At 39.9% G+C, this 144,179-nt stretch overlaps 1 protein-coding gene, 3 long non-coding RNA genes and 1 pseudogene across 4 annotated transcripts in view; 3 read left to right on the top strand and 2 right to left on the bottom strand.

Moving 5' to 3' along the window:
- The first annotated feature begins 40,380 nt into the window (after positions 1-40,380).
- SP3 (Sp3 transcription factor) lies at positions 40,381-99,024 on the top strand. Its single transcript, XM_039239182.1, has 7 exons — positions 40,381-40,583; positions 41,206-41,354; positions 41,893-42,015; positions 49,848-51,207; positions 89,336-89,528; positions 94,924-95,120; positions 97,545-99,024. Exons 1-7 carry the CDS (start codon positions 40,577-40,579, stop codon positions 97,859-97,861), a joined length of 2,346 nt encoding a protein of 781 aa, XP_039095113.1. The 5' UTR covers positions 40,381-40,576; the 3' UTR covers positions 97,862-99,024.
- On the top strand, positions 59,558-59,709 carry LOC120236434 (annotated as a pseudogene).
- Positions 99,025-113,764: 14,740 nt separating the features above from the next.
- On the bottom strand, positions 113,765-114,169 carry LOC120236422. The gene is made up of 2 exons (XR_005529675.1): positions 114,029-114,169; positions 113,765-113,912 (listed from the first exon to the last, which is right to left on the bottom strand). It is a non-coding gene; the product is annotated as an uncharacterized LOC120236422 (long non-coding RNA).
- A 1,372-nt stretch (positions 114,170-115,541) lies between these two features.
- On the bottom strand, positions 115,542-123,969 carry LOC120236421. The gene is made up of 4 exons (XR_005529674.1): positions 123,156-123,969; positions 121,418-121,499; positions 118,375-118,539; positions 115,542-115,731 (listed from the first exon to the last, which is right to left on the bottom strand). It is a non-coding gene; the product is annotated as an uncharacterized LOC120236421 (long non-coding RNA).
- Positions 123,970-127,246: 3,277 nt separating this feature from the next.
- LOC120236391 overlaps positions 127,247-144,179 on the top strand; it is a 20,103-nt gene continuing 3,170 nt past the window's right edge. Inside the window, exon 1 of the long non-coding RNA XR_005529666.1 lies at positions 127,247-127,359. This is a non-coding gene — a long non-coding RNA (uncharacterized LOC120236391). The remainder of the gene's footprint in view (positions 127,360-144,179) is intronic.

Below are 144,179 nucleotides of genomic sequence, written 5' to 3'. Positions count from 1 at the left end.
AATGAAAGAGATGTTACAGCTGATACCATAGCAATACGAATTATTCATAGAGAGTACTATGAATAATTTACATTAACAAATTGGACAACCTAGAAGAAATGGGTAAATTCCTAGAAACATACAACCTACCAAGACTGAATCTGATGAAATAGAAAATCTGAATAGACTAATTTCTAATAAGGAGATTAAATCAGTAATCAAAAACCTCCCAACAAAGTCTAGGACCAGATGGCTTCACTAGTGAATTCTACCAAACATTCATAGAAGAATTAATACAAATCCTTCTCAAACTTTTCTCAAAAATAGAAGAGCAGGGAACTCTTAAAAAATTTTTTTAAAATATTTATTTATTTTTGAGAGACAGATAGAGTGCAAGCAGTGAAGGGGCAGAGACAGAGGAAGACATAGAATCCAAAGCTGTAGCACAGAGCCTGATGTGGGGATCAAACCCACAAAATGTGAGATCATGACCTGAGCCAAAGTCAGACGCTTAACCAACTGAGCCATCCAGGCATGTTTTTTTTTTTTTTTTCTTTTTAAGGGAACGCTTTTAAATGAATTTTATCAGGTCAACATTATCCTGATACCAAAACCAGGCAAGGATGCCATTAGAAAAGAAAATTACTGGCCAATATCCCTGATGAATATAGATGTAAAAATCCTCAATAAAAAAAAAAAAATTCAACAATACATTAAAAGGATCACATACCATGATTTGAGTAGACTCTTTCCAGGAAGGCAAGGATGGTCCAATGTCCACAAGTCAATCAGTGTGATATATCACATTAACAAAATGAAGGATAAAAATATGATTAGGTCAATAGACATAGAATAAGCATTTGACAAAATGTATTATCCATTTATGGTAAGAACTCTCAACAAAGTGGTTGTAGTAGGAACATACATCAACATAATAAAGGCCATATATGAGAAGTCCACAGCTAAGATCATACTTAATAGTGAAAAGCTGAAAGCTTTTCCTCTAAGGTCAGGAATAAGACAGGGGCGCCTGGGTGACTCAATAGGTTTAGCATCTGACTTCATCTCAGGTCATGATCTCATGGTCTGTGGGTTTGAGCCCTGCGTTGGGGTCTGTACTGACATCTCAGAGCCTGGAGTCTGCTTCCGATTCTGTGTCTCCATCTCCCTCTGCCCCTCCCCTGCTTGTGTCTGTCTGTCTGTCTCTCTCTCTCACTCTCTCTCAAAAATAAATAAACATAAAAAAATTTTTTTAATTGTTTCATTTTTATATACTAATGGTGAGCTATCAGAAAGAAAAATTAAGAAGATAATCTCACTTACAATTACATCAAAAAGAATAAAATACCTAGGAAAAAATTTAACCAAGGACGTGAAAGACTTGTGTATTAAAAACTCGAGGACATTAATGAAAGAAATTGAAGAAGACACAAATAAATCGAAAAATATTCCATGCTCATGGATTAGAAGAATCAATATTGTTAAAATGTCTATACTATCCAGGGCTCCTGGGTGGCTCATTCAGTTGAGCGTTCGGCTTCAGGTCGGGTCATGGTCTCATGGTTTGTGGGTTCAAACCCTGCGTAGGGCTCTGTGCTGACAGCTAGCTCAGAGCCTGGAGCCTGCTTCAGATTCTGTATCTCCCTCTTCGACCCCCCCTCTCCCCCTGCTCATACTGTCTCTCTCTATCTCAGAAATAAGTTTCTAAAAAACATTTAAATTTAAAAAAAAAAAGTCTGTACTATCCAAAGCAATCTACAATTTCAATGAAATATCTATCAAATGGCATTTTTCACAGAAATGGAACAATCCTAAAAAAAAGAAAGACAGAAATCCTAAAATTTGTATGGAACCATAAAAAACCCTGAATAGTTAAAGCAATCTTTTGAAAGAAGAACAAAGCGGGAATTATTTCAAACTATTATAAAGCTATAGTAATTAAAACAATATGGTATTGGCATTAAAAACAGACATAGGTCAATAGAACAGAATAGAGAGTGCAGAAATAAATAAACCCACACATATATGGTCCATTATTTTTTTTTAAGTTTATTTTTTTGAAGGGGGGGGACAGAGAGAGAGAAGCAAAACTAAATAAGTGGGATGACATCAAACTAAAAAGCTTCTGCACAGCAAAGGAAACAATCAACAAAATGAAAATGAAACCTACTGAATGGGACAAGATATTTGCAAATCACATATCTAATAAGAGCCTAATATCCAAAATATATAAAGAACTCAATAGCAAAAAAACAAACAATCCAATTAAGAAATGGGCAGAGGATCTAAACAGACATTTTTCCAGAGAAGACATACAGATGGCCAATAGGTTCATGGAAAGTTGCTCAACATTATTAATCATTGAGGAAATAGAAATGAAAACCATAATGAGATATCACATCACACCTGTCAGAATGACTATTATCAAAAAGAGAAGAAATAACAAATGTTGTGAGGATATGGAGAAAAGGGAACCCTTGTGCACTGTTGATGGGAATGTAAATTGGTGCAGCTATTATGGAAACAGTATGGAGTATCCTCAAAAAATTAAAAATAGAACTACCATATGACCAAGCAATTCCTTTTCTGGGTATTTATTTCAAGAAAAACAAAAACACTAATTCAAAAATACATGCACCTCCATGTTCATTGCTGCATTATTTACAATAGCCAGACATGGAAGTAATTGAAGTGTCCATTAATGGATGAATGGGTAAAGAAATTGGGGTGGGTATATCACACACACACAAAACACAAATGAAATATTACTCAACCGTAAAAAAGATTAAAATCTTGCTATTTGTGACAACAAAAGGACCTTGAGGGCATTGTGTTAAATAAAAGAAGCCAGAGAAAGACAAGTATCATACGATCTCTCTTATATGTGGGATCTAGAAAAAAAATATATATATAATTAAACTCATAGATACAGAGAACAGATTGGTGGTTGCCAGAGGTGGTAGGGATAAGAGAAATGACTGAACTTTTTATTTGTTTGTGTGTTTGTTTAAATAAATTGAATAAAAACAATGATAATTTTATTGTTGAACAAAAAATAGCACTTTGATAATAACTGTCCTTCAGATTCAGAGATTAATTAAATTTGATTACTAAAATGTCAGAAGCAAAATCTGGTCCTATAAACTGGCATGAAATTTAACAAAATGTTAATCTAGTTATATTTAAGTGACAAAAATACCATTGTTGTTTTGAATATTGATTATTTGTATGGGAAAATCAAGAAACAAGAGATTTAAGCAAACAAAAGGAAATAATTATCTAACCAGAACTCCAACTTCCAAAGATCATAACAGTTTCAACTCAGAAGTATTCTATAGGTGCCCGGATGGCTCAGTCGGTTAAGCGTCTGCCTCTTGATTTTGGCTCAGGTCATGATCTCATGGTTCATGAGATTGAGCCCTCTCTCCCCATCTCTCTCAGCCCCTCCCCCACTCATGCTCTTTCTCAAAATAAACAACCAAAAAAGTATTCTAGAGGTGCCTGGGTGGCTCAGTCAGTATGGAGCCTGCTTCGGATTCTGTGTCTCCCTCTCTCTCTGCCCCTCCCCCTCTCAAAAATAAATAAACACTAAAAAAAATTTTTAAGTATTCTTTCAGATTTTTGCCTGTGTGTGTGCATATTTAAAATAAATCTTTTAAATGTATAATTATACATTGAGCCACATCTTGGGCTATCAGCACAGAGCCTCTTTTGGATCCTCTGTCTGCCTGTCTCTGCCTCTCCCCTGCTCATTCTCTCTCTCAAAAATAAATAAACATTAAAAAAGTACTGTTTATGGGGCGCCTGGGTGGCTTAGTCGGTTAAGCGTCCGACTTCCGCTTAGGTCATGATCTCGCGGTTCGTGGGTTCGGGCCCCGCGTCGGGCTCTGTGCTGACCGCCAGCTCAGAGCCTGGAGCCTGTTTCAGTCTGTGACTCCCTCTCTCTCTGACTCTCCCCTGCTCACGCTGTCTCTCTCTCTCTCTCCTAGAAATAAATAAAACATTAAAAAAATTTTTTTAAAAAGTACTGTTTATTACATCTCAGTTCTCTGTCATACTTGTCATACTCAGAGTACATCTGTGTTGCTCCTGCCAAGCATGTATACACACTCCCCAAACTATTCTCAGTTTTAATGAATAGAAGAATCAACTGGGGCTGATTCAAAAAGACGAAGATGGGGATGAAGATGAAGACGAAGAAGAAGACGGAGAAGAAGGAGAAACAAGAAAGAAAGAAATAACAAAAGAAGAAGATGGAGATTTATGATCCCTGTCTCTCAAAATTTTGATTTGTAAGTTTGTGGTTGGACCCAAGAACCATCATTTTAAATAGGCACCATAGGTGCTGTTAACCCCATTGACTGTTGATTCCTATCATTTTCTTTTTTAGAGTATAATCAAAATTTCAGTCAAAATTCTCTGGAGATATCCAGCATAGTCCAACTTTGGTAGGTTCTGCTCCTAACTTTATGGTGGTCTTAGGCATTCTCCCATAAGAGTTCAGAAGTAGGGGTGCCTGGGTGGTTCAGTCAGAATGTCCAACTTTGACTCAGGTCGTGATCTCGTGGTTCATGAGTTTGAGCCCCACATCTGGCCCTGTGCAGACAGCTCAGAGCCTGGAGCCTGCTTTGAATTCTGTCTCCCTCTTTCTCTGCCCCTCCCCCGCTCACATTCTCTCTCTCTCTCTCTCCCTCTCTCTCAAAAAACATATTTAAACAAGAGTTCAGAAGTAGATGGGGTGTCAGAGCCAATCCGATTCATTCATTCATTCAGCAATTTTTTTTGAGCACCTGCATCAGGAAAACAAATAGACGTAACTCTCTTACATTCTAGCTGGGAGGAGTTAATAAACCAATAAATACACTAGGTGAGCAGGACTATTGAAAAAAATAAGCGGGGTAGGGAGGTTGTGAGTGCACAGGGTCTTGCAGGCCTTGTGGTTTTCAATGGGCTGACCAGGTTAGGGCTCACTGACAAAGTGACTTGAAAGGGAGCTGTGTGGCTGTCCAGAAGATGAGTGTCCTGGGCAAAGGGAACAGCCAGTATAAAGCCCCTGATCAGAACTGAGCACGCCTGGTGTGAGAAAGGGAGGGGTATGGCAGGGATGAGGTCTGAAAAGGGTACCGGGAGCCAGATCGTGCACCTATAGGGCATTGCAAACTCGCTGGCTCATACTCAAGTGAGATGGGGGAGCCATTGGAAGATTCTGAGCGGTGACATGATCTGACTTCCATTTTTAAAGTATCGCTCAGGCTGCTTTAGCGGCAATAGGAGCAGAAGCAGGAGACCACTTAGGAGATGACTCCAGTAATCCAGGTGAAATATGGGTGGCTGGCAATAGGGTGGTAGCAGCGGATGTGGTAAGAGGTGGTTGAATGCCATGTATATTTTGAAGGTAGATCCAGTCATTTTCTGACTGCTTAGATGTGAATGTTGGAGAAGATAGATATCAAGGACTCTAATCAGGGTGAAATCTTGGAATTCTTGATTCGAATGCTGAGCAAAAGCATCCCCAAATGAGGAAGCACATGGTCTTCATGTTGCTGGCAGCCATCTTGTGTTCATGAGAGCCAGCCTGAGGGTGGAGCCAATCCTGTGTTTGGCAGGGCAGAGTGGCAGAAAGAAATTGTCCTGAGGGCAGTGCTGAGCCATCGAGTCTACACCTGAAGTTGGATCAACCTCTGCAGTTCTAGTTACAAGAGTCAACGAGTCCCCTTGGTGACTTGTTATTTGCATTCAAAACGTGAGTACTGCTACTTTGACCCAGACTCTGAGATGTCTTTCAGATGCACTATTTGCCTAAAGAAACTTTTAACAGCCCTACCAGAGTGAGCCTGCAGACCTCAGGGATGACTTTCTCCAAATGTTCTTTCTCATGCCTCTTCCATCTCATTGGTGCTTTGGCACATTGTAATCTCCTTAACATAAGAATACTGAGTCAGGAGCAGGGCCAAACAGACCTGGCATGGCAGAAACTCTGGAATTATTAGCCCCACATCCCTATTCGTAGTAGTAGAGGTAGCTTCACCTGCATTTTACAAAGTTGAGAGCAGAGATTAAGGGATTTACCCAAGATCAAAAAGTCTTCCATTTCAAATCTAAGATTAGTTTTTCTGATAGCCAATCACAAGCTATGTATCACATACAAGAGAGTACAGCTCTTCAGGAGGAAGCCATATAACTGATTGCTTCACTGACTGGCAGTATATTGGTACAGATACCACAGGTCTGATCTTTAGCTCTACAGATGCAATAACTATGGGGTCCCTTCACTCAGGGTGATTAAGCTGGGAGGGATTAATCCATCATAGCCAAATTTACAAAAGACTGATGTATAAACCAGCCTGCCATGTTATTTATAGTAAGAAATGTTTCTCAGACTTGAAAACATGTGGACCCGTGAATATATTCGCATTTGAGAACTATTGCTTTCACACTTACATTATGAGACTTTAGATGATCACTTGACCAAAATAGTCATCAATGCAAATCCAGTCTGGGCATTGATATTACAGAGCATTACTCTGTAAAAAGCTGGTGATTCAGGTGGTACTTGTGTTAAAATGTATATATAACCTTTCAAATGAAAGCACAACATTTAAAAATTACTCTAAAGAGGGGCACCTGGGTGGCTCAGTCGGTTGAGCGTCCGACTTTCGCTTAGGTCATGATCTCGCGGTTCGTGGGTTCGAGCCCCGCGTCGGGCTCTGTGCTGACTGCCAGCTCAGAGCCTGGGGCCTGTTTCTGTCTGTGACTCCCTCTCTCTCTGACCCTCCCCTGCTCACGCTGTCTCTCTCTCTCTCTCTCTCTCTCTCTCTCCTAGAAATAAATAAAGCATTAAAAAAAATTATATTAAAAAAAAATTACTCTAAAGAATTCATGGACCTCTGAGAATTTGCTTAAAGTCTCCAGTATGGAAAACAATACAATAGGAAAAAGGCTTTGTTTGAAAATTGGAGCTGGTTATGTATACAGGATGCTCTAAAGCAATCTACTCAGGAAATCGGATTATAGCTGTAAGGGCAGATTGTTGGGTGTAGAATAAGAACAGAAAGAGCTGGCTGTTTGTAGGGAACACAGCCTTTAGACCAGGGGAGCTGGTTTTCCTCTCTGTTACTTGTTCTACAAAACTTACATTAAAGACTACCAGTCATGGAGGACAGAGTTCCATCGTTCTTCCATCATGGTAGAGAAGCACTGACAAATTATTATTCACTAACTTCCTTTTTCCTAGACCTCATCTTGAATCCGTGAACCCTTCCTGCCAACACATCATTTCTAGGTAAATAGGAAGCGTGTTCTCTTCCTGACAAGGAAAGAGCTGGGACCAGATTGCTGGAACTCCGAAGCCCGTGCTCTTTCCAATTAGCATGTTGCTAGTTTCCATCATCGAATTAAAATAATGAGGAACCCGTATATTCTATAGGAAATGGTGAAAGCAACTTTGAAAAAAAAATCTCTTCCAATTTAGTCTATAGCAAACTCTGAGAATCGGTCATTCTTCTCAAATGACTTCACCCAGTGTTCTCTGCCTCCTCCTATTTTAGATCTGTTTTTAACAAACCCTCCCCTTTCCCATCTCCAGCCACGACTGAGGAACGAAAGGGAGCACTCACGGCCCATTGTCACATACTCCCACTTCTGGCTTTGGAACCAGCCTGGAGTAGAGCCAGACTCAGTGCTGGGCTGCCTCCAAGCGGGCTAGAGAATGCATCCTGTTCCCAGGCAGTGATTCCAAGGGCAGCGTCCAATTGCCAGTTCTTCCCTGGCCCACCAGAGCCTGGCAAGGGCATGTAATCCCTTAGGCCATTTAGCCAATGCCTGCCTGTTCTCTAGTAGAGTCCGGAGCTGGGGGAGGGGTGCCTGACCACTTTAGAAATGAGAGGACTCCCAGGGAGCATGCCCTGAAGCCCAGGGAGCAGTGCTCTGGAGTATTCAGCCATTGCTGACCCCTTCCTTACCTATGGCCACACCCCTTGGTGCTGATGCCTGGAAACGTGCCACTAGTGATTGCCAGCCAGCCGGACTACAGCTGTTGTCTTTATTTACTCTACTATTTCTTATCTTTGTGTGCACTTCTTCCCAAAGCCGGGAATACTGTTCCTTTTAATTCCTCCTCACCAAATCCTCCTCACCCTTTAAGAGCCATGGCTGAAATGAGCCTCCCAGAAGGTCTTCTATGATATCTAACCACAAATGATGCCTCCTTTTGTAAACAGTCATACCCATTTTCCTGGACCTATCTTAAAACAGACAATTTTCTGGTTTCTGTTGTAACTATTGACGGACATTTCTTACATATTCCATTGAGAAATAAGGTAGGACACGAGGGTGTGTCTGACTGCTTTTCTTTTTCCCATGGGGAAAAACATATTGTAGGTACTTAATATTTGTTGAATAAATAATAAATTGGAAGCATTATACATGCAGTGCACAGATTGCAGAAGACTGGGTGCTTTACACCTTTCTCATTAGAAGGAGTCCCTCTGATCCCGAATAGCCAAAGTAATACTGAAAAATAAAACCAAACCGGGAGGTATCACCATCCCAGACTTTAGCCTCTACTACAAAGCTGTCATCATCAAGACAGTATGGTATTGGCACAAAAACCAATGGAACAGAATTGAGAACTCAGAAGTGGACCCAAAAGTATACAGCCAACTAATCTTTGACAAAGCAGGAAAGAATATCCAATGGAAAAAAGACAGCCTTTTTAACAGATGGTGTTGGGAGAATTGGACAGCAACATGCAGAAGAATGAAACTAGATCATTTTCTCACACCATGCACAAAAATAAACTCAAAATGGATAAAGGACCTGAACGTGAGACAGGAAACTATCAACACCCTAGATGAGAAAGCAGGAAACAACCTCCTTGACCTCCACCGCAGCAACTTCTTACTTGACACATCCCCAAAAGCAAGGGAATCTAGAGCAAAAATAAACTTTTGGGACCTCATCAAGATTAAAAGCGTCTGCACAGCCAAGTAAACAACCCAGAAAACTAATAGGCAACCAACGGAATGGGAAAAGATAGTTGCAAATGACATATCAGATAAAGGGTTAATATCCAGAATCTATAAGGAACTCACCAAACTCCACACCTGAAAAACAAACAACCCAGTGAAGAAATGGGCAGAAGATATGAACAGACGCTTCTCCAAAGAGGACATCCAGATGGCCAAAAGACACATGAAATGATGCTCAGCATCCCTCCTCATCAGGGAAATACAAATCAAAACCACACCGAGATACCACCTCACGCCAGTCAGAGTGGCTCAAATGAGCAAATCAGAGAACTCTAGATGCTGGCGAGGATGTGGAGAAACGGGCACCCTCCTACACTGTTGGTGGGAATGTAAACTGGTACAGCCCCTCTGGAAAACAGTGTGGAGGTTCCTCAGGAAACTAACAATAGAACTCCCCTAGGACCCAGCAGTAGCACTGCTAGGAATTTACCCAAGGGATACAGAAATGCTGATGCATAGGAGCACATGTACCCCAATGTTCATAGCAGCACTCTCCACAATAGCTAAAACATGGAAAGAGCCTAAGTGTCTATCAACAGACGAATGGATCAGGAAGATGTGGTTTATCTATACCATGGAATACTACATGGCAATGAGAAACAATGAAATCTGGCCATGTGTAGCAACATGGATGGACCTTGAGGGTGTTATGCTGAGCGAAATAAGTCAGGCAGAGAAGGACAAATATCATATGTTTGCACGTATAGGAGGATTAGGAGGAACTTGCTGGAGTAACAAGGGGGAGAAGAAGGGGGGAAATGGTGGGGAAAGGGAGAGAAGCAAACCATGAGAGACTCTTGAATGATGACAAAAACTGAGGACTGATAGATGTGGGGGGGAGGGGGGATGGGCATGGAGGAGGGCACTTGTGGGGATGAGCACTGAGTGTTATGCGGAAACTAACTTGACAATAAACTATTAGAAAAAAAAAACAAAAAAAAAAGAAAGATTATATGATTGTTAATGCTAAAAAAAAAAAAAGAAGGGGTCCCTCTGATCTCCCCACACACCTGCAGCTAAAGGAGCCTATTGAAGGGGAAGGGGAGCCTCCAGATCCTTGATTCAGCATTAAACCAATATCCTTTCTGATTGGTCAGTGCTTAGACCATAGTAGTTGTTGATTATTTTGTATATCAGCCCTGCATCTAAGACAGCACTCAACCAAATGATGTAGAAGAAACACTGGATTCAAATACATGTTATGGCAGTAAGACATTCCTATTATGTGTAGGGCACAGGTGAGGTGTATTGAGGCAGATACTAGAAGATGGAGGAGTTGGGTGTTGACGGAAGCTGGAAGGCCGGGAATGATATCATCTTTCATTAATTATCTGTGTAACCTTGGGCAAAAGAGCACCTGAGTGCTAGCTCTGGTGACTGGATCTTGAGCAAGTCACTTCATCTTGTCACAGTTAATTCATCTACACAATAGCAGGATGGTTGAGGTGATAGTGAGATACAGGGCTGCTTGGTGCTGTAGAAAGTCACGAACACAGCCTCAGGAATGGATAGGTGAAAGCAATGGTGGTTATTTAGATGTTGAGCCTTCCTGTGGAAGAAAGCATCCATTTTCTTCCTGTACTTTAATAGGATATATTTTGTGGTTCTAGACCAACCCATGAAATTGAGCATCTCGCAAAAGATGGAAAAAATAAACAGGTATATTCAACATCAACCTGATGATTTTCCCAAGAGTTTCATGTATTTTTGCTCGAAGCAGAACACGTCAGATCACAATTAAACCATGTTCTTTTTTCCTCGTAAAAACATTTTTCTTGTCCTTGAAGGTCTTTGTCATTTCTCCTCCACATCATTTGCCCTGTGTGACATTGCCATATGAGCATGGAGTAGGTTATATAAATGTCTGGCATGGTTTAGTTTATTATCACTTCTTTTAGTACTTGGCAAACAAAAGAAGAATCATTTGTTGGTTATATTTTTTCTGTGCAGATAGAATTGCCTCATAGAAGAGAAGGAAATAGAGCAACTGTTACTAAATGATACAAAAGCAGAATTTGACTGAGTTTCTTTCACATGAGTGTTCAAGTATTTCAGCCATGGTACTCTGGCAGCTCAGAATTGAGGAAGGCCTGAACCGGGTTGAGCAAAGTCATAAGTTGAAGATATATGACCTATCAGAGGAATGCAGGCATGGCATAGACGCGTGGAGGTGGTATTGGGGGTGAAATCTCAGAGCAGATCCAGTCAGAAACCGAGTTATGATCATGTAGCAGAAACACACGATGCATGCTTTCTAATGTCTCAGAACATATTGTGTTTCAGGAACTTTGTTGGAACTCTCTCTGTGCAAGACCGAACCCCTGCTTGACCGAGCAGTAAGATAATTCTCTAGATCTGGGAGCCATTTGGAATCCCAAAGTCTTGAAAATACATGCATTACAATAGCTCAGAATCTGGAACAGAGATTAGGGTTTTAACAACATGCATTTAAACATGAATTGTTGTCATTGTTTAGACAGATATCAAATGTATCCAACACAGAATTCCTAGCTTCTTTTCTTCCCCCATAAAAGCCATAAGTATGGCTTTTTTTTCCATGCCAGAAATAAAGGCTGCTGGGTGAGTGGTAAAGCAGCTGATTGTTTCTCTAGTAAAGGAAATTCTCATAACTCATTCACCTGCCATTGATTTAATGCAGACTTGCTGTTGGCTATTAATTATTCCTATAAACCTTTGGTATCTGTTTCTAATCTTGATAAGAGAGCAGTTGTTATTGTGGTTTTTGGAGAAAGAATGGTACCTGACAGAGAATGGCACTGACAGGGCCAGAGTTTTAACTGGGGGGAGGGGGGAGGGAGAGCTTTGTTACCCAGAAAGGCTTTTGGAGTGCTATTTTAACATATTCTACCTCAGAACGTTAAGTTTTCTCTGGTTGCATTTGTTGTTAAAATGCAACTATATTAAATATGTATCTGATACAAGAAGGCTAGTCCCCAATTCTGCTTACACCAGATGTTGATGCTTCATTTTTACCTTAAGTTTGATGCTTTAAGAAAGACTGTAAGTATTACAAGTAAGGGACACGGACAATTATCTCCTTCACGTCTCTGATCAACGTCACCATCTCAATGAGGCCTACCTTGATCACCTTAAAATTGTGACACTGACCCCAATCCCCACACTCTTTCTTTTCTCTGTAGCACTCAACAGTTTCCAACTTAACTATATTTATTGTTTGTTATCTGTCTTCTTTGACTAGATGGTAACCCTCATGAGGGCAGGATTGCCTGTGTTGCTCACTGATAACATTTCTAGTGCCATAAACAGAGCCTGGTACATAGTGGGTACATAGTAATTATTTGTTGAATGATTAAGTGAACACTTATGTGCCTGCAGTTTTAAATCCTCTTCTGTTCTTTGAATACTACCAACATCGAAGAACCCTAAGGCTTATTTCTTAGGGCAAAACCCCTGTGAATGTATGTGATCAAAGCATAGTCAGAGAACTGATGTTGGGCACAAATGTTTGGAGCCCCCAGTAGCTCTTTGAGCATTACTAGAAGCATCCAAGTGCCAGCTCTGTATGGGACATAAGGAGAAAACTCTCAGTTACTAGCAAGTCAAGACGAGGCACTCATTTCTGTGTACTCAGTGCTGAACCCACAGCCAGGTTCCCCCCAAAGGAGAAGACCCTGCCTTTGTTCTCAACATATTTGCCAAATAGTCATGGCTACCTGTGGTTCATGACTCTTATTAGCAAGAGGAGCCATCTAAATTTGACAAAGAAACTGCTCTAATTATTTGAGGGCTTAAAACATAGATCTCAGGCCAATGAAGATCATTAAACATACTTGGAACCACTTGCTCAGACCAGTAGTAGCTAATTCCTTTGACCTGGTGACAAAAGATTTTTAAAAGTAATTATTTGTGTAGTGAGGCTGAGCTGCTTTTTTTTTAAAAAAAATGGTTTTTTAATGTTTTATTTATTTCTAGGAGGAAGAGAGAGAGACAGCGTGAGCAGGGGAGGGTCAGAGAGAGAGGGAGTCACAGACTCTGAAACAGGCTCCAGGCTCTGAGCTGGCAGTCATCACAGAGCCCAACGTGGGGCTCGAACCCACGAACCGCAAGATCATGACCTAAGCGAAAGTCGGATGCTTAACTGACTAAGCCACCCAGGCGCCCCTGAGCTGCTTTTTTTCATAGTATCTCCATATCCTAGCTGGCTTGTGATGAAGAGACCTTGCATGCCTCCCTGCTGTCCTCTGCTTGCCATAAATAATGCAGTCATGATGGCATGCCCAACTCTCTTGTCTATTTAACTAAGACACAAGCCTGGGCTCGACTCATACCTAGATCACCAGTCAGAGCCCCCAGGTCCTCACTAGTGAGTTTCTCAGTCACCTGCTCCACCTCCAGCCCCTCCCACACACCAGAGCCAGACTCACTCAATCATGACTTCCACCTTATCAAGGCCCTTCTTAGGAATTAACTTAACAACCACCCACAGAACTAAAGGCAAACTCATTATGCTAGAATTTTTAAGCCTTCCTCAAATATCTCCACCTGGTTTGGATGACCTCAGCTCCTACTCCTTGCTACAGTGAGCACTACTCCGGTCTGGTCTCTTTGCTCTTCTTTTCCCTTCCCCCTTTCTTTCCCCCACCTTTGCTCTCCATTCTTATATACTGATCTCCCTACCTGTGTTTGTACTGTTTCTCATTTTCTCATCTATTCATTCATTAAGTAGACATCGAGTTTCTACCATGTAGCAGGCAGCGTTTTGGACCCTGGGGATACAAACTCAGCAATTTAGATTATGCCCTCTCCTCTTCTCCCTCAACCCAAGTCACACACTGCACTCAAGAGCCAATTCAAGCATCAGCATCCCAAAGGCTTCCTGACTGACTCCTCTGGACAATGAAGCCAGCCGAGTGTAAAGGTTAAGAGTAGAGACTTGGCAATCAGATAAATCTGGGTTGGAATTTTTACTCTGCGGCTAACACCTATGGCATATTAGGCAAGTTACATAACCTTTCTAAGCCTTGTAGTACTTCGTCTGTCAAATGGGGATTATAGTGGGTTCATTGTGAGAGGGAAGAGGGGGAACAGTCAGTGGCAGTGCTGCTGTTATTATCTTTCTCTTCTCTCAAGCTTTAGCAGGTAAGTGGTGCCTGGTTACTTAAGAATGAGTGAATATTGCTTGCAGTACTTTCGTGTGTCTTATGGAACCCCCTCCTTGCCCAGCAGCGCAGAACAAATGTGTGTGAATGTATGGACAGTAGTAAAAGGACCATGCTGGGTTGCTTCGTTGTCTCTTCTGCTGGATCCCCAGTTCCTCATGGACGTTGGCTTCTGGATGTCCTTTCTATAGAATCTCCCCCATCATGATATGCACTGAAAGCTGTCAAGACAGAGATGGAGGTATCTCTGAGGCTAATGGGAGAAGGAAACTTTTACAAACTGGGGGGTGCCTGAATTTCCAGCTAGTGTTAAGCGGCCATAACAAAGTATAACCCATGGCTTCAATTTGGTCTGTCAAAGATGGAATTAAAAGTAAATTTGAAGTTTCACAACATAGTTCTCTCTATTACGGGTGCTACTGTGCATTGAAATCATCTGTGTGAGGCTCATTGGGATGGGCAGAGATTCAATCACTGCTAATGGCTTAAGGAAATGGGGTGGTGAGAATTAGGGTCATCCATCCCAATTGGGGCAAGAAAGAGAAGCAGGAAATGTGTTTTTCAATCTTGACATCTTGCCAGCTGGAGCTAGAAGGAAATGTTTTTCTGAACTCCTTGAACAGTCTACTCACAAATCATAGAGATAGCTGCATTCAATGAGAATAGATATAATTTTTATGTGGTCTAGCTAAAGACTTGCACCACCCACTCAGAGTTGTACAGAGTACACCTTAGGGACCCTTGAAACTATACCACATCAAGCGGTAGAGGCCCACTTTAGCAAGAACCCTAACTTGCTAAAGTAACAAGTATCTCCCAGTAACAGTAACTTATTATAAGAAAAATACAATATGCATATTTAACTATCAATAGATAGCTAAGATTTCATCTAGTTGGTATAATACTTAGGTGTGGTATCTGGTTTTGCCTATCTATTGATGTTAAATAGTCTTAAAAAGAATGAATAATCAGGAGCACCTGGGTGGCTCAAGTCTGTCTTACCACCGTTGGCTTCGGCTCAGGTCATGATCTCAGGGTTGTGGGATTAAGCCACACACTGAGCCCCACCCCCCATGCTGAGCATTGAGCCTGCTTGGGATTCTCCCCCTCTCTCCTTCGTGCCCTCTTCCCCCCACCTCTCTCTCTAAAATAAAAAAACTTAAAAATTTAAAAAATGAATATTCTGAACAGCTTACAAACCAACTTTATAGTTTTGGGGAAAAAAAACCCCAGAATAATCTGGTTCTTATGACAACTCTGGGGCAAGGGCAAGGTAGGTAATTGTCATCATTTTAAAGGCGAAGAAAGAGAGGTTAAAAATCAAGGTCACAAAGCCTCTAAGTAGGAGAGCCAAGATAAGAATCCTAGTGGCCATTATTATTTTTATTATCATGATGATTATTATATTGACTCCCTGACATACTTAATTGATTTTTCTGCTCTTCTGTCCTGTATTCAGAGATTTCTGGAATGTATGTGCCCGTGAGCTGCTTCTGTCTACCCTGGGTTGGGGAGTACGGGGTTCCTGACTGGGTCCTTGACTTTCATCGGGGTAGATAGTAGCTGGAAGCCTGGCTTGGCCCTCCTGGTCAGTTTCCTAGTTCTGCCTGAGGCCCGGCCTGAGTGGTATGGTTAGAACTGGAGCCCTTTCTGATTTTCTGGTTTCTAAAAATGAAACAAAGCAAGAAACCCCTGCAGCAGGGAGCATTAGTTCCAAGGCAGGGCGTTCCCTGCCAGTCCCCTCCTGTAGGAGGGTCTGCCTTAAGGCATTCCTTGTCCCCAATCTTGGTTTGTGATCACTCGGACAAGTTTTAAAGAAAAATCACTTTCAGTGTCCAGATCCAGATTAGAATGCAAAGAACTACAGTAGGTTACATGGTTTCATTTCATCAAAACAAAACAAACCTTTCTTAAAGTTGGGAGCTGCACATGTTTGCTAATTTATGCTGAAGCTACGAAGGGACGGGGCCCTGGCCCCAGAGGAGTCAGGCTGGGTGTCCAGGCTCTAGGAAAGAGCAATGGTGACAGCACAGGCTGACATGCGCTGGTTTGGTGGTGGGGTAGAGTTCGGCAGGAGCCAGGACTCTGGCAGTTCATTATCTGAAAGAGAGTTCGTTCACTCTCTTGTGGTCTTTGCTTAAATTTGCTTTCGCAGGGGCTGGGGGGAGGCGGGGAAAGAAACACACCCCAAATTCCATGTAATGGAACTTCATTGCATTGGAAGGGCCAAGGTGGCGTGAATGGGGAGGAGGTTTTAACTGGACAAGAAAATGTAAAACCCTTGCTCCCTGGTAGCTGGATCTCATCCATATTGCACATCTGCATGAATCCTGCTGCCCGTACTTTTCACAGTTGTTTCTGAGGGCAGGGACCCGAGTTGTGGATGCTCACAGTCAGAACCATGCCAGGGGAAACCCAGAAACATTTAGGAACTCTACCCAGAGCGTGCAAAAGAGTCACAACCTCCTGTTCAGTCCACTTGACACACTGCCTGGTTCCAGTGGTTTCCAAAGGTTGCAGGAGAAGACATGACTTTGAAAGGCTCTTTAACAGGCTGTAAGAACATGCTTTCCCACATAAACTCTGAGACATCTGGGGAGAGAGAGACTGGAAGAAAGACCTCCTCTGTATAGACTAAGCCAAGAGTGCAACAGCAGCCGTAAATGTGCCAGAGGAAGGCAGGCAGACAGCCAAGAAGCTCTCAGCAAAAGCTAAGTACAGGATAGGCCCCTTGCCCAGCAGAGTCACTGGCCTAGAAGAGCTGGATGGTGCCCACCAGTTGCCTTAGCAACTGGGGGCGGGGGTGGGAGGATTAGAACCCCCTGGAGTTTGTTAGAACTCTGGGCTTCGAGGGAGGGACTGACTCCTTATCCTTTCCTAATTGCTTGGTGAGCAGCTGGAGGGGCCGAAGAGACCACTGTGGTCTGGGGCTTTGAGAACCACGTTCTCCCTGGCCAGCGGAGTCCCCGGCCTGTGTATGACCAGGAATGGACCGTGTCATGGCGGCAGCTATGTGCCCATCTCTCTGGCTACAATCGGCATGTAAACACACTTGTTATTGTATCCTAACAGTTTCAGGATAGATGTGACTTAATTTTCAAGTTGTCCTTTTGCTGGCTGGGATGTGGTCTTATCCTGGGTCTGTGCATTACTGTTTCTGAGTCTCCAGTGTCCTCCACAGCTTAGTTTTTCCCCTCTCCCACGCAGGCAAGAAAGCACCATGATGCTTCAAGTGTCTCATCTGCCAAGTTCTAAGAGGATCGGGCCCCAGGGGGAGGCCGGGGCCTCATGTACATCAGCTGTGTGCCCCTACATGTGGGGGGCCAGGAGGACCACCAGGACCAGCCTCTTCCATGCCTTGGCACCACCTCTCTCTTCAACCCTCTTCTCTTCTAAAACTAAACTGCACTCCCTAGACCGCCATACTCCATTTCCTGGTTCCCAGAAATCTTTGGTGTGAGAGCAGGCAGAGGAATCTTCTGGGGTGTTTGGAAGGAAGGGAGTAAGCTCAGGGTTGGATAACTTCCACAGGCGGAATCTAAATCCGCGGTTCTTAATCCTGCTGCACAATAGAATCATCTGGGAGCTGTTAAAAAATTGCAACGCCCAGGCCAGAGATTCAGTTCAATGGGCCCAGACAAAGGTTTGTTGTGTTTGTTTGGGGGGTTTTTGTTGTTGTTTCTGTTTGTTTGTTTGTTTTTGACAAAGGTGTTTTGGGGAACAATCCCCAGGCGCTTCTGAGATGGGAGCAGGGTTGAGAACCACTGCTGTAAAGGTCCTTGTGTGCTACATGACAAGTCTCAGCCTTATTTGTCTACAGGAAACCCCCAGCTTGGGCCAGTCAAGCAGCTCGCTTGGTGGTGGAGACCTCTTTCTTCTTCTCTTAATGTACCAGATACACCCTCTGCATAGTTCTCAACTTGAGGGAGGTGGCCCTGGGTAAGAAGAGCCCAGTTCTGTGGCACCATTATAGTAAGGGAGCTTTTGGAAAGTCAGCAGAAGAGAAATACAACCTCAGAGCACTGGGGATGGGGGTGGGGTGGGGAGAGGGAGTGGTGGGTTGTGTTTTTTCTTTACATCTAAAATAGAACCCACAGGAGGGTGGGCGGCAGACAAGAGGAGGGAAGAAACGGAAGTGAAACAGCAGACCCGAGTTGTGAACGAAAATGAGAGGATCCAGGAGACAGCAACACCCCCCACCCCGCCCCGCCCCTCACACCTGTTCTTTGAGAATCTCAGAAGGTGGGGCTTTTGACTCAAACAATAAGAATTGCAAGTGGCCTTCCTTGGAAATCTGTCCCAAATCTCTGAATAGCTATGGCTCTGGCAGCTGCTCTGGGACAGTTATTTCAGTGTCCCAGAGGAAAGATATTTTGGGGTTTAGTCCTTGCCAGAAATAAGAAGCCAAGGGAAAAGGAGAAACATTACAGAATTTCCAAAAATATTTTGATAGCAATGCAAAACTTTGTGGAGACTCAAGGAAAAATTAGAGTACACTCTTATTTTAAAAATGCCTAGTGGACTGGCTTTGTATTTCGCCAGAAGCTTATTTCTGTTAGCCCATATTGTCATCTGCAGAAGGGCCTGGAAGTTGTTACAGATGTGGGAGTGTGTGTGTATGCATGTGTACACTTATTTATATATTTATAGTTTTATTATTTGTATACATAGGATAGGTAAGGTCTATTTGAGTTTTTAAGTAATTTGGAATTTTTCCTATTTAGGAGAATGAAGACAATGACATCAGGCCTAAGTCTGGTAGGAAAATGAAGAAGGCTTTAGTTAGTTATTTAAAGTTGGACCATACGTCTCAAGAAAGCAAATATGACCTTACCTAACTATGGGCATCAGGGCAGTGCTGGCCCCTTCCCATAACTCAAGGGCCTTTTGTGGTCCTGCTGTGAAACAACGCTCTCCGAATGAAGCTTGCGGTTTTCCTCTTCCAATCCTTCCCTCTCCTGCTTCTCTTTCCTGCATGAAAGAAGGAAAAGTCTTAAAGCATCTAACAGTCTTAGTGGTTAAAGGACTTTGTTCCTCCCCTGTGGCCCGGCAACAAGACTATTTTATAGGTTCTTATTTTTAATTCACTTAAGCTATTAGTTGTTGTTCTGTAATATTTTATTTGCTATAATGTGCTCATTTTCTCTAGAAGCACCCGAGGGCTGTGTTGCACAGGGTGCAATTTTAAAAATAAAGTAAAATAATGTTAATTATGCCCCAGAGGTTGGCAGATGTGGACTTAAGAATTATTGCATTAGAAGGGTATCCCTCATTTCTGTGCATACTCATAAACATCTGGCCATCAGTCAACTTGCCTGGACATCCAACTCTGTAATGTCAGCTTGCAATCAACGGTACTGAAAGTGCCAAAGCTTTGGGTGTTCATGCAATTTGGGACCAAGTAACCAATGTTTCCATGGTGGAAAATGGAAGTAGACGATCTGAAAGAACAAGGTTTTCTTAGTAGTCAAACATATGGAAGGATGGGCAGCTACTACTACTTCTCATTTAGCTCTAGAGCTCAGCAATTGAGGAAACAATATCTGGTCCCTGAACTGTATATTAAAACAGTGGCCCCAGTGGTTTTTTTCTTCCACAACAAAATTGTATTTTTTATTTAAAAAAGAAAGAAAACTGGGGCAGCTGGTGCTTCAGTCAGTTAAGTGTCCGACTTTGGCTCAGGTCATGATCTCATGGTTCATGAGTTCGAGCCCGGCGTCAGACTCTGTGCTAACAGCTCAGAGCCTAGAGCCTGCTTTGGATTCTGTATCTCCCTCTATCTCTGCCCCTCCCCACTAATGCTCTGTCTCTCTCTCTCTCTCTCAAAAAATAAACAAAAAATTTTTAAAAAGAAAGAAAACTTAAAAAAGAGAACGTATCTTTATTCATATGATTATACCTGTAGGAATTGGTTTTGTTTCTTTGAATTTTAAAATAAACATGTAAGCTCCCCCCTCACAAAGCAGTTTAAAGTTCATACTGTTGCTAAATATAAGATGGTGTTCAATTAGGAAAGTTTTCAGGTTGAACGTTAATTGATAACAATCATTAAAATTTTACACTTCTTTACAGTTCATAAAAAGCCTTCACAGGCTTGCTCACGTAAGTTTCACAATGTAGAGAGGAAGATGAGGCAGGTTTTATCGTCTCCGCTTTATGGATGAAGAAGCCAAGGCCCAGAAAAGTGAAGGATCTTCTCCGAAGTCATAAAACTGGTACGTGAAGAATGTAAGTCTTCTGATTCCAGATCCATGCTTTATTTAACTGTGAATTAATTAGTTGGTAAGGACTAAGAAGCTAAAGAATTATATACATAAGTCTTGAATCATATGGTTTCTTACTAACTTTTACATTTTGTCAGGGTTCTTAAAGAGAACATCGCAAATTGTATGCCAGCTCAAGCTTCCCAGGTGTTGGGCTCTCTCTGTCCCGTATTCATCAGCCTTGTCGGCCAAGGCAGCTGTTGTTCCTAATTCGAACATCGAATGAGATCTAGAAAAATTCTCTTTCCTGTTAGCATAGTCCAGACCAGCTGTGACAACACTGGACCCTTTCAAAATTGGCTCATCCTCATAAACTGCGAACAATGATAAAAAACATATAAATGGATTGGTTTATGGAATACAGATTTTTAAAAATTCTAATTGAACTACACACTGTCTGACTTAGACACGCAAAGACCTCACTCCCCCAAAGACTCGGAGAGCTAGAAACACACTTCTTTGGGGTCCAGAGGTGCAAACAATAGAGACAGGCAAGATCATGACCTCCAAGAGTGAAGATCTAGAGAAGATGCAAAATTGCCACCAGGAATGACAGATGTTCCAGGGCTTTTCGTTCTTTTTAATGATGATTCCCACACACAGGCACTCAATGCCTGTTGAATGGTGAATAACTTGTGATAAACTGAATGAGCAAGGGAAGATTATCTCATTTATCTAGCTGTATTCACCCTGAAATTACCCTGTGGCCTAGGGCTGGTATCTGAGTAGTCATGGTTAATTTAGAACCACTAGCTAAGCTCCTATCCACCTAGCCACTAATTGGCCTGGCCTTCCTCCTCCCACTTGCACTTTCCCTAGTTTGACTCTTGCGTGTGGAATATTTATGTGTCATATTTATGACGCTGCCCACCCTCCGCTAGTAAACAGCTCCAGAATAATCATACTGTGACAACGCAGTCATCAAGCTAAAATGGTCAGCGAGATCACACAATCTTCTAGAGCCTTCGGTTATGTAGGGAACAAAGGGTGTGTTGGTGTGTGGGTGGATATGGAAGTAAGTAAATAGTAAACTGAGATGTGAAAGACAGCGCCATCATGTTTCTGTACGTGCTACTCTCTGATGATCAGGGATAGGCTCGGACCCGCTTAAAAATGCCCTGCCCGCATTCTACTCTGAAAACAGACTTACTAAGTACAATGATGCATTAACATCATTTTACATGTAATAATGGCAGTCAGGGATTTTTGAACACAAGAAAAGCCTGGCACAAACAGGGAACAAACCAAATAGGGTAACAGGGGCTAGAAAAAAGCTGGCAGCCCTTCCAGAACCTGTGCGGAGCCGAAGCCAAGCTCTGAACTGTTGTCCAGCCACACCCCCTTGGAGGCTGGGCTGCTTGTCCATTGAGCTGTCTTTCTTGCAGCTTCAGGCCTGCTCTCTCTTTGGCTTGTCTCCTCTTTAGAATTCAGTTTCATAACCTGACAGATTTTGCTCTTTAGCTCCATTCCTGCTAGCAGTTGTGGGTTTGTTCGTTTGTTTTGTGTTTTCCTCTTTTCTACCAACCTCTGTTCTACCCTGGCCAGTGTGTTCTCATGAAAAGATTTCCTCGCGAGCGTGCTGTCCAGGACACTGAACACACCGGTTACCCCCGTGTGTTCCTCCCAGGACGCTCATAGGTTTACGTAGTGTGGGTTACATGCGATCCTTGCCCTCCAGGCAGTTTACAACCAACAAAAACAGATAAGGCAGGTAATTAATGCATGATGCACAAAGCTAAATCAACTGACTGACAATATAAATTAGAAGGAATGCATTTAAAATGCACAGTTTACAAGGAAATAGGGCTAGTCTTTCAGTAATGGGAATAAAAAGGTCTGGTAGATAGGATGGATTTGTAATTTGTTCATTCCCTTGTCCCTGGGGAACTAAGTCAGTATGCTATGTTGGACACCATAAGAGAGAAAATATGGGTAAGACACGATTCCTACTCTCAAAGGTTATAGTTTGTACAAGAGACATGATATGTGCACACAGATGGAAAATATAAGGTATAAGTGTTAGAAGAGGTACACAAACAAGGGAGGGTGGGCAAGGGAGCAGTGATTTTTGGCTCTGTGGGGACATGGAGGCCCTTGAGGTGGGCTTGAAGCTAGGGGGATTTCCTGTTTTCACAAACCAGAGTTTCACCAGGTCATGGATGCCTCCAAGTAAAAATAAGTCACATTAACTGAAAAAAAGAACAAAATCAAAAAAACAGTGTCTTTCTGGCTTTGCCTTTATCTGTCATTATGACATTCTTAAAATCTTATAAAATCTGCTTGCCCAGTGTTTTCTTGGCAGTATCCAGTTCTTAACCTTTTGAGGGCCATATCCTTTTCTCAAAATCGGAGAAACTTATAGAACCTTTTCCGGAAGAAAACATATACACCCAGTAAGTCGCATGTACGTTTCAGAAGTTTATGGGACCCTTGGATATCCAGGAAGCCATGATCTCCAGTTTAAGCATTCCTGATGCAGGCAGTCCCTGAAGGTGGAAGCCATTGGTGTTCTGAGCTACACAGCAGGGCCACCGGGAACTCTCAGGTACAGAGAAGCCACACTGTGTTCTCTGAAGTCCTCAGTGTCCCTGGTGCAGGCTGATCTACATAGATCTAAGGGCCAATTTTAGTGCCAAAGCAGTGCTTCTTGCTAGTGTGCATCCATTTGTGTACGTAGATAAACACACACACACGCACACACACACACACGACCAGAATGAGGGATGCATGTGTGCAGGGTGTACATATTTTGAAAAGTTTCCCTGGCGATTCTGATACCTCTGATGTATCCCCCACACCCAATGCCTTAGGATGTTGTTTTCCATGAACCTCCTCCAACTCTCATGCTTAGAGACTCCTGGCAAGCCCATCAGACATGCCCAGACGAATCTGAATCCTGGCTCTGAGCCCAGCTTGGGCTCAGGCTAGGACATCCCTCCACTCCCCTTCGATGCTGAAATAATATTGAAGCTGGATGGCAAAATAAGGTCACCAACAAGGAAACTCTAGAAAGCAGGCAGTTTACAAATGCTAAAGAAAATATTTCTATAATACAGCTTCACTGAGCAGGAGCTGGGCTAGAGCCTTTTAGAATCAGGGATGAGACCTAGGATTGCTGGCTGAATGTTGAGTTGTTCTGATGCACAGCAGCTTCTGGGAGTAGTGAGTGGGTTAGGGTGAAAATCATATACCATTTCCTGTTTTTTTATACCATTTAGTATCAGTGTGGTATCGCCCTTGGGACGGATTACCCAGTGGGCAGAGTAAGCACCTGCCTAAGTTCCTTCTCCCAACTTGATCAAGGCCATGAGGGCTCTTGTCTCCATCGAGGTCCCCTTCTCAGCTGGAAAGCGCAGGTCAGGCAGCACCCTAAGCGCTTTGTTTCTCTAGGGCAGTCTGCAACTTCTCAAGACTTGAGGACAAACACCTACTTCATAGACCCTAGTACTTCCCAAGAAGGATCACATTTCACACAGTTACTCGCACATACCTACTCTATCTGGGTATCGGGTCAGGCACTTCCGAAAGGGAACATTTACGGTGAGTTTGTGCCAGAGGGACATTCTGGGGAATGCGTGAGGAGGAGGTCTTCCCAGGCCCCTTGATTCATGATGCAAAAGTGACTATGTGTACTGTATGTGAACCAGGCCTTCTTCTTGGCTTTGAGTTTTTCTTTTTTTAATTTATTTTTTCTTGGCTTAAGCTTAATATAAAACTTGAGCCATCTTAAATGTTTTCATTTAAAAAAAAAAAAAAGAAAAGAGGAAGAAGGCTTTTAAATCTTTCTGGTTCTTTTTAATAACTTTCAGTCCTGGCATCTGTCCTGTAATTGGCAGGGCTTGAGATGTCCTAAAATGGAGGCAAGGAGAAGGGGAAAAAGAAAGAGAATTCCTGGCCCCCCTGAGCCTGACTTCAGAGGCCAGGCTTCTGTCCTTGTTCAGAGGGAGTGAGAAGCCCCGCAAGGACTTGGAGGCAACTTGGGTATTCACAAGCGGTGGGTTAGGGATCCCCACTGTGTATGGCCCTAAAGTTATGAAAATGGACGATTTTGAGGCTTGGGACCTGAATTGTCTTAAAAATATATTTTTTTTTAACTGAGTTATTACTGTCTTTGGAATTTATTTCCTTGGAAGCCAGGGGCAGCCCAAATTTGGAGGCATTCGGGGCAGTGGGCTTTTGAATTTGTTTTCTTTCTTTTTTCTTTCCTAAAGCTTGAGACTGTGAGGACTCAGCGCATTGCCTCACTAGGAAAGAGCATATGAACCTGTGCTGAAGTAGTTGCACTGCAGGCTTCCTAGACTTGCAAGAGCTGCCCCCGAACAGGAACAACCAGCATTCAGGACTGAGCTCAACACAAAAACAAATGAAAACAAACAAAAAACCAAAAACATCTACCAAAGGCAGAAAACAAATGAGAACACTTCACACCTCTGAAAATCAAAACATCATTAAAAGGCAAATGAAACACAGGTAAAAATATATATTTGAAGCTTACATGAGAGAAGTTGAATGTCATTAATGTGCACTTTTAAATCGATCCGAAAATGATGAATGCCCTGAGAGGAAGTTGGCTTTTATTTTTTTGTTTTTAGATTTATTTTAAGTTCATTTTTTAAAAGTAATCTCTACACCCAACGTGGGGCTTGACCCAACGTGTGGCTTGAACTCACAATCCTGAGATTGAGTCCTATACTCCACCAACGGAGCCAGCAGGCAACCTGGAAATTTGGATTTTAAAGTGTGTAAAGAAGTGGTGCACAGTATAAGAAATACAAATGGCACTAACCATATAAAAATGCTTACCCTATGGGTGGGGGGTGGGGGGCTAAATGGGTAAGTGGCATTAAGGAGGGCATTTGTTGGGATGAGCACTGGTTGTTATATGTAAGTGATGAATCACTAAATTCTATTCCTGAAATCATTATTATACTATATGTTAACTAACGTGGATTTAAATTAAAAAAAAAAAAAAAAAAAAAAGCTCACCCTAGCAGAAACAGGCCTATAAATACAGAGAACAAACTGAAGATTGCCAGAGGGAAGGAGGGGATGGGCAAAATGATTGAAGGGGAGTGGAGATACAGGCTTCCAGTTATGGGATGACTAAGTCATGGGGATGAAAGGTAGCACAGAAAATACAGTCAGTGCTATTATAATGGTGTTGTATGTTGACGGATGGCGGCTACACTTGTGGTGAGCATATCATAACTTATAATAGAGATGTTAGATCACTGTGGTATACACCTGAAGCTAATATAACCCTGGGTGTCAACTATACTTCAGTAATAATATTTTAAAAAATGCTTACCCCTAATAGTAATCAAAGAAATGTAACTTTTTAAAGTGCCATATTTTTGATTATCAAATTGGGGCAAAGATGAAAAATAAAAATAAAAACTGAGTTGGCGAGGGGTGCCTGGCTGGCTCAGTCAGTAGAGCATGCAACTCTTGATCTTGGGGTCATGAGTTCGAGCCCCACGTTGAGGGTAGAGTTCACTAAAAACAAAACGAGTTGGTGAGTATGTGGAGAAATGGGTACTTGGTTTTACTTATTTATACACTAGCGTGTGCATAAATGGATAAAATCATTCTGGAGGGCAGTTTGGCAATGCATATCAGAAGCCTTAAAATTGTGTATATCCTTTGGTACAGTGAGTCTACATAAAGGAATTTGATCTTAGGAAATGATCATGGTTCTGTATAAATATTTAGCCACAAGGATGTTAACTAATATATCTATACTATAATATATTATGCAGGTATTAAAAATGATGTCATAGGTGCTGAATTACATAAGAAGGTATTCATGATATATCCAAATTTAAAAGTTAATTAAAATTATCATATAATTTTTATAGCAGACAATGCAATGGTTAGAAAAAAGACTAAAAGCATGTAAAAATTAATAGATAAAATCAGTGGGTTTTGTAGGGTGGTGGAGTTTTGGGTAATTTGATTTTCTTCCTTTTCATTTTCTAAATTTTCTACAAAGATATATTTTCTTTTCGTAACTAGAAAAATAAACCTTCAGGGACACCTGGGTGGCTCAATCGGTTAAGTGTCCGACTTAGGCTCATGTCACAATCTCTCAGTCTGTGGGTTCGAGCCCCACATTGGGCTCTATGCTGAAAGCTCAGAGCCTGGAGCCTGCTTCGAACTGTGTCCCCCCTTTCTCTCTATTCCTCCCCCAGTTACGCTCTGTCTCTGTCTCTCTTTCAAAAAGTAAACATTAAAAAAAGAAAGAAAGAAAAGAAAAGTAAACCTTCATATCTTTATTTAGCCAAATGGTGATATCGTTTTATGCTCTGAGAATAGTACCAATGGAGAAGGCTGTGGGTAATAAGCCCAAGTTATCTGCCATTTTCAAAGTTTAAAAAATAATTTTTTGAATTGGAAGCAATTTGATTTTGCCCTTTGTAGAATAGTAATGTGAGAACTGTATCTATAATAAAAAATTCACTCTAACTCTTGGACAACTGACTTTATCTTTTAAAAATTAAAATGATATTCTGAAGAATTTAAAGTCCACCATGGCTAACGTAACCAAGAAAATAAGCATGACATTTGCAGAATTGAAAAACAAATTAGGGGCCCAAAGCTTTTAACACCAGTCTAAATATGAGAAAAATATCAGACAAACCCAAATTGAGATTCTACAAAATACTTTACAATTATTCCTCAAAAGAGTCAAGGCTATGAGAAGTGAGGAAAGAATGAGAAACTGTCACAGGCCAGAGGACACGAAGGCATGACAACTAAATACAGGTATCCTGAATCTGATCCCAGAACAGAAAAGACTATTAGTGGAAAAACTAATTTGGTGAAATCCAAATAAACTTTGGAGGTTGGTTGGTAGTAATTCCCCAGTGTTGGTTTCTTAGCTTTGACAAGTAGACTGCAGTAATTTAAGATATTGATGTAGTAGGTGACTAATCATCCCTGTTTGCCTGAGGGAGTGAATGCTTGGGATATGGGACTTTTGGTGCTAATACCAGGGCAGTCACAAGAAAACTAGAATAATTGATCAGTCCCCATTAGGGGCAACTGGTTTAGAGGTAGATGGGAACTCTGCATTATATTTATAACGTTTGGTAAGTCTAAAAGTATTCAGAAATAAAATGTTAATCAAGAAATAACAAAATAAATTAAAAACAAAATATAAACAAACTAGAGACAACTGACTAATAATGGGATAATAGGATAACGAAGTTAAATATCCCTCTATTGAATAAATGTAGTAAAGTCCTACTCTGTGCTAAGTTTTCTGCTCGTCCCTGGTTTTGAGTGGGCAAAGCAGGTATATCCAAATATATACTGCTCTTCTTTTATTATCTTGCTGTGTTCAGAGATACGTGTTTGTAGGGAACTCTGGGTTTATTCACTTGCCTTTTTATGCCTTCACTTTGAGCGTACATTAAATAAGCTTTAAATAGTTTATACTTCTTTCCATTCCATTGCTTTATCCATGGATTTTACCTGCTTTCAAAATATTCATTGCTTGGCCTTTATTCATATGCTCTCATCTCCTCCTCGAAAAAGTTTCCACGATGAGTTAAACCACCCCTATGTATAGGTCCAGGTCTATGTACTTCTATTCTTTCACTTTCAGTATTCCTATCAGATTTTTTAAAGTGAAGATTTTCTCTATTTACTTTTTTCTCCCATTAAAAAATATTGAGATCTAATTTATGTTGACTGAAACTCACCATTTTCAGGCACAATGCTATGGATTTTTGACTACTAGATTTTGGCTATTGTAATTCAAGTTATTTTTTCCTGATTCTTAATAGATGCTTGACTTCACCAATAAAGGTGACTTGAAATACTTATAGACTATGTCTAGATCAGTTATAATAAATAAGATCCTCATAAATTATTGATTATTCCCTAAATATCTTTTTTGTCCTGCATATAAAATTCAGAATTATTTTTTTAATTTTTAAAAAATGTTTATTTTTTAAGTGATCTCTGCATCCAATGTGGGGCTTAAACTCATAACCCCAAGATCAAGAGTTGCATGTTCTACCAAGAGAGCCATCCAGGCGACCCTAACATTTAGAAATATTAAGTATAATTTCCATGCAGGATAAGACTTCAGTAAACTTTGTAGAAAATCGATGATTGGAAGTATCTGAAAGTTAGGATTTAGTTTAAAGAGTCAGCATGGATTCACATCTCATCTGCGTCAGTGATGTGAAATATAATGACAAATATCAGCTAAGGAAAGCCATGAACCAATTACTTGGGATAAAGCACCATGAAAAGAATACCTTACCAACAACTAATCTAGAAGTTAGAGAAGTGTGGTATAGGGATGAACTACTTAAGTAGATTAAACACTGACTTTGATATCAATGTGTGGAAGAGTTTGGAACAGATGGATTATGAAGCTCCAGGGATCAATATTAGGACTGATTTTATTCATTTTATGTGTCATTGGCTTAGAAGAAGGAACATGCAGTAAGCCAGTCATACAAAACCAGAGGGAGGGACAGTCAATACAAAGAAGGAATGAAATAACTTGACTAGACTAGGAGCATAAGCAGATAAGTGGCTTATTCATTCAGTTCAGTGTGGAGGAAATATGAAGTAGAAAGATTATCTCATAGTAATGTGAAATCAGAATGTTCAAAATAGAGTAAGAAAAGGAAAAACTCATTAGATGTGTCAATAATTGTGCTAGAAATAAATAAAAAGCACTCAAATGCTATGAGTGAGGCAGGAATATTGACTGCAGAATTTAAATATTCATGTAAATGTTAATATTTTCAATAAAAATATTAAGTATGTTTTTAATATATTAAACTAAGCAAATAACTCACTGGAATATGTATAATTAGAGCAAAAATAATGACACTTGCTATCAAGTATGGTAGAACCCTTCAATTATGGGTGGCCTGTCAATACCAGAAATATCTTAAATTAGTTGACAGGGTCATGCAATTTATTATTTATTATGCTTTATAGTTTACATATACATTGCATATATTTTATATATATCAAATAGTATATAACAAAAACATTTAAAGATTTCCTTATGAGTTTCTGATGATTTGTTCAGTTGGTGAATACTAGCTTTGTGGCTCCTTTACAATCAGCAGGTCATATTATTAGCAGTTTCTCCATTAAAATAGGATGTCTGAAATTTTAATCCTAACAGAATCTAAATTTGTGGTTTATTGAAATCAATGAATAATTCAGCAGGTATTTGCTGGTGATCTTCTATTTGCTCACCACTGTAGATCTGTTTCTTGAACTCTTTTATTAAACAAGATATGTCTTTTGATAAAGCATAAAAATCTAATGTTTTTCTTTAATATTTGAAATTCAAATAAGTTCATGTCATGGCTTTAAAAAAAATGTCCCAGTGGGACAAATGGAAAGTGGTATTGTTTAAACTATAACCCTCTCCTTCCTTGATTTTTTTAATTTCTGAGAGAGAGAGACAGCATGAGCACAGGAGGGTCAGAGAGAGAGGGAGGCACAGAATCCAAAGCAGGCTCTAGGCTCTGAGCTAGCACAGATAGCCTGACACAGGCTCGAACCCACAAACCATGAGATCATGACCTGAGCCAAAGTTGTCAGCCCAACCAACTGAGCCACCCAGAGGCCCAGGCACCCTGGGTGCCTACCTTGATTAATCACTGCTTAGGAGCCTGGGAAGGTGAGACATGCTTGTACACTAAATACATATGATTTAAATGCATATAATTCAAACAGCCCTGTCTTGAATTAAGGGTACATATTCCAATGTAATGGAAAGTTAAAGGGGAGGGAGTTACTAATTGTTGGAAGCAATGACTTTATGGAAGAGGGTAAGCCCTGAGAGGAAGCTTGAAGGCATGTGAGAATTTGTATGACAGCAGGAGAGTGGGAAGCACAGACCTGGTGGTAAGGGCGATTAGATACAGGGCAGTGAGGAGTTGCAAGAGAGACCCTGTGTTTGTCACATCTTGAGAATCACTAACATAAAAACAAAACAAAACAAAACAAAAACACCACTTTCTTTATGTTTGTTTATTTTGAAGGAGAGAGGAGAGACAAAATCCCAAGCAGGCTCTACACCATCAGCACAGAGGCCAGTGCAGGGCTTGAACTCACAAACCTGAAAGCAAGACCTGAGCCACAGTCAAGAGTCAGGCTCTTAACCCACTGAGGCACCCAGGTATCTTGGGAGTCACTGACATTTTAAAGCAATGTAAGTGTTGGCAGCAGATGCAGAACAGAAGGGATTGGGAAAGTCTGGAGTACCTTCTAGAGCTGTGGAAGGCCAGCCCAGGGCAAAGCATGCTTCGATCTCTTTCAGAAGGAGCTGACTGCCTGTCTCTCTGTGATTTCTGAATTCAGGGTGCACTGCTTTGGGAATGCATCTAGTGAACTTTAGACTTCATTATTTCTTTTCTATATTGTTTGAATTTTGTATAATGTTAACATTTTGTCTCCTAATTGGATTATCTGCTTCTTGAGGTAGAGACCATGCAGTATCTGGCAGGGTGGGGTTCAATAAATTTTGTGGGCTCAATGAGTAGATAGCTGAGAGACATTCTGCAGGGAAACTTGTTAGCACCTGGTAATAGGCTGCCAATGGGAGAAGAAAGAGATGCGACAAAGGTAATTTCATGTGTGGGCATGTGAGAATGCTGAGGATATTGTTGTCAGAGACAGGAATGTCAGAAGGGAAAGCGGGCGGGGCTGGTTCTGTAGAGAAAGTTATGGGTTCAGCTTTGAGTATTCTGACTTTGAGGTAAATTTTGAGACATTAAGAGGATTTTTATTTTATTTTTTATTATTTATTAATAAAAATTTTTTGATGTTTATTTATTTTTGAGAGAGAGAGTCTCTGAGCAGGAGAGGGGCAGAGAGACACAGAATCCAGTCAGGCTCCAGGTTCTGAGCTGTCATCACCGATTCCCAAGCAGGACTCAAACTCACAAACTGTGAGATTATGACCTGAGCCAAAGTCAGTTGCTTAACTGACTGAGCCCCTCAGGTGCCCCTTTATTTATTTAATGTTTATTTGAGAGAGAGAGAGAGAGAGAGCCCACAAGCCAGGGAGGGGCAGAGAAAGACAGAGACAGAATCTGAAGCTGGCTCCAGGCTCTGAGCTCTGAGCTATCAGCACAGAGCCCCAGGCAGGATTTGAACACATGAGCTGTGAGATCATGACCTAAGCTGAAGTCTGACACTTAACCAACTGGGCCACTCAGGTGCCCAGAGAATTTTTAGTGCTTGAGGAAGTCAGGTGACAGGAGGCAATTAAAGATAAGATTTTGGGATTGAATTTAGAGACATGGCTGAAATTCCGAGAGTGGCCCAGCTTCCAGAGGGTGAGCTCATAAAGAAGTTCAAGAAATCAAAAACTGAGTCTGAAGTAATGTTTTTGTATTTAGGACCTAGAAGGAGAAAAAAGAAACTCTAAAGCTGCACTGTTCAATATGGTAGTCACTAGCCACACACAGCATTTCAATTTAAATTAATGAATATGAAATACAGTGAAAAATTCAGTTCTTTGGTCACACTAGCTGTATTTCAAGTGCTCAATAGCCACATGTGGTGAGTGGCTACCGTAATGGACAGTGCAAACAGAATGCTTCCATCAGCACAGGTAACATTACTGGACAGCGTTGAGAAGTTATAGAGAAATACTCATTTGAGAGAAAACCAGAGAGCAGATGAACTTTGAAGGGTGGAGAGAGTTTTAACGATTATATGTTTACAGTGTCAAATGCCGAGAAACCTGAAAAAGAATGAAAATCACCATGGGTGGGAGATCCATGGTTTTTCAATGAGGAAGTCATTGGCAACCTTTCAGACAGCAATTTTGGGTTGCATGGTAGGCACAGCAACTGAGGATAGCATTAAATTAGAAAGGCAGTAGGTAGAGAGAAAGTTATTGAGACCTTGGACAAGGAAAGGAAAGAAAGAAGATGATAATTCAAGAAAACTTCAGAGTCACAAGGAAGCCCTTTAAGGATGGGGACACTGTTCATGTTTGAAGTTAAGTGGACCTATGAAGATGGTGAGGGCTCCTATGAAAAAGTCCCTGGTTTTTCTCTTTGTTCTCACATTTACGATGCTCAGAACATCCTACCTTCTGGACCCCAAATGTGCGTGTTAATGCCCACACCAACCAACACCAGCTGAGTGTCCTGCAATTCAGTTCAATTCTGGCACCATCTACCTGGAGTTAGTGTCAGCTCTCATAGTTTCAGGGCTCAATCCCACAAGCCTGTCCCAACGTTAGGCACCAGTTGCAAGGGTTTTTTCCCCTTTCTTTCTTTCTTTTTTCTTTTCTTTTCTTTTCTTTTTTTTCTGAGAGAAAGTACCAGAGAGCACATTTGTGTGGGGGAGGGGCAGAGGGAGAGAGAAAGAATCTGAAGTAGGCTTCCTGCCTGGCACGGAGCCTGACATGGAGCTTGACCTCACTATCATGAAATTGTGACCTAAGCCCAAATTAAGAGTTGGACGCCTGACAGACTAAGCCACCCAGGTGCCCTGAATTGCAAGTACTTTTGACCAATAGGCTATAAATCAGGGTTCCCACAACTTCCTCCTACGGTTAGGTAATTTGCTCACATAATATGTCTCACATAACTCAGGGAAACACTTACTTACCTTTACCAGTTTACCACAAAGGATGTAGATGAAGAGACACATAGGGCAAGGTAAGGGGAATGGGGTGTGTAGCTTCCATTCCCTCTCTGGGCATGCCACCTTTCTAGCAACTTCATGAGTTCAGCAACCTGGAAGCTCTTCAAACCCTGTACTTATAGGATGTTTATGGAACCTTCATGATATAGGCATGTCCAATTATGAACTCATTTTCTAGTACCTTTCTAGGATGGGGGTGGGGCTGAAAGTTCCAAGCCTCTAATCGTGACTTGGTCTTTCTAGTGACTAGCCCCCATCCAGGAGCCCACCCTAAATCACCTCATTAGAACAAAAGATGCTCCTATCATCTAGGACATTCCAAGGGATTTAGGAGCTCTGTGTAGAGATCCAGGGTCAAAGTTCAAATATTTGAACACAAGATGTATCTAGAATTCTTATTGCTTAGGAAATCATGAGAGTTTCAGGGAGGGTCTGTGCCAGGAGGTAGGGGCAGAACCAATATATGTTTTCTCTATTATTTCACAGGCTTCCAAATCCATGCCCTGCACTTGCTTCTCTTCTCTTAGCTCTGGGTTCACATTTACAATAGTCTCTTAGATATCTCATGGATATCCTCCTAGCCCCTCCAACTCAACACATCTTAAGTGAAACTCATGACTCTCTATCCTATACCCATTCCCGTTTTTTATATTCCTTATTTGAACTCATCTTTCTAGTAAATAAAGCTGGAAAATTTAGACATATGTGAATCATTTTCTCCTTCCCCTCCACTCCTTCAGTCAATCAGTTGCCTTGGCATATTTATTTTACTACGTCTGCCATAGACTCATTTATTAATTTTAATAATAACTTATTAGAATTATGATTATGAAGTATTTCAGGCAAATAGTACTAATAGAGGACAATATCACAATAACATACTCAGCATCACTTAAGTAAAACTTGCGAATACAAAGCCCCTTGAGAAATCCATTCAGATCTCATTCTCCTCTCCACACCAAGGGGTTATCATCACTTATAATTTAGCATTTGTGGGGCACCTGGGCTCAGTCAGTTAAGCGTCTGACTTTGGCTCAGGTCATGATCTCCCAGTTCATGAGGTCGAGCCCCGCATCGGGCTCTGTGCTGACAGCTCAGAGCCTGGAGCCTGCTTCAGATTCTATGTCTCCCTCTCTCTCTCTCTCTCTCTCTGCAACCCCCCCCTTCCCCCCGCTACTTGTGCTCTGTCTCTCAAAGATAAATAAACATTGAAAAAATAAAATTTAGCATTTGTCATTTTCATGCAAGATGTTATAGTTTTATTCCACATGTGGTGCAGAATCTGTTGGTATGTTTTTCAGCTTTGTATATAAAGTTCATACTGTTTATCCTGCAAACTTCTTTCACTTAATGTTATTGAGATTTATCCATAATGAATTGTCTTTTTTCATTATTTTAAATGTTACTTAATGACTACACCATAATTTATTAATCATTGTGGATTACATTATATGTTATAATTCATATAGATGTATGTGTATGTATAATTGCATTTATTTTTTACACCGCCTCTTGGATTGAAATGTAATGATGACACAGTGCAACATTTCAACCATTTTCATGGTGATTGGAAAAATTCTATTCCTTCAAGGCAGGTAAAAAATGTTTTCAATATTTTATACAGTTCTATCCAGCTTTTGCCCTGCCACCTGATTCTTTATTTTTTCCCTTTTCTGTTATGTTCTTTAACTAGGCCTTGGGTATGGTTGTATCTTTTGGGAATACAACATGGGGTTGTACAACACAGGGTTAGGGGCGCCGACCCCTTTGCATGGTTGAAAATCTGCACATAACTTTTAAATCCCCTACAACCTAACTACTAATAGCTTGCTGTTGACTGGAAGCCTTGCTGATAACAAACAGTCGATTAACTCATATTTTCTATGTTGTATATATTATATACTGTATTCTTATGATAAAGACAGAGAAGAGAAATATTAAGAAAATCATAAAAGGAAAAACATTTACAGTACTGTACTATATTTACTGGGAAAAAAATCTGCATCAAGTGGACCCATGTAGTTCAAACTCGTGTTGTTCAAGGATCAACTGTAGTCGATGGATATGTCTGGATTACAGAATTAAAGAGTGGAAAAAAATTCTATTACAAAACAGTGAATCATGAAATAAAGTATGAATATACTTTGGGCTGAAGGTTGCTTCTCATCATTTAAGAACACCATACCTTAGTGGAATCAGTTTTAGTAACATTTGTTAAGTAAAGCTGCCTCATCAGTTTGCTAATTTACAACCAAGAGATTTTCTAGCATTCTATATTATTCTAAGAAAGGTAATTAAGAAGATGCTAGAATTTGAAGACATATCTTTTTTTTTTTTTTAAAGTTTATTTATCTCTTTTGAGGGGGCAAAGGGGGAGAAGGAGAATCCCAAGCAGGTGCTGCATTGTCAGTGTGGAGCCTGATGCGATGTAACGCGGGGCTCAAACTCATGAACCGTAAGATCATGACCTGAGCCAAAACCAAGAGTTGGATGCTTAACTGACTGAGCCACCCAGGTGCCCCATTTGAAGATAGATTAACAAGGTAGAAATACATAAACCATCTCTTTTCAGAAAACTGGAATGACTCAGCAATCTGTCAGTGCACTTAGCTTCCTGGACTGACATGAAGATGGTTTCATAAGTGTTATGGGCAATTAGAAAATTTCGAATACCCAGGTGTGTCAATAATCTAGATCAAAAGAATGGGATCCCTTGAATTATGAAAAGATAAGTCCTTTTGTACTGTGATGATATCATTCACTGGTGTGGAGCTTGAATGAAAATGAGGGTCTAACTTATTTGGGAAAAGTGATTTTGAAAGAGGAGGGCTATTACAAGCTCAAACAAATTTTATCATACAGTATTTATTGGTTTATTGTAGTTTTTTTATTCATCATTTGTTTTCCCACAAGATTAATTATCTTGACAACCTTTCTGCTTAATGTTAAACATCCACAATATGTTAGGTATTGGTTAGAGCATTCAAAATATGGTCTCTAACACATGGAGTTCACACCCTAAGACTTACTTTAAAGATGATCTTCCTCAGGCACCTGGGTGGCTCATCTGGTTAAGCATCTGATTCTTGATTTCGGCTCAGGTTGTGATCCTGGGGTCTTGGGATCAAGTCCTGCATGGGGCTCTATGCTGAGTGTGGAGACTCTTTCTCTCCCAGATCCCTCTCCCAGCTTGTGTACTCTTTCTCTTAAAAAAAAATGTAAATAATCTTCTTTATACATATATTTATATGTATATATATATATATACATATTTTATCTACTTTATTGTATATGGGTATGAGGTCTTTTTTTGTTTTGTTTTTTAGTATAAATCTCTACACCCAATGTGGGGCTCAAACTTGGAATCCTGAGGTCGAGTCATATGCTCTACCAGCTGAACCAACCAGGCACCCCTACTGTGTTTTCTTTTCTTTTTACCATAATAGGTAGATGAATCTCTTAAACTGGTCATTTAAGAAAACTTGATGTTGCTTGGTGAAACTGACACATGTGCGTTTGAATCCTGATTCTGCCACCTATTTAAAAAATAACACTGAGCAAGTCCCATAATCTTGCTTAACCTCAGTTTCCTCATCTATAAAGTGATAAACCTATGACACTTATCTCCTAAGGTTGTGAGGATTTAAAATGTGAAGGAGTTTGCACATAGCAAAAGCCACAAAATATTCTCTCCCTTTGGCAGATTAAGAAAAAATAAGATAAGCAATGCGTCTTTTGTGGTATATATTTCTTTTTTGAGGTATATTTTTAATAAAGGAAGATAGGAAGTATGAAGGGGCTTAAGTATACTAGTCAATGTCAACCAGAATGTTTCTGAAATATGATAGTGATTATGTAAGTAGAACAAACTTGAAGATTCTTGAAATCCAGTGTGAACAGGACAGAGATCCAGGAGTGGGTAAGAGGAGGGTCACAATCATATCAACAAAGGTTATGTCAAAGAGACATTGATTTAAATATAACTATAAAAAATTGCCACATTTTTAGATGAAAATGGCTGAGTATTGGCAGTTTCATATGGTCCACTTCACAAATGCTCAGGAGGAAGAGAAGCAGTAGGGACGGTGAGGGAAAGGGCAGAGTCCTTCAGCTGTGGTACCGTGTACCAGGGCTGATTTTTTTTTAACGTTTTATTTATTTCTGAGAGAGAGAGACATTGTGAGCAGGGGAGGGTCAGAGAGAGTGGAAGACACAGAAGCTGAAGCAGGCTCCAGGCTCTGAGCTAGCTGTCAGTACAGAGCCCGACACGGGGCTCAAACCCATGAACTGTGAGATCATGACCTGAGCCGAAGTCGGACGCTTAACCGACTGAGCCACCCAGGCGCCCCTGTTGCTGATTTTAATACAGAATGGCTAGGCTCTTACAGATGTGAATCAAGCATTATTTAGTAGCCTCTTTGTAGAGAAAAAGGAGGTTGAAGATGGGTTCAAGTTCATGGATTGGGTGTAGAAATCTTTTAGGCCCTTTGACATTTATCAGTTTCCAAAGCATTTAAGAAACCTTTACACAAAAACATAGAAGATACAAAAATAAGTGAGGAAATTGAGGATAAGGGAAAATATAGTAACACCCAGATCTCCTACTGTGATGTAAACAGTGGCCAGCACAGAACTTCCTGAAATCATCTTTGAAAAGAAGTAGAAATGACATCCAGCATGGTGCTTGCCTGGGTGATAAGCAACTCCAGTTCTGGATTCTTACATAATGTGGCAGTAGATTTTGAGAAAACCCTGCTATCTTTTAATTAACATAAGCTGTACTTCAAGATTTGACTACAGTGCTGGAATAGCCAAGAAAAGGTATTCTGTCCAGAGACTATCTTCATTTCTAGCTTTAAGATATTGCATGACAGTCACTCTTATAAGTGTGGTCTGAGGGTGTCCTCTGAATCTGAATAGGTAGTAGTAATATTTTTGGCATTTGTATCTCTTAAAAGCATTGCATTAAAAGCAGGCTAGTTAGCTCTGGTAGGTGATTTTCTCTTTTCAGAAAGATTAGATAAAGTGTTTTTACATCTTGTCAGAATGGTCTATGGACCAAAGAGGTTTGAAAATGATTTCCTCATTCCATTTGTCAATTGGTATCAATGAGGAAATGAATTCCTATGGCCAAATATTTTGCTATGGGTGGCTGGACTAAGACTTCGTAAAAGTGGCACATAGATAGTATCTTAGACCCATAAAAGCACATTGCCACTTCCTAGAAAAACCGCTGAAAATCCCTCCTCAAGGGACAGAATGATCCTCTATCCAACATACCATACCAGAAAAGTGACAATACCGTGATTACCCTCCTCTCCCACTCCACTTTTCTCGTGTCTGTCCTCCTCAAGCCTCCCATTCCTTCCCCCAACCCAAGTCAGCTTATTCTGATGCTTTAATTTTCCTTTAAAACTTAAGGGTAAAATAGTACAGCATTTATACTTCTTACCTTTTAAAGTTATTCTTCTATTTAAATATGAGACCAAAGGTCTTACTATTAGGTGAGATCAACTTGAAATTCTGAATTTCAATTCTGAACCAGTATTTTTAAAAAATTCTGAATTTTGGGGCGCCTGGGTGGCTTAGTCGGTTAAGCGTCCGACTTTCACTTAGGTCATGAATTCGCGGTTCGCGGGTTCGAGCCCAGCGTCGGGCTCTGTGCTGACTGCCAGCTCGGAGCCTGGAGCCTGTTTCAGAGTCTGTGACTCCCTCTCTCTCTGACCCTCCCCTGCTCACGCTGTCACTGTCTCTCTCTCTCTCCTAGAAATAAATAAAACATTTAAAAAAAAAATTCTGAATTTCAAGTCTCGTTTTTTGCATGTTTGTGGTTTTTGGGTTACTTCCCTAGAAGCTATGGCTTTTGTACAATTAAGTGCCAAGTAACCCTGCACTGTTTTTGATCCTATGAGTAAAGACCACAAGTGTAAGTACCTTAGAATTGAGGTGCAAATTCAGTGTCTCACAAATGAGCTAAGAATTGTTTTTAGTTAGCACACACAAAATCCTAGTTCAATTGCTCAGACTTTACAACCCAAGCCTCAAAGCAACTCTATCACACAGCTTATTATTGTTTTGATTAAAATACAATAATCGCAATAATTGAAACACTAATTCTTGTTTTAGATTTCTAATAAAAAGGGTTATTGTGGACAGCGTTTTCACCTCTTGAATCTAACCTTTCTTGGCAATTAAATCTAAATAGGCAGAAACGTCTTAGTTGGCCACACACACAGCCTGAGTATTACCCACCCTCCGCGATGAAAGCAAGATATCAAGGGTGATTAGGGCAAAGTAGTGTTAAACTAATCCAATACGTGAAAAAATGATTTTAAAAGAAAAATTTCCAATAAAAAAATACTGAGCTGAGAATCGGTATTTCAAAAATGTTGGTAATAGTTGATCAGATTTTTCGGATGTTGATTTGTTACCAAGACGATCAAAAAGCAGGGAATAAATACGTTTGAGCAGTAAAATGATTGAGTGGCTTAAAAAAATAATTGTGCCCCACTGAATATATATGTTCGCCACGAACTACATGAGATATACTTTAAGCGTCTGTTTCGGTCCTACTGGCCAGAATGAAAGTTCTCCCGTTAGCGAGGTGAACTGCAATTTTTGGTTTCAATGCCTGCCTGCAGGGTACGTACAAGTAGGAGACGGGTGGAAAACCTGGGGCTAAGGGGGATGGGAACGAGATGGCTCTGACTGTGAATCTAAGAGCTGAATGTGTGAGAGAGAAAATCCTCCTCCAGCCTCGGAGGGGGTGTCTCCCCCAATACCAGCTCCCTCCCCCCGGGCTGGTGGGGCGGGTCTGGTTTGCTCAGTAGCTGCTGCGGCCGTAGCAGCAGCCCCGGGGCTGAGCAGCGGCGGCCTCCTGGCAGCGCAAGGAAGCGGCGGCTCCGAGAGCGTGAGGCCCTGGGGAGAACCGGCGGAGTCTGCTGGCGGGATGGAGGAAGCATCGAGTGGAACCCGGACTGTCGGGGACGGATTTCCTCCCCAGCCCAGCTCTCTACAGCTTGGCTGGGTCGGCTCCAAGCACCTACGAGGTGAAAGAGGCCTGCGTCTCGGGCCTGGCAGCGGCAGCCGGCGAGCGAGGCGGGCACAGCGGGGTAACAGTCGAGCCGTAACCGCTCTTGGGAACCTACGCCGCCACGGCCGCTTATTGTCTCTCCCCTTCCACCCGGGGGCAAACAGGAAGCGCGCCGGCTGACCGAGCGATTGACGGGCTTCCGGGCCAATGAGCACCGCCGACCAAGAGCGTGGCGGCGAATGAGCGCGAAGAAGAGAGGCGGGACTTCCGGGCGGGCTGTCACCCTCTTCCCCCCTTTTGGGCTGGAGGCTCCACCTTTTGTGTTTCCCGCACAGTCAATCAAAATAGGAAAAAAAAATCCCCGGACCGCTCCGGCCGTGTCCGCCGCCGCTTCCCGCATCCTCTCCCGCCGCCGCCGCCTTCGCTCCTCACCATGTGTAAGGCGGCGGGGAGCCCCGCCTGAGGTGCCCTAAACACACTATGACCGGTACGTAAAGCCGAGAGAGAGCAACCCTTGCTGCCGCCGCCGCTGCCGCCGCCGCCGACACAGCCAGCCCGGGGCCGCCGCCGCCGGCTCCCGACCCCGTGTGTGCGACCGAGTGTCTGTGAGAGGCAGAAAGCCGCACTCCCTTCCGCCTCCCTCCCCTCCCGGCCAGCCACCGTCCACCCCTTAAGCCCCAGCAACGCCGTGTCCCTGCCGGGCCCTGGGGCGGGCGGCCCGGTCCGCCGGGAGCGCATCCCCCCGTGTGCGGACGCGGGCGGCGGGCGGGCGTGTGTGAGTGACTGACGGTGCGAGAGGAGCGAGCGCGAGTGAGAGCGAGCGGCGCGAAGGGAAAGGGGAGGAGAGGAGAGGAGAGGGGGCAGGGGCAGCGCGGGGAGGAGGAGGAGGAGGGAAAGAGGAGGAGGAGGAGGGTTACAGGCAGCGGCGGGCGGGGGCAGCAGCAGGAGGGGAGGAGGGAGCCGCCGCCGCCGCCGCCGGGGGGCGGGTGGGGGAGGGGAAGGGGACTCGGTCCGGGCTTTCGGAGTAATTTCGCCTCGGCCCGCGGGCCCCCTCCCTCTCCTCCACCCGCCTTCCTCCCCACCCCCACCCCCCCGCGCTGTGCCTGCAGCTCCCGAAAAGCCCGTGAAACAAGAGGAAATGGCTGCCTTGGACGTGGACAGCGGCGGCGGCGGCGGCGGCAGCGGCGGCGGCCACGGCGAGTATCTGCAGCAGCAGCAACAGCACGGAAACGGCGCGGTGGCGGCGGCGGCGGCCCAGGTGAGGAGCGGCTGAGCCCCGGCCCGGCTCCCCCCTAGCGCCGCTTTCTCCTCCCCTCGCCTCTCCCCTCCCTCCGCGCCTCTCTCCTCCCCTCCCCCCGCCCCGGGAGCTGCCCGCCCGAGGCGCCAACGCTCCGACCCCGCCCGCGCTCCCCCTCCCGCCGCCTTTTTGTGAGTGTGTGTGTGTGTGTGTGTGTGTGTGTGTGTGAGTGAGTGAGTGTGCGCGCGCGCGTGTGTCTGTGTGTGCGCGCGCGAGCGTGAGCGTGCGAGCGTGTGCGCCCTCCCGGGGGTGGGTTCCGGGCGGAAGGTGGAGGCCCGGCGCGCAGCCCGCCGCCCGCCTTCCCGCGGACGGAGGAGCTGGTGTGCGTGCGAGCGGGAGCACTCGAGCCGGAGTCGAGGAGGAGGAGGAGAGCGCGGGCTGGCGCTCGCCCGGGCGCAGCCTGGAGGACCGAGGCGCACTTCCTGTGCGAGCGGCGGCCCGGCCCTAACCGCCACCCCCTCCCCCTGTCTCCCTCTCTGAACCCGCCCATCGGGGGTAGGACACTCAGCCGTCACCGCTCGCCCTGCTGGCCGCTACCTGCAGCAAGATAGGGCCGCCATCGCCGGGCGACGACGAGGAGGAGGCGGCTGCCGCAGCCGGGGCCCCCGCCGCCGCCGGAGCGGTAAGTCTCGCGCGCGCGGCCCGCCCCCGCCAAGGCCCTGCGCCCGCCATCCCGGGCCTGCGGCCCGCCCGCCGGCCCAAAAGGCCTCCCGGGCGCCCGCGTCTTCCGCGATACGGACGGATCGCGCAGCCGGGGCGCCCTTTCGGGCTCTCGCGTGCCTCTGTGGATCGGAGGCCGGCCCCGGCTTTCTCTAAATTGTCACTGTGGCGCCTCGATCCGAATTCACTACAAAATGAAGTCAGAGAGGGCGGGGGTAGAGGACTCCAAAATGGATGTTTGAGCAATTCATATCAGTGCTGAAAACTCCTTCGCTGAACACTACAAAATTTTCAAGCACAGCCTATCGGCCAGAGATAGTATCAGCTACAGAGGCAGTGTCTTTAGTTTCCAGTGTTTTTGAACCTGGAGCTTTTTCTGCTGCAAGTTACTAGATCTTACTGATTTAAATCTTAAATTGCTAAAAAGAAACCAAAAAAGGAATTAAGGTTTATTCTTTGAATTACCTTTCTGTATGCAGCTGTGAACACTTTGTGAGTGCTTTTTTTAGAGGCCATTCTAAATTGTTGAGTTTTAGTTTTTGCAGACGACTCAAATTTGTGAGTTTTCATAAGTGGAGTTAAGTCAGACATTTAATTTGCGAGCGTTGAAATCCGCGAAGTTACTTTAGACGATACTTTGGCTTTTGAAATTAAATATGGAATGCCAGTGTTAGAAACAAAAGTATATTTAAGGAATTGTATTTACATACACGCTAATGTATACTGTACTTACAGTTGAATGTGATTGGCAAAGTTGTATTTTCATTTTATTATGATTACTGGTCTGATACGATGTGATGGGATCCTGTTTGTGGTGTTTTTAATTTGGGGGTCGAGGCAGGAGCTGGTCAGTGTGTTTTATGAGTGCTTAATACAGATTAGCTAGACACAATTTTTAAGACAGTTAACTGTAAATTTTATCTGAATTGTCGCTATTCTGTTAAACATGTGGATGTATTCACTTATTAAATACTTAAAACCTCTCCCAGTCATTTTTTTTTGAGGTGGATTATGGGAATTGATTTGTGTAGTAATATTTTGAATAGTCACAACAGACAAAAAGTTTGATATTTGGCATAGTCTGCAGGAAATTCTTAGTATGTCTAGGCACTGAAAGTGAAGCGAATGTTAAGCTGTATTGTTAAATATTGTATTTGTAATTTTGGTGCTTCAGTTAGACTGTAAAGGGATATGAGTGGTTTTAATGTCTTCAAAGTATTTTAGGTTTTGTGCTTTTGTAAGCTGATTAAAATGTAAAAGCATGAAATTGTTTTTGAGAGGTGGTGTTATTTTTTGAACTCAAGGATTGGTAACCATTTTTTAATGAATTATTCCTCTAGGCCCATAGAACCAAAATAAATTGTTTATCTTAAAAAACCACAGCACAAGTAAAATTGCGAAGTAGATTGTTTCTACTTATCTTTTAAAATATTTTTGATTAGAACAAAAAGCTTGTAACTGCAACTTAGCAAGTTTATATAGCTCACTGATGGGGGAGGGAGGAGTGAAGGAGGAAGTTATGGGTGAAAAATATGTATATGTACTTGTAAATGGGAATCTCAGCCCTGAGAGTATAACACTGTCTCTAGTCTCATCCTTCTGTGGCCATATACTTGTTGGGAGCTTGTTTCCTTCCTTGTTCAGCTCCTCCTCTCAGCTACCAAATCTCTACTGACATCACATTTCCCGCCAGATGAACATGAACTAGAATCAGTAGGGGCACTTTTTTCTTTGTATGTTTGGTACGCATGCATAAATTTTTTCACTGAGTAGAATTAGCAAGACTGGCTTGAGTATGTTTGCCTTAGCAAGTGGGAAAATTAGTTTTCCATTTTAAAAATGAATTTCAGACATGTACATCTCAGAAAATGAAAGAAAATTAAGCAATTTTTATGGGTATTTTTTTCCTACTTAAAAATGTGCTTAGATAATCTAACTGTAATCACTCAAATTACTGGGAATCATGAGAGGCCTGTTGAGAGCTTTGTAGCTGTGCTTTTTTAAAATTTTATTTTGCAATAAGTTTATATTTATAGGAAAGTTGCAAAGATAGAACTGAGAGTTACCTTGTACCCTTCACCCAGCTTCCCCTAATGTTAATATAACGGTAGTGCGTTTGTCAAAACTAGAAAACTAACAATAATGCTGTATTATTAACTAAACTGCAGATCTCATTTTCATTTCAGTTTTTTCCCCACTAATGCCCATTACCTGTTTCAGGATCTAATCTAGGGTACCACATTGCATATAGTATTGTGTTTGAAATCAAGTGAAAATATACACATAAAATCCAACTTTATGCTAGTTGAGTTTGGTATTTTAAGATTAAAAGGGCATTGAAAAGCCAGTGTGAGCTGCACTAGAGATTTAAGTATTTTGAATTTAGAATTTGTTATAATATGATAGGGGTTCTTTCTGGATCCTGGCCAAGAATGTTTGGTTACCTTCAGACCAGTGTTGAATAGGTCTAAGCATAAAGCATTCTCAACTGTAATGTCCCAGAGCATGGACTCCCAAAGTTGGTTTGATGGCAAAGCCCTTTTTTGTACTTTATTATTAACAGTTGTATAGTTAATTTTAGTAATCAAGAAATATAAAAAGTAGGCCTTTATGCAGTAATAATTTGTCCACTCTATACTCATGTGAATTTCTGGATTATTAATTTGCTTATTTCATTTGTACTTTAAGTTGTGACCAATTAATTGGGTAACTGTTTTTATTTGAAGTTGGTTTGAGTTCTTTAGTGTTCCTTGAAGATTTTAAGAAACTTGAGTGTTTGCCTAAGAGTGGTTTCTTAGTTTGTTTCCACCTTAGCTTCACACTTGTTTTTGTTTCCAGTAACACTTTGTCCTTGCCGGTTTCTGGCTTTCAGAAAGCCACTTGTGGGAGCTGAGAAGTCAATAACCCTTTCCGAATGCTATTCAATAAGTGCTATGAATTTTTCTTTTTTCCCTTCCACAGGTATTATGAGAAGATAGCCTCTCTCTCTTTTTTTTTTTTTAATTCATCTGCTCCTCCCCCCTCCATTTTTATGCCTGGTTGCACTGGAGAAAGCCCTTGTAATGAATTGCTATAGTAGCGTCCCAGGACTACTCTTGGTTTTGGTACTTTTTACAGTGTGATTATGTGTTTATGTACAGAGGGAGACCTAAGAGTACCTTTAAGTTACAACTTTTTACAATAATGCCAACTTCCATGTTAGCTTGGTATTTTGTCAGTTGTCTTCTATAAGAGTATTAAGAGTTACTGAGAGGAACACTGGTAGATTTTTCTTGAGGGTTATCTTGAACCTAAACCAAATACTAGTTCTTGCCTGGTTTATGTGTTTTTAGGTCTCTCTTTTGTTTCTATAGTATTTCCAAGAAGCCTAACATCAAACATTTTTACTTTGTCTCTCATGATTTTCTGAATCATCTCTTTGAGTGGTGTGCTGCTAATGAAATTTCTCTTACAAATGAATTAGCTTAGTAAAGGCTCTATAGTTTTGAAGTTTTGGGGGGCTTATTGTGGAATTGTGGAAAGAAATTGATTTAAAATTGGAGTTTTTCATAGAAGACTTTAATATCTCAAGGTCAGTTTTATTGATCCATTCTTTCTATCATTTTCTTTGCAGTGATTTTAAAGTAAATATTTTTAACTATTCATGTAATAAATATTTACTGTTATTTCTGCCAGGAATTATACTGGGCATTCAAAGCATCCTCTCATAATGTTGATACCTTGGGATAGTGCTTTATAGTTTATAAAACATAACACTTTCTTTTGATTTTTAAGATCCTGTGAGATAATTTTCCCTTTTTTTTTTTTTTAAGCTTTTAAAAATTTATTTTGAAAGAATGGTAATGCGGGCTCTTGGGCTCACATGTGGGAGGGGGAGGGGTAAAGAGAGGAAGAATCCCAAGCAGGTTCTGTGCCCTGTCAGCGAGGAGCCTGAAGCAGGGTTTGAACTCCAGATCAATGAAATCCTGACCTGAGTTGAAATCAAGTCAGTCACTTAACCAAGTGAGCCATCCAGGTGCCCCAGTTTTCCCATTAAGAGAAGTTTTTTTTTTTTTTTAATGTTTGTTTATTTTTCACACACACACACACACACACACACACACCCACACACCCACCCATCAGTGGGGAGGGGCAGAGAGAGATTGAGGGAGACACAGAATCTGAAGCAGGCTCCAGGCTCCAAGCTGTCAGCACAGAGCCTGGTGCAGAGCATGAACTCACCAACTGCAAGATCATGACTTGAGCTGAAGTCGGATGCTTAAACGACTGAGCCACCCAAGTGCCCCCACCCCCATTTTTAACATAAAAAAATTGAGTCCTGCTTTAAATCACACACAATTTCACAGTTCTAGCTAGAAGTCAGTTCTGAGTTATTTTCTTTCTAGTGTAGTATACTTAGCTCCCCCAACATAATTGTAGCTTAAACCATGAAAGTCTAATAGTTTTCTGATTCAGTGTTTTCCCTCTAATTCCGTGAAAAATTTAATAATGGTAAATTTTTTTGTTGCTTGTCTTTTGCTTAAATTATTTGTTGCTGTTCTTCTTCCCTTTGGGTTTGTACTTCATAAGTATTCTTGTGTATGCATTTCCCGTTAGGTTTATTCAGAAAGTTCAAATACATCATGCTGTCTCTGGTTTAGAGATTTCCCTTCAATTAATGACCTGCATTATTGGGAAATGTGGTACCACAATTTATTTTTATTTAACTTCTGGAGAGGGGATCTTTGGGGAGTACTTACTCAGATTTGTCATTTGAGTGGTTATATTTATTTTCAAGGAATTTCTTGACTAAAGCTGTTCATTAATGGTTGACTATCTGCCCTTCCACTACTATTTTGTAAAAATGAAATACTTTAGATGCCATAAATTTGGCTTTTTTGAAGGATGAAAAAAGACAAAATGCCAGTATTATAAAACAATTTGTACCTGAGATACTGTATTCTTTAAGTTGAATAATTGTAAATTTAATGCTGATCAGGAAAACTTCAGAGGTGGACAACCTTATATGAAGATTGGATTTTAGACGTTATCCTTTAGTGTAGATTTCGGTATAAAATCTAGAAATAAATGTCTTTAGATTATTTAAAATGCCAAGAGACTGAAATGAAATATGAATTATTACCCTCATTAGGAAAGATGACTTAAGATTATAATTCCTATACCAGATAGAAGTTGAAGAATGACATGCAACTTTAATGACTGGTCTTCATTTTAATAATTAAAGTTTGATAAGTTTAAATGTTTGTATTTAAAAGATGATTATCTTAGTTGAAGCCTACACATTTGTACTGGGTCACAGTTTATCTGTCTTTACTCTCTTCCGCCTTTCTTTCAGTCTCCTTCACTGGGCCTTAGTTTATCTTTATAAAACACAGACCCTGGTTGCATCACTCACTTGCTTAAAAACCTTTTATAGCTTGCATTTACTATCTGCAGGATAAAGTCCAAACCCTTTAGCAGGATCTACAAAGCCATTAACTACAGGCCTTGATAAAAATGTCCTGTCTTGTTCTCCATTACTTTTCTCATGAATATGAGCCTTTTCTGGATCCTCTCTTGAACTCCAAAGTATACGTTCTTTAGAATTTCCTTTTGTTTGTGAATATTATATGTTTTCATATCTTTATTACTACTTCTCTTTCTTTTTCCTAGCTGCCTACAGTGAAATCATAAATTTTATTCTCAGAGTACTTTAAATATCTCCTGTGTGAAATCTTTTTTTTCTTCAATCTTACATATTCCAAAAGTATTTTGATCATATTCACATAGAAGTAGCCTGTATTTTTTATGTCTGCTTGAATAAACTGTGAACCATTTAAAATAGACATTGTATGTTTCATGAGCTTACTCATGCTTATTTCAGCTTGACAAATAGGCTCAAATGTCTTGAATTGAGTCGTTGAACTGTGTGGTTCATCCATTGAAATACATGCTTTCAACTACATGTCTCCATGAAAATTAGGTAGTGAGTTTTTTTTAAGAAACTTTTAAAATCTTCTGGTTCCGCAATATTTGTATTACGTTTTGTGGAATGGTTTATACTGAGAGAATGTATAGGTTTTAACCTTTTCTGTGGTCATAGACCTCCTTTGAGAATACAGTGAAACCGTAGATTATCCTGCTCCCTAGTTATACATTCTCAAAAAGTTCCTATGTTATTTTAGAGGAGTCCAAGATCCCTTGATGCCCAAGCATGGGTTCTAGGTTGAGAATGCTGGACTAGAAATGGTTATGTTTTCATTGTGTAGTGATACGCACAGTCATAGGAGATCACATATAGATGGAGAAGGAAGTGGCATAGGAATGGCTTTATTTTGAGAGTAATTCATACAAAGTCTTTTTTTTTTTTTTTTAATGTTTTATTTATTTCTAGGAGAGAGAGAGAGACAGCGTGAGCAGGGGAGGGTCAGAGAGAGAGGGAGTCACAGACTGAAACAGGCTCCAGGCTCTGAGCTGGCAGTCAGCACAGAGCCCGACGCGGGGCTCGAACCCACGAACCGCGAGATCATGACCTAAGCGAAAGTCGGACGCTTAACCGACTAAGCCACCCAGGCGCCCCAATTCATACAAGGTCTTATTCCCTGTGTCTTTATTTACCCTTGATCTTAGTGGGAGACTGGTTTGGTATGAATTAAAGCCCTAAGTTCTGGAATTAGATTTGGCCTAGTTTTAAATCCTGTCTTGGTCATTTGATAGCTGTGTGATTTTTCATTTGTGAAATGAGGATAGTGATAGCACCTACCTTGTAAGATTGTTGTAAAGAGTAGATGATAATAATCTTATAAATCACTATCATGGTATTTGGCACTAAAAGAATGGCTCCAGTGTGAGACATTACTTTTATTCTCTTAAAAAATTTTACCCTTTGATATTGATGTGTAAGATTTTATTGCTCTTTGCTTTCCTATGTAGATATTTTTCCTATGTTGCCCATCTATAAAATATGAGTATTATAACTAAATTCTATTACGTCACAGAATACAGTGTATATGTCTGTCATTTTATTGCAAACATAAATAGGGTAGTAGATAAAACCATAGTCTGTATTCTCCAGATTTTAGATTTTAGAAAAACCTTTCAGATGGAGTGACTTTGCCATGTGGTCACAGGGCAATAAGCTTTCCTCATTAAAAAGTTTTAAGGTCTCATATTTTTTTTGTAGTTCATGGGAAAAGTATTTGGTGGTTTGCTAATGGAGTAGTCCTAGTCAAGAATTTACTCTGGAGGACATTAATATATGCCATAAAAGAGGAGCTTTAACAGCTTGACTTAGGTTTATAGCAGTAATACACAAATCTTGACTTTTTTACTTAGATGATTTCATAACACTGTACTAGTTGTGTTTCCTTTTTGTACACAAATATAATGCACCTGATTTAGTGATACGTATTTTAGTATATATATTTTTTGAACTCCTCAGTGTTTGCAATAGTGTTTGGTATGAGCTGTTCATAATCTTTTCTAGCCCCCTATGTTTTTATTTATTTAACTGTATGGATTAGAGATCATAGGTGAGAGAACAGGAGACCAGTTTGTGGTTGTAAAACAAAGAATACTGTGATATTTTTTCCTGCTCAAATAGCATGGGTTACCTTTGTGATAACTAGCAAAATTGAAAATAATAATTATTGTAGTTTATATTGTGCTGTTTCAGTATTTGAAGTCTACTGTGTTACTAAGAGAACTTTTAATTTCAGGTGGTAGAATTTATGTCAGTTTTAAGATTTTTTTGAGGATTGATTTAAATGTGTCACAGATATATATCATATAACCTTTTTTATTTTCTTTGTCCAGACAGGTGATTTGGCTTCTGCACAGTTAGGAGGAGCACCAAACCGATGGGAAGTTTTGTCAGCCACACCTACAACTATAAAAGATGAAGCTGGTAATCTAGTACAGATTCCAAGTGCTGCTACTTCGAGTGGGCAGTATGTCCTTCCCCTTCAAAATTTGCAGAATCAGCAAATATTTTCAGTTGCCCCAGGATCAGATTCATCAAATGGTACAGTGTCCAATGTTCAATATCAAGTAATACCACAGATTCAGTCAACAGATGGTCAGCAGGTTCAGATTGGTTTCACAGGCTCTTCAGATAATGGGGGTATAAATCAAGAAAGTGGTCAAATTCAGATCATTCCTGGCTCTAATCAAACCTTGCTTGCCTCTGGAACACCTCCTGCTAATATCCAGAATCTCATACCACAGACTGGTCAAGTCCAGGTTCAGGGAGTTGCAATTGGTGGTTCATCTTTTCCTGGCCAAACCCAAGTAGTTGCTAATGTGCCTCTTGGTCTGCCAGGAAATATTACCTTTGTACCAATCAATAGTGTCGATCTAGATTCTTTGGGACTCTCGGGCAGTTCTCAGACAATGACTGCAGGCATTAATGCCGATGGACATTTGATAAACACAGGACAAGCTATGGATAGTTCAGACAATTCAGAAAGGACTGGTGAGCGGGTTTCTCCTGATATTAATGAAACTAATACTGATACAGATTTATTTGTGCCAACATCTTCTTCATCACAGTTGCCTGTTACTATAGATAGTACAGGTATATTACAACAAAACACAAATAGCTTGACTACTTCTAGTGGGCAAGTCCATTCTTCAGATCTTCAGGGAAATTATATCCAGTCGCCTGTTTCTGAAGAGACACAGGCTCAGAACATTCAGGTTTCTACAGCACAGCCTGTTGTACAACATCTACAACTTCAAGAGTCTCAGCAGCCAACCAGTCAAGCCCAAATTGTGCAAGGTATTACACCACAGACAATCCATGGTGTGCAAGCTAGTGGTCAAAATATATCGCAACAGGCTTTGCAAAATCTTCAGTTGCAGCTGAATCCTGGAACCTTTTTAATTCAGGCACAGACAGTGACCCCTTCTGGACAGATAACTTGGCAAACATTTCAAGTACAAGGGGTCCAGAACTTGCAGAATTTGCAAATACAGAATACTGCTGCCCAACAAATAACTTTGACGCCCGTTCAGACGCTCACGCTTGGTCAAGTTGCAGCAGGTGGAGCCTTGACTTCAACTCCAGTTAGTCTAAGCACTGGTCAGTTGCCAAATCTACAGACAGTTACAGTGAACTCTATAGATTCTACTGGTATACAGCTACACCCAGGAGAGAATGCTGACAGTCCTGCAGGTGAGTCTTAAGTCATGTCATGCCATAGATCAGCGATTTGTTAACGTGTAGGGATATTTTTTGGCTTAAGGTCTTTTCAGTATCTGGCTGCCTTTAAAGGTGATGATATGTTTCGCTATGTTTGTATGAATGGTAGACATCAAAGTGTCTTCCAGATTACTCTTCATTGAAAAGTTTTGAAGTCAAGGAATCATTTCTCTATTATGCCAATTATGTTTGTAGTTTCCCCCCAGTTTTATATCTGTTTTCACATTTGATTGGTATTGTCAAGCATTACAGAATTTTTATTTGGCAGGTAAGGTGTCTTGGTTGTGCTTGGTGTGATGTAGGTTAAATGTTTTATGCATTATATTTGGCTGGGGAATCAGATATGTTTGGCATGATGAAAACATAACACTGGGAACCCAGACTCTCTCCCCCACTACGTAGCTGTCTGGTTTTGGCCAAGTTAACTTTTTCTCTTGCACACTCAGTTTTCTCATTATATAAAATGGGGTTGTTGGACAGGTAACTATATCTAGGGTACTTTCCAAACCTAAAATTTTTTGATTCTGTGATAGTTTATTCTTACAAGTGTGTAATGGGCATTACATTTAACCATGCTAGATATATAGTTACTGATAGTATGGGTAGAAATCTCAGAAGTCTACTCTTTGAATGTTGTGCAGAAATTTAAAAAACAGTTTTAAAAGAGATAGTATCATTACTTTAATGTGGTTATTTAGAGAACATCTTATTGAATGTTTTGTTGTGCACTAAATCCTTAATTTTACTCCTCTATTTTGTATTCGGGTTATTGTGTTGATTTTACTACTATCATTACCTTCTACTGGGTCAAAGTTTGCAAACTCTTACATTAGGACACTTGAATTTAATTTTTTTGAAATAATTCCCATCACCATAGATACTACTTTTTTCTCTGAAGAAATTTGTCATCTATGCTTAAAAGTTGGAATTGTTTTGAAGCCTCAGATCCGTACTTGGCAAGACTTTAATTGCATTTGAGTGTCCTGAAGCAGTTGTTTAGAGCAGCCATTATCAAACCATGGTCTGTGGGTCCCTGGGGGATCCCAGAAACCCTCTCAGAGGTCCTTGATGTCAAACTACTTTTCATAATACTCATGTTCTTTGCCTTTTTCATTGTGTTGACATTTCCATGATAGTGGCTAAAATGGCTTGTGTCTTGGCAAAAATGAAAGTAGTACTACTTCCAAACTGTACTACTACTTGTTATATTCTTCACGACCATGTACTTGCAGTTAAAGAAAAATCGCATTTTCACTGAAGGACGACCTTGATGAATCGGTCAAAATAGTTACTTTTACTAAATCTTGACTCTTGTGCTGCATGTCTTTTAAAAAAAAATAACTTTACTGAAGTACAAGTCACATACCATAAAATTCTCAATTCACTCTTTAAAGTATATAATTCAGTGGTTTTTTATATAGTCAGACTTGTGCAACTATCATCACCGTCTAATTTTAGAGCATTTTCATCACCCTGCAAAAAAACAAAAACAAAAACCACCAACAAAAAAACCCAAGCCCATCAGTAGTCAGTCCTCATTCCCTCCCTCCCCTTACCTTGACAACTATTAATCTACCTTCTGTCTCTTTGGATTTGCCTATTCTAGATTTGCCTGTTATTTCACATCAATGTAATCATGCATTTTGTGGCTTCTTTGTGTCTGACTTCTTTCATTTAGTATAACATTTTCGAGGTTCATCTATGTTGTAGCTTGTGTCAGTATTTCATTCCTTTTTGTGGCTGAATAATATTCCATGGTATGGATAGACCTCATTTTATTCATTTACCTGTTGAGGGACTGTGTTTCTACTTTTGGCTATTGTGAGTAACGCAGCTGTGAACATTTATGGACAGCTTTTGTGTGGATATGTTTTTGTTTATTTGGGTTATATACTAAGGAGTGGAATTGCTGGGTTGTATGGTTGTATTTCACATTTGAAGGGCTACCAAACTTCTTCACCATTTTACGTTCTCCCCAACGTTTGAATGTTCCAATTTCTCTATATCCCTACTGACACTTGTTATTTTTTTTTATTTTTTAAAATGTTTACTTATTTTTGAAAGAGAGACGGAGACAGGGTGTGAGTGGGGGAGGAGCAGAGAGAGAGAGAGAGAGAGATCCAGATCCAGATCCAGAATCTGAAGCAGGCTCCAGGCTCCAAGAGCTGTCAGCATAGAGCCCGAAGTGGGGCTGGGTGAGATTATGACCTGAGCCAAAGTTAGATATTTAACTGACTGAGCCACCCAGGCACCCCTCTTTTTGATCATAGCCATCCAGTTGGATGTGAAGTGCTGTCTTACTGTATTTAATTTGCAATTCCTGCTACATGTCTTTGTAATATTCTTTGTGACAAAATGGGAAGTATGCTTTAACGAAGCAATTTCTATTTCATACTGTAAATAAGATGATTATCTTTAAAAAAATAATTTTTTTCCTGATTATGCAAGGTGAACTGTATGCTGTTTTTATGAAAGACTGTTTTTACTTGAAATTACAACTGACAAACTATGGTTATCGAGAGACTCATGTATTTAAGTGCGAATACTTATTTAAAAAAAAAAAAAAGAGTTAAGTGAGCCTGTCACTTAAGAACAAAAGCCTGACAGTATTTGCTACCGATGATAAAATTTGGGTTTTCCAGTGAAAATTAGAATTTTGGAAAACTCAGGTCTATTCCTAATGACTTAATAGCTTGTTAATAATTAAACACTTTTTTGATGACATGGATATGATATTAGTAAGTAGGATTTGATACTGTATTAAAATGAAATGTGCCAACATTTGGAAAATTTGTGTGATAGCTCAGTTGAACCAGTAGTTGTCAAATGACCAGTTCACATTACAAAATCATGCAGGGGTAAAAAGATCAATTTAAAGTTTGAGATAAACCTGTAACAAGTGTATGGGAAGTTTATCAGTATGGTTTCAGATTTTACACTGGAACTGACTTTTAAGAAACTGCCACCTGTCAAGTTTGACATAGTATCATACAAAGAATACCCACAGTTGACTGAAAAGACCATCATTATTTTTTCCTTTTCTAGCCATGTTTCTTTGTAAGACTAGACATTCTTCATACGCTTCAGCCCAAACCACATGTTGCAAAAGATAGAATGTAGAATTTTCTTTTAACCTAGATATTTTTAAAGATATTTGCAAAAGTGTAAAACATGGTCTCTCATTAAGCTTTTTGTTTATATTTTTGGAAAATAGTCATTTTTCATAAAATGTTAATTTATGTTGACGTGGATTTACTATTTTTAAACAAAACAAAAAATTAGTTTCTCTTATAAATTTTAATATGGTAGATATCAAAATATATAACCTACATGAACAAAGCTTTTGGAGACTTCAGTAATATTTAAAACTTTAGAAGGAGTTCTGAGACCAAAAAGCTTGAGAATACTGGTAGAATAACAGACTTCTGAAGATTTGCTGGTAGTTTTTAGAAACCAGTTTTTAAAGCTTGAATAAAGTTAAGGTTGTAGAGATCTATACATGCTAGAAAAACATCCCTAGGGAATTTATTTGTGATTTTGTGGATTTATGTTAGTCATAAATCAGATTGTTACAAAGTACCAAATGCTTCATTAGTTTATTTCTAAAATACTATCAAAATAGTAACATTGTATGAAATAAATACGAAGTGGACTTTTTAAAGTGGTAATTTAATTTATTGAATGGTGGCAAGGAAGGTATACTAAAAGAAGCACTCCAGGAGGCCATTAAAAGTGAATTTTGTCCCAATTTTAAAGGAACGGGGAAAATTTTTGAGAAAAGAGAATGGGAATAAATGCTACATAGTACACAACAGCATAATTAGTAATGAAACACAGGAAATTCTAATTTGGGGGATATTTGGTGATTGGAAAACTATCCCTTGGTGTGCTGACTTTTTAATTGGCAAGAAGCAAGATAACTTATTTTTTAAATTTTTTAATGGTTTATTTATTTCTTAGAGACTGAGTGAGCAGGGGAGGGTCAGAGAGAGAGGGAGATAACAGAATCTGAAACAGGCTCCAGGTTTTGAGCTGTCAGCACAGAGCCCGACACAGGGCTTGAACCCACGAACCATGAGATTATGACTTGAGCCGAAGTCAGACGCTTAACCAACTGAACCACCCCGGCGCCCCTAGATAACTAATTTTAGGACGTGTTTTCCTGAAAATGAGGTTTTTAAAATCTGTATTAGAGCATAGTATTCCCAGATGAAATGCTTCAAAAACTGTTAACATCATTGGTTTGAGTTTTTGGTTTTGTAAGTATGTAACAATTTTCACAATAAATGAGAAGGCACACATTTTTTTTTTTTTTACTGGGGTTTTGGAATTTCTTTGACTTTTTGTTTTTCTTAAGCTCCCCTTTAACAAAAATGACCTGCTCTTGCCTGTTTAAGGCACTGCATCTGACTCTGGGCTCCTCCTCATGATGGGTATCTTTAGTGACTCTTATCCCTTAGAAACCAGACTGAACATAGAGCTCGTCATGCTCGGAGCTGCAACTGCACTCACTGATTATATTTCTGTTTCTTACCCATTGAGAAATGCATGCTGTTCTGTTGTTGAAGTTTTGTTTTGTCTACCATTACTGGGTATTTGAAGATGGGTAGGAGGAGACAAAGTATGGATTTATGTATCTTTCCAACATTTTTTCTGATCAGAAAATGTCTTCAGAGTTCACATCAAGACTGACTTACTCAGGCTCTCAAATTTTAGTCCTCTACCAGATTTTGTTATATAAATACAAATTTATCCTTCAAGACTGGGCACATTTAAATTTCAGTCAGATGTTTGAGGTAGGAAGAAAGGTTTATGGAAAGCATTATTTCTTTATTTTCTTAAGATTATTAATTTTGAGAGAGAGCTTGTGTGTGTGAGTTGACGGGAGGGGCAGAGAGAGGAAGAGAGAGAATCCCAAGCAGGCTTGGTGCTATCAGTGTAGAGCCCAGTGCAGGGCTCAATCCCATGAACCCTGAGATCATGATCAGAACCCAAATCAAGAGTCAGACACTTAACCAAGTGAGCCACCCAGGCGCCTCTCATTACTTCTTTAGAGCAAAAAGCCTCATGTTTGGAATTTCCTATTACTCTTGGATAACTGCATAGTTGTGGATTGGTTGGTAGCTGTGCTTTTTAAAATTAGTAGGGAGAAAATGGAAGCATTACAAAAAGTTGGATTTTTAAAACTTTCATAGTTAAAAGTGTTGAAGGGCAAGGGCAAAAGGGAGAGATGTGTCCACCACTATTTAGGTGTTTTTAGATATATACTGTAATTCTTTCTTGGCAGTAATCTTGTTACTATTCTAACATTTGGGTAAAAAAGGAAACTGGCCCAAGGCTCTTACAACTAGCCTTTGTGTGGTTTTTGTTTTTTTACTATACTACACTGATTTGGTGTTCTGCTATTTAATTTAATTTACATCAGTACGGGGTTTTTTTCTTTCATTTTTTGGAGGAAGGTACTAGCCATATATATATTTTTTCCATGGTAAGTGGAAGAGGAATATCTTCTGAAACCTTTTTATTGGTGATTCTAACAAAGTGAAAGTAATAATACTTTTTGGTTTTATCTAAGTAATCATACGTCAGAACTGGCTGATTATAGGAATGTACAAATACTGCTAAAAGGTCAAAACTGTGGCTTGAAAAGGAGAGTGTATGATAGGAAATGCAGTCTTTGTAGAGCTAAAGAATGGAAAGAAATGTGACTGACTGTGATCCATGATGATTTAAGGTAATTGGTAGATCTTTTAGCCCTCTTATACAAATAGAGGGACCAGTCTAGCTATTGTTTTATGTAGACCTTAAAAGTGTTTTATTAAACGTAACCTGAGGATCTTTTAGATATTACACAGTATACCCTGCTTTGTTTCTAATTATGAACTCTTCATTTGAGACTCTGTATACTGTATATGCTTTCACTAAATTTTGGAAACTTCTAAAATTTTTATTTTAAGGCTTTGGAAAATCATTCATACTCTGATTCCCCTATGCTTTTTATTCAATCAGTTATAGTCTTATAATTATGTGTTTTCTGTACTTACTGACGTTGCTTTATTTGTTTATAAAAGTAGTACATGATTGCTATGGAAAATAAAAACATTGTGGAAATATTTTTTTCTTTTTGGACCTTTTTTTTTTAAAGTTTATTTTGAGAGAGAGCATGCACACATGCAAAAAGGGGAAGGGCAGAGAGAGAATTCCAAGCAGGCTTTGAGCTGTCAGTGCAGAATCTGATGTTGGGCTCAATCTTCCAAATTGTGAGATCATGACTTAAGCTGAAATCCACAGTTGGCTGCTTAACTGGTTGAGCCTCCCATGCACCCCTCTTTTTGGAAATTTTAAGGTAGAAGGTGGAAGTCTGTAATCTTTCAGGATAAAACTTGTTGTCATGTGTGTTTTTTAATATTACAATCATATTGCCTATACAGTTTTTTAATCCTGCTTAAGTTTTAGTTACTTTTTTTTTTTTTTTTTTTTTTTTACTTTTTTCTTATAGGATGAACATACTTGCTAAGTATTTAGGTCAGGAATTATATCCTGTTTAATTATCTATTAATATAGATAAAAGTAACCCCATATGAGGATGGAAGAGCTAGGGATCTCCGATTCACTGCTTAGAACCAAGAGCTGGCAGGCGCCTGGGTGGCTCAGTTGGTTAAGCATCCAACTCTTGATTTAGGCTCAGGTCATGATTCCAGGGTCGTGGGATCAAGCCCTGCATCAAGGTTGCTTAAGATTCTCTCTCTACCTCTGCCCCTCTTCCCTGCTTGCCTGTGTGTGCTCTTTCTCTCTTAAACAAAAACAAAACAAAACAAAACCAAGAGCTGGAGTACAGCTTCTTTTTTTTAAAAGGGGAATTTAAAAAGACAGTGTTGCTCTCTGTTACTCCACGGTTTGGCTTAATTGAGGCTGTACAGTTACCGAAATGTGAAGAGGTTACAGGGAATTAGGAGGACAGGAACACCCATCTGACCAGCATTTAAACTGGTCTGAAACGCTGAACTGTACAATCTCAGGGTCTGGGTTTGTGATATCCCTAGTGTTTCCTTTAAATCCAATATGAGATTTGGGTCAGTGTTGGGGCCAGGGAGATTTGTGAAGGCACTTGCAAGAATTCCAGCCATGGAATACAGAGAGAAAAATTTTACTGAAGATAAGCCTGAAAACCAAAATTCCAAAATACATGGTGAATGCAAAAATCTATGAAAGCTAGCCAATAAAATCAATAATTAGGAAATCAGTTTATGTCAGATTAAAGAAAGAACAACCTATTGAAGAGTTTAATTTAAAAATCAGTATGTTTAGGGGCACCTGGATGGCTCAGTTGGTTAAGCGTTTGACTCTTACTCGGCTCAAGTTATATATGATCTCAGGATTGTGCATTCGAACCTCTTGTCAGGCTCTGCTTTGGGCATGGAACCTACTTAAGATTCTCTCTTCCTCTACTGCTCATGCTCTCTCTCTAAAAAAATAATAAAATAAGATCAGTATGTTTATAATTGTCAATGGTATAAAGGAAGTTGTAAAACAAGGGAAGATGTGTAAACCAAGAATCAGAAGTCCTAGAAATGCTAAACATATTTCGTTGCTTCTAAAACACACGTTGTTTAACATTTAATATTTCTGAAACACGGAGTATATCTTACAATCTATGGCATGTCAGTGTTTAATTTATAGTGCTTTTTCTTTTTTACTGATAATGGTGTGTCTTGTCAGCATTGTTTTAGATTAGGTGAAATAAAGAAATTTGTGGAGGAGTGGGAGGAGGAAATAGGGGCAGTCTTTAGGCTAGACCTAGGAAAAGAGTGAGTGAATAGTAATGTACAGAGGAATTTGCCCACAATATAGCAGAGAGATCATGAACGAACAGTCAGGAGACTTGAAAGAGAGCCACCAAGACAGGAATTTTATAAAAAGAATAAACTAAATGGTAGGAGTAGTATTTGTTGAGATAATGGATGAGAATTTTCTTCTGTTGAAGAAATATAGTCCACAGATGAAAATTTTACTTCAGGTATTAAGAAAAACAAAAATAAATTCACCCCTGATTTAAACAAAAATTATGGAGAAGAATAATCTTAAATTTTAACAGAAAGACATTACTTACATAGAAATTGCGGAACTACAAACACATCTGTGTCATCAGCCACACAGATGCTGGATGGGTAGTGTAGTAATATCTTCATAGTCCTGAGAGAAAATAACCAGCAGTCAGGAATTCTATGCGCAATTAAACTTCTACTCAAAACTTAGGATGTAATGAAGACATTTTACATATTCAAGGCCTGAGAGTTTGCTATTCAAAGACCTCCTTAAACCAAGCTTTGCACAGTGGCAGTATCCTAGCCAATGAGGTTTATCCGAGGCGCGATTATTGCTAATCAAAGACCTCCCTAAACCAACTACTGAAGGGTTAAGTAGAAAAATGGAAATGAGTGGTCAATGAGGAAATAATAGTGATCACAGAAGTGGATAAAAAATTAACAGTGTAGAGGCACCTAGGTGGCTCAGTTGGTTGAGTGTCTGACTCTTGATTTCATCTCCGGTCCTGATTTCTCAGGGTCATGGGATTGAGTCCTGTGTCGGGCTCTGCACTGAGTGTGAAGCCTGCCTAAGTTTCTCCCTCCCTCTTTCTCTCTCTCTCTCTCTGTCTTTTTCTTTCTCTCTCTTTACTCCTCTCCCTTGTCTCTCTCTCGAAAATAAAAAAAATAAACAGTTCAACTGACAATAAAATACTTGTAACTTTAAGAGTTGTAGGAAATTTCATAAAGCAGAGAAATGTATAGTGAACTTTAATGTAACCACCTCCTCGCTTCAACACTTATCAGTGTTCTGTCATTCTTCTTTCCTCTATTTCTGCCTTTTAAAATTTTATTCTTTCAGAGTATTTTAAAGTAGAATTTCAGAATTGTATAATTTTAACACAGAATACTGATGGAATGATTTCTCTGTGTGTGGTTTGGGAGTCAGTCTCTGGTATCTTTTCATGGGGGTCTGTGAGGTCAAAGACATTTTCATAATAATCCTAATATGTCATTTGCCCTTTTTACTCTCATTTCACATGTAGTGTGCAGTTGAGTTTCCTGAGGCTATACCCAATGGGTGGTAACAACAGATTGAACATAGAAGCTTATATGAGGTCTAGTTGTTTTCTAATACGCTAGATATTAAAGAGATTTGGAAAAGATTCATATTCTTCCCAATTATTTGAAAATATATTTACATCAAAATGTTGATGTTAACGTTTAATGAGTTTTGTTATTTTAAAGTTACTACAGTTTAAAATTTTTCCCCATTTTGATTCCTAATATGGTAAATACTGGTAGATTATACTTATGTAAACAAAGGCCCTTTGATACCTCAAATTTTTAAAATTTTCTTTTTTAAAAAAATTTTTTTAAACATTTTATTTATTTCTGAGAGAGAGAGACAGTGTGAGCAGGGGAGGGTCAGAGAGAGAGGGAGACAGAGCATCCGAAACAGTCTCCAGGCTCTGAGCTGGCTGTCAGCACATGGGGCTGTCTGACACGGGGCTTGAACCCATGAACCGTGAGATCATGACCTGACCTGAAGTTGGACGCTTAACCGACTGAGCCACCTAGGCGCACCCCCCAAAAACTTTTATTTTTTCTTAATTTTCTAAATTTTAATTTTTCTAAAATTTATTTATATTTTTAAATTTGCATCAAGTTATAGTATACAGCACAGCAGTGGTTTCAGGAGTAGATTCCTTAATACCCTTTACCCATTTAGTGCATCCTCCCCCAACCCTCCAGCAACCCTCAGTTTGTTCTCTTTAAAGAGTATCTTATGTTTTGTCCCTCTCCCTGTCTTATGTTGTTTTTGCTTCCCTTCCCTTATGTTCATCTGTTTTGTGTCTTAAATTTGTCATGAGTAAAGTCATATGATATTTGTCTTCTCAGACTAATTTTGCCTAGCATGATACCCTCTGTTTCTGTCCACGTAGTTAGTAGCAAATGGCAAGATTTCATTCTTTTTGATTGCCAAGTAATAATCCGGTGTGTGTGTGTGGGGGGGTACACACATGCTTTCCATGCTTTGGCTATTGTCGATAGTGCTGCTGTAAACATTGAGGTGCATGTGCCCCTTCGAAACAGCACATCTGTATTCCTTGAATAAATACCTAGTAGTGCAATTGCTGGGTTATAGGGTAGTTCTATTTTTAATTTTTTGAGGAACCTCTATACTGTTTGCCAGAGTGGCTGCACGAATTTGCATTCCCATTTTTTTGTAAAGACATTATTTACATACTTTTTAAAAATTCATCCTTTTTAGGGCATAATTCTGCACATTTTGACAACCACATGCGCTTAACATGTAATCTCAGCCATACTCAAGATACAGTATCATTTCATCACTCCTACCAATTCCTATGTACCACTTCATAGTCAGCTATTCTCCCTCACCCCATCCTCTGCAAAATCAATATAACTCACACAAACAAAAGCTCCTTGATGTCCTCAGTAATTTTGACCTGAGCCGAAGTTGGACGCTTAACTGAGCCACCCAGGCGCTCCTAGTAATCTTTTAATTTTACCTAATATCCTCACAATATTTAACTTTCCCCAGTTGGCTAAAAAAATGTCTTTTTTAATAATTAAAAGAGATTAAGAGGTACAAACTTCCAGTTATAAAATAAATAAGCCACGGAAATGAAAGTACAGCATAGGGAGTGTAAAATAGTCAATAATATTGTAATAACGTATAGTGACAGATGGTGACTAACGTGAATTGTGGTGAGCATTGAGTAAGGTATGGAATTGTCAAATCAATATGTTGTACACTTGAAACTCCTATGACACTGTATGTCAATTGTATTTCAATAATAAATTTTAAAAAATTTAAAGGCTTTTTAAGGATTAATTTGTTCAAATTAGGATTCAGAGACTATTATATTTTATTGATTGATGTACCTCTGACTTTCTGCTTCTCAGCTAATAGTTTTAACAGCTTTTCATTGTCATTTGGATTCACTATTTCATTAAGGTTTGTACAGTGACGATTTTTCTAATTTTCTGAGTCTTTTTGTGTTCCAGCTTTGATTCTTCCATAAAAAACTTTCCCTTATTAGCTGTTTGGTTACCAAAAGTAAGGTTTGTACAAGAAAGGCAAGATACGGGCATTTGCTTTCAAATGTTCCTCTCTGTAAAGAGAGCTTTCCTACTATTCTTACTTTCTAATCTTAGACTCTAATGAACTTTTGTGTGCTGCTTAATTTAAAAAAAAAAGGATAAACTATTAAATTCATTCCTTTTATTTATCTGTTTTTGAATGAATTGGTGTCCTAGTCCTATCAGATTCTCTTTATTTTTTTGGGATATCTTCATGAACTCATGTTTTATCAATTATGTTTTAATATATAGCATTCATTTTTGGTAGTTAATGTTGATATTGTTGAAAAAGAAATGGAATGCTAAATATGAAAATAAAGGAATCCAGGTGTGGGTAAAGGTTCTTGTCATTTTTAGGAGGATGATCTTTACAGAGAATAGTTTTAGTCTTTTTGTAGAAATTTATAATTTTGATATAAGAAACAAGAGGAAAAAAATGCAATTTTTAACTTCTAAATTGGGGCAGGAGATAGAAAATTATCAATCCAGTAGAAAATTATCTGCCTGACAGAAAATTGGAAAAGAGAAGAAACATAGCAAAGCAAAAGAGTCCTAGATACAGAAATTCGGGACTCTGAAAAGGAAACAGAAAAAAATAGTAGTAATTTCACAGCCAGTAGAGCTGATAAATTATTTGCTAGTAATCTGCTATGTAATATTCCAGTCTGTTTTTCTGTGCATATTATATATTCTTAAGTGTCTTGATAAAATTGAGGTCATGTACACAACAGCTTTGTAACTTTTTCAAACAATGTATTAACGTGCATTTTCCCATAGTAGTTTTCTACATGATTATTTGGTTTCATCACTAAGTATGTTTGTATGGATGTTCCATAATTTAATCTTTTATCAAGTGTTTAGGTTATTTCTTATTTTTTCCTATTATATAGAAATCTTTGCTCACATTTCTATTGCATAAGTAGTAAAAGTGGAATTGTTGGGTTAAAGAATGTTAATTATTTAAGGCTTTTCTATGTGTTGCAAAAATGCTCTTGCACCGGCATTATACTTTTGCATGCTTCATTCATACTTGGATATCATTTTATCAAATGAGCAAAGTTTTGGAGGGCATAAATAGAATCTAATGCATTCATTTATTAGGGAACTTGAATGTATTTGCTTCTTTATTGGCAAATTGTGTTTGGTCAGTTGCCTTCCATGGTTTTTTTTGCATATTTCTCCCACATTAATTTGTAAAATATTTTCATATATGTATATTTTAAAGACATCTTTATATGTTAGGGACATTAATCTTTTGTTACATGCTACAAATATTTTCTCCGTTTGCCTTTAAGTTTGGCCATGGTGAGTTTTTGGTATATGTAAGTTTTTACTAGACACTTTTTTGAGCAAAATAGTTTAGAAACTTTGGAACATAGCTTTTGAGTTTAATTTATATTCATTTACAAGTCATCTAATGTAATTCAAGAGTTTCTGCAAGTCATTGGGAATTTCAGATTATAATTCTTATCTGGAGCACAATGTATACTTTTTTCAGAGGAAAAGCATTTTAGATTCTATGGAAATATAATGTTCACACATCCATGAATAATTCTTTGAGGATGATACAGCAGTCTCAGGTAACTGTCTAACATTGGTAAATATAATAGCAGTATTATTCTTATGTAGCTATGCAGTTTAAATCTTGGAATCTTAGGTCAACTAATTCAACTCATGAGATGCATCTTTAACATGGTGCTCAGTGTCTGTTTCTAAATATTTTTCCCTTTATTTTTTTTTAAGTAGTATATTCAATTTGTCATTAACCAAATTTATTCCATAATGTCGTCAGTAGTAATAAAGCAAGTTAGGTTCTGGATAGACAGAACACAATGGAAAGCACCTAGTGTGTGATTTTCATTAGTATGCTTTCATTGATACATTGATCTATAGTGCTGTATTACTTTTAATCTAAGAGAATAACTTTATTAAAGCCAGTCTCTAAAATACTGGATCATTTTAGTGGTTCTTGGGATAGTTTTTGTATCCAGTTTTATTTTATGAGGGTACTTGACATGACGCTTTTCATAAATCTCATAAATTCTCCTCTGATGAGTAGTAAAAACATCTTCACCGTAACCTGGGTGAGAGTAATCTATCATCATTCATTCAGTCAACAGATGTTTGAGGGTATGCTAAAGTATTCCAGGTAATTTTTTTTAAGTTCCTTGCTATAGTAAGAGACAAAGTCGTTACTCTCATGAATTTGTGTTTTAGTGGCTGAAGACAAGTAGCAAACAGTAATTTTAGGTAATTAGTGTTATGAAGAAAATAAAACATAGGATTATGGAATAGTAGGAAACATGAAAAAACCTCATGGAGGTTGGTGGTTATTTTAGGTAGGATATTTAGGAAATACCTCTTTATAAGGAAATAGAATTGTAGTACAGATCTAAACATTAGGAAAGGAGCCTGTCATACTGAGATCTATAGGAATGAGCGTTTCTGGATGGGGGAATGAACTGGGGTGGTTGGAGCTTAGTGAATGAGAGGTGTTAGAAGATGAGACTGGAAGAAAGCAGGGGCCAGATGATATAAGCCATGGGAAGCTATTTGGATTTTTATTTATTTTTTAATAGGAAAACCTAGGAAGGTTTGGAGTATGGAAATGACCTCATTTTATTATGTTTTAAAAAGATCACTCTGGGAGATCTCTGTGGTGGATGGTGATGGGGATGGGAATGGCAAGAGTAAGCACAAGACTAGCGCCGCAGTATAGGCAAAAGAGGATACTGAATTTGGCTAGGCTGGTAATAAGAAGTCTGGGGAAGGGTGGCGTAAATGGAGAATTAGGACTTCTGTTTTGGCTCTGTTAATTATGAAATGCGTATTAGATAGCCAAATGGATGGTTTAAGTAAACAGTGGATGGGCTAGAGATAAGACTTTGGGAGTCATTAATGTAGATAGAGTGACCAGAGGAATCTTTTGGATCATTGCTTCTCAATATTTGGGTGCATGGTGGGCTCTCACAGGGAACTTTTAAAAAATGCCAACAACTCTTGTTCACCTTCCTCCCAGTTCTAATTTAATTGCCATGAATGAGGTTTAGGAAAGATCTATTTTATTTTATTTTAAAAATTCTTTTAATGTTTTATTTATTTCTGAGAGAGAGAGAGACAGTGTGAGCAGGGGAGGGTCAGAGAGAGAGGGAGACACAGAATCTGAAACAGGCTCCAGGCTCTGAGCTGGCAGTCAGCATAGAGCCTGACGCGGGGCTTGAACTCACGAACCGTAAGATCATGACCTGAGCTGAAGTCGGACGCTTAACCGACTGAGCCAACTAGGCACCCCTATTTTGTTTTGTTTTAAAGTTTATCTATCTTGAGAGAGAGAGAAAGTGTATGAGCAGGGTAGAAACAGGGAGAGGGAGACAGAGAATCCCAATCAGGCTCTGTGTGAGGCTCAAATTCATGAACTATGAAACCATGACCTGAGCTAAAATCAAGAGTTGGATGCTTAACCAACTGAACCACCCAGGCGCCCCAGGAAAGATGTATTTTAAAAGTCCTCAAGTGATGTTGAAGTGCACTTGTTTTGAAAATTAATAGAGAATATAGCTAGAGAAGAGATTGGAAAGTAGTGTCACTTGGAGCCTCAAATTATTTTTTTAGATTTTTCAATTGTAATGTCTAGCACAGAATCATAGGTAACCAGGCATATGAGAAGATGCGACAGCATGAGTGAGACCCGTCAGACAACAGAAATAAGACTTACTTGAACTCTAGATATTAGAATTATCAAACATAGACTAACATGGGCTGTTTACTATGGTCTAGGAGATAAAAGCCAAACTTGAGCGCTTTTTTTAAGTTAGGTTTTTAAAAAATATTTTTAATGTTTATTTTTGAGAGAGAGGGAGGGAGAGACAGAACTTGAAGCAGGCACAGACCCCAACATGGGGCATGAACTCTCAGACCGCAAGATTGTGACCTGAGCTGAAGTCCGATGCTTAACCCACTGAGCTACCTAGGCTACCCCCAAGCTTGAGCACTTTTTTAACACAGAGACTACTACAAAAATGACATAGCATATTTGTAAAATAACCAAATAGAAATTTCAGTAACTGAAACTTAAAACAGCCAAAATTGAGAGAGAAATCCTTGGAACTGAATCCTATGCATTTCAGCATTCAGGAAGTGAGAATTAGAGGAGGTGCCAGCAAAGGAAAAAGAAGTAACTTCCAAGAGAGAATAATATCCAGGAAGTCAAGTGAATAAAGTGCTTAAGAATGGGAGAGAGTGTTCTTTTCAGAAATTGTGCAAGGTATGTAAGCTAATAGAGAAATGGGATTCTGGTTGTTGGTGACAAGTTTTAATGGAGTGCTGGTGAGGAAGGGCTGAATAGAATGACTTAAAAGGAGATTTAAGGGAAGAGAAAGTAGTGATAGTAATTACAGACTAATATTTTAAGGGCTTTTTGTTTTTTTCCTGTTAAGAGGAATTTTGAAATAGGAGATGGTAGGGGCGCCTGGGTGGCTTAGTCGGTTAAGCGTCCGACTTTCGCTTAGGTCATGATCTCGTGGTTCGTGGGTTTGAGCCCCGCGTCGGGCTCTGNAAAAAAGTCCATATATCATCAAAACACCGTAAAGCAGCAAGGTAAGACCGTTTATATATTATTTACAAATGGAATGCTTGCTAAAGATGACATATGCCTAGGGGCGCCTGGGTGGCTTAGTCGGTTGAGCATCCGACTTTCGCTTAGGTCATGATCTCACGGTTCGTAGGTTCGAGCCCCGCGTCGGGCTCTGTGCTGACTGCCAGCTCAGAGCCTGGAGCCTGTTTCAGAGTCTGTGTCTCCCTTTCTCTCTGACCCTCCCCTGCTCACGCTGTCTCTCTCTCTCCTAGAAATAAATAAAACATTAAAAAAAAAGAAATAGGAGATGGTAGCTGGAGATGGACTTGAGGTCGAGGTAGGGTTTTTCTTGTGAATGTCTCAATAAAGAGTGAGAAATTGATGCAGAAAAAAAGGTATAATAGAGGAAAATTTTTAAGAGGGCAAGCAAGATGAAATACAGGACACAGGTGTAGGGGTTGGCCACTGATAAAAGTAAGGATAATCACATGTTTTGACAGGAAAGGCCTAAGATGGAGCTTTGCAGATGTAGATATGTGGTGGGAGGATAAGGTAATTCTTGTCATACTGCTGGTAATTTCCTTTTGTAATAAGACACAAGCTGAGATGGGTGAGGAGGTCAGGTGATAGAAATTTAAGAAGGAAGAAGATATAAAATGGTCATCTCAGAGAATTGGGAAATAAAATTACTTCCCAATTGCAGGGGTCACTGGGTGCCTACTTGAGTAATTAGCACAATTGTGGTTTTGTTTTGTTTTTTTTCAGTACCTTTGGCAGCTTGGATGCTGGTGCACAATTAACTTTTTTCTGTTTCCTTGTAGAAAGTTCTGAGTCCTTTTGGTTTTATCTTTGAAATATTTTTGTGATCTGTTCTTCCTCTCCATTCTCATATTGTTAGTCTGGCCTTTACTGTTCTAGGCTCTTGTTTATGACATTTAATCTTTTTCTACGCTTCAGTCTTTCCCCAATGCATTTAAAATTCTTTTAAAAAATGTATTTAGTTATTGAATAAACAATACCTGCACAAGGCACAAATTCAGAAAGTATGAAAGGATAATTATTAAAAAGTTAGCTTTCTTCCCTCCATATCTTAACCACCCAGTTCCCTACCCTAGAGATAGCCATCATTATCAGGTTTTTTTTTATTATTATTATGGAAGTATAGATGGCAGTATATTTTTAATGGGTGAAATATTTCTAGTGGATGGATACATGTACAAACATTAATATACCTTTCCTATAGGTTCTCTACCTTAGAATTGTATCATGCTATACCCCCATTCTTCTGCATTTAAAATTTTTATGTTGGATATCTTAATATTACAAGTGTAAAGTTCTCTCATTCTCAGCATTGGCAATAACAGTATTCTGTTGAGCAAATATCTTGTCATTTATAAAATAAGATTGTTATTGATGGGTATTTATTTTCAGTCATATTTCAGCTAATACTGTGGTGAATATCCTTATATATATATGTACTCCTCTTTCCCTTAGAGAAGTATATATATCTGAAAGATATATATCTAGAAGCAAAATTCCTAAATTAGAGGTTACAGTAAATGTATTTTATTTTATTTTTTGAGAGAGTATATGCGAGTCGGAGAGGGGCAGAGGTAGAGAATCTTAACCAGGCCCCATGTCCAGCATGGAGTCTGGGCTCCATCTCATCACCTTGTAATTGTGACCTGAGCCAAAATCAAGAATCAGATGCTTAACCAACTGAGCTACCCAGGCGTCCTTATAATATATGCATTTTAAATTTTGGAAGATACTGGAAGTTGTTCCAGTATTTTCTCTGCATAAGTTCTCTTCCCTCAAGACAGGTCATGCTGGGGGGCACCTGGGTGGCTCAGTCTGTTGGATGTCCAACTTCGTCTCAGGCCATGATCTCACAGTTCGTGGGTTCAAGCCCCACATTGGGCTCTGTGCTGATGGCTCAGAGCCTAGAGCCTGCTGCAGAGTCTGTGTCTCCCTCTGTCTCTGCCTTTCCCCTGCCTGCATGCTTGCTCGCTCTCTCGCTCTCTCTCAAAAATAAACAAATATTAAAAAATAAAAATAAGAAAATAAAAGACAGGTCTTGCTCTTGCTTTCTTTAAAATTTTCATTGGCTTTTCGGTTGTCTTTATTTCAGCTGTATTAAGGTATAATTGATATGTAAAATTGTATTCCATTACCTTTAAATTGAGGTCTGTTGAGTCTACTGATAATTACAGAATTCCTGCTTTGCCAGATGCTGGGGATACAAAGATGCACTAAAGTTTTCACAGTCTAACAGGTTAAACCAAGGTATCTCAATAGCGATAGCATTGATATTTTGGGCCTGCTGATGGTTTGTTGTGGGGGATATCCTGTGCCTTTTAGGATATTTAACAGCATCCTTCACTTCTACCCACTAGATGCCAGTAGCACTCCCTACCTTACAATCATGACAATAAAAAATGGCTTCAGACATTGTCAAATGTCCTTGCGAGGGCAGGACTCCTCTTCTTCCCTTTGAGAATCATTGGGTGAGCAGACATATAGAAGATTGTAATATAAAGTGGCAAATGATGTACTAATATTGAACTGATAGTACTTAAGGAGCAGAGAGTAGTGACCTTCTAGTTGACATCTTTAAAGACTTAGCTTAGATGCTACCTTGTCCCATAGCCTTTTTGGCCTCCTGCCTCCTTTAAATTACTGCTTGTTTTAATAGCACCCATTTCCCTTGCTCTGTATTATAGGTAATGTGTTTGTCTCCTATTGGAATTCAGCAGCTGTTTCTTTACTCATTTTTACCTCTTCTTTTCTCCTCCTCCCTTCTCCTCTTCCTCCTCCTCCTCCTTCAATGAACAAATACCAGTAATGGATATAGAATAAACATAGATTTGTCTGGTTAATATATAAGGTATATTTTGCCTTCTTGCTTCTGAAACAATTACCTTTGTTCAGATGTGTGGGAGCTATGGTACCTGTTTATTTCATACCACTGAGTTGTGTAAATGTGCTAAATTTTTAGCTTTTTAAAGACTCTTGACATTTAGAATTATGTTTCAGAAATTAACCTATAAACCTGTGGAGAAAAAAGCCAAGAGAAGCAAAATGAATTTTAGATTTAGTCTTGCCTGAGTGTGATGAAATTTAGAAGAATTAAATGTCTTCATCTGAAGTCTGTTTTTTAACTCTCTAGGTTTTATGTATTCTAGAATAACATGAAATATTTTAAAAATGTAACTTTATCTTTGAGCAATGCATACTGATGAAATGGATAAAATGTCATATCTTGGATTTGTTTCAAAATAATATGGAAACACTATGGATATAGAAAAACAGAGTTGTCCTAGAGTTGATTATTGAAGCTGTATGATGGGGTACATTGGGGTTTATTATATTGTTCTAATTTTGTATATATTTGAGATTAAAGCTTTTGGAAATGTAGGTCTTGTTCTCTCCTGTTTTTTATTAAGGGACAGTTTGGATTGCTAAGTTTTTAAAAAAGAAATTTAATCTATAAAATTGGACTTTAATTTTGGTGTCTAAAATACCCTGTGGTGTTTGAGTTAGTGAGATTTGTTCATAGTAGCAGTTTGTATGGGGTTGTATCATAAGTGTCAAGAGGTTGTATGGTTCTGTGAAAGCCAGGAAGATGGATTTTGACTGTTGAGACCATTTCCCTGCTTTATCACCTTTAACATGAAGATAATTGATTAAATGTAAAGAATAGCTAGTTATACTAAACTACAATGACGTATTCTTGATTTTTCTTACACGTTAAAGGGAAAAACTAGATATATTTTTTATAAATCGTCTTGGTGTTTAAATTCTGGCAAAGGGATAGTAACTAAGGCTCAAAAGTTTGAGAGAAGAGAGGAGTTGAACAAGTTTCTTAGAGTGCACCCATATTTAGTCAAGTCAGTCAAATAGCCCTTAATTTTGATTTGTGGTTTTTAAGAGAAGGATGCATATTTTCGTATTTCTGAGAAGCTTACAGAGTTGTTGGGGGTATTTAAATCAGAGACATGGAACAGTAATCAACTATATAAAACTATGTACAATTGACCGTATAAATCAATGTAATGTTATAATTGTAGGTTAAAGATAATTGTGTAGAAGTTCAAAGAGGGAGGACTCCAGTTGTCTGGGAAGACTTTATAGAGAACGGAGACCTTCTAGAACTTCCATGGATGAAACTAAATTTGTATACGTAGAGAATTGAAAGGAAGATGTGTACTAACAAGGCAAAAAGCATTAAAAAGAGAATAGAGGCAGCCTTTCCAGGAGACAGTTTAATAGCCTGGCATTTCCCAAAAAATGGCTTGTGAGATATTATTAGATATTATTAAATAAGTTATAGAAATTCTCTTTAACATGTAAGGTTTCTGAGAAATCCTGTGGAATATAAGCCTCTTGATTAAGGAAAGGAAGCAGCATTCTATTTCTTTTTTAGATTATATATCTCTAACAATTAGTATTTTGTTGGGTTAATTATAAGAAACACTTTGGAAAATACTGTAATAGCTGAAGGGAAGGCTGGGGTGTTGTTTCAGGACTGGTGGCTGATAGGATACATTTATATAAGACTGGAGGACACTGACTATACTACTAGTGAGGATTTTAATAGTTTTAACTTAAGGAGCCCTTCAAAGTTTTTGAACAGATGAATACCATGAAATAATCAGTTCTTGGAAGGTTTTCTTCAAGAATAGATTGGAATGGGGGTGCCTGGGTGGCTTAGTCGGTTAAGCGTCCAACTTTCGCTTAGGTCATGATTTCGCGGTTCGTGGGTTCGAGCCCTGCGTCGGGCTCTGTGCTGACTGCCAGCTTAGAGCCTGGAGCCTGTTTCAGAGTCTGTGACTCCCTCTCTCTCTGACCCTCCCCTGCTCACGCTGTCTCTCTCTCTCCTAGAAATAAATAAAACATTAAAAAAAAAAAAGAATAGATTGGAATGGGAAGAAATTAGCACTAAAGAAGGTAGGAAGCTATTTCAATTATACAGGAATAGAGTAAGGAAGCAAGAATGCTAGACATTTCAAAAGACAAATCCATAGGATTTTGGTGACTCGCTGTTGGGAATAAAAGATTAGTCCTTTTTAAAAGTCATAATCATTGACGGGAAGGGAAACTGATCTAGGGAAAGCAAAGGGAAAGCAGTTTTAATGGATTGAATTTGTAGTTCTAGGTGGAAATGACTGTTGGTAGTAGAGATGGAGGACTGAAATTCTGTAGAGGTGATGGACATGAAGTCGTAGAACAGATAAACTGAACAAGAAGAGTTATAAAAAGGAAGATTTTCAAGAGATTTTTAGGGATGGGGACTATAATTAGTTGCCTTGTTAGCATCCATGAAACATGCAGAAAAACATATTTTCTACAATTTCTAGGATAATCTTGTAGGATTATAAGGTTTTAGTGGGTAATAATTTCTTTGGATAGCAGAAGGACAGGCATTTATCTGTCTTCTGTCTGGCATCAGAAAATTTAGTTTGGACCCCGTAGATTTGGTTTTGGATGTTTGTTGGTTGGGATTTGGCTTTGTCTGATTATTTCCTTTCAGAAAAGAATCTACATGGATTGCTTATTGGTTGTGTTCACCAGTGCTTTAGTTAAAGGAGCTTATTTTATCCTAGACTCTTAATAAGTTAGAACACCAGACTTCAAGATAAAGATTTTGCTTAAGGAGGTTTAAGGAGGAATTAAATGCTGTATGAAACCAATCCACATTTATACCAGTGCATTTATTTCCTAAGGAAAATTTGTTGTCTTATTTACATAAGCCCCTCCTTGTGAGACTTTTTTTTTTTTTTAAACCTACTACTTGTAACTGCCATTATCTTGGGTCCTCTAATATGCTGAAATTCTTTCTTTGGAAGCTTAAGTGAAGGTGGAATAGAATATAAGCATTTATTTATAAGAGGAAGGGGATTTCACCTTAAACCTGTGAAAATAAAATGTTAGGCTTTGAAGTAATACCTTATAATTTTGGTAAATAGGTAGGCAATTGATTTTTTTATGTTATAGTGGTAAATGGCAGAAAGTTAACTTATAAGGACCATAGAGAAATCTTTTTGAAAAATATCCTTAATTTTCAATAACATTATTTCTCTCCTTATTTTACTTTCCCCTTACTTTTGAAGAATGTGACTTTTCTCCTACCATTTAATTTTCCTGCAGCCTTGTACTTGTTTCAGCAGCAGTAATCACTTAGGGTTGGCACAAGAAGTTAAAGAAGATTTGAAGTGCTTGTTTGTCACAGTGAAATAAAATGAGTATTTGAGTTTTAGTCACATCTTTTCAGTTGCTTTTACCAAATCTTCAGAATCCTTTTTGAAGAAAAAATTATGTTCCATAGTAAAGAAACTATACTTGAATTCCTGTTTTAACTGGCTCGTAGTAGAAAAGTAGTTTACCACCTTACTGTTTTGCATTTTGAAGTGGGTGTATATTGGGGGAAGAAGAAAAATGTGAAATTCCAATTCCTTGAAGACGTAATTTGAAAGTTGTAAAATGTGATTTAAAAAATGGAGATGCTAGTCATGAGTACTATCTACCTATTGTTTCTGGTTTTCTTTCTGGGCACACCCAACTTGGGTGTAGCCGTATAGCTTGCTTTGGCCAGTCAAATAGACCATAGTGACTACTCTGCTAGCCTTGACTCTTATGTGTGGAAAGCATGCAGTATACCCTCAGCTGACCTATGATGGGCCTAAATAAAAAGATAAACCACTGAGATTTCAGGGCTTGCTTGTTTGCTATTGCTACTGCAACTTAATTTTGCCCTGCATGGTTAAATGTGGTAGACACTAGCTCTCTGATGCAGTTAAGCACTTAAATTGTGGCTAGACTGAATTCAGATGTGATTAAGTGTAAGATACAAACTGGATTTTGAAGATTTAGTATGGAAAAAAAAAAGAATGTCAAATAGGTTAATTTCTGTACTGTTTATGGGTTGAACTATAATTATTTTGAATATGTTGGGTTGAATGACATTAAAATTTCACTATTTTTAAGTTTTTTTATGTGGCTTCTAGAAAATTTAGAATTACATATGTGACTTGTATTCTGTTGGGCAGCACCAATGTAGCCTATTGTGACTAAACCAAAATTAATACAGTAGAGTGCTCTAACAGAAAAATCCTCAGATGTGGTTCAATGATCAGGCAGCAAGGAAATTGATACTAGAGTCTAGGAAGATGCCGTGCAGAGTTGCCTGCAATAACTTGGAGACAAGTAATATACATACTACATTTGTAGCTTTAGAGGATGAAGCTGGAAAACAAACTGTATCTTAACTGCTGTTGGCTCCATTTGACAAGATATAAGAAGGAAATGAGCTAGAAAATGATTGGCTGGTTTGCATGTAAGAATGAGAAGCTATAAAGAGTCAAGAAATTTGGGAATTTGTAGGATCGGAAGAAGCAACTGGTTTCTCACATTCAGTTGTAGGAGAGGAAACTGAGAAGCCTTTTGAGAAAATAGTTAAAACAGTCTTATGGCAAGGATCTAAACAAGATTATGACCATCATCCATTTTAAAATATCTGAATGGATTAAGGTGACTCAGAGTAACAGCCTACTAATTCATTTTGGTTAGGGAAAAGAGACCAAAGTATGGATTCCCTACTAAAGCCAGGTAAAGGTAAGCCCTAAGTACTCACAATTAAGTAGAGAGAAAGAGACACAGACAAGTAAGCAAAGAAATCTCTTCAGGCTAAGATAGATCTACAAAAAAAGCTGTGATCTAGATATTGGCACTTGGAAATGGCTAGAATTAAACATAATAAGAAGCCTTCTAAGTTTTTCGGGGAGTTGTATAGCCAAAGAAGCCACAAGGATGAAAAAAGAATGAAAAAATTGTAATTGATTGAGATTTAATGTTCTTAGTCCCTGCCACTTAACCTTGTACCAGTAGGCTGAGAATTCTGCTTAGCTGGGGAGGCACACTCTGTGTCCCTTCACTTGTGGTGAGCAAGATAATAGACAAGGAAAAATGTCCTGGATGGTGGAGCTAAGAGGCACAGAGAACATTGTGCTGAGAAACTCCTGCCAGTGATCAGAGCATACCCTGCCCCTCCCATGTCTGTTCCACGGGCTTTATGAATTACCATGAACCACTGAGTGTTACCTCTCCTGTTCCCTTTCTTTTGAATGCGTGTTTTTTTTAATGGTTATACTTACCTTGTTCTTACCTCATTTTTATGGTTATACTTCTAACCATTGTGTATTTTTTATGTGTAGGAAGAGGTAGACAACCTGTTGTTTTAGTAAATAGGTTTCTGTAAAGAGGAGCTATTTCTGGATCTGATAGAGTATTTCCATATCATCCACAGATCCTGGTCTTTGTGTTGATGCTGTTACTAGATGGAATTTTCAGGTCATCTTCTGCAGGAAGGGGACAGGTGTATTCCACTTTTAGGAAGGAGAATAAATTGAATGTTTGACCATAAATGGGACTTGGGAGTCAGGATTCTTCATAAATAGTCTAGTTCTGTTCTCTTGACTTTCCTGTCATTTTTGAAGTCAAGTGTGGCCATATGATTTATTATGGCCAATAAACTGAAGTTTAAAAACAGAATGTGATTTACCACATCCCTTTTTACCTTGTTTGTCAAGGCAATCTAGGAAGTGTGTGTCAGGCAGAGAGTTTAGGTTCATGAGGGACTGATAAGCCGGTCCCCCCTGCCAACCTGAATTGGACATGTAAGATTAGTGAGAAATAAATAATTTTATTGTGTCAAGCCATTGAGATTTGAGAGTTATTACTGTAGCACAACTTTACTAGTCCTGATTGATGTGTTAGATTATAATTTGAGCCAGAGTAGGCGCTCATTAAATGTTTGGATTGAAGACATTTTAATCTGAGGGCAAAGGAAAATGTACAAATTCTAAAACTGCTGAGATGCAGCTTTTCGGTTTGTATTCCATGTTATAGCCAAGCCCAAGAATGACAAAGGGCCCTCTTATATAGGTGACATGGCAAAGAGACGATGTTAGGTAGAAGACAAAGGAAAGAATAGAAAAACAATGAAACTTGTAACATACAACTAAACATAATTGTTTAGAGTTGTACATAGGTGGTGTGGTTTCCTACTTCTGATGGTAGCAACTCAAATTAAGATTGTTGAAAATCCACAGAAAGTGTTGTTGAATAATCCTTAAGGGGGGAAAATGGGCATTTCTGAGACATTTGAGGAAAGGGAGTTTTGTTTAAATGGGGATTTTTTTTTTTTTAATGAGGCAGGGAGAAAAAAACCCAAACCATTATTTTTTCTAGCCATATAGTGATAGCAGTATGGCTGTCAGAACCCCAGTATGTAAAACTGACCTCATGGGATTGCTCTGATCTTATATGAGGACCTGGGACCCAACATACTCATCTTCTCTGCTGCAAAGTTACAGTTTATAGTGTCCTTTTAGGCACTGTGGCACATTTTTTGGAGTTTCTTAGGAGAAGCCTCAGATTCTTTAGTCCTAATTTTTCCAGTATTCAGATACAATTTTTAACAAAGTTGGCTGACTTCCAAGTTGCAGGTTGGGTTAGCAGATACACATTAGAAAGGATGATGGCTGTGTAGCTTGGGAGAGAGTTGATATCACTAGAGTTGGGAAGAAGGCAAGAAAAGATGTAAGAAATAAAAAATTGGAATTCTGGACTTAAGTGCAGTGTTCTAGGGCTTGTCTGATACCATAAATTATTTTAATAACGAATTGCAGTTATTAAACAAAGATTAAATAATAATTTCAGATTCCTGCTAAAGAAAGTAGGTGTGTAATTATTTCTGGAGAGATTTCCATTTAGAAGTTTTTGATGTATTTTTAAAAGTGATTTAAAGGACACCGAGGGGACTCAGTTGGTTGAAAGTCCAACATTGGCTCACATTGTGATCTCGTGATTCGTGAGTTCCAGCCCTGCAACGGGGCTCTCTACTGTCAGTGCAGAGCCTGTTTTGGATCCTGTGTCTCCCTCCCGCCCCATGCTCCACCCCCTCTTGGTGCGTGTGCACACCCTCTCTAAAAAATAAATAAACATTAACAAAAATAAAATGATATACAAATAAATATTGAAGTACTAGATAATATTCTTCACTGTTTAATTTTTTAAAGTTTTTATAATTAAAACAATGAAAAGAGCCTACATTATTTAAATTTGAGAAAATGAGTTTATATTATGTTGTATTCATTACCATTGTATTTCAAAAAGTTATACAGTATCTAAAAACATAACTGAAATCTGTGATGACTTTTTAAAAAGATATTTTTTAAAATTTTAGTTCACATATAATGTAATATTGGTAAAGAAATATTTTAAGAAAGGATTGCAAACTTTGTATTTTAGAAGAGAGTTTTCTTGCAACATAAAATGAGAATGAATTCATAATAAAATCAGTATAGAACTTTTTTTTGCATTCTTGATGAATAATGTAAACATATATAGGAACATGGAAGAAGATAGGTTTACTGGGTAGGTGGCATGAAAACTGAGAACAGGATTATATGAGGTGAGGTCAAAGAGTCATATATAACTTACTGATTTCTGTTTTTGTAGATTTCACACACACCCTTTTTTTTTTTTTTTACTAAGGAAAAATATTTTTTTAAGTGTAATCTTGTTGTGATATACTTAGACTAGGAAGTTGTTTCCAAGGATAGAATATTTAGAAGTTTAGTTGGTAAGGATGTTAACTTATATAGGATCCAGTTTATGTTATGGTCACAGTTTGTTTTGAATAAAGAGCAATGTTTTATCTCCCAGTTTAATTATTTAATATATTCATAATATGTGACTTCAGATCATCTTCAGTTGTCTCCAAAAATTGTACTACTCTTAGAGTGAATGTTTGGTACTATTAGGATCTGAATAGTAAAAGTTAGGTTAACTGCTTATAACAAATCCCTTTCTTGGTGTTTCTTAGCAGTCAAGGATTATTGGAGACTGTCATCCTTTTTGGTATTTTAACCTGGGGAAGTGGTAGAGAACAACTTTCTTTCATTTTTTCTTTCTTCCTTTTTTTTTCTTTTTTAAGCTTTACAGTAACTTTTAAGTAGTCTTTTCCTACCTGAGGGAGAAAGGAAAACTAGTCTCTAAAACTTACGGGGGAAGGGAGGAGCCTTACGAAGGAGTACTGTCTGCCATACTATCTTAATATTGATGTGTATCCTTTACAGTTATTCCGAACTTCTTATTGTGACATTGAAGATTTTTTCTGTGAGGTTCCTCAAATGAAGTCCTCTGTGGTGGGAAGCAGCAGGGAAGATTTTTCCAGATTTTTAAAATTATGGTAAAAAGCATAGCACATTAAATTTACCATCTTAACCATGTTTAAGTGTAGAGTTTTGTAGTTAATACTGGACAGTTATTCAACAGATCTCTAGAACTCTTCCTCTTGTAAAACTGATACTCTGTATCCATTGCCCATCTTCCCTCTCCCTTAGCAACCACCTTTCTGCATTGTTTCTGTGATTTTGACTATGTTAGATACTTCATAGTAGTAGAATCCTACAGCATTCGTTTTTCTGTGAATGGCTTATTTCACTTGACATAAAATGTTTTCAAACATCCATGTTGTAGCACATGACTGGATTTCCTCCCCCCCCCCCCCCGCCAAGACTGTACAATATTCCATTGTAGGTATATACAACATTTTCTTTATCTTCCCCAGATTTTAAAAGTCACATTAATTTCATTTGATGAAGCTCCAGTTAAAGTTACATATTCATATGTAGGGAGGCTAACTTACTTAAGCCACTTTTCCTGGGAACTAACCTTGGTAGAGAACTGAGTTTTAGAAATATTTGGAGTATGTTTTGCATAATTTTTTTCTTATGTTCTGACTCTGTCCATTTTCAATTATGTGACTTCTAACTACTTAAAACTACTGATGTTTGGTTTTTTTCTAGAAGGTAGAGGAATATAAAATGCTTACAGTCGTGTCTGACAGGGAGTAAGTCTTAAGTGTTATCATCTGATAGAACACTGTTCCCTTAACAGAGATTTATCCAGAACTTCAGATTAAATAAAGTGAAGTTAATATTTTACTATTTACAGTGTATTAATTGCAAGTCACATAGCCTTTTTCTCATCTATTTGTGGTATGGCTATAAAGTAACGTCTTCTATAAGGCATATTAGAAAATCAATTATTTCTAGGGGTGCCTGGGTGACTCAGTCGGTTAAGCATCCGACTTCGGCTCAGGACATGATCTCACGGTTTGTGGGTTCCAGCCCCGCATCAGGCTCTGTGCTGACAGCTAGCGCAGAGCCTGGAGCCTGCTTCGGATTCTGTGTCTCCCTCCCTCTCTGACCCTCCCTGCTCGCGCTGCCTCTCTCTCTTAGAAATAAAAAGAAACAAAGAAAGAAAATCAGTTATTTCTAATTCTGTTTACATCTGTGTGTGTATATATCCTATAAAAACTTGTATTGCCTATATTTGCTAGGATGAATAATGCTGTTGTATAATCTCTAACTGGGTAGAAAAGCTTTGAAGATAATTCTGAAAACTGCTATAAAAAAATAGAAGGAGGATTTGAAAAAGATTAGTAGAGATGAAATTAAAGATTAATTTTAATTTTTTTTCATGTTTTTATTTATTTCTAGGAGAGAGAGAGAGACAGCGTGAGCAGGGGAGGGTCTGAGAGAGAGGGAGTCACAGACTGGAACAGGCTCCAGGCTCTGAGCTGGCAGTCAGCACAGAGCCCGATGCGGGGCCCGAACCCACGAACCACAAGATTATGATCTAAGCGAAAGTCGGACGCTTAACCAACTAAGCCACCCAGGCGCCCCTAAAGATTAATTTTAAATACAGGAAAGGGAGCAGTCATAGAAGAATAATGATCCAGATCTAGAGAGAGAGGATTTGTGGGAAAGAGATTGCTTCATATTAAAGCACAGATAATATATGTACACATATTTTGTTTATAATAGGTAAAGCAATAAAATTTGGTTTTAAAACTTTCCCCGAACATGTTAACTTCTGTTGAGTACACTAGCAAAGTTAACATTTCTAAGAATCAGTGTCTGTGGTTTAGAACTAGTTCCTTGGGAGAAAAATTGGAAAAAGAGACTTGGTAGCTCTCACATATCCTTAGGAATCTGAATACTTATGAATGTGAAAGTCTAATTAAAATAATATATGAGATCTTGTAGGATTATTCTATAATTCTGTTCAGGTGATTTTTTTTTATGGCAGGTGAAACTGATTAAAGGTAAAATGTAAATAAAATAAACTTTAGAATCAAATGAAGTAATTTCATCAGGGCTTAAAAAATTGAAGGCAGAGAATATGAAAGCCTTTGATAAGAACAACAAAAATCCTAATGATATGCTATTGATAAAGGAGAATATCTCATATTATCAACAGTATGTTAATTCATATTTATCTAGTGTTAGTTATTTAAATTAAATATGCATATTCCAGACTTGATAAGCCAGTTAAGAATGTATCTTAAATATTCTGTTAGCTCTATTGATAAATAATTAGTCTTAGGAGAAAGCATTTAGCATATTCTGGTAATATTTTTAATAGTAATCTAGGCATGTCCTGAATTATTAATGCCTAACTAATATTGATTATACAGATTACCATTGGTGCCTTCATTAATTCCATGTCAGTGGTGTTTTGTTACATATGATATGCCTGCTCATTCCCTCTCTTTTTACTTAATTTTAGCACGGTGCCGCATGTTGCTGTTTATATATGCTTGAATTGAATGAATTTATATTTTCTGGTTTAACTAAATGATCTTTAAAGTGAACAAGTGTCTTTAATGTCTGTGTAAAGAAGCCATGGTTTGAGTAGAAAAGATAATGCAAGTATCACTGAACAACAAGAAAATGGCAGAGTAGTCACTTTCTGTCTGCTATTGATAACATCGAATCTTGCCCTGAATATTTTGTCGTGACTTTTTATCTAATACTGAACTGTCATAGTTAACAATAAAATTAAAATTGTTAATCTCCTATATGTATTTGTTTTCTAATATTTTTTTATCAGAGTGTATATACTTAATATTTATGGGGTGCATATTCACAGCTTTACTAATAGGGCCAAACAATCAGAAAGATTTGGACACCACTGGCTGGCTTTATCTTCCTAATCCACAAAAGCAGCCAAACTTACTCCCCTCCTTCCTTCCTTCCTCCCTCCCTCCCTCCCTCCCTCCCTCAGTTCCTTCCCTCAGTCCCCTCCCTGCCTCTTCCCTCCCCTCTCTTTTACACCCTCTCTCCCTTCCCTCTTTGCTTCCTTCCTGTTTTGAGAAAGAGAGGGAGAGAGAGAATCCCAAGCAGGCTCTGTACTGTCAGCACAGAGCCTGATGTGGAGCTCAAACCTACAAACTGTAAGATCATGACCCGAGCCAGAACTAGAAGTAGAATGCCTAACCCACTTGAGCCACCCAGGTGCCCTGCAGCCAGCCTCTTTGTCAGTAGTGCTATTTGGCTGTGGGAAATTGGTTTTATATAAAACCTCACCACACTTCTGTACCCCAGGAGACTTTTACTTCTATCACATCTTTTCTCCTTTTTTGGTATTTTCATACTTAAACTGTATTAATAACATGTTAAGCTATATTTTTCTTTCAGTTTTATGTTTGTCCACTGGCTATGCATGAAAATTAGTCTGCATAACCAGATCGTATATTGTATGTGTGTATATTTCATCATTTAAGTCTGTTTCCCTCTCTCTTCTTTCAGTTCTTGCCCAGATAATTTTTTTCTTTTCTGTATCCCTCTTGCTAACTTTTTTTTATTATGGTAGGTTTTGAAAATAACCATAAATGTGAGACAATACTGCCATATACCAAGCCAGATGAAAAGGAAATTTAAACATTCTGAGGTAGAGAGTAAATATAATTTAAAAAAATAGCGCCATCGGGACACCTGGGCTTAGTCAGTTAAGCCTTTGACTCCTGATTTTGGCCCTGGTGATGAACTCGGTGTCCAGGAGTTCCAGCCGTTGTGATTGTCTCTCTCCTTTTCTCTGCCCTTCCCCTGCTTGCCTGCACTCTCTCTCTCAAAATAAATAAATAAACTTAAAATAGTGCTGTTTATTATAAAGTTTTTTTTTTTTTTTAATGTTTATTTTGAGATGAAGAGAAAGCCGGCACATGAGCACCAGCAGGAAGGGGTGGAGAGAGAGGGGGGGATAGAGAGAGAATCCCAAGCAGACTTCATGCTGCCAGCACAGAGCCCGATGTGGGGCTTGATCACACCAACCATGAGCTTATGACCTGAGCCAAAATCAAGAGTCAGATGCTTAACCAACCGAGCCACCTAGGTACCCCTCTTTGAGAATTTCTATTTCTATTGCCTAATTATTTTTTTCATTTAAATTTGTTTTTCCTTATGTACCCAAAGTCCTGTTTAAACAAGCACATTTTTTAAGCATATTCATTTTTTATATTGCTAGTATATATTAATACATGTATTTGCTACTAGACATGTTAAATCTGCCTTTGTTGGCTAGCTTAGGAACTTCAGTAACATTCTTAGAATGCTTGCTTTCCCAGCAGAACTCTTGGGAAGGGTTGTATGTACTTGTTTACAATTCATCTTTCATTCTTTTGAATCTACTTTACGCAGGGTTGTGTCCTAACTTCTCTACTGTAACAGTTTTTGTCAAGATCACCAGCGATTACCACATTTTAACATCCCAGAGTCATTTCTTAGTCTTCATTTTACTTGACTCACCAAGCATTGACACCTATGATTGTGTGCTTGAAGTGATTGCTACACTTGCTTTCTGGACACTAGTTTCCTCATGTCTGTGGCTGGTTCCTTTTAATGTCTTCTTGTTAACATTGAAGGCTCCAGGGTTTCTCTTTACCTGTACTCCATTCCAGGTCACTCTTAACAATCAACTGTATATGCTGATGATCTCCAAATTTATATCTGTAGGGCATACTTTTGCCTGAACTCCAGACCCATCAACTGCCTGATTAGCATCATCATTTAGTTATTTCATAGGTGCCTCCAAACTTTTTCATATCAAAAAATGGGCCCCTCATTGGCACCCTCATCCCACAATCTTTTCAACTTCCAGTCTACCCTATCTCAGTTAATGGCATCTCCATCTCTTATTACATCGCACAAAAAACCTTAGAATTGTTTTTAACTCCTTGTTCTCACACCTCACAAAAAAACCTGTTACTAAACAGGTTGTTAGCACATGTCATGGACTCTTCCTGACTGGCCAATCCTTACTACTTCCTCATTAACACCTTAATGTTAGGCCACTATCATCTTTCGATAATTATATATTAGCTTCCTAATTTAATTTATTTCCCTACTTATGCTCTTGTTCCCAGTAGTCTCTTTAATGCAGCATCCAAAGTGATACTGAATTTATTTTAGTAAAATGTAATTTAAATTATATCACCCTTCTACTCTTAATGCCTTGGTGGCTTCCCTGGTCTTTGAGGTAATATGCAGTGTGTAGCATCATATATGATCTTCTCTCCTCCTCTTCCACATTTTTACTTTTGTGATCTTGTCTCTTACTACACTTTAGCCATATTCATTTCATTCTAGCCACACAGGCCTCCTTGCTTTTCCCTGAATACACCAGGCATGCAACCAACTTGATTTTCCTTCTGCCCAGAATACTTTCTTCCACCTTTCTCATCCTTTGCCTCTAGGCAGTTTTCTCTGACCTTCTTCTCTATTTAAAACAGTCAGTACTTCACTCCTTGCACTTCCTGTCTCTCTTTATCATTCCCATAACACTTTGTCACCTAAAATGCTGTGTATTTACTTAATTGTTCTGTCTTATCCCAACTAAACAGGAAACCTAATAAAGGTAAGACCATAACTCTTGTTAACTGTTTTATCCTTAGAACCTACAACAGTGCCTGTCACATTGTTGTCACTCACATACTTGTTGAGTGAATAACATATTCTAAACTTCAATTTATGGACTTAATTTTTAGAGCACACTCATCTTTTAAGGATTTTGTTTTGTTTTAAATTCCTGTGTTGGCGGGGGGTACCTGGGTGGCTCAGTCAGTTGAGCGTCTGACTTCAGCTCAGGTCATGATCTCACGGTTTGTGGGTTCAAGCCCTGCGTTGGGCTCTGTGCTGACAGCTAGCTCAGAGCCTGGATCCTGTTTCAGATTCTGTGTCTCCCTCTCTCTGACCTCCCCTGCTCACGCTCACTCTCTCAGAAATAAATAAAACATTAAAAAATAAATAAATTCCTGTATTGGGGGAAGGTGTTAATTGATTATATAGGAACTAGAGATGAAGCCACAACAAAAGAAGTTGATTGACACAGAATTCCTAAGTACTCAAAAAATTTTTTTATTTAGAAAAATATTTATATTGAAGTATAATATACATGCAGAAAAATGTAAAATCATATGTGTATACCTTGATGAGTTTTCATAAAATGAATACCCAGGAAAAATTACTCAGATCAAAATATAGGACATTATCAACAAACCAGCAGTCTCCTTATACCCGGTTGTTACTCCTCTTAAAAGTAGGCAGTCACCATAGAGTAGCTTTACCTGTTCTATGTTCTAAGCTTTATATGAATGGAATTGAGAGAGAGAGAGAGAGAATGCGAGCTTTTGTTTAAAATTGTTTCTGATATTCATTCCTGTTGCATATAGGTTAATTTTCATTGTTTTAATATATTTTGCCATATGAATGAATATATCATGATTTATTTTCCATTCTGATACAAGTGGATATTGAAATTGTTTTAGGGTGAATTTTTATACTTTCTGTGGAATTGTATGCATTTCTGTTGGAGTGAAATTGCTTGGTTTATAGGGTATGTGTAAGTTTAGGTGGTTTTTTTTTTTTGTTTAAAAAAGTGTTTTTAATGTTTATTCATTTTTGAGACAGACTGTGCATGAGTGGGGGAGGGGTAGAGAGAGAGAGGGAGACACAGAATCTAAAGCAGGCTCCAGGCTCTGAGCTGACAGCAAAGGGCCCCATGTGGGGCTCAAACTCACAGACAGCAAGATCATGACCTGAGCTTAACTGACTGAGCCACTCAGGTGTGTCTGCATAGGTTTAGTTTTAAAAGACGTGGTCAAAAGGTTTTCTAAAGTTATGCTGGTTTATACACCCACTGGCAGTATGAGAGAGTTTTAGTTGTTCCACTACTTTGCCAACAGTTGGCCTGGTTTGTTTTGAATGTTAGCCATCATGGTGGCAGGCACATATCTCACTGTGATTTTACTTTTTATTTTCCTGATACCTAATAATATTGGGTACCTTTTCATACTTGTATGGTCCATTTTGATGGATTATTACTTCCTGTTCCTCTGAGCCTTATGAATAGATTTCTAAGAATAGTTAGGTACCTCATGTAAGACATTAATAGAGAGCACAGTAAAAAATATTTTCCTATTATCTACACTAAGCTATTGAGGAAGCTGTAACCTTGACTGCCTAGTACTGGAGACTTATTTTTGAGGTGTCTGTAATTAAATTGATATGCAGTTAGCAAAGGGGAATTATTTCTGATTTATTGGATTAATTAATTTTATCATTAAGATTCTAAAATACCCCAGATTATATATGAGCAGTGATTTAAAAATTGGTGTAACACTTTTTAGGCAGTTAATCTGTTATTTTTAGTGAACACCTTTTGGTCCTGTCCCTATGAAATGACTTTTAATCTTATTAAAAAAATCTTCTCTTTGTGTATTATTTGCAGATAGAAGAAACAGAAAAGTAGAGGGGAAAGTCTTTCCAGGTAGATTATTACCTATATTGGAAGTTCCTCCTTAGGGAAGTTTTGTTAATTTAGTCAAATTTTATTTTCTGAGCACTTTGGAGTGAACCACTTATTATCTAAAGGAATGTATGAGCCAATAAATATAATCTACCGTAAACATATGTAAAAGAGATGACATTTGACCTAGCCTTGAAGTATAAATAGAGGTTAGTTCGATGAAAAAGGGAAGAGATAGAAAACAGTTTACGCAAGATACACACACGAGGGAGTGACATTGAGAAAGGGCATGTTTTCTGAAAATGGTGAGGATTTGAGTGGTTTTTTTTTTTTAAATGTTTGTTTATTTTGAGAGAGTGCAAGTGGAGGAGGTGCAGGAGGGGGTGGGTAAGAGAATCCCAAGCAGGCTGCACACTGCACAGAGCCTGATGTGGGGCTTGATCCCACGAACCACGAGATTATGACCTGAGCTGAAATCAAGAGAGGGCTGCTTAACCATCTGAGCCAGGTTAAGCCAACTGCTTAACCAACCCAGGAGCCCTGAGAATTTCAGTGTTTTTAATAGTGAAACTTGGAAGACCAGGTTGGAACCAGGTTAACGACATTCTTGAATACCAGGTTAATGAGTATGGTCTTTATACTGTAGAAAAACAGAGAATTAGTGTAAGTGTGGTTGTAGGGAAAGTGATGCCATTAAATTTTTATGTAAGAAGAACATTCTAGAAGCTGTGGAGAAGATGGATTAGCAAAAGAGGGAGATGAGAGGCTGGGAATGGACTGACAGAACTCACCTACAGTTGGTAGTTCGAAAAATTAAGTGGCTTATAATGCTATCAACTAAAGGGATGACAGGAGAATGTTTGGTTGGTGGACAGGATGTGTTCAATTTACATGTTAAGTTTTACTGCCTGTGTAGTATTCAGATTCAGTAAGAAAGGACACTAAATTGTGAGTATTTATGCCCATGACACAATGTTTAAACCTATTTTGTAGATTGCAGTAAGAGAACTAGCAATAGGGGCAGGAATGTGCTATAATATCTTCATCCCCTCAGTCAAGTTGCATTTCATTCTTGCCCTCTTTTATCAATTGCTTTTTTTGTTCTCTTTGGTGTCTTTAAATCTTCTGTCTCTCTAGACTGCCTTATCCATCCTTGATATTAGTGTTTTGTCCTCCTTTTTACCTGCTGCCTTGTCACAAATAATACAAGATGAGCAGCTTTAAAAACATCTGATAAAATTCCTCATTTTGTGGACTTCAAACGTACTGTACTCTGGATATGTGGTATCCATGTACTAGGTCTTTTATTTAACTTATAAAGCTAGTATTATGCAATATTTGTGCAAGTACTTAAATATCTGGTCATAATGATGCAGATGGACATCTGATTAAAGGAACAGAGAGGTCAACACGCATTTATGTTGTGTATTTGGAGGAATTTTATATATGATGTAATTCTTCTTTTTTACTGAGGAAAATAGAAACCAATTTTCCTTCAATTTCCAGCCATCGAATTCTCTCTGCATCTGGATTCTAGCATAGTTCATGGCACATAGCAGCTAATTCCTTCTGGGATGAATGAATGTGCTTGTATCTTTTCTTACCTCATGTAATGGAGTTGGGGCTGCGCTCCATCAGCTAAACCTGTAAGTTCTGTTGTTCATCATCCCCTCCTCACTTTTTAGGGGTTTCAAAACCTTGTGTTTTCAACCAGTCTCTCTGTAATGGGTCTTTCTCATAAGGATTTAATCATGTTCAAGTTTTTCCTGCCTTTAAAAATATAACAAAACACTGTCTCCCCTTAACTCTCCTCTTTGGTCCTCTTAAGCTTCTGTTGTTTATTTTTGTCTTTCAAACCAGACTTTTTGAAAAACGTATCTGTACGTGTTATTAAACACATTCTCACTTCTTGCCCACTTTCTGAGTTTCTTTCTTAATTTATTTGCAGTAGTTGATGTTGACCACTTCCTTTCTTACTTAAAACACATTCTTTCCTTTCTTTGATGTAGCACATTTTCCTGGATACTAATTTCCTTGCAGGTTCCTCCCCTTCTGCCTGTTCCTTAAATGTTTGTATTCCTCACTGGCTACTTTCTTTTCTCTTCCTATATATAGTCATGGAGTGATCGAAACTATTTATTTGGATCAACTCCATCACTATATATATACTGATAACTAATGTATCTCCAGCACTTACCTCTTTTTTGAGCTCTAAAGGTATAGGTCCCGCTTTAGTACTTGTTTAGCCTCCATAGTCTTGAACCTTGAACTCCTTAACTGTCCTTTAACTCTACTTGGTCTTTCTCCAGCATTTCCTGTCTCGGTGAATGGCACTACTGTCTACCCTGTTTTGCACAGGCCATGCTTCCCTTTCTTCTCTACCCCCGCCCCCCGTACTTTGTTATGGTTATTCTGATAAAATAAACTAGTTTAAAACCATTTGAGGCATTTTTCTTGGTTGTTGGTTATACAGTCTAGTTTTTGTTAATTTAAATTCAGGAGTTGCAAGGCACATTTGATTTTTTAAAGCTATTTTTGCCCCAATTATCAGTGACTAATTTGGATCTAAATAAGTTTCCATTAAGGTTTTTAGCGTACATAAATCAGAATAAAAATCTGAGAATTTGTTTTACCCAAAGATGGTTATATTCAGTGTTTCTTCTAAAGCCTGTATTGTTTCTTTAAAAAAGTTTTCTGAGATGATAAACCTCTTAGTTTTCATGTAGAAAATGATGTTGTATCATTATCGATGTAAAGATGTTTGGCTCTGCTGAGAAAATGACACTTCCTGCTATGTCCACTCTTCCTTACCATTGCATCCTTATTTTGTTTTCCAGTCTGCGTTGTAATAAAACTCCTTGAAAATAGAAACTATCTCTCTTATTTCTGTCTCCTTCCATAGTGATGTTGTGGCCACTATAGATACTTTAGTAATGATGACTTAATTTAAAGGTTAGATTTGTGAGTACCAGTTTCAAGTGAATGACCCCTTCTCTTGCATTCACATAGTACCTATAGATATGGATGATTGATTGATACAGGTTGTGAAAAAGTGGTTAAGGTTTTAGAATTTGCTCCAATCTGAATTGACTGTTGGATTCTTTGATTAGTTGAACAGTATAAAATTGAAGTTTCAGATTGCTTATGACTTAGCCTTAGCTTGCTCAAAAAAAATTACTTTTTTTCTTTTTTTTTAAAATTTCCATCCAAGTTAGCATACATAGAGCAATAGTGATTTCAAGAGTAGATTCCAGTGATTCATCCCCTATGTATAACACCTAGTATTCATCCCAACAAGTGTCCTCCTTACTGCCCCTTACGCATTTAGCCCATTCCCCCACCCACAGCCCCTCCAGCAACCCTATTTGTTCCCTGTATTTAAGCGTCTCTCTCATGTTTTGTCCCCCTCCCTGTTCTTATGTTATCTTTGCTTCCCTTCTCTTATGTTCATCTGTTTTGTATCTTAAATTCCACATATGAAAATTACTTGTTTTTCTTAATATATCTTTGAAAAAGCATGCTCTCATGCTGGCTTTATTCTCTTTTTGGCTGAATTCTTTGATATTTAGAATAAGATAGAAATAAGGACCAATGATTATGTCTAGGACCAATGGTTATGTTCCACAGACATGATTTTTGACTTTTACATAGTATTCATTTTATCTTAGAGAGGCTCACATCTCATGCTTTTTGGGCCAGTGGGCTGCTTCTCATCTGTATTTGCTTTTTTCTTTAGATATTAGGATCAAGGAAGAAGAACCTGATCCTGAAGAGTGGCAGCTCAGTGGTGATTCTACATTGAATACCAATGATCTAACACACTTAAGAGTACAGGTGGTAGATGAAGAAGGGGACCAACAACATCAAGAAGGAAAAAGACTTCGGAGGGTAGCTTGCACCTGTCCCAACTGTAAAGAAGGTGGTGGGAGGTATGCACACATGAAACATACTCTTTTTTTTTTTTAGCACTACTAATATTCATCACCCTAATTTTTGAAATACTGCATGCCGTATCACTTAATTATGGGAAATTTCTCATTACATGATCATTTTGTGTGTATGTCTGTATGAGTGTGGCAGAAAAAGTTAGGGAACAAAATATATAAGATAGAATGCCTTTTTTAAAGATCTAAAATGCCATTTTTAAAACTAAAGTTACTTAATTTGCCTTAAAAAGAAATGTAACAGATGCCATTTAACAGACCCATATGAGAAATTAGCCTATTTGCAAACCAGCAATGAGATTTGCCTAAATACAGATAAAAAGTTGATTTTTAGCTTGAGAATGGCAGTTATATAAAAATAAGAACTTCAGAAATAGTTGTAAGCATAAACATTTTCTATTTTCAACAGAAATGAATAATAAGCCTTAATGATGGAATTTTTTAAGAAAGTGGAAATGTAGTATTTTAATTCAGTACTTTAAAAAAATAAATGTTAAGACAGAATAACATGACAGGAAAAACTCAAAAATAGATCACTGATTATATTAAATGTGGATGGGTTAAGCTTAATAATTAAGACCTGGAAACTGAGATTGTATTTTAAAAACAAAATCCAGCCTTACATTAATTATAAGGAACATCTCAAATAAATTGGCACAGGAATGTTAAAGATACAGGGGTGGAAAAAGATTAGGCAAATGTTAACAAGAAAACTTGAATAGCACTGTTACTATCAGACAGTGAAGGATCAGGGTGAAAATCATCAAATGATTAAATAGGGGTAGGTTTCTTAATCATAGGAAGTTTTCATCAAAGGAGATTTAATAGTTATGATACTTTCCCCCATAATTTTGAAATATACATAGAGCCGAAACTGATAGGACTCTGACAACATACTAATCAAATCCCTAGTCATAGTGAAAAGCCTTAACACATCTCTCTCAAAAATACACTGTTTAAGTAGACAAAATACACTATTAATGCAGTTAATGAGCTTGAGCTAATAGAAATAGAGCGTGTCTGCCTTCAAGTTGGTGTTTTAGTTGATTTGTACATTGGCCAGCCCATTCACAATGATGGTAACAATGACTAATAACAGCTAACATTGAGGGCTTACTGAGTTTTAGATGTTAGACAGTCTTATCAGTGAGGCACAGAGAGGTTGAATGACTCTTAAGAGCAATATGCAGCTGGCATTTGGACCCAGTTTCTTACTCCAGAGCATTAACCACTAAACTGTACTTACTGTCTCCTGAGTGGATTTGCTTCTATATTGGATCCTGAGGTATTTGTATTTACTGGTAATTATTTGTTGGAAATCTTATTTATTCTTTGAAATGTTTTGGTCAATTTAAATAAGTTTGGTTAGGCAATAACTTTTCTGAAATTTACTTTCCTTTTTAGAGGAACTTTCAAGATAAATTGTTCATGAAAGTCCAGTCTAATTGAGGGTCAAGTTCTGGCCTATGTTTTACTTAATGCGTTTTCTTGAAAATTATATTCCTTTAGATTTGTGTTTATTAAACTAATATGTGCTCATAAAAATTCAGAAATCTAGAAGAATATTAAAAGAATTCCAAACTTCTACCCCACGCCACATCAAGATAACCATTATAACATTTTTGTATATATCCTTTCAGACTTTACGTATCTTTTAAAGTGGAATCATTCTCACTGTTTTACATGTCTTCTCTTATTTTGAAAATTTTTGTGACCATATTTCCAAGTCTGTATAGAGTCTACATCAATTTTTTAATGGCTGGTAATATTATTGTATGGATGCGTAAGAATTTAACATCTTTTTTGAGAGTTTGTTGTTGTCATTCTAATCTTGACACATAGTTTTTGCACATTTGTCTGATTACTTCATCACTATATGTTGGTATATGTGCTGCCGAAGCGAGCACTTCATCACTGTATGTTGGCAGAAGTGAAATTTTTGGATCAAAGGGAATTGTCTTTTCTGTTTCAAGCTATACTCTTACCAGTGGTGTATGAAAGTATCTGCTTTCCCACACCCTTGCCAACAATAGATTTCATAGTTTTTAAGTACCCTTTAAAGTCTGATATGAAAAATAATTCCTCATTATTGTTTCATTTAGTATATTTTTTGTTACATTGTGAGATTGAACATTTTTAGTATGTTATTTTACCATTTTAAAATTTCTTTTGTGAATGTCTTTTGTGAATCTGTTAACTTGTGTGTTTTAACTGTCATATATGCTGATACTTTTTCCTACTTTTACATTGCCTTTCAACGTTATCAGTGGTTTGTATAATGCATTGTCATAAAAGTAAGGGTTCCACCACTTAGAAGTTTGCAAACTTTTGTTTTATGCACAGAAATTTTAGTTAATCAGCCTTTATGAAATACCTTATATAAAAAGACTTATTTTTTCTAAAGCTTTTGTGAGTTCGGTTTTTAAACTTATTCTAAGCATCAAAATGGAAGTTCTTAAGAAAAAAACTGTATAGTTTCTTAGAGCTCATTTGAGCAAACTTCAACTAATTTATACATGATAGACACAATTATGTCTTTGATAGTTGTTGCACCTAATTAATAGAAGCATGCCTATAGTAAATCCAGAACATTTCAAAGTGTTCTGCAAAGGTGAGATAGGCAGTAATTCAAAAATTTTAGAATATTGGCTTTTTTCCCCTCAGCTATATTCTTAAAGATACACATATATAAAGTGGCATATTCAGAGAACAAAATTTTGTTTACCTTCTTGAGCAAGGTGTAAAATATAAACATTTAAAAATTGTGTTCATCTGGGTATTTAACCAATATTAAGGAGACCCATCCCTCAAACTTTTTACTCTAGAGGAAGAGGCAAGTAATTTTAATAAAGTAGAATAAATTCTAAAAGCATTATTGTTATGTCAGGTTTGTGTGGATTAGACATCAGTCTATATTTAAGTAATTTAAAAACTAAGTTATTTTGCAAAATTTGTCAGCATTTTGGTTGGTGTCCCATTTCTCCCATCCCAAGCAAAAGAAAGTACTTGATTTACTTCACTTTCCTTGAGAATTTAACTTTATTTATTGTGTCACTCTGTCTTGGCTAGCATTGTTAAATTTTTGAGAACAAGTTTAGGCAATCAAGAATAGAAACTCAAAATTGTTTTTTTCTAGGTTGTATAATAGGTGTTAGTGGTTTGATTATGTAAATCAAGAAGAAAATTTATGGCTAAATCTTTTATTATTACTTTTATATTTATTTATTGAGAAAGTTCTTTTCCTTAACATCACATACCGTAAATCCATATCTAGCATATCTAGATCTTATCTTGAATAAAATTTCCTTTTTAAATAGAAATTTGAACCTGGGTGTTAGGCTTTTCCCTTAAGTTAGGTATATTTATGTGCATCCCTGGCCCCACCTTTTTTTTTCTTCTTCTTAGATGCCTATCCCATTTTTAAACAGTATTGCTCATTTTCTTATAATTCAATTGAAAATAGTTTTCCCGGGCTCTTTGGTTCTTTGAGAACCCAGATTCATTGCTATAATTTGTTACAGTCTTGTGCTTTGTTAGTGCTCTCAAGCTAAATTTTGCTAAGTTAGTAAAGTATTTATCACTTACGAGTTTATAAAATCACATCGATTCACGTGAGTGGTATGCTTAGCGTAGAGGCAAGAAGTCATGAGTATAAGAGTGAACTGAATTGGGTTCTCTGTGAAATTGCTATGGTGAACACAATATGTGAAATTGATTTGTACACCAATAACCACAAACATTACTCTTTTTTCTTAGGGCTGTGTGAGAATAAAATAAATTTTAAAAGCTAAATTAAGTGGAAATATTGGCTTTGGTTAATACTTTGGCATTGCAGGTGAGCCAGAAAAACCTGTTTCATTCAACTCAGCTCTTGGAAAAGAGTTATAGACATTGGGGGTGGACTGGAGCAGAAACTAGAATTGTGTTAGATTATGACGTCCTTTGCCCTTAAGACAACAGCATGACTCCTCCTTGTCTTTACTTATGCTATTCCTCTGCCTGGAATGCCTTCCCTCCTTTCTATCTAAATCCTACCCACCTCTTCCACGAAGCCTTCTCTAACTACTGGAGCCCACATTGATGTCTCCCTGTTCAGAACACCTATGGCATCTAACAGCCAGCACTGCACCGTTTAGCACTGTTTGTCCTATGGCAATTTCACATGCTACTGAGTGTGAGTACATTAAAATATAAATGTGGGGAAATATGCATTTTTCCAGTAAAATTTGAAAAACGATAGGTATAATATATAAAGGAGGATTTTCAGGCTTATGGACAGCTTACAGGCTATATACCTAAACTAAGAGATTGGGGGAGGTGGGGAAGTCGGGGCGGGGGGTTTTAAATGTATTTTTTTTAATTTCAGAGAAACATTGCAGAATTTATATGATTTTGATAGTGATTCTAAAATGTCATGTTTTTTGTAAATTCATTTATTTTTGTTCAGTAACCAGCCCAATTTTTTTTTTTTTTTTAAAGCTTGGGTAATAACATTTTCTATAGTGCTTAATACTATTTGAATATCAGTTCTGGAATCAAAATCTTCTTGCTTAGGCTAAAATACCTGTGTTCATTCATCTAATAAGCACATATCTCCCAAACTCTCTTCTTTATCAAATACTGAAATGTAACAAATGTCAGATTTTATGCTGTGGAGAAACTGTATTTTATTATATCTCTGATGTGTAATTTGGGGTATCTTTGCATGGTTACTATGAAGGGAATTTTAACTATAAAGATAATTTTGATTTATATTTATTTTCTATAGTGCTAAGGGAGGTAAGGCAGTAGCTTTGTCTAGATTTTTTCCTGCGATTTTTCTCCAAGTCTCCGTGTATATTCAGGATGTGGCTATACAAATAAAGGAATAAATATGCTTAAGTCATGTTAATTTAAAGTCTGCGTAGGGTGCCTATCGTTTTTAATTGGACCTGTGATTAGTTATGTAGTCATTTCTTGGTTTATTTAATTTTTAAATTAGCTGATATTGTGACTTTGAAGAGACTATTTAGTTTCTTATACAACTACATATGGATTGGGCCTAAGCATCGAATTTGTGAATGGTTCTGACAGAATAATATATAGCTTTATTTATATAGTCTTTCTGTATGAAATGTCCTTTTAAATTATATAATTCTTGAGCATATTCGCATTTGGACAGCAATCACATTAAATCTGAAGTGAAATTAATAATGTGATATTACATGTTTGAGATACATATTTTTTTATTTAAATTGATCTTAAATGGTCTTGGTTCTGATTGACCTCGTGGTGATAATGTCTTCTATTTGAAATTCAGCTTGGGAGTATATGATATAATCAGTAATGTTTATTTGAATATTTCCATATAAGTATATATTATTCTCTGTGTGTTTTTTAGAGGTACCAATCTTGGGAAAAAGAAGCAACACATTTGTCATATACCAGGATGTGGTAAAGTCTATGGGAAGACCTCACATCTGAGAGCTCATCTGCGTTGGCATTCTGGGGAGCGTCCTTTTGTTTGTAACTGGATGTTCTGTGGTAAAAGATTTACTCGAAGTGATGAATTACAGAGGCACAGAAGAACACATACAGGTTACTAATATTTACTTTTAACGGGGAAAAAGTGAATTATAGGGCTACATAGTACTTTGAAGGTTTTTTTCCCCCCCTGAACATCTTACTGATTTGAATCTTTTAAGATATGACCAGTTACATTCAATTTTTATCTTCAGTAATAGCAATTTAAAAACAGTAATTCCAAATAAGCCAATATAGTTTATCTTGTAAAATGACATTTTATGCAGATTTTGGTCTTTTTTTTATAGTTCGTTTTTTTGTTGTTGTTTTGCTGTAACATTGTTGAATGTCTTAAGCCACATTTATGCTATTCTTGTGAATTATGTTAACATTTTAAATTAGTTGTCTGCTTTTACTTTTGATCTGTCTTATTTCTCCTTCTCAACACTCTTCCATAAAGGATAATTCCTTTTTTCTGATAAATTGAAGTATTTTACCTTTTCTCATTTTAAGATCTGTGAGGTAAGCAAAAAACATTTCATCGAGGAATAACCAAGGCATTATTGATGGAAGGAAGAGCTCTTCCGTTTGATTGTTTTTACATGTGGTTATGTGAAATGAGCCTAGGAATGACCCCAATTAAATCCTAACTTAATGTATCTTAGAGTTTTCTTCTGCTACCATATAATGATCAAGGAGTTCATCAGTCTATGCTCAACACTGAAGAATTGAAATATGTATATATAGTCACAAAAAGTTTAGAAGGAGGAAGCACGGTGAAATGAAAGTGTTGGTCCTAGATCTGGATTCAAATCCAGGTTCTCTGTTAGAGTAAGCAAATAAGCTGTCTCTGCCTCTACTTTTCACACCTTCTACATTGTCTTTAAATACATAAAATAACCTGTGAAGTAGGTAGTAGTATACATATTACATGTTCCACTTGTTCTGTTTTCTGTCTTACCGCTCAGGTTAAATGAGCTTAACCTGTTTGAGTCTGCAACAAACAAAATAAGAAAATAGATAAAGTATATACTTAGAGGCAGAGCTCATTAGTGCATGTGATAGTAAGACATTGTTAGACAAAGGGCTGGGATAGTAGATCTTAAGATGGCCTGGTAACAGAATTTTCCTCTGCGGAATTTGATCAGGATATAAAAAGGAATGAATGAATGTAGAAAACACTGAGTTAAACAGGGTTAGTACAACTACCTTCAAGGCAGCACCTCTTAGGACCATTAATTAAATGTTAATATGGTTGTGCATCTCTAAGTGGGGAGATGTAGTATGTAGCATTTCCCAGTCTCCTTTGATTATTGTGCCATTTTCCATGAGCATCTCTCTGGATTGATTGCAAAAGCAATTTTGGGAAATACCTTCCCAGAAGAATAGAATAGTATGTGAATAGAAGAGGCGAGAGACCATTTGTCGTGAGTGAAGGTGAGATTCTATATAGCACATTTCTGTTAAGTAGGATTGGGCTACATTATGGAGGTCCTTTTAAGTTAGTAGAGAATCTAAACTATTTCATAATCTGCAAGTTATTCGTATGTTCCCATACCACTTAGTATCATGGTGAAATTTTACGATGTATTTGGTGTTTAAGGAAGATTTGTCTGGCACTGATTTCTTGGGTAGGAGAGGGAGTGACTTAGGGTGCCACTGTGGCATAGTTGAGGCGTGAGGTCTGATGAGGACCTGCTGAAGTGGAGGTGCTGAAATAAGAGATAGGTAAGAATTTTGAAGAGAATCAGAAAATACAAGCTTTGTTTTACTAATTGATTTCTCTCTGGATTCCTTCTAGATTCGCCTTTTACCTTATCCTCTAATAATTCTCTTTCATAGTTGTCTTAAACATAATAGAAGTTTAATCAGTCTTTTGTATTTAAAAATGTATTTTATTCATACTGGGAAATAAATTTAGGCATCAAGGTCTTGAATTAACTTTAACATCATGATCTGTCAGGTTTGCTCTTGACTAGTCCAGCTAAGATCACGTCAGCCAGCCATCTCTGTTATTCCTGGGATTATCAGTCTTATTGGACCACAAGCTTATGTTTTTGCTTTAATCTTAAGTAGTACTTTGTAGTTTACTTGAATTCACATTTAAGAATTAAAGGTTTAGTATCATGAATATGACATATTAATAATACCTTAAATATGGCTTAAAACACTGTACTCTTTGCACATGATCATTTTTTTAGCTGGATAGTATCTTGTAACATGTTTCAAAACAAACTGTTGGCATAGTTGAGGTATTCACATGTTATCCAAATATTTGGTACGTCACTTTTCATTCAGAAGTAAAGAGGACAGATTTATTTTGGGGAAAAGTACTATATGAGAAATCTTGCAAGAACAGCTCATGAAACAAATACAGTTTTAATTGAACTGAACTCTGCTTCCTGTCTCTGTCAGTGTTGGCTTATTTTCTTTCTCAGCAAATGATTGGTCTGTTAATGCTGAATTAAAAAAACTAAGTAACCTAATTTTTTTTAACAGGTGAGAAGAAATTTGTTTGTCCAGAATGTTCAAAACGCTTTATGAGAAGTGACCACCTTGCCAAACACATTAAAACACATCAGAATAAAAAAGGTATTCACTCTAGCAGTACAGTGCTGGCATCTGTGGAAGCTGCACGAGATGATGCTTTGATTACTGCAGGAGGAACGACACTTATCCTTGCAAATATTCAACAAGGTTCTGTTTCAGGGATAGGAACTGTTAACACTTCCACCACCAGCAATCAGGATATCCTTACCAACACTGAAATACCTTTACAGCTCGTCACAGTTTCTGGAAATGAGACAATGGAGTAAATCTTACACAAATACTTATTCATTGTGGTTATTTTTATACAGTAGTGAGAAGAATATTGTTCCTAAGTTCTTAGATATCTTTTTATTGATGTGCAAAAATTTTTGGATTGACAGTAACTTGGTTATACATGACACTGAAATGCCTTACTTTGTATGATATTCCATAGTATATTAAAAATGGTAAAATTGCATGGATTTTGTAGGTACTTTTGGAATCTAGAAGAAATGAAATTTTACCAAGTTATATAAAGAGAAAATTGAATTTAACAATGCGAATGGTAGTCTAACCAAATGCATCAATCCTGTGTGGTTTAGTGTAAAAATGAAAACATGTTGGTATTTATCTATTGTAAGATAAAAAAAAAAGTTGGTGGGTGAAAGAAATCATGTTATGATAAAAAAATTTTTGTAATTTTCTTGATGACTGGAATTTTTATTATGCATAACTGACAAATCAAGTTTCCAAGCAAATGTTACATAGTGTAGGCTTTACTTAGCTTATCAATTTGTCATTTTGAAGCTAATTATTTTAATTAGGTTAACTATGTACAATATTTTAAGCATTACTCTTGTAAGATTTTGAAAACTACATTTTAACATGGAACTCTAGGGATAGTCACCTTTTAAAATCCTGTTGAAAAGCCATGTTTAAGATTTAATTTGCCAAAATAATGTCTTGTTAATATTCTTTCAATAACGAAGTTGGGCAATATAACCAATGTTTAAAAAAAAGTTTAAAATGTATAGGTTGAGGCATTTGGGTGGTAAGAAAATGTTACAGTGAATTATCCCTTTTCTTGAATATTGGAGGACCAAAAAAAAAATAATAATAATAAGGTGTATTGCGTCTTAGCAGTGATTTTTTTATCCAATCTTGTTTCCAAAAACCATATGTCTGCCAGGGCCTTAAAAGCCATCATGTAAATTACCAGTAAAGTATAACATATGCAAACATAACAAAATCACTTCCATAGTGACGATACTCCAACCATATGGATATTAGTCATAGAAAACTAGAGGTTTATGATATTTTTTTAAGTCTTTTTTTTTTTTTGTCTAGGTAGTCAGTCTGCACTTAAATATCAACCATTTTCCTTTTTTGCTTCTTCCCTTAAAATTTATATGTATCCAGTACATTTAATTGAGAAATGTATGTTTTTTATTATGCTGTATTTTCTTTTTATTTTTTAATTATTGTTTATATTTTCAATTATTAAAAAATGTACAAAATAAAGTTTCATTGCTGGTCTTGTAAGAGCTATACAATTTTCCTAAGTGTATACCTATAACTGCAGCAGTTCACCTATTTCAAAAATTTGGAATTCTGTTCATTTGTTATTCTTAAGACCACCTCAAATTTAAAGGCTACCTTATTGTACGTTTAAAGTGTATTATAACAGTGTGGTAGTTAATAAAACACTATTTTTTTTCTTTTGAGTTTGTTGTATTCCTATGCATTTAAAATATTTGCAGTGGTATGAAGTAAGAAAAAAAATCTGTGTGGTTCATTTTTCTTCACCTTTGTTCACAGATTCTTGATTTCAGACACTGAAATTATTGGGAGCAGGGATATTTACTTGAAAAGGGAGGTGTAGAGGTACTAGCAGCAGATTACTAATTTTTCACCTGAAAATGAGCTCATTAAATAAAACTTTTGAAAAAAATCTTTTAATTCTAAGTCCACTTTGATTCATGTTAATTATAACAATCCCCTTTTGCAAACCTTGTTTTTGTTTCTCAGAGCAGTGCAGGATAGTTTGATTTATTAATAACGTGAGTTTACACAAAGATTCTTGAAAATGATAATGTAATACATACTTTGGTAACCATGGCACGAATTAGTTGAAGGAGTTATGTTCTGAGTTTGTGTAAGTCTAATCATGCTAAGGGCAGAGTAAAAGGAAAGGAAAAGTTAACAATACGACTCTATTTTAGATATTTTTAAATTAAAACTCCAGTTTCCACAGGTGTACGGGGGCGGGGGTAAAGATTTAAGATTTCCATTGTCTGTTTTCCAGGCCCAATCTGACACTGTCAATAATATCTTTGAATGCATAGGACAACTCTAGATACACACATAAACATGGGCAAAGTTTTCTTTCCTAAGTGTGAGACTTAAGCTTGTGATGTGAAATAGGAATTATTACTTGAATTATAGAAATTAATGGAATGTACAAATATTTTGAAGTTACAAGGATTAGAATTTGAATCTTTAAACTTCTTCAGGTAATTTTTAGAAATTTTTTTATTACTGAAGATGTGTGAAGAGGATTATGTGAGAAGGTTGCTCACTTGATTAAAATAGCTATTAAGTCGGGATTAAAAATCTTTTTAGAGTGTGATAGTAGAGATGTTTTAAAATAATACTGAAATTTTACATTAAGTTTATAGAGTGCTTTTGATCCATGAGTTTCCAAGCATATTTTATCAGTTTTTAGAGCATGAATACAATGAAGAACGTTAAGTAGTCCTAAAAATTACTTAAGTCTTTAGATTTTAAAGAGTGCCCACTAGGAATATGTCCCTGAGCTTCAGATCTTTACCTAGCAAAAAGCGTCAGTATTCAGCCTCAGCCTAGGTGATTTCAAATATTTCTATTTTTGTATTTAAAAATGCTGAATATATTTACTATTTTTTTCTAGTTCTAGAATCTTTTTTTGTGTAGTAGTATCTTTCTTAGTGCAAGTATACTCTTTAATAGGCGTTTAATCAATTGCTTTATTTTCATGAAGGCTAGAGAATGCATATTCAGTATATTTACATGCAAATAACTCCTGTCTATCAGAACATACTCACCTAGTGGGCTAGATGTCTGTACTCTGTATACCTCAACTTAAAGAACATATCACTTAAGAAAATTTTATTTTCTGTATATTGAGACTTAATGACTTTGAGAAGTAATGCAATTAACCAAAAAGCACATAAAGCTTTAAAGGAATACATTGCAAAAGTCAGGTGCCCTGTAAGTAACGATTGGGCAAAGTAGTGAAAATGCTTAAATAGTAAAAATATGTGTACTCATAAGTTGAAGGCATGTCAAAAATACTTCATAGAAAATCGTGCTTAGCCAGTATTGCATCATAAAATGCTGGGAGCATTTGAAAACGTCCACAGGGCTTGCTGCGTTTTTGACCTACTAAATCTACATTTCTGAGGATGGAGAATATATATGTACTTTGTAATAGGTCCATAAAGTGGCTCTGATAAATACTCCTCGGTTAGAATCACTTAACAGAGCAAGCATCTTTGATCCCAAAGTTTTTGCTTTATTAAAAATCTTGTATTCAATGTTGCTTGAAATTTGTGGTTATTATTACTAATAACATTTGGCTTTAAAATATGTAAGTTGATGTACTGGTTGTGCTACCCTGTTAGTAACAATTTGGTTTTTAGTTTTAATTAAGTTGGTAAGAATGTTTTTAATGTAAAAGAACTATTTGGTTCACTAAATACTGTTTAAAACATTTTACCACAAATGATTAGCAAGTCTGATAATCAGCACAAAACAAATTGGTTGATATCTTGGGAACAAGATTTGATATTTTAGTGAAATCACCTTCTCTAGTGATTGCTGATTTTGGTCCTTTGGACAGATTTGTATATAATCAGATATACTGTGAGTATATACTAGCAGCAGATGTGGAGTACTCTAGAAATGTAGAGGAGAGAGAATTCCACATGGGAAATCTGAAATCTGGGGAAGTGAAGCAGAGGAAATGGCGTCAGGAAAGGCACAGTGTGGTTTGTTACGTACGTCTGACAGGAATTTGTGACTGATGGAGTATAAGGGCTGGAGGAGGTGGTCAAATTGCAGAGGAGTTCAGAATTTAATTTGTACCAGTGATTCCTAATCTTTTTGGAATCCTGGATCTTAGAAAAATGCACTTTAGCTCTCATTCACATCCAGGATGTTCAAACACTGTATGGGGGCCTGTTTGAGCTAAAACCTGAACCCTTGGAAAACAGTCTTACTTAAGGAACTTGGAGAAAGATGAGTCGTCAAAGAGGTTGTCAGAAACCAGAGAAAGTGTCACGATGGTGATGAACATAAAATGTAGAGAAGTTAAGTTGGATGAAAAGCAAGAAAAAACCATTGGTTTTGGCAATAAGGAGTGGCCTGCTGATGATCTTTTTAAAGCAGTTGATGAGATACGTATTTGGGTAAAAGACTGGTTGAGAACACAGGAGAAGAGGCTATGGAGACAACAAGCATAGCATAGTCTGTTAAATTTGGTGGTAAAGAGAATAAAGGAGGCAGATGCTGAGTAATGAATGAGAAAATTGTTGAAGTTTCTCATAAAGTTAGTACATTTTTATGTTAATAAATACTAAGGTGTATAAAAGTTTAAGTGACCTCTACGCTGAAGTTGAAAATTTTTTGTTTGAGAGCAAGAGAACATGGGCAGAGGAGAGGCGCAGAGAGGGAGAGAGAGAATCCCAAGCAGGCTCCACACATGGAGCATGATGCAGAGCTCAAACCCACAAATCGTGAGATCATGAGCTGAGCTGAAACCAAGACAGACTTAACCAACTGAACCATCCAGGCGCCCCTGGATTCGAGATTTTTAAAAAACTGCGTATGCTGTTTCTTCTCATTTCATCATTATATATTTAAATGCCGCTTTTTGGTATCAAAAGGGTGCTGAATGGGAGGTCTCAGTTTCCTTCTTTCTTTCCCCACTCCCCAGCTTTTAATTCCCTCTCCTTTTATAAATCCATATTAAGCTACATACTTGAAATGTGAGAACAGATAGGTTTCTTACCTTCTTAAAACCTAATTTTCACCATCCATGAAAAGGGGATAACTAACAGTGGTATCCCTCATAGGATTGTTGTGAGGATTAAAATGTAAGCATTTATCATAGTGCCTCTGGCTTATAGCAGCAACTCAATAATTTTTTTCTCCTTCCACATCTGTTATTAACTTTGAAGACATTTTTCTGTAGTGAAGGGGCCAGTGCTTGGGGGTTTCCATTGTTTGACTGTAGTTGATGCATTGATTTTTCTCCTTCAGAAAGAGGGAGTTTTTTTAATGGAAAAAAAATATGAAAAGAAAACTAGTATCTAAATTGCTGGTGGACAATGTGTCTGAAGTGACCGCCTCATCAAAAAGGATGGAAATAACGAAGCACAGAAAAGTGTCATCTTAAGAAAATTATACCTGATGTAGAACTCTATCATTTTAAAATTTCTAGGAGCCAACCAAAGAATCTATAGATTCATTTTGATTGAATTTAGCATTCAGTGGTTCCAACCTTAAATTGGAAAAGGCCATCAAAGAAATGCAGCTTATTTCTCCAAGGAAAGTCTAAGCACCCAAATAATAGACAACAAATAAAGGAAATGTAGTAGATAACTTCTAGGATATCTGTCCAACTTTTGTCCTATTTCCTGAGGATTACTTTTGCCACCTTCAGAGAGGAGTTGTTTAGATGATTGGACAAGGAGTGGACATCTGGTCAAATTTGAGCCAAATCGGTGATTTCTTCTGTGGATTTAGAACTGGAAAACCGATGTCTTGGGAGGTTGCATTTGGAACATGGATGTGAAATAGAGAATAAAAGATGGAGACCCTACAATCCCAGAATAAAAAGATGACAAGAGCGGCTGCCTTGATTGCTGGTAACTGCAGTTTTTGTTCCAATGTTTTATGCCTGTCTAAGATACCATTAAAGCCTCACAGAGGTTCCTCAACTTCCGCCTTGAGTGTTTACGGCTGGGAGGCTGTTGCTTGCTATCAGATAATGCCAACTAAAATGTCAGATGCAATTTCTTTTTGCATAACAAGAGGTCTGAATTAGTTGATGATTTGGTCCTGTAGAAGATACCACAAAAACCATCATTAGTGCCAGATGAGTCAGGTTTAGATGAGGGAGAACTTCGTATAGATCCTGACTGAGTCAGAAAGTGTGATCCTTGAAGGCCCAGTAAAATGTATCCAAGGTAACTGCTTAAAAAGGCCTGGGAGTCTTTTCAAAGGGCTGTGTGTTCGGAGTTAAGGAATATTGGCTTTCTTGCCAACACTAGCTGTATAGTTAATCTCTCAGACCTTATGTTCTTCCCTTCATACTTTCATTATACAGGTTTGGTCTGGGCCTCACTTTTAATTGTGTGTGCCCAATTACTTAGTCCTCTTTACACCCTGATCCTTTAAAACTCTTCAGTAAATTGCATCTTTCCATTTTTGCTCTTGGTAATCTGTGGCTTTTTCATCTTGAATCATATAATAAAGGTGAAACTTTTCACAGTAAACACAGTGCCTAGATTTTGGACTTCAACACATGTGAGTTTATGTCCTGGCTCTGCTGCTTACTAGCTATGTGACCTTGGACTCTCCGTTTCACAAGCAGCCTCAGTTTTATAATCTGTAAAATGATAATAGTAGCATTATCTCCATAAGGGTGATGGAGGAGATTAAATAAATTAATGCATGTAAACCACTTCTCACAGTGCCTGACACATAGCTAAGTGCTAAGTAAATGATAAGCCTTGGAGGAATCAATATTCTTCCTACTACTTGGAAACAGTTATCCCCATCTTGTATTAATGTGTTTATTCACTTTCACTTAGCTAGTTGTCTATCAGCAAACAAGCAAAATTGCTGTTATTTGTATTGTGCCTTTTTATTATGAAGCCTCTAAATATACAAAAAAATATAGAAAACAATATAATGAACACCCGTGTATCCACCATCCAGCTTTTATAATCTTAATATTTTACACACATTTGCTTGTTTCTTTTTAAAAAGTTCTAGCTACGGTGAAATCTATACAGCCCTGTCTCATTCCATTTCTTTCCCTTTACCCACAGAGGTATCTGCTGCTCTCAATTTCATGTTTATCAGGATGATACCATGAACAGTGTTATATGCTTATTATATATATGCATATATAGGATTGTCTTCATGTTTTTGAAACTTTATATAAATGGTATAGTGTAGATTAACCTTATGGGACTTGTGTTTTCACTCATGTTGTTGAGATGAATCCATGTGAACCATGTTTCTCTAAAGCATTCATTTAAAAATGCTGTAGTTCATTGAATATCACAATTTCCCCATTTTCTTGTCGATGCATGTTTCAGTTATTCAGAATTTTTCGCTGATAAACAATGCTGCAATGAAATGCTTGACATGTTTCCTTGTGCACTGTGTGAGTGTTTGAGGTATGTACCATGAACTTCAATCACTGGTCAATAGGATATTCTTCAAGTTTATCAAATATTGCCAAATTGATCTGCACGGTATTCGTACCAAATTACAGTCCTACCAGCAGCGTATAGGAGTTCACATTTTCCCCTACTCTGACTGCTAGCCTTGGCAGATATTTTTTCCAATGAAAAGCAATGCAAAAAAAAAGAAAAGCAATGCAATTTTATGTTGGAATTTCACAAAACGATTTAAAATTCATCTGGGAGAAAAACAAGTAAGTGTAAAAAGTTAAAAAGGAATCGGAAAACCTAAGCCGTGTATATATAAAGAAATTGATACCAGCAGGCATAAGCAAGCATTCAATAAGAGTAATGGAAACAATGCATGCTTTTCTTATTGGTTCTACCTTTTATTTATTATTAAATATTTTTTAATGTTTTATTTATTTCTGAGAGAGAGAGAGACAGCGTGGGCAGGGGAGGGGCAGAGAGAGGGAGACACAGAATCTGAAGCAGGCTCCAGGCTCTGAGCTGGCAGCACAGAGCCCGACATGGTGCTTGAACCCACGAACTGTGAGATCATGACCTGAGCCGAAATCAGATGCCCAACCGACCGAGCCACCCACGCACCCCTGGTTCCACCTTTTAATTGTCCACTTAGCCCCTGCCCTGGTATGGTGCTCCCCCCTGCCTCTCACCGTCGAGGCCTCTACACTGTCGAGGCCTCTTGGATTGGATATTGTGAAGAAGGTCAAGCCCAGCTGGCTGCCTTCCGTGGTGGTGCCTTCATCCAGGGGCTGGGAATACAGGCTGCTACTGTACTGTGGCCTCTTGTCTGCCCTGTTCTCCAGTTCTTCCCCACCTCCCCACGCCCGCTCCAACTCACGTGGTCCTTTCGATCAGCCTGTCAGCTGCATAAGCCAGCTTCCAACTGGGGAAACCCTTTCTTGCAGACGCCCGTATTGCCATATAGTCCCACATGATGGATGTGAAACAACTCATGATTTTGATTCTCATTTCCTTGTATTCTGGTGAGGTTGAGCCCATTTTCATTAAGTTTATAATCCAGGTTTCCTCTGAAGGGAATTGGCTGTTTGAATCCTTTGCCTTCTGCCTTTTTAATTATTTGCAGTTTTGCATTGATTTTTAAACATTCTTAATAAATTCCAGATACATATTATCTTAGAGATCTACGGGCTAATAATATCTTTTCCCAATATGGGGCTTATCTGAGCATTGTGGTGTTTTGTCTATATAGGTTGCTGTTTTGTAAGAGTTTTATTGAATCTATGAGGTGTAGCTTTTCTGTCTTTCTAAAGAAATTCTTTGGTGTTATGAAAATATTTTCCTCTAAAAATTTTATTATTTTGCTTTTCAGCTTGGCTTATTAATCCGATTTGAAGTTACTCATTTCAGTGTGAAGTCTCTACTATTTTCATGTGAGTGTCTTGGCACATTATTGAATGGCCAGCTTTTCCCTACTGATTATAATGCTACTTCTGTCATTTATCAAGTTTCCATTTGTATGTGGATCTATTCCTCCAGTCCTTTCTGTTTTCTCTGTGCATACAATCATACCATGGTTTTAACATATTTGTCTTAGAGAGAGAGAGAGAACACAAGTGGGGGAGAGTGGCAGAGAGAGAGAGAATCGTAAGCAGACTTCATGCTCAGTGCAGAGCCTGATACAGGGCTTGATCCCACAACCCTGGGATCATGACCTGAGCCAAAGCCAGGAGTTGGACGCTCAACCTACTGAGCCACCTAGGTGCCTCGGTTTCCACATCTTGATATCTGCTAGGGCAAGTCTCTGCTCACCTCTAATCTGTCTTCAAAATAGTTTTAACTGTTTTGAGCCCTAGCTTTTTCTATAAGCTTAAGATTAAACCGTCAAGTACCATTGAAAAATCATGTTAGGATTTTATTGGAATTATATTGAGTGTATATGTTAATTTGGAGGAGGAATGTTATCTTCCTACCCATGGACATTCTGTATCTACACTTATTCAAGTCTATTTTAATGTTCTTTTTGTACACAGTTTTCTCTTTGAAAGGTCTTACACATCTTTTTCTGTTTTTTTTGTTTGTTTTTTGTTCTTTTACTATAGGAATAGGTTTTTTAAGTTAAATGTGTAAATTAGTCAATACTGATCTATACACTTGCTATTGATTTTTATAAACTGATTTTATCTAACAATCCTACATAATTCTCTTGCTAGGTCTAATAGTTTGCCTGTAGATTCTATAACATTTTTTATGGAGACAGTCATGTCCTCAAATAGGAAAAGTTTTGTCTCTTATTGCGGGGTACCTCGGTGGCTCAGTCGATTAAGTGGCTGACTCTTGGTTTTGGCTCAGGTCATGACCTCACGGTCCGTGAAAGCTTGTTAGTGGATGGGACGGAAACCAGACACTGAGAAGAGGGTAGGAGAGGAAGGGGTGGGCAGAATGTGGATGGCTCTTTCAAGAAGCTGACTGCGAAGGTGGAGGAGCAGGTCATCATGAAACGAGCCAAACCCTGACTTCACTCACCCTCACTGCCCATCTGGCAAGAGGGCAATGAAGGCAGTAGAGACTTTGCCAGGAACAAGAGAGTCGGCAAGATGGTGCTGCTAATTCTTAGAGACTAGGGAGGAGCATGATGAGGCCTTTCTGCAGCTGGAGGCTTGACTGTCCAGCAACTTGATGGGAGCCACACCACGACCCCGCTAATTTTATGGCTTTGCAACGGGACGGCATTCTCCGCCCTTGCAGAGAAAAACCAAAGAGAACTGAAAGTTCGCAGCTTGCTCGCCAGCAGCTCTCAAGTTGGGGAGTCGGCGGGGGGAACAACTTGAACACAAGAAGAACACCATACAAGAACACAGAAGGCATGATCACAATGGGTCAGAGTCCAAAATGCCATCTTCAAATAATATTAAGACTCTCTACAAACAGCAAGCCAGAGTGCAAGTGGGGGAGGGGCAGAGGGAGAGAGAAACAATCAGGCCTCAGACTCAGCACAGAGCCCGACACGGGGCTTGATCCCACAGCCCCATGATCATGACCTGAGGCAAAATCAACAGCTGGAATCTCAGCCGACAAAGCCACCAAAGCCACAGTGCCGCCTTGACAGAGGCAAGCCCGAAGGAACAGGAGCTAGCTGAGGAAGTGAGAGGAGCACGGCGGCTGGAGCACAGCAGACGAGGGACAGACTCCTTGAGGAAGAAGGTCAAGTCAGCAGGGGATCAACCATGGGAAAGACTCAGGATGCTACTGAAGTGCCAATAAAGAGGTTTGTTTTTTTTTAAATGTTTTATTTATTTCTAGGAGAGAGAGAGAGAGAGAGACACAGCGTGAGCAGGGGAGGGTCAGAGAGAGAGGGAGTCACAGACCAAAACAGGCTCCAGGCTCCGAGCTGGCAGTCAGCACAGAGCCCGACGCGGGGCTCAAACCCACGAACCGCGAGATCATGACCCAAGCGAAAGTCTGACGCTTAACCGACTAAGCCACCCAGGTGCCCCCCCAATAAAGAGTTTTAAGGAGACTGGTATTAAAAAGCTTTCAAAAAGGTCGATAATGACCTCCAGGGCATAACCATGTAACATTTAAACATTCACATCTTCCTTGACCTCAAGAGTGCTGGGGTCAGCTGCAGGTTCTCCTCTTCTTGAAACAGTATCTTCGTGGCTCTCCTAAGTTTCCTTCTACCTCTTTCCACTTCTCCTCACCTTTCCTAGCTTTTCTTCTTCTACCAGACACTTAAATGTTGGGTTTTCTCAAGTCTTGGTCTGAGTTGAATTCTCTCCTCATTTTGCACTCTTACTGGATGATCGCATTCATTCTGGGGATGTCCTTTTACTTCAGACATGGACAACAACCAAGTTTTTTGTCCCCACTCCGCTGCTCACTTGAATTGCAGCCAAGATATTGAACTACCCACTTGTCCTCTCTGTTGGAAGTTTCACAAGTACTTCAAAATGTGTATGTTCAAAATTCAATTTCTGAATGTCTTCCCCTAATCCTGGACCATCAGTATCTATCTTAATGAATAGCATCCTCACATGCATTTGGATGCTCATGCCAGAAGAGTGAAAGTTAACCTTGACCACCTTCTCCTTCTTGCCCCCCATGTTGGTGCTGCTGATATTTCAGGGTTCCAAAGCCATGTGTCTACACCTCCCCTGCTAGCAGCCATTATTTTTATTTTTTTTTTTTTGTCTTAATCCAGATTATGGCAATATCCTCTTATTTGGACTCCCTGGAACCACTCTTCTTGACCCTCTATGAGTCTACTCTCCAACATAGCAGCCCACAGGGATTTTTTTTAATACCAGTCTCCTTAAAACTCTTTATTGGCACTTCAGATAGCATCCTGAGTCTTTCCCATGGTTGATCCCCTGCTGACTTGACCTTCTTCCTCAAGGAGTCTGTCCCTCGTCTGCTGTGCTCCAGCCGCCGTGCTCCTCTCACTTCCTCAGCTAGCTCCTGTTCCTTCGGGCTTGCCTCTGTCAAGGCGGCACTGTGGCTTTGGCACGCTGCAGGCACTTTTGGCTTATGTGCCCCTTCAGACATTTTCTAAAAGTTTGCATTTTATGATAACATTGGTACAAAGATAAATATAACCCAGGTTGGATTCATTTCTTTCCTTTTTCTATCAAGATAAAATTCACACAACATACATTTAACCATTTGAAAATGTACAACTCAATGGCATTTAATCTAGTCACAATGTTATACAGCCACCACCTCTATCTAGTTCCAAAGCACTACTTGAAAAAGGAACCCTGTACCTAGAAAGTAGTTACTCTCCATAACCTCCTTCAGGCAGTCCCTTGAGAACCACTAATCTGCTTTCTGTCTCATGGATTTATGTCTTCTGGATATTTCGTATAAGTGGAATTATATGGTATGTCGCCTTTTGTATCTGGCTTCTTTCACTCAACACCACATTTGGAGGACCATCCACAATGGAACATTATCAGTACATGACTGAATGTTTTCATGACTGAATAATATTGCATCGTTGTGTGGATATATCATATTTTGTTCATCCATTCGTCCACTGGTAGAAATTTGGTTGTTTAACCTTTCTAGTATTATCAATACTACAATGAATATTCATGTATAAATATTTATTCAAATGCCTGTTTCAGTTTTGGGGAGTAGATACCTAGGAGCAGAATTGCTGGATTCATTATTCTCCTGATTTTAAAACAAATTAAAAACATTTGCATGGACCCCTAAATGTACTATGAGCTTAGGCCCTGTGCCTACTGTGCCTGATGATTAAGGGACCCGGGATTCTATTCCTTCCATCTGAGATGCTTCTAGTGCATATTTGCTGCACCACGGGAGGGTGCAAAATGTCCATTGGGAAGAACTACTGTGTCTTGCAGAGGAGATGGGACCCACTGAGTAAGATGAAGAGTGGATTATTCTCAATTTCCATCCCAGGGAGAAATAAATTGATGGCAATAGTTATTCTGCACTCATAGCGAAGAACTGCTCTGCACATCTGTATGTATAATCAACCCACTGTCTGGCTCCCTCAGCTGGAGTCGTATCTCCCATCTCCCCAGCTCCTGGCACCAGGGTCCTCTTTATTCTCATGCTCTTCCCCCAGCTCACTACCTCCCCTCAGGGAACCTGCCTTTAACAAAAGAAAAATAACTGATGCCTCTAGTCCCGAGGATGACACTGGTGATGTCAGATAGTAACGTCCAACCCAGTTATGCTGACCTGGTTCTTTTTTTCAAGATATTGTGCTATTGGAAAGTCTCAAGTAAACTTTGAACTTCCTGAAGAAAGAAATTCCAAGTAGAATAAAGGATAAATAAAGTATAAGAGAAAGCATGGTGTTTTCCTGGTACTCTGTCATAGAGCTTCTCTGATACTTTTACAGGAACCTGGTGGTAGCCGAAAAGACAGAGGAAGATAGCCGTGTTTTGTCTGAACACGTCTGTCTCTTTTTATGTTAACCCCGAGTTTCTCTATCTCCCTTCTCTTTGTTTCTTCTTGCAGTTTAATTCGGCTTAAGACTAAAGGGGACTGGTTCAGAGTTTTTGTCAAAGGGGATGAGGTATCTAAATTTACCAGTCTAGCCATCTAGACTTATCTCTGTCTTCCTCACCATCTGTCTGCATACCAAGTGCTTAAGAGGAAGAGGCTGGACAGATCTGCCATGTTTCATGTTCTTCGCATCACGACTTCCTTCTGCTGACATTCGTAACAGAAGATTATAGTCAGAAAAAGTCCCTACCCAACTTTTTGGGGGACAAGCCCACAATATTTTCCATTCCCCCTTTTAATTACATTTGCTCTGTGGTTTGGGTAAGCAGACCACATTGCTTGCTGCCTAAATTATTTTCCAACGACCCAATTGCTCCATCCCTGCATACACATCCCCACATCATCTCCTACATGTGTGCAGGCAAGCTGTCTTTTAGGACGTTGAATTATATCCTCTATCATGATCTATAATTACAGCATCAATGTCTCTACACCTTTTGTTACAAATATATGCTAATTATTTTTTCCTGTTTCAAGATTATTAAAGCAGTTCCTAGGCATTAAAGGATACTGTCAAGAGAGTCAATACTGAACAGAAGATTGGTTGGGGTAGAACAGAAGTTTCCGTAGATTAACTTAATAACTTTACACTTGCCATGATGCCTCTGAATATGTTTTTGACAGTTAGTAATTGGTGGATTTCCCCTACCTCCCTTTGAATTATTTTGTGAAATCAAATGGGTCATTATGAAGCCTAAATACTCAGTAATCTTATTTTATTTTATCATGTCAAAATTAGCTCCATTTGGAGATGTGCCCATTGTATATATCAGTACTTAGCAAATGTTTCACCCTGATGGAAAATTGCCTCTACTTTTGTCAAGAGCTCAAGATTATAATAAACGCCATGGTAATACAGAATGGCTAATGGGTCTGGAAAACCCAAGTCTTGGTCTGGAAGCGGGCCAAGGCTATCATGGATTTAAAAACAATGTGAAAAGAGGAAAAAGAGTAAAAATCGTTTTCTGAATCCAAGATACTGTGATTTCCCCCAAGACTCCATATTTTATGAGAGAAGCTAGACATAAAAGGGTTTTCTTAAGCCTGTTTGAGAATTTCTTCTCTTTCCTACTTTAGTTTCCCTTTGGCTTTTTCCATCTTTCAGTATGAATTATAGGTCTGGTTTCAATTTAAAATTTTGAACATGGGACCTGCCTGGGGTCTTAAAGATCTTAATTCTCAATTATAAGATCTATTTACCAAAATCACCCTATCTGATGACCCAGGAATGTGCAGGAAGACATGAGAAGGTATCGTGTTAAACTCAAAAATAAAATCTTGGTTAAAAGTCTCACGCTAGGAAGAATTCTGACTCTTTTGCCCATTGGTTCTTGGAAAGTTGGGTGAAGAAGTCACTTGTCTGTGGGAGCCATATTCATGATGCACTTAATGAAGATAAAAAAGCAGAGCCTCTCAGGGCTTTGCCAGAGTTAATTAGCACTCCCCATTATCTGATGTTTCATTACCTTCTAAAGTTTCTTATGAAAAGTCTCGCAAGAGGTGTTTTATGAACAAGTTGTAACTATTTTTATGGATTTTAGTGAGTTAGACCAGATTCATGACCCACAACCACTTTTGCCATTATGAGCAATATAGACTTTATTTTTTCCAGATTTTGTGCAATGAATATCAATTTTTCCCTCCTTTCAGTAGCACTTGAGAGTGACGTTTTAAGAGTTATTTTATGTGGTCCTTTACAACTGAAATGAAAATGAAAAGAAATTTTGAGATGTAAACTAACCTTTGTCCCCATTTGAAATCCTGGGAACTGGGAGTTCCCTTTTAGTGTTAAGTGCCTCGGGGGTGTGCGCAGAATGTGACAGGAGAATAGAAGAGGGTCACTCAAATCAGGGTTAGGGCTCAGGGAAGGCTTCCTGGAGGAGTGACAAAAGCTGAAGGTGAAAAATGTTGGCTACGTAAGAATGACAAATTGGACATGACACTCTGCATGTCTATTTTGGTCACCACTGTTTCTTCAGGGCTTAGCAGGAGACCCAATTGAGCATAGTAGGCTGTCAATAAATAATGGTGGTGTGACTGAGGGAAGGGCTATTAATGTGCTGTCCTTCCACCCAACATGCTTGCATTTAGCAGGAACTTAGCCCTATGCAAATGTTTTGGGCAGCAGCAGACTCTTGGGAAGAAGAGCTTCAAGGCAGATGGTGCCTCAGATTAAAAGCTCTTCTGTGGCTGCCTCCTCTGTCTTCAGCATCTGCATTACATCACTGGGACTATGGAAAGGAAAACCCAGGAAATAAATGCTAATGGTGATCGCCTAAACTCCCTTCACGAGTGGAATTTGGGCTCTCATCTGAGCTCACCAAGGGTACGTGGTGCTCTACAGAAGTGGCAGCAATCCTGAGGGGACAGCAGATGACCACTGGTCCAAAGGGAGCCTGGCTTCAACTCCAGGCCCGAGAAAAAGCTGCAGGAGAGAGTTTGGGCCAAACAAAAGTGAGCATTTGCTGGTTATGCTCATCAGGTAAGATACAGGCCAGATGGGATTTCCTCTGAGCGTCTCTCTGCACTGCCCTAAAGAGATAATGGGCTAATTTGCCACTTTCTCCTTGCCAAAATGTATGAGAAGCAGCCCTGCACATTAACACTGTCCTGTAAGCAGTAGGGAGAAATAACTCGCAGGGCATGGTGAGCGCCCTAACTTCGACTCTAGTATTTTTTATAGTCAATAATGTAGCAGAAAAATGAGTGGATAAAGATGTTTAATTTTTGAGTTTTGCTGAGGATGCTAGTAGCGTGGAAGCTTCTACCGCTGACCTTCTCTGACCACCCCGGACGACAGACGAGTACACAAACCGTTTCCAACATAGACTGTGCTCCAGTAGCTCTGTCACTGAAAATAATTTGATAACGGCTACGAAGTTTTTTCCAGCCAGAGCCCCCTGTCCTCTGCCTTCTACCACCTCCCAAACACACCTGGATGTCAGGAGGGTGACCGGGTGAGAGTACCTGGGAGCACAGTTGATGTGAAAGGCAACAAGATCTCTTGGCCACGTCCTGAAAGCAGAAGGAGATTGTGCCTCCAGAAAAGTATCAACATGCCTCTTTCCCCCCGTGAAAAACGCTTGAAAATTATTTTGATGCAAGGCTGCCACTGCAAAATATTTGCTCAATTATAGGAAAAGCATCCCTCTTGGCAGATGCATCCCCCTCCAGGACCCCTCCAGGCTTGGAAAGAGCATCTTGGGCTGGATTTCGTTCCCTACTTGTCCCCTTGCCTGGGAAGAGCCAGCACAACCGTAAATGGTGACCATAATCTAATGTACCCTTTATTTTTTTTTATTATTTTTTTAATGTTTTATTTATTTCTAGGAGAGAGAGAGACCGCGTGAGCAGGGGAAGGTCAGAGAGAGAGGGAGTCACAGACTGAAACAGGCTCCAGGCTCTGAGCTGGCAGTCAGCACAGAGCCCGACGCGGGGCTCGAACCCACGAACCGCGAGATCATGACCTAAGCGAAAGTCAGAGGCTTAACCGACTAAGCCACCCAGGCGCCCCTCTAATGTACCCTTTAAACAAGGCTTCTATTAGTACTGCAATTGGTGGCTGCAGACCTTGGGCAGGTTTGTTCTTGGCACTGAGCCATTCTTCTTCCCGCATCCCTTTTGTCTGTGCTCCTCTCTCTTCTCTCCACCTGCTACCTTCAAGCTGGACCTCCATTATCCAGATCTTCCCTCTTAGACTTCAAATTCTTCCTCCCACTTGGTGCTTTCATTAAAAATTACTCATCCTTAGGGCACCTGGGGGACTCAGTCGGTTAAGCATCCGACATCAGCTTAGGCCATGATCTCACGGTTCCTGAGTTCGAGCCCTGTGCTGACAACTCAGAGCCTGGAGCCTGCTTCAGATTCTGTGTCTCCCTCGCTCTCTGCCCCTCCTCCTCTCACTCTGTCTCTCTCACTCTCTCAAAAATAAATAAACATTAAAAAAAATTGCTCGTCCTCTGCTCCATTCCTCTAAGATCTTCTGAGGGGACAGAGCTTAATCTGTTTAATAAATTGGTGCTAAGTTGCTAATTGTTGATAACATATTACTATTCCAGATAGAACCTGGATGGGTCTTTGTATGTTGGGCCACAGGATTTACATTTTAGTAGAGATCTTTAGGGCATTAACCCCAAGGGAGATGGACACTGTGCATTTCATGCCTTATGGCATGGCCCATAGAAAGATCTTTTAGGCTGAGTTTTCTTGCGTTTCTCGGGCACTCTAGGTAGGCAGTATCGCTAGGCAAAAAGTGAATTCAGTTGATAACCCGAAGTGATATTCAGAAGTGTTGGGCAAACTGGAGATGCATATTCACAAACATTTCAAAAATTTTTAAATATTTTAAAAACATTAATGCCACTATTTTAACATTTTGTAGAATACAACTCTTACCTGCTCTCCATGTTGTACACTTTTCTTTTTCTTTCTTCTCAACGTTCTATAAATTTGCTATACTTATTTAAATTTATTGGTCTGTAAAATATATTTATTTGCATCCTTGTCCAGAAACAGCCAAAAAGTCTTGGAGTGGTTAGCTTTAGTCATAATTTGATCCAGGAGCTCATATTTTCAGGCCTCAGCTGCTCTTCTCCTCCTGCCCAATTGTTCAGTAACCTTCAATGACCCTTGACTTTTACCCTCTATATTTTTTAAAAACCTGTTTAAAACTTTAAAAAATGTATTAAAAATGTATTAAATGTATTTAAATTTTTTTTTTAATCTTTATATTTGAGAGAGACAGAGTGCAAGTCAGGGAGGAATGGAGAAAGAGGGAGACACAGAATCTGAAGCAGGCCCCGGGCTCTGAGCTGCCAGCACAGAGCCCCATGTGGGGCTTGAACTCACAGACTGAGAGATCACGACCTGAGCCGAAGTCGGATGCTTAACCAACCAAGCCACCAGGTGGCTGTAAAAATTTATTTTAATTTTTGAAAAATGTAATTGAGGTATGACTGACATATAGCATATTCATTTGAGGGGTACAACATAATGATTTGGTTGTATATATTGCAAAATGATCACCACTGTAAGTCTAGTTAACATCTGTCACCATTTATAATTACAATTTTTTTTCCCCTTGGGACAAGACCTTTTAAGATCTACTCTCTTAGCAACATTCAAATACACAGTACAGTAACATTAACTATAATCCCCATGCTGTATCTAATAGTACAAAATCTATTTTGAAATCATTTTAAATTGTGAAAGAGTTTCAAAAATCCTTCATGAAGTTCTTGAATATCCTTCATCCAGCTTCTAGTAATGTTAACTTCTTGGGCGGCAAAAGTACAATGATCAAAACTAAGACCTTAGCACTGATACAATCTAAATAAACTAAAAACTTTGAGTTTCACCAGTTTTTCCAGTTGAGGATCTCATGTCTTATTTAGATGTCACATATCCTTAGTCGCCTCCATTCTGTGACATTTCCTTAACCATTTTTGTCTCTATCGTAATGCTTTTAAAGAGTACTGACCAGTTAGTTTGTAAACACCACTCAATTTGAGTTTGATGTTTTCTTGTGATTAAACCGAGGTCATGCATTTGTGTTAAGAATACCTCAGAAATAATATATACTCTTTTCAGTCCATCATACTAGGGGTACATGATATCAGGATGTGATATTACTGGTAATGTTAATTTAACATGGTGTCAGCTAGGTTTCTCCAATGAAAAGTTAATGATATCTCCCTTTGTAATTAATAAATATCTTGGGGGAGATACTTTGAGACTACACAAATACCTTATTTTTCCTCAAACGTTCACCCATTAATTTTAGAAATCATCGATTGACTTTTGCCTGCCACAATTATTACAATACTATTCTAATAGTAATTTTCTAGTTCCCTCATTCCATCTATATTTATTAGCTGGAATTTTTCTGTAAAAAAACCTGTCTCTTCTCCATTGATGTATTTATTCAATTACTTATTGGCATCATATGAACTTATGGACATTTATTCTATAGATTACGATCCAATACTGTCATTATTTATTTTGTCTTTCAACTGGTTCATCTTTGGCTATTGGAAGCTCTTTCATGCCCTTTGATATGCTTCCATCATTACTAATTTTTTATCTTTTTGTGTTTATTCAATTTGAGAGAGAGAAAGGGAGAGACAGAGAATGCATGAGGGAGAGGGGCAGAGAGAGAGAGGGAGACACAGAATCCAAAACAGACTCCAGGCTCTGAACTCTCAGCACAAAGCTCCATGCAGGGCTTGAACTCATGAATCATGAGATTGTGACCTGAGCCGAAGACAGATACTTAACCGATTGAGCCACCCAGGCGCCTCACTTCCATAATTATTTTTGAGCCCTTCCTTACTTTCTAGCGCCTTGAGATGCTACCGACTCATATTCTGTTTTCTCTATTGCAGTCCCGGGATTGATCATGTCTCCAAGAAACCGTGGTTCCTTTTGTTGGAGAATGGTACTTGGAGCCCAAGGTCTGGGCGCTTAGGTATGCTTATCACTCCTGGGTGTCATTGTATCTAGGCCTTCTCAGAAGACAAAACTAGGAAATACACTAACTCATGCTTCCACATATGTTTATTTTTGAGTATATCAGAAATCAATCCATCTATTTGGGTACGTATTTTATTTATTTGTTTGTTTGTGTGTTTATCCACCACCTATCTGTCTATCTATTTTGAGAGAGAGCATGAGCAAGAGAGGAACACAGAAAGAGAGGGAGAGAGAGAACCCCAAGCATGCTGTATGCATGATCTTACCGACCATAGGCCTGAGCCAAAATCAAGAGTCTGATGTTTAACTGACTGAGCCAAACAGGTGTCCCCATTTGGGGACATATCTAAAAACCACAAATTCATACTAGTACCTCTAATTTCAATCCAAAATGTTAGGGTTCATTTAACTGGCTTTCTTCCCTTGTTTTCTTAAATAAGTTTATTTTTTAAAAAATATTAAAAAAAGGTTTTTTTGAGAAAGAAAAGGAATGTGCATTCATGCACAAGTAGGAGAAGGGCAGAGAGAAGAGGAGGGAGAGAGAGAATCCCAAGCAGGCTCCACACTCAGTGCAAAGCCCAACTTGGGGCTCGATCCCACAACCCTGGGATCATGACTTGAGCTGAAATTAAGAGTCAAATGCTCAACTGACTGAGCCACCCAGGCACCCCCTTTCTTTCCTTATTTTTAACTTCTTTCTCTGACAGTGAGAAAACGACTCTCATTGTCTACAATATATTTACCCATTTTCTCAAGCCTGGTATAAACATATAAAGTTGTGACCAAATTGCTTCCTTCTCTTTCCTCGGAGTTCCAGAAAAAGCTCCAAGACAGGTGCTTACCAGGCTGGGTTCTGTGTTCATCCGTGATCCATTTGCTGCAGCCAGGGGAGTGGATCAACCTGACTAGTCAGGCCTGGGATACATGTCCACTCCTGAGACGGTGGTGGGGGTGGTGGTGACTGTCCCACCTAAACCACGAGGATTAGTGTAGATGAGGGGTGGTTCCTGGAAAATTAGAGTCCAATTATCAGAAGACAGGGAAATGATTCTGGGCAGGTTAAAACCACACATGTTCTCTGCTCCATCAAGTGGGACAATAGTATAGCAATGTCAATACTGAGAGGTGTCAAGGTGGAGGAGTGAAGTATAGAAATACTTGCATCGATGCCAATGACTGCAAAAAGGTGAGTTTGGTTTTTTTTAAGTATGTACAGTTGATAAGAACAGGAATATTGCTCCAATTTAACAAGAGTTATTGCCAGGCTTGTAGGCTTGACCTACTTTAAGAAGAAAGAAAGAGATTAACATGATGTTCTTTGGCCAATTTCATGCAGAAATTCTACAAAATGGCTGCTAGGTTCTGCCTAATTCCAACAGGCTCCTCTACCCAAGATTTGGGCAGCTGCCTCAAGGACACCCCATGAGATTGGAGGGGCCAGTCAAGCCCTCTTGAATTGCTGACTGCACATTTTGAGATCACTTTTTTTAAAAAATATTTTTTTAATGTTTGTTTATTTTTGAGAGACAAAGACAGAGCATGAGCAGGGGAGGGGGAGAGAAAGAGACAGACACACAGAATCTGCAGCAGGCTCCAGGCTCCGGGCTGTCAGCACAGAGCCCGACACAAGGCTCGAATCCACCAACCGTGAGATCATGACCTAAGCGAAAGTCGAACGCTTAACTGACTAAGCCACCCAGGCGCCCCCGGAGATCACATTTTTTAATGTTACTTATCAACGGCTACAACTTAAAGCTGCTATCCAGTAGAAAAACTTCAAAATTCAAAATTCTTTGCAAAGTTGGAAAGCCACAGAAACATTTAAGTATGATGTAGAGTCGTTTGTGTTTTTTAAATGTTTTTATTTTTGAGAGCAAAAGAGAAAGAAGGTGAACAGGGGAGGGGCACAGAGAGAGGGGGAGACAAAGAATCCAAAGCAGGCTCCAGGCTCTGAGCTGTCAGCACAAAGCCCAATGCAGGGCTGGAACTCACAGACCACAGGATCATGACCTGAGCCAAAGTCAGACACTTAATCAACCGAGCCACCCAGGCGCCCCTGTTTTGTTTTGTTTTTTAAAGGTACAGAGTTGGTGACTGCTATTTAGTCTTGTGATGTGAATTCTAAATCACTCCTTCAGGCCAGACCTCTTTGGGTTTGCTTGCTCTGGTCTCCAGTGCTGAAAAGAAACCAGTGCCTGTCCTGACTTTGAGAGAAAGTTCCAGGGACAAACATGGGGCTCTGTTAGCCTCATTGTAGGCAGCAGTAATATTTTCCTTGGTGTGCTTGGTAACGAGGCTGCTCCCTCTTTTCCTGCCTTTTGTCTTATTAATACTTCACTTGTGCAGAAACTTCCTTAATGAAACAGTGCATTTCATTAATCTAGCATTCGGCTAAAAATCACATCTTAACAAGATTTTGTATCTCTCAGCCTGTTTAAAAAGTCAACTGCCGGGGCGCCTGGGTGGCTTAGTCAGTTAAGCGTCCCACTTTCGCTTAGGTCATGATCTTGCGGTTCGTGGGTTCGAGCCCCGCGTCGGACTCTGTGCTGACTGTCAGCTCGGAGCCTGGAGCCTATTTCAGAGTCTGTGTCTCTCTCTCTCTCTGATCCTCCCCTGCTCACGCTGTCTCTCTCTCTCTTTCCTAGAAATAAATAAAAATATTTAAAAAAAAAAAAAGTCAACTGCCTCTTTAAAGGGGCTTGGCCCTTTTTCTCCTCTGCGTTGTTAGAATGTGTCCCATAGAATACAACAGTTTTTATGCAGCAACTCAGTGGTTTAATCACAATGCAAAAACAACATCGCTAATCTGAACGATCTACATGGATGACAACTCATTAAAATAACTATCAATTAACAACATAATTGTCATTTATCCGTTGCCAACATTAAAATAGGCAATTGTTACTTTTATGAGGCTTTTGTGCTTTCCCCCCACTCCCCTTCACAGAGCATGGATATAGGGCAGGGACCTGGGTTGAAAACTTGAAACTGATGACCAAGTTACTTGTTGTTTTAATCATTGGATCATCTTTCTTATGGTTGTTCTGAAGTAAAATGGTGGTGCTAGTCATAAAATTTCACGCCAGGCTTGGCAGGTCGATCTTGCTTGGGTTCTGAAGTCTCTATAGCATCAAATGCGTTGCCAGGTCCATATTCTGTCTAATTAGGGGCTATTATAGACAGAGCATGACATGTAAGTTCTCTCCCATTTTGTTCCAACAAGATCATGTCAAAGAAAACCCAGCCTCTATACGAAGGCAGAGTCTGCTTTGGCCAGTGCAGCTGAAAAGAACTTAGCCGGCAGCCTCAGGATAATGACCTCCGTGTTTTCCTCTCTACGCTATTGCAACATAGAGACCTGAGCCGCTATAAGTGAGTGGGCAAAAATAGAAGACAAGAATCAGGGTTCGGTGGAGAAGGGCACTGTGAAGATCACAAGTACCGTGACCACCGTATGAGTTGCCTATCTCTCTGTCTCTTAGAAGACAGGTGGAGGGTAGAATTAGGTTCCTGGTCATGCAAGAACCCCTTCAGGAAGAGCTGCCTAAAGTAAGATTCCAACCTGTGTTTGGGCACAAATCACTTCGTGGTAAAGTGATTTCTAGCGAAGCCACAGAAGTAGCTAGAATAAAAAATTAGGACATACATCCAACCCGTGCTTTTGCATTGGGCCAGTTCATCCACACATCATCACCTGGTACTTCTCCATTTGAAGACAGAAGTTTGACTTGGAACTTGCAACAAGCATTCACTCCCTTCCTGGGGGCCCCCACAGGGGAATGGAGAAACATGCTTTTGAGCCAGATCCCAGGTATTGGAATAGCAGCACTTGGAGCTACTGCCAGGGGGTATCCAGGCTCCTTTGTTGGGTCTTTAATTTCTTACCTCTAAAATGATGAGAAGCATTCCTCTTTGTAGGGTTGTTTAGAGGATTCAGTGCCCTGGTGGTGCTTACAATGGCCAGTTGCTATTAAAGAGATAGCGACAAAGACACTTTTGCTGACCTACAAATATTTAAGTATGAAGTAGCTTTGCTTCTTTGATCTTAATGAAAGGGACTTTAAATTCTTAAAAATTAAAAAAAAATCATCAATGAGTGATTACATTTTAGAGCTCACTTTTGAAATTCAGTGGGCTATTATTATTATTATTACTATGCATAATAACTTCATTAGTCGTCAGCTCCTGAATCAAGCTTTTCTGTATAGTTGGATAGGCGCTGTTGGTAAGCGAGCCAGTTTTGCAAACAGACTGTGACATGTACAGGTGGAATTGAATAACAGTATAGCAAATATCCTTTGTCTTCCCCTCGTGGGTGCATCATTTGATTGTTTATAGTATAGCCAGCATTCCAAAGACAGCAAGAACTCTTTTTTATCCCAATTTAACAATTGTGTTTTGAAGAAGATATGGCTCTGCTTTTTATGCTCCTTGGCTTAGGGTTGTGTGTGTGTGTGTGGGGGGGGGGGACATTTTATGTGCCAAAGAACAAGTTTTCCATTTATGGAATATTTTGCATATTTTTCTTCTCTAAATGTTTCCCTTCAGCCAGCCCATTGTCAGGCTTGGCACTGACGACCCTCGTGATTCTCGCCGCATGCGTGCTTCTCCAGCTGTGTGGGAAATGCACTTTACCTTGTGGCTCCACCCTTCAAAGGTTATGTTTGCCGCACGGAAGAACAGTTCACTCTGCCAATCGGGAACGTCTCATTGCATCCCCTTTCCACGCCATCTGTCTGACCTGGACCCATTCCAAACACTACGGCTTTGCTGGCAGAATGGTCTTCCTGCTACAGAAGTTTTGTAATCTGCTAATTGACAGGGTAAGGAAAATTTGTATTTGGGTTACAGCTGAAAAGTTGGATGTTTCTTTGATGGAGCTTTAAATACTGACATATGCTGCATTGGTTTTTGATTTTAGGCATCCCATTTGTGCATGATCACGCACTCTCCCCTGTGTTCTCTGCCTCATTGAGAATATGGCATCCTTCAGAGAAGAACACCGATGTGGTCTACCAGAGAATTATCCTCTACTTGGTTTACTCATTAAGCAATGATTTTATTATTATTATCTCTTTGTAGTATGAGACAGATGGCAAAGCAGGAGTTTGCTTTATGGAACGAGATGCGGTGTTGGGCACGGCAAATCACCTGAATGGTTAATATCTTCAGTCATCATTCTGTCTAATGAACGCCTTTGCTTTCATACAAGGCCTGGTCCTACACTCAACTCTTAATTTAAGAGCAAAGTGGTCGTCAATCCTCTTTTTGGGCCCATAGGCTAAGGGTAGAAGAATCCTGGAGAAGGAAATATCTTTAAAATCACGATGTTCAAGTTCACACTTGGAGTCATCCTTCTCTTGAAATTGTGCTTTTAAATCTTAGTGTGAGCAAACCCCATGTCACCAAGTGTGGTTGTGTGTGGAATGATCAGACCCGTGTCCCTAAAGCACGATCCACTCTACACAGGAGCTACAGACACATGTTGGGGATAGTCCACGAGTGGGGGGTGATGCTGAGGCTCTGGCCTCCATAGGCCCCTCTCTCAGCTGTACCCCTCGCCCAGCGCCAAGCAACGCTCAGCATGAGGAAAGATGAGAACGAAAGAGAGTTTCTTCCCTACCTTTGAAAACTTCAAAGACGTTCCCAATCTGGTTCTGATGATCCATGTCTCAGTGCAAAGCAAACATAAAGATCTAAAACCTGTGCACTGATCAGAAATCGTTTTTGGAAATTCGGGTTTAATCCCATGAGCCAAATGATCACTACCAACAGCGATCAGGGAAAACCAAAGTCCACAGCAAATTTTCATTTGGCAAATGCATAAAATGTTCAAAAGAGCAGAGGTCTCATTTACATTCCTTCCTCTCATATGGGATTTTCTTCTATATTAGTAATTAAAGGGTGCAGGCTATAGAGTGCAACTATATCACATAATAGCCATCGGGGACACACTAACAACTTCCTTGAAGTAACGCACACTAGGGTGTTTATGGTTCAGTGTCACATAGACTCTCTTTGATCTAAATTAGGATTCATTGGCAAACTCACAATAGGCTCCACATGTACCCCTCTCAACCTCTTTCTTTTAATCATGGAAATTAGAGATGGAAAATACCCATTAAGTCACTTAGTCCACTTCCCTGCCAGGGTGAAATTGTTGCCTGTGATACACTGGTAGTGCTTGGTCCAGCTTAAATTTAAACGTCTCAGGGGGACATACAGCCTCTTGATTTTATAGTTTTCCTTTTCACTTACAGTTCAGAGAGGGGAAAAATCTACAACAGAGGAAGAGATCCCCTCCCCTCCTGAGGGAGGCACTGGAGTTAATGCTGGTGGGTGAGGGAATGTCAGCCTTGTGGAAACCACACCTTTCGCTGTGGCAATTTCATTACTTGTAAGGCACACAGTTAAATTCAACCCCCGCCCCCAACATGTTTTACTCCTCAGCTCAGTGAAACTATCCAGCTTCCGGGACTTTTCCTGCAAGCTCAAGCCAGCAAGCGTCCCTGGTTCAGTGGGAGAGGTGAGGCCCGGGGAGGGAGAGCCTGTCTACTTTTCGGTCTCTGGCTGATTTGTTATAAGCTGCACAGGATCTCCTGTGATGTCACTGGCACAGTGTGAGCTCATGAACGGAACACTGCCTATGTTATTCTGGTGAGTGACCCATTAGGGTATTTTTATACTTTGAACATTTGGCATCTGAAAGATGAGAAATGTGCATCGTTGCACAATGAATTCTGTCCCCGAATTGTGTTCAGCATCTGCTCCTTTGTCTGGCTGTTGAAGTCAGTTTGATGGGAAAGCAGCAAACTCCCAGGGACCATCTTGCCCCTGGGGTCCCTAGGAGACACGCGGCAGTGGCGGCTTGGACTTGAAAGAGGAGCTGATGTCCATCGTGACATTTGCATTTTGGGTTTGTTTCAGAGGCCGTGTTTCAGTCAGCCACAATCGCCGGTGAGCTTGCACTGAGAAAAGTCTAAGTGAACCTTTCAAATCTAGACACAGATGTGTTAGAGTTGTGATCATTCACATTATAAGATGGAAGTCTCCCCCACCCAAAGTCACTGCAAGTTTCATTAAATAGTTAACTTTCCCAACACATTTGAAGGAGGATCCAGTTTGCAAAACCTGATGTACAACAGTGTCTTAGGAAGATACCTATTGGGCTTTCTATTAGACAGAAAATGTTGGCCTTTCTGTACGTCTGTGTTAACTATGCTTTCACAGAGATACTTTCCAGGGCTTCTGCATTGCACAGTGTATTCCCGGGATGATTCTTACTTTAACTACCTCTGAGTGGTAATTGATACTGGGACTTTGAATGGAAAAAAAAAAGATCAGAATTAGGTACAAGGTGATGGTCTAGAATAAGAATTCTCCTGAATACAATTCCAGTACTGAGTCCTGCTTTGCTAATGAAAATCTTAATTTTTTTAAACTTTATTTATTTAAAAAAATTTTTATATATATTGAGATTTAATAGAGAGCAAGTGGGAGAGGGACAGAGAGAGAGACAGAACCCCAAGCAGGTTCTGCACCGTCAATGCAGAGAGCCCAAGGCAGGGCTCAAATTCATGAACTGTGACATCGTGACCTGAGCCCAAGTCAAGAGTCAGACACTCAACCAACTGAGCCACCCAGGAGCCCCTGAAAAATCTCAAATTTTAAAGCAGATGTGGCAGAAACTGCTTGTCATTCTCCCAATCTCCATTCTCCCTGACACATATTTATTTATTTATTATTTTTAAAGTTTATTTATTTTGAGAGGAAGAGGGAGAGAGCAAGCATGAGCAGGGAAGGGGCAGAGAGAGAGGAAGAGAAAGAGAATCCTGAATGGGGAGATTCTGGACGGGGGCTCAAACTCGCAAACCACGAGATCATGACCTGAGCGGAAACCAAAAGTGGGACGCTTAACAGACTGAGCCACCCAGGCACCCCCTCCCTGACTTTTACTGTTTTCCACCCACCCCCACGGCTCTCCCGCCCTACCTCTTACCTGGGCGAGGCTGTGCGAGGTTGAGCGGCATGGAGCCCTTCTGGCTGGGGGGTCCCTCGTCCTGTTGCTGTCAGCCTGGAGAACAGACCTGGTGGTTGGAGCTCTAGCTGCTGCGAAGATCACTGAGATGAAGACCACTCTTACGAGTGACTGCAGGTGGCTGAGTGCTAGATAATTTCATAGAGCTGCCTGACCGACCTCAAGACTCCCTTTGCATAAAAGAATCACACCCAGTGTTTCAAGTCACTGTCTTCTGAAGGGTTTCTGTCACCAAACCTATTTCTGATTTGGTAGATACTTAACGTCTTGTTAAAGTCTAAATATTTCTGTTTCAGTGGATAGTTGATGCCAGCTGATGTTTGTTTCTCTGAAAGTGATCCTGAAATGTTTGGAGGTATGTGCAATAATCCAAAGGTTATTCCCAAATATACAGACTCCCAAATACACGATTAGCTGAAGTGAAGAGAAGAAGCCTTCTTGTGGTTTCTTCTATCCATCCTGCTCACGACATGTAGGAACGTACATTTCCACCCCATAAAGGATTTTGGGATGCCCCAGGCCAGAAATAATGCTAGTAGGGCTAAACATTGAGTGACTGACAGGAGGGACACATGACTAGGAGGTCAGGACCAGGGTAAGGGTAAAACGAGACAGAGGATGGAGGTAGATGGATTCCAAAGGTATCTGATCTGTACATCAGATCAACTGAAGTAGGGGAAGAACACATCTTAGAATGTTATAGACTTTTGGTCTTAAAATGAGAGGCACTGAGATTCAGTTCTGTTTGATGTGTGCTTGTCACATGCTTCCCTCGGCCAGCCCGGGACGCTCCGGATGGTGTCCCACTGAGCTCCGGGCAGACACCCTACCCCCCAGAGTGGCTGCAGAGCCTCCTTGCTGGCTGGGTTGCCCTTGGCAACCTATGGCATCTTGCAGTGCACCTGCGTCGAGTTACACGGCTTCTGGTTTATATTACCCATGTTTAAGTATATCCTCGCAAAAGGAGGATTGCAACTTAAAAATATCCCTACAAAGAAACTGCTGGTTTTGCCTGTCATACTAGTATCGTCCTCAAACAGATGCATATAACTTATAAATAGGGAAATAAATATACATCTACCAGGGGTTTAGCCTTAAGTTTTTCCCTGCAGAGATGGTGAGATTGCAAAAGTTCTTCTTGTATAGACTAAGAAGGCCCATACCTTCAATTCCAAGTTTGAGCTTCCTAGAAACTGTGAGAAGCGAGAGGGAGATAGAAAAAGAGATGGGCAGTTAAGACATAATTTTTATGCTCAGAAGTGACAAAACATACTATTTCCTCAAGATGAGTAAAACTTTCTCGAGCTTGAAAGAGAAAGTTTGTTATGGGGTATTTACTATCAGGACTGGGGGATACAGTGGACAATATCCTCAATTTTTTTCCTATAGATGCTGTAAGAGTTTTGTCTAATGGCTTCACAAAAGATTCTTCCGGGGCGCCTGGGTGGCTTAGTCGGTTAAGCGTCCGACTTTCGCTTAGGTCATGATCTCGCGGTTCGTGGGTTCGAGCCCCGCGTTGGGCTCTGTGCTGACTGCCAGCTCAGAGCCTGGAGCCTGTTTCAGAGTCTGTGTCTCCCTCTCTCTCTGACCCTCCCCTGCTCACGCTGTCTCTCTCTCTCTCTCCTAGAAATAAATAAAAAATATTAAAAAAAAAAAGATTCTTCCTAAATGTTGACAGCAAAGTATCCAAATTCAGCTCAAGGGAAGAAATTCTGCAAGGGGGGAAGATAACACAGCCTGGGTATTTGGCTTTCTGGTGGTCCATTTAAATGCAAGAATCAAGCCTAGCGTAAGTTTATCTTTCTATAAACATGACTTCATCCAGTGGGGCTTTGGGCTGGAGTGGGCCGAGCAGTCAGTCTGGGTATAGGTTCACTGATGAGGGCTGGAGTCCACTTATGTGTGGGGCTCGTTGGGGCAGATTCAGGTACTTGGGAAGTGAAACACGTTGGGGCTATCTTTTTGAGAAAATGAAGACTTCAAGGGTGCCCTGACCTGGGTGGAGAACCATCCCATGGGTGCCAAGAGAGTAGCACTGAGGGCAAAGCCACGTTTGTTAAACTGGATCCTAGCGCGCATGGCAAAAGCACCAAGAGGTATGTTTTTCATCTTGTTCCCTTGATTCTTGTGTCCCCGATGTGGGCAGCCAGATGGAAAATTTCCCCACGCATGACCTTGATCAGATTTCAGGCAGTGGGATTCTTTCATGGTTTTAAGATCTCAGTGAATGCTTCCCCTCACCTCTGGTGTGGGTGTTTCTTAGGCAATTATCTGCTGGCCAGGGCCATGAGTCCCAGAACCAGGCTACCGAGTTCTGAGCCCTGGCTGCACAACATATTCTGAGATCTGGGGTACTGTAGAGCTCTTCTCTGTGCCTCAGTTTTTTCATTTAAAAACAAACAAAGGATGAGAATACCATCTCACAACCTCTTAGGACAGTGCCTGGAACATACTAAGTGGCCAGTAAATGTTGGTGTTTAATATTATAAGCAAAGGGGACATGAAAATAAAGAAATGTTTATAATATTATAAACAAAGGGGACTCCTGGAGTCAGGCTGCTGGGAGTCAAACCTTGACTCTTACACATACTTGCATGGCCTACTTAGCTCCTCCCTTGGTGACATGGGTGTGGGTTGGCACCTTGTTCATGGGGTTGCTGAATGGGTTACACCAAATAGCATCAGGACAGGTGCCTGTGCACAGTGGGGGCTCTCTAAGTGTTGTTTGTTACCACTGCGAACGCAGGGCTCATACCTGGGATCCTTGCAGTGCTAACATTTCACTTTTATGTGGATGCTACATCCAGATAGCTCAGTTTTCACTCTTACCCTGTCACTGTTGACTGATGGTTTAATGTTTGGCTTAAAATTTATTTATTTTATTTTATCTTTTAAATTTTTTTCATGGTTATTTATTGTCGAGAGAGACAGAGAGTGAGCAGAGGAGAGGCAGAGAGAGACACAGAATCTGAAGCAGGCTCCGGGCTCTGAGCTGTCAGCACAGAGCCCAACATAGGGCTCAAACCCGTGAGCCGTGGGATTATGACTGGAGCCAAAGTCAGACGCTTAACCGACTGAGCCACCCAGGCGCCCCATGTTTGGCTTAAAATTTAAACCAGGGTCCCTTCCTCTTTTGCCCAGCATAGGCTTAGGGGATGGATGCCCCTCTTTTTGTACCCCGATTTTCTTATATCTGTGCAGAATGATTGCCAAGGCATTGCACAAACAATATGTATCCATCAGCCTATAGTCTCATTACAAATTTTTATTCCATGATTTGGTTAACATCTCTGAAGCAGCAAACTTGTGATTTGTTTTCACCATGTTCTCCTGAGACTCCTGGCTCTGTCGCAATCCTCAGACTTTCCTGTGGGCCTCCTCCTCCCTCCCCGCCCTTCGCTCCCCCTCCCCCTCCTTCCCTTCCTTCCTCCCTCATGGGCGGGGGGCGGGGGGGGCATGTCATTTTCTCAGAAGTTGCCTAGCGGATTGAACACTTGGAACATTGCAGGAGTGAGCTACTCCCATTGGTTATATTTTGGGTGTGTTTTTCCCAGCACAAATGTGAAAGTTGAGATAAATTTGGGCAATGTTTTAGGAATCTCTCCTCCTCTCTCCCTACCACTCTACCCACCAGGTTCATGCGCAACAATTAATTGCCTTAGCTTCCAAAAAGAGCTCCCAGGATGGCCTTCTGGTAAAGGGAGGGGGAATCACGTCCTCACGGATGGAGTTAGATGTGCTGTGTTTGTGGTCCAGTTGAGACATCTGGGACCTCATTAGAGATGGGGTAAAGAGGATGCCAAAGGGCTTTAACATTTTTTTAAATCTCCTACACTACACATAAGAAAATCTTATGCTCCGTGTCCGCACGGGGTTAAACCAGGACTCATGTTTTGTTGGTACACACGAATGTGTGTACTGGTTGTTTGAATGTGGAAATCCCTCCGTGCCCATGGGTACATTGCCCCTGCCCCAAGTTCCTGCGCCACACGCTCTCCCTCACCCCAGCTGCTCGGGCTCCATCAGAACATGCCCCCTCGCCCCCCATCGCTTCCCCATGGTGCAGAATGTCACACTTGGATTAAACCACATGGTGAGGTTGATGTTTAAAGTATCTCACGTGACGCAGATCTGGCCCCAGCAAGCCTCAAGCGTCCCCCATCTGCCTTCTCAGGGTCTCTTTTCTGTCCCATGACATCCTTGTCCCTTGCAGCCTTGCATTTTGCAGGTGAGTGCCTCTGCTACTCAGGGACGTGACCACGGGCAAGTTCCCAAGCCCTGGCCTTAGGCTGCCCACTGCAACAGAGAGCTGCTCTGTGAGGTGAGGTAAGAACATGACTGATGCCTGGAGCTTGGCATATGCGAACATATCAAGGAGGTTAGCTCTCCTCTCCTCTTCCTTCCCTCCCCTCCTCTTCTTCAGTCCTTTGTCACCATCATTCAGTGCCCAGGGATCCAGTCCCACTAATTACCAAGTTGTTAAGCAGTCAGATGTTTATGAAAATGCTAGTAGTGCTCACCTGTGTTCAGGAAGGGTCAAGGGAAGGGGATGGGAAGAGCCTTCATCCTTTCTGTTTGGACCTATCTACTTCTTACTGAGTCTCGAGGAACATTCAAGAGGATACGAGTGTATTTCCAATTCTCCAGTGACTTATGGAAGCAGCTTCCAGTCATTTTATCCCATAAAGGATAGTCTCCTAAACACCCGTGCTCCTGAACATTTCTTCTGAAGTAGTAGACGAATGACGAAAGCTCTTTGTCGGGCTTACTTTCCTTCCAATAGATGTTTCTTGAGCCCTGTAGTCATTTGTTCTGCTGACAAGGGGGGACTTTGTACACATATTGGTAGTTGGATATGAGCTTTCTTAGGCTCAGGAAGAATCAGCGACTTGCCCTGGTTCACAGAACCTGCTTTTCAGTGATGGACCTGGATGGAATTAGGTTACCTGGGATGATGGCCCATCCCCAGTCCCCAGCTCCACCTCCGTGCCTGGCCGTAGTTCCATGCCGTCCCTAATCGCTTCCTGTTTTAATTCTATCTCCATATACTGATCCTAGTGCCTCCCAGATCCATGAGGTAATCTGTGATAAGAGTAACTGACAAGATTGAGCCAAAATCTGCTGTCTTTAGACGTAAGTCTGATGCAGGCCTCAATTCCCAAAGATTAAAAATGCCAAGCAGTGTAGAAAAGCATTCCATCAACTCATTTATTCATTCGTGTATGTATTTATGGAGGCTCTATGTATCAGCATTGTGCTTGGTACCAGGGAACAGGTATGCAACAAGGTCCCAGACACAGGCACGTAAAAATTAAATTGCAATACCAGGCAGCCTTTGCTTTAAGTACCGATAATAAATATTGAGGCTATAAGTAAGAGCTTAAGAAGAATGTGCCGTGTGCTGAAATAGTTAAGAGAAGACTTCGTTGAAGGAGTGAGTCTTAGAGCCAAGATCTAGGCGGAGTCAAAGCTCAAGGGGGAGGTATGCACATGGGAAGTGTTAAGACTTAACTGTATAAGACACCACGAACCACAGGTGATGTGGGGTTATGGCCACCACCTTTAGTCACCCACGTGTGTCTCGGGAAATGGAGACCAGGGGCAGGTGAATTCTGGGGAGCAAGACATCATGGTCATTTACAAACTGGGAGAGCAGATGCCATGGGGACTATGGAAGAAAGGGACGAGGAGCGAGGAGAGGAGGTAGAGTTTGATTCTGTGCCACCATGAAGACATTTAGTTTCATATTATTTTATCAAGAACAGATGTTTGTGGGAGTCAAATTGATTCAAATGCAAAAAACGCCAGATCTGAGATGTATTAAACTCTTTGGGAAAGCTTTGGGAAAACTGGAAATTTTACAACCTATGGATTTCAGTGCTGCATTGATGTAGCAATCTTACGCAAGAAATGTATAATATGAAGTCTATTTTACCCTCTCATAAAACTTGAGGATGAAATGTATGAGGGAAGACAACATAGGGAATATTTTTGTAGAACTTGTAGTAAATTCAAGTTATCCTACTGCACAGCTGGGTATATTCATTGGCTGGACTCCAGAAAGTTATAAAGGGAATATGAGCAAATGCAGCTTTTGCTCCTCAGAGTTCATCAAAATCCAAATCTTTTACAATTCTTTTTATGTTGGCCCTAAAATGTTACTTGACTGAAATAATCTTCCCCTCGATGGCAAAGAATGTCTCACAAGCTACAGATTAATTGGTCAACTTGACATTCCAGGTTCCCAATAGCTAATGCTGCCCCCCCTCCCTTCTTCTAGAACATGGATCTTATGGGTGATTTATGGGTGGGAATGATTTAAGGCTCAATTACCCTCCTTTTAACAATTCCTATAGTGCCTCTTACTCTGAATTGTATAGCACTTCTCATTTGGTTCCCTGTGCTCCAAAAATTTTCCCTTTCCATTTTAATGTGCTCACTTCTTCCTTGACTTTAAGACTCACCTTGAAGGAAAAATGAACATTTATTGATGCTTCGTATGTACCAGACACTGGCCAGACATTAACATTGCTTATCTATGTGAAGTCAACAGCTCTTTGAAGAAGGTATTATTTTTGTGCCTCCTCCCAACTTCCTTTTATAACTAGAAACCAAGGCTTAGAGATGTTAAGAGACTTGCCATTGCTGATGTCACGGTAAATGTGAATTAGGGTGACTGTAGAGGTCTCTGATTTCCCCTCTTCTGAGAAAAGCCCCCAATATCCAGGGATGGGCAAAAGCACCTCATCCTTGTCAGGCCAACTGGATCATTCCTTGGGAGTTTTGCCACTGGAATTGGGGAGAGGGAGCTAATCTCTCCCTGAGGGTTAAGCTAAGGATGAGGAAGAGCTCAGGGTTTCCAAACAAGGATAACACCAGTGTGGGAGAAATAGTGCTGCCTCAGAGAGAGACGGAGAGAAAAGAGAGCGTGCTGGGGTTCTGTGAGTCCCTTGTCCCAGCTATCTCTGAAGTCCAGAGGCATTCTTGCTTTTCCCACATGGGGAGGGACACTTCAAGTAAGCTTGTCTTTTTGCTCGAGCTAGCTTGGGTTTCCGTCTTTTACAGTCAAGAGTTCCGATTTTCCTAGGGAGGTAGACAGAAATTCTAGAACACATGCTTTTTCTCCCTGCCATATGATATGATCAGAAGTTGTCTTTATCAGGCCTTCCATGGCCTGTAAGTGATTTCATCTGATCACTCCCACCCCATGACCTTCTTCTTTGGGAAACAAGGAAGAAAAGCAAGAGCTGACAATGCAAACCTAAATTCTATGCTATGACCAGAACACAGGCTATGTTCTGTTCCATGTAAGTTACTTGAGCACAGAGACCAGGACTATTGAATTTATATACGGTAATAGAATATTCAACTGTAAACACATTTAATAATGTGATTTTTGAAACTGAATGTGCATGAAGTCCTCTAAGAAAAACTGGAATCAAACAGTCTTTGAGTTAACAAAGAGGCAAGCAAACAAATGTCCAGGCTCACAGAATATGCACAAGGCTGTGTTTCGTTGAGAGAGAGAAAAAAAGCATGGTTATTGGAAAGAAGGTAAACAACAACAAGAGTTTACGGAAATGTGTGAAGCCCCAGGGCTTTGTGAACGTTGCTGTGCAGCTTCCTGAGAACCAAGGAACAAAATATGGAAAGCAGGGGTCCCACCTGAAAGAGCTCTCAGTCTGTTTTGATTATTAGGGTGGCTGAGAAACAAGGAGTCAACAGATGGGCTCAGGTTTGGAAGGTGGGAATGGAGAGACCTGAGTATGCCACACCTTTCCAGTCACATCCCTTAACCTCCCTTGGCCCGGGGCTCCGCCTGGGGAATATGGAGGTAGTCCTGGAAATCCCCTTCCAGCTCCAAAATGCAATCATTCTGTGAGCAGGAATGGAAAGGAAGAAGAGCATATGCAGCTTCTAATGGAGTCCCAGTAGACATCTGCTTAGATAATGTGTATCTTCCAGAAGAGGCAGGGGAGACTCCATTAGCATTTTTGCAGCTCTGTTCTGTCCAGGCTGATGGCGGAAATGCGCGAATAGGAGCCAGAGAGACAGTGTGACTCCTATTATTTTCCATGACTGAGTTGTCTTTGTCATCTGCTTTTAATTAAAAAGAAAAAACTTTTCTCCCTTCCCCACCCCTGGCCCTTTGGAAGGAGTAAAATCAAATCTAAAAATAACAGGAGGGGGCAGGCTTAACCGGCAGACAAGGAAACCCTGGAAATCAGAAGTGGAGCATGGAGGAGTTCTAGCTGGCAGCATCCGTATGGAAACTGCCTGAGCTGGAATGGACGAGGCGATATATGAGATCATCCCTGTGACCTTGGGGCTGCATTTCAGATTCAGGCTCCTGGCTCTCAGTAGAAAGGGGTTGGTTCCTTCCACGGTAGAGGAGAGAGAAAATGCAGAAATCCAAGTATTCATTTGTGAACAGAGGGAGAAAGTAGCATCTCTACCAAGTCCTGAGGCAATTCTTGGTCTGCTTTTTAGAAAAACCTAGCTGTGAATCGAATGCATTGGGTAGATTGAGGAGGAGCCAGGAGGCCAGGACAGTACCCTGAGGGAGCTAGCTGGTGGCTGGACTGGAGCTTCCTGGGAACAGGGACCGGGAAGTACGTCCTGGCCGCACGGCGATTACCAGCAGGAATGTGACCGGGAAGACCGAGGGAGGCGTGCTAAGGCAGGCCAGAGGAAGGGATGCTCCATGAGGTAGAAGTCACCTCTTGCAGGAGTTCTGGATCTGTGCAAACTAAATTGCTGGGTCCTTCCCCAGGGTGGGACAGTGGGGCTTGCTGGAGAACGGGCAGAACACTTATCAGGGACAGAGCTGGTCCAGACGGCTCAGAAGCGATGCCAGCTGAAGTCTCTCGATTCATCAGGAGACCGTAGAAACAAGTGACGTCAAAGCTCAGTGTTAAACAACACGACGACGTTCATTTTTAGCTCCTGTCACATGTTCCCCACGAGTCGGCAGGGGGCTCAAAACCTGTCATAACGGAGGCCCCCCCACCATCTGGAGCTGTTGCTTTCTCATGGCCCTGGAAGGTCTTAAAAATGGCCCTCCCTTCTTCTCATAGGCCTTCGATCAGAGCAGTCACACGGCCATGCTCAACTGCAAGGGGGATGAGACTTGAGAGGTCGTCTGGGCACTGGAAAGAATAGTGAGACTTCACACACATGCAGCTTAGGTTGCTGGGCGGTGCTGGAGGTTGGACATATTAATGGACACTTTACCATCATGTCTGATACTGTGGAAGAGATGAGGCGGGGGATGGGTAAGCAACAGGAATGTGCACTTACAAATACAGAAGAGTGTTCCCAGAAGTTCGTTGACAGGCATCAAACTGGCTGCTTGGCAGGTGGCATAAATTGGTTGTGTGTTTGTGTGTTAACTCGGCAGGGATCCAGGCTAGAATAATTCGGATGGTATTGTTTTGGTGACTACTCCTGGAAACTCACACAGTTATTTTGTAAGGCGTTACAGCGTTTGTCTTTTGTGTTTGTGTGTGTGAATGCTTGTTCGGAGTATGAAGCGTAACAAAGGCCTATTTGTATGAAAAACACATTGTTTACGTTATCTTGGGTTAATATTGATTGCATAGCCACATGACACTCGTGGACTTCTCAATTACCCTCTCTCCCTCCCCCCAAAGTAAGGAAATAGAGGAGAAACTTAAGTGTAAGAGCAGAGATGTACTCTTGAACTAGATAACTCTTCAAAGAAATCGGGTACTCTGGGGGCGCCTGGGTGGCTCAGTCAGTTAAGACTCCTGCTTCGGCTCAGGTCATTATCTCACGTTTGTGGGTTCGAGCCCCGCATCGGGCTCTGTGCTGACAGCTCAGAGCCTGGAGCCTGCTTCGGATTCTGTACCTCCCTGTCTCTCTGCCCCTCCCCCTCTGATGCCCTGTCTCTCTCTCTCTCAAAAATAAGTAAAACATTTTAAAAAAAGAAAAAAGAAATCAGGTACTCTGTGTGCAACTGAAATCCCGCAAGAACGCAGAGAAGTATAAAATGTGTGAGTTCATCTAATTTACCGTTGTGTATTTCTAGCAGGAAGGCTTTGACATACTTTAAATGTTATAGTAATTTCAATGTAGTTTACACTGTCCTTGGATAAAAAAAATAAAGCAGTGATGGAGACATTCTACCATTTGGTTGTTATGGTTGTTTGGTGGATTATTATTGAAAATGTTTTTTAATGTTTATTTTTGAGAGAGAGAGAGAGAGAGAGAGAGAGAGAGAGTGTGTGTGTGTGTGTGTGTATGTGTGTGTGTGTGAGTGGGGGAGGGCCAGAGAGAGAGGGAGACACAGAATCCAAAGCAGGTTCCAAACTGTCAGCACAGAGCTTGACGTGGGCTTGAACCCAGGAACCGTGAGCTGATGTCAGATGTTCAGCTGACTGAGCCACCCAGGTGCCCCTGTGTAGTGGATTATTAAGCAAATAGTCTGTATATCTCATCATACTATTTTAGTGGTAATGCGTTGATGGTACCTGGTGAATTTAGTGTCAGTGAATCTATTTTTTGAAAAAAAAAATGTAATCATTTAGCAAATCTTTGTTGTTTTGTTTTGCTGAATAAACTCATTTACTGTTTTTACTAAGGAAAGTCCTCTGTAACATTCAGTTAAACTGATAATGAACATGATCACTTCTTACTTTTAAAAAAGTATTTTTTAAAAGTTTATTTATTTTGAGGGGAGGGGCAGAGAGAGTGGGAGATACAGAATCCAAAGCAGGCTCTAGGCTCCGAGCTATCAGCACAGAGCCCAGTATGAGGCTTGAACCCACAATCCAGGGGATCATGACCTGAGCTGATGGACTGTTAACCAACTGAGCCACCCAGGAGCCCTGATCACTTCTTATTTTGTCAGACAACATTATAAACTTTAACTACAATAATTCTTTCATCATGTATTTATTGAATACATCCTTCATGTCAGCCTTACACAACACCTTATTCTTAAGATTTAAAAAAAAATAGATCTCGAAGACTTTTGAAAATGGACATGAAGCAAGGAAAGAAAGATCTCGAGAAACAGTACAAGTATTTCTGAGCTTCAGGGCAACTTTAAACATTTACCATGAGGAAATCCATCACCATGGAAAGGGTGACACATTGCTGCTCTCCTCAGGAAGCCTGAGTATCCCCGACAGGTTCGCATCACTGTGAGGCTGATTTCCATGAAGGGACAGTCTCTTTCCTCTGACACACAGCCTGCCACACGGGGCATCTTTCCTTTGCCACTGGAGTACAGGCTCGTTCTAACATGACTCTCAGTCAAACTTTCTAAGAAACGTGAAAGATCGTCAAGGGGTTGATGGGCTGGAAAGTAGAGGTCACCAACATTGATCCATTGTAAGGGTGTCATAGAAAAATAAAATATAAAATATAATGGGAAAGTTCTCGACCCTTCTCACATCATGGCACCAACACAACCCACAGAATGTGAACAGTATGATTCGGCGGGGTGCTGTGTGGTTATGGCCACCCTACATCGTGCTCTAGAGGCAGATGCTGTGCTAAAATCCCACAGGTCACAACAATAACTATGAATTTAGGATGTTTCTGGAGAAAGCTACGCAATTCCTTCTCAAATACCATTTGATTTTATATATAAGAAACAGGTTCAAAAGTTTTTTTCCCACAAGAACTAGAGGACCACTGTCATCTCATGGCCAACCTGTAGCACACTCGTGGTATGCAGTAAGCTGTACCACAGGGCACCAATGGCTCTGTAGTGATCAGAGTCCGGAGCGTGGGGGTCTTTGTTTCAGCTCTGCCCCTAACTAGCTGTGTAACTCCAGCAAATCTGTAGACTCTTCTTTTCTTCTCTAAAATCATTAAATTGATGCTTTTTTAAAAATGTTTATTTTTGAGAGAGAAACACAGAGCATAAGTGAGAGAGGGCCACAGAGAGGGAGAGACACAGAATCCAGAGCAGGCTCCAGGCTCCAAGCTGTCAGCACAGCACAGAGCCTGAGGCGGGGCTCGAACCCATGAACCACGAGATCATGAGCCAAAGTCAGACACTTAACCGACTGAGCCACCCAGGCGCCCCAAATTGATACTTTTTAAAGGGTCCCAGTGATGAAACTGCATGATAGCCAAGGTTCTTCAGAAGGCAGTATATAAATTCAGTGAATTTTTTTAAAAAAGGACAATCAGATTTGACATGTCAGGTGATCTTGGCATATTCCTTATTGATTTTCATAAGGGTTTATTTATTTACTTAGAAAATTTTTAATGTTTATTCATTTTTGAGAGACAGAGAGAACGGAGCGAGAGTGGGGGTTGGGGGCAGAGAGAGAGAGACAGAATCTGAAGCAGGCTCCAGGCTCTGAGCTGTCAGCACAAAGCCAGACGCAGGGCTCGAACTCACTCACCGTGAGATCGTGACCTGAGGCAAAGTCAGATGCTTTACCCACTCAGCCACCCAGGCGGCCCTGGTTTTCATAAATGTTTAATAAAGAGATCTCCAACTACCAAGAATACAGTGAGACAGGATACTCAGTGAGGAAAGGATAGTCTCTTCAGTTTTCCCAACGTTGGGAAAACTCAGTATCTACGTGTAAAAGAATGAAACTGCACCCCTATTGGCACCACTCACAGAAATTAATGCAAAGTGGATTAAGGACTTACCCATAAGAATGGAAACTGTAAAGCTCCTAGAAGGAGATATAGGGGAAAAGAGCCTCGACATCAGTCTTGACAATGACTTGTTGGACATGACAGCAAAAGCACCGGCACAAAAGCAAAACTCAACAAGTGAGATGACATTAATCTAAAAGGCACGCCTGGGGGGCTCTGTTGGTTGAGTGTCTGACGTTGGCTCAGGGCATGATGTCATGGGTCATAGGTTCAAGCCCATTGGGCTCTGTGCTGACAGCTGAGAGCCTGCAGCCCTCTTTGAATTCTGTCTCTCCCTCTCTTTCTGCCCCTCCCCTGCTCGTGCTCTCTCTTTCTCTTTCAAAAATAAATAAACATTAAAAAAATAAATGAAAAGCTTCTGCACAGCAAAGGAAACAATCAAAACGATGAAAAGGCAACCTATGGATGGGAGAAAATATTCGCATACCTTATATCTGATGAGGGTTAATATCCAAAAAATATAAGAAACTCATACAACACAATAGCAAAAAATAAACAAAAACGACAACAAAACAGACAAAAACTCGATCAATTAAAAATGAGCAGAGGGGGGTGCCTGGGTGGCTCAGTCAGTTAATAAAGCTGGAAGAAAAAGAGAGGTCCCCAAAGGTCAGTCAAGTCCGGCCACATGGTGACCTAGACAGGTCTTCCCCCGGCCCTGTTGGTGGCCCTGTAAGCCGAGAAAGGCATTTCTCATTGGCGGCTGAAGAAGCCAAGAACCAAGTAGCATTCATTAAAGGTTCGTTCTGGGAGGATCTAGATGGGAGCCAGGGGAGTGCCAGGAAGCATGGCCGCCAGTGCTAACCAGAGTTCGTGGTTCAGTCCAGCCCTCGGTTTCCATTGCAACGAGCTGGCTCTTCACTGTTTGTGCTCAGGGCAATGTACTGGCCCAGATGCACTTGGTGCCAGCTCACTGTTGACATTTGGCAAAGTCTTGGTAATTTGATATTTTCATTTAGCCTTTTAAGTGGGGGGAGGAGGGAACACCTAACTACTTTTTCCAGCTAGAACGAAAACACCACGTGCTCCCAGAACATATGAAATGAAGACACGACACATGTTTTTCCTTGAGCGCTGTGCGCCGTGCTCTATTGCTCCGGATTCTTTCGTTTGGCCTCTGCTCCGCCTGCGGCCTTCCCCATTTCAGATGAGAGCAACTGCATCTTTCCAGTTACTCGGGCCAAAACCTCTGCAGTCCTCCTACAGGAAATCCTCTTGGCTCAACCTTCTCTCAGTATCCAGAATCCAGCCTCCCTTCCTCACTGCCACGGCTGCCACCCGACTCCGGGTCGCCATCATCTCTCAGCTGGACTCTATCAGCAGCCTCCTAACAGCGCTCCCTGCTTCTGCCTCTCCTCCAACAGACAGATCCTATTACAACGTAAGTGGGACCACATCACGCCTCACTGTGAGGTGCCATCTCAGCCCTGGTAAAAGCAAAAATTCTGCGTTCTGTAAGGCTTCACAGGATCCGTCTCTGTGCTGATTCTCCGACCAACTCTCCTGCTGCTCTTGTTTATTCCTCTCCAGCCACAGATGGCTCCTTGTTTCTTAAGCAAGCCAAGCACACTCCTGCCCCAGGACCCTTGCACTGGCTGCTTATTCTGTCTGCAACACTCCTCCCCTAGATAACTGTCTAGCTTGCACACTCAACATTCTTTGGGTCTTAATGTCACGTTCTCAGGGGGATCTCCCTGGGCTCCACAATCTAAAAGTGCAAACCACAACTGGTATCACCTATACCTCTTTCTGCTTTATATTCTTCTGTAGTACTTATGCCATCTAGCATCTAGTATATTTTCACTTGATTTATTTCTTTTCTTATTAGAATGAAAGCTTCTTGGCAGCAGTGATCTTTACCTATTTTGTTTGCTGTGGTTTTCCCAGCAGCTGGGAGAGTGCCTGGCTCATAGAGGCCGTTCAGTAATGACTGGATGGATGGTGGGGGTGGGATAGGACACACTGCCCTCGAGGCCACAGAGTACGTGACAGGAAAGCTCTCCTGCTTCATTCAGCTCTGCTCTCTGCTCCTTTCAGGGAACATCAGGGAATCATCCCATTCCATCCATCTTCTGGACTTAAATACCTAGACCATGTCCAGAATTGCCGGTCCAGGCTCATACCCCTCTCTCTCTTCCAGAGATTTATGTTGTGAGGAGAATCACAGTAATGAGGCCGTAGACCCTTAACTTTGGGGCTCAAACTGCAGCTTTGGACTTGGGTATTTTGCCTTCTAGAACAATGCTCCTTGCCCTCTAAGGTGCACATGAAACACCCGGGGGGTGGGGGGGATCCGGTTAACATGCAGGTTCTTAGCAAATGAGAGTCCACTCCCAGGTGCTGCTACTGCTGAATCAGGGCCACATGACGAATACCAAAGTTCTAGTATATTCCTTCTCCACAGGCCCCACCACAGTGGGCTCCTTCCAGAAGGCCTCCTGCTTCCCCCCCGTCACTCCACTTCCAACTTTCCCACACAAACCAACCCTGGCTATTCAGAGAAAATATAGACTGTTAACTTCCTCAGCTCCCCATTATTTAATCTTCCCCACATTCCCTCCAGTCTCAGAGGAAGAGACTTGAGAGGTCTCCTCATCTCCTCTCCTTCACTGCCCCTCACTACCCTGCAACCTGGCATTTTGCCCCAATGAGGCAGGTGGTTCACGGTGCTCCTACATCACACAGCCAGGATCTTACTGACTGGATGACCTCACCCTGGTTACTCACCAACTTGAAGCCTCCGCTTACTCATCTGTAAAATGGGGATGATGACTGTGTTTACCTCAGTGTTGGGTGAAAGGATTAAAACAGGAAAAACATTTAGAACAAGGCTTTGGAAATCAATGAAAAGTTCCTATTTTGTTCAATGATCTCTTCCCTCATATCATCAGAGTTGGGTGAGAAGAACAATGAGGCCCGAATGTTTTCTCTTTTACCTGGAAAGTTTGGGGGAAGGCTTAATGTTCTTTTTCTGGAGAGTGGAGAGATTCTTCACAAGAAGGTTCTTCAGTCTTTTGTTGGGAGGTATCCTCAAGGTCACTAGTGGGTGGTGGTCAAGGGTATCTGCTCCCATCCCGCCTGTCTTTTAAACCGAGCTGATCCATCTGGCCCACCCACACCCTGGGCTCTTCCACCCTGCTCTGGACCTTCTTTCCTTTCTCGAAACCTTGCTTTTGGCTTCCTACTCAGTCCCCACATCTTCCTGCCCTTCTGCCTTTGATTCTCAATTCTTCCTCCAGGCTAGGACCTTAACCTAGATGACGGATTCTGGCTTTTGTAGCTTCGGCCCTTGGTACCCAAAGGATACTTACTCCCTCATTTTCTGCTTTTTCTACTTTTGATGACCCTGGGTTCCCCTGCCCACGGGGCCCAACCTGCACGGATCTCATGGCCAGTTTGGGTGGACCGGCCAGCCCGGCCCTGTGCCCTCTTGGAGAACTGGATAGTGGTGTGTGATACCAAAAATGATGATGATTTATGTTTGTTGAACACTTAACGTTATCTTGAGTTGGTTTGATGGACTGTGTCATTTTACTTTAACTGCAAATCTACAAAGTTTTATCCTCATTTTGGAGGTGAGGAAAGTGAGGCTCGGTGGGGCTAAATGCTAAGCCACATGTGCAGTAGGAAGGGGAGCAGAAAATGCCACCTCAAAATGTGCTGATTTGGCATAAGGATTATGTTGAGCTGAAGGCAATTGAGAATCAACAGATGCAGGAAGAATTCTCTGCCTTCCTTTAAAATCTGCCTAAAAGCAGGACATAAATTTCCCTTTGTGAAGGTACCCTCTCCTCCCACCAGGAAAGGAAGAGCAAGATGGGGGGCTGCCCCTGAGTTAAGTTTACATAAACAGAACTTCGGAAAATAACTTATCTCCCATTAGTTTCCCTATATATTTTCTAGTTACTTCCCCATGATTTATCTGCCTCTGAAAAGCACAGCCCCGCTTGCCTTTGTTAAAGTGGCACATAAGCCTCTGGGTCAGACTGCTTTTCTGAGTTTCAGTTCTTTCCTCTTATGCACGTAAATCTTAACAAAAGTCTTGTGACTTTTCTCCTGTTAATCTGTCCTTTGTTAGTTCAGTGCAGGGGCCCCTAGGTAGTCAAATTAAGAGGGTCCAAGAAAAGTTTTTCTTCTCCAGCCTGGTAACACTTAGGCAGTTCATGGGCCCTGGGAAACCTTGTCCTTCCTCAGCAGCACCTGTCTTGTCTCTCCCCACCCCACCCCTCCCTAACCCCCGTCCCCACCGCTGCCTTAACCCAGATCCTCTCAGCTGGCTCAGCCATTGATGCAGGAGCTGCCCAATGGCCCAGGGTCCCTGTCCTCTGGCACTTTTTCCTTAACTCACTCTCCACATTGCTACCAGGGAACTTTCTGGGAGGCAGATCTGAGTGTGCCTAGCTCCTGTGGGAAGCCATTCAGCTGCTCTTCCCACCAACAAGGGAAGTTCCCCTACCTGTCTACTCTCCAGACTTCCTTTCTCAGAACATTCTGGGCTCCTTTGGCACTTGCTTTCTCCCCTGCCCAGATTTTCTTCCCTCAAACATGGCCATCTGCACAGATGATCTATTGAACTCACCTTTCCAGGCTCATGTTGAACAGCACCTCCTCTGTTAGGCGTCTCCCTGAGTGGGTTAGTCACTTCCTCCCTTGCGCCTTGCTTGCTGCTCCCCCAGAGCCCTTGGGACATTGTGTTCTAGTGATCTGCTACACTGCGGGTTCCCCTTGCACCCCAAGGCTGTGTGCTCCCTGAGGACGAGGACTGCAGTGTACCCGTCTTGTGCCCCTGACCCCCAGCCCAGACCGTTGCAAAGGGCATAAACGTTTCACAAAGGAGAGGCTGACCACTGGCTTTCCTCCAAGCCATTAAACAAATGACTCCTTTACATCCCATTTATGCTAACTGGTTCTGTTGGAATTATAATACTTCGGAACCGGAAAGCATCTTAAAGTCTATCTGGCCCAATCTGATCCCATGTGTTGCCAGAGAGAGGAAGGCGCAGCAGGGTGAGGTCACTGGCCGGTGCTAATGGCTACGAGCCTCCTGTTCCTCTGGTTCGGAGTCCTGTGCGTCATTTGGTTGTGGTGTCGGACACTGAGTGGAAAAATCACCTTCCCACTGGCTCCTACTTTTGCCCTGTTATGTCTGTGCGCTGAAGGAAATAGCCATTTCCACTAATAACACTTGTTCATGGTACTTACCTTCCGTGTCCTGGGCACTGCTGACATTGCTGAATTAGGACAATTTTAGAACATTTATTTTTATGTGGAATGATTATTAACGGCACTCTAAAATTATTACTGTAGCCTATTACAAATGATGAGAAAAAGAACCCTTCAATGTTTTGTTTTACCTTTCTAAAGCCCTGCTTGAATATCAGAGAACGCTAGAAATTAAAAAAGCAATCTTCACCTAATGTTACTATAGAATTTATTCCTCTGTGTGTGTGTGTGTGTGTGTGTGTGTGTATGTGTGTAAAAACCTAAAAAGGAACTAAATTAATTTTTTCTAGATTTCTTGAGGTATCATTGATAAATAAAACTGAATACAGTTAAGGTGTACACCATGATGTTTTGATACATGCATATATTATAAAATGATCACCATAATCAAGAGAGAGAGACAGCATAAGCAGGGGAGGGTCAGAGAGAGAGGGAGATACAGAATCTGAAACAGGCTCCAGGCTCTGAGGTGGCCGTCAGCACAGAGCCCGACGCCGGGCTGGAACCCACGAACCGTGAGATCATGATCTAAGCCGAAGTTAGACGTTTAACCGACTGAGCCACCCAGGTGCCCCTCACATGGTTACCTTTGTGTGTGCGCGTGGTGAGAACATTTAGGATCTACTCTCTTAGTGAATTTCAGGCACACAATGCAGTATTGTTAACTAGTCACAAGGCTGTACATTAGCTCTCCGGAACTTACTCGTAATAGAAACTGCATAACTGAAATTCTTC

The sequence above is a fragment of the Hyaena hyaena genome, unplaced genomic scaffold (genome assembly GCF_003009895.1).
Source record: "Hyaena hyaena isolate Hyena2069 unplaced genomic scaffold, ASM300989v1 scaffold_154, whole genome shotgun sequence".
Lineage (NCBI taxonomy): Eukaryota > Metazoa > Chordata > Mammalia > Carnivora > Hyaenidae > Hyaena > Hyaena hyaena.
Note: the sequence above shows the minus strand (reverse complement) of the source record. Positions and strands in the feature narration are given on the sequence as shown.

Coding starts and splice junctions, on each gene's coding strand:
- SP3 (XM_039239182.1), top strand. Junction 51,208..89,335: donor GAATGCTGACAGTCCTGCAG/GTGAGTCTTAAG, acceptor TTTTTTCTTTAG/ATATTAGGATCAAGGAAGAA. Junction 95,121..97,544: donor GCACAGAAGAACACATACAG/GTTACTAATATT, acceptor TTTTTTTAACAG/GTGAGAAGAAATTTGTTTGT.